The following is a 138,046-nucleotide window of genomic DNA, read 5'->3' as shown; positions in this document are numbered from 1 at the left end:
AGCTGACAACACACACTCTCTCCTTCCCGCTGGATCCACTTCCAGCTGAGCTGCTCACTCTCTCCTCTTCCTGACCACCCTCTTCTATCTATCGGTTCCAAGGACCCGAGGCTGGAGAAACCAGGAAGTAAGCTGGCTCCGCCCTCTCCCCCTGTTTCCACATTTCATTGGTTACTGGGGTCAGGTGATTCTCCCTGGAGTCTAGGACTCCTCCCCTTAGCTACTTGGCCCCTCCCAGAACTCCATATTTGGTGGTACACGGTCCATACCCCAATTATTGGAGCAGAGTTCAGTTTAGTTAATCAGTCCTATCAGACTCTTTGCGACCCTATGGACTGTAGCACGCCAGGCCTCCCTGTCCATCACCAACTCCCGGAGCTTGCTCAAACTCATGTCCATCGAGTCGGTGATGCCATCCAACCATCTCATCCTCTGTCATCCCCTTCTCCTCCCGCCTCCTTCAACTGGAGCACAGTAGGAAACCTCAAGCTGGGGTGCAGCGTAGATAGAATTCAGGGTGACCATCATGAACTTGGGTGGGAAAAAAATTACATCTTCATTTTCACTGCCCTTTAACTATACAATTTAGCATTTCTTTCAGTGAGGAACTTACCCAACATGCCCTGTATTCAGCAGTACCGGCAGCTTTGTTTCCAGTAGGAATCCTTGATATCTTCAGACCACATCAAAGCTGATGCAGATTTCTCAAAATCTCACTCATCCCTTCTTCTCCACTTTAGACCCGTTGCTAGATCTTGTTAATGGTTAATAAAGTAGCATATTCATTGTTTCATCACAAATGTGGTTTTAAAAAATATCTTGATATCTGCATTTCAAATTAATTGGCTTCCAGTGTAATCCTATGTATTTTGTTCTACACTTACAAACAAGACAGGGTGTGGAGGTGTCACCCCATGCCGTGGTGGGCCATGGCACAGAAAAAGTCACCATCCACCCCTGCCCCTTCTCCCCTGCCCCAAAGGAAAAGGACTGAGACCTTGAATTCTTGAAGAAGCAGGGCCAGGAGTGCAGCCAGGAATTCTGCAGCGGGGTGGGGGGGCGGGCAGGAGAATTGGCAGGGACCCAGCAGGTGGGTGGCTGGTGTCCAGGTGGGGTTGGGTGGGGGGAGAACGAGTCTGTCTGGTTCTCTGGGCCTCTCTCCTTGAGGGATGGAACCTCAAGGAGGTTGGACCTTTCCAGGGCCTCCTCTCTCTGCACCAAACCCAGATGGACTGAGTAGGAAAATGTCCCCAGGAAGAGCTCCTTGGCAGAGATACTCTGTGGGGAAACAGTCACCACCCAAGGGAGATGCTGGAAAAATGCTGGTGAGACAACATCCCTGGGCTCCTGCAGGGCCAGGCAAGAGCCTACCCCACCCCCAGGCTCTCCTGCCTGCTTTCCCAGGATCAGGATTCCCCCCGCCCCCAATCCCAGGAGCCAGAAGTTTGGGTCCAGCCATCCCAGCTAATGTACTGCCCTGGGAAGATCTTTTCACACGGATTCAGTCCCAGTTTTTGAAGGAGGCCAGAGGTTGCCATCATGTCACCTCCCTCCCTCCCCCTTGGTTCTCTGGAACCCTCCATCACAGCTGTCCCTGCCTATTCTTCTCTTCCCAGGGACAACCTGCCCTGTCCCGCCCAAGAGCTGGCCTTGCCGAGTCCCCCTGCCTTAGGCCAGGCTCCATCCTGGAGGCCACAGCTCAGGTCCTGAGCCAGCCCAAGTGGGGAAGCCACACTGAGGGATCTCCAGTCCTTTTTTGGGCTGGATCCCCTGGGTTCCCAGGTCTGACAAGGCCCTACTCAACCAGGGCCCTGCCCAGACTCCTTGGTGCCCCCAGCCGCTGCCCTTCCCTCCTCTAGTGAGTCCTTCCTCTCTCTGCCACTCACACAATCCAGCCCACCTACTGCACCCTCTGCCTTTCCCACCACTCACTCTCCACTGCCCCGGCCTTTGCTTTCAATTCATCCATGCTACTTCCTCCAGGAAGCCTTCCCTGATATCTGTCTTAGAACCTTTTCTCGTAACTGTCTGTAGTTTCACCATCATAGTCTGACTTTATGGGTCTATCTGTTCATGTCTGCTCCCCATTACCAACTAAACGATGACTCTATCCTGTCCACAGAGGCATCCACAGCACTCAGCACAGGGTTGGCACAGAGTAAGCACTCAGCAGACATTTATTAAGGGAAGGAAATAGGAGGATTAGTCCAAACCTCCAGGAAAGGTGAGAAAACCGGCTGAGAGGCTTGGCCCAGGCAGGAGTCGGGTCTCCTGCCCCTGGGGTGAGCTATTCCATTCTCTCTCCCTTCTTCCCTCTGTCGGCCTAACCCAGCAGCGAGAGGATCCTGGGGTGAGGGTGGGAGCAGCTGGAGGGGTGGGAGGGAGCTGCAGGCAGAAGACCCCATCCCCGGGGGAGGCAGAAAGCTGGAGCTGGAGGAGAGCAGAGGCTGAAGCTCACATCTGCTGTGGCCCACCCAGGCCGCACATCCACACCTACAGCCCCCCTAACCAGCCCTCCTTCTCCCCCTTCTGGGGAAGCCCTAGAGGGCCCTTTCCGAGCTGCCCTGGGATCTGTGTGCACGTACAGCCAGTTCCATGGTGCTGTGCGTGCATCTAAACATCAATTCCTGAGACCTAACACTGAAGCCTGTCTTGAGGCTTGCAGCCAATTTGTTCCAGTGTTGAGTGTGTGAAAATCCATCCCCCTACAAAAAAAAGGATGGTGCCTGGACCCTCTCAGGCTCCCAGGTGGCCTCAGTTGAATGGAGTCCTCCATTTAAATCAAGCCTGAGCGAGGGGATCCCTCTCTTTCCTGAGGCCTAGTACTGCCAGCTCCACCCCTCCCCAGCTCTGGGACCCAGACCCCTCGGTGGGCCTCCGTGTCCCCATCTGCAACTTGGAACTAAAACTCTGTCCCCAGCCTGCCTCTCTGAGAGGCTGGGAGAGGTTGGGGGAGTCCTCTGCGTGTGCAGAGGCCTCGGGTCTGGGAGGCAGCTGCAGAACATCATGAGACTCTGGGCAGGGAGTCAGGAGGCTGGGGCTTTTGGGCGCTGTCAGTGGTTGAGAGTGCCTTGGACAGCAAGGAGATCGAACCAGTCAATCCTAAAGGAAATCAACCCTGGATAGTCATTGGAAGGACTGGTGCTGAAGCTGAAGCTCCAATACTTTGGCCACCTGATGGGAAGTGCTGGCTCATTTGAAAAGACCCTGAAGCTGGGAAAGACTGAGGGCAGGAGAAGAGGGTGACAGAGGATGAGATGGTTGGATGGCATCACCGACTCAATGGACATGAGTTTGAGTGAACTCTGGGAGTTGGTGAAGGACAGGGAGGCCTGGCGTGCTGCAGTCCATGGGGTCGCAAAGAGTCGGATATGACTGAGCGACTGAACAAGAAAAGTGGTTGAGCTCCTGTGTAGTGAGTGAGGGCAGGGCCCGGCCTGGAGCTGGGGAGAAAGGCCAACCAGCTTTGTAATGGGAGGACAAGGTGTATCAGGAACCTGGGGTGTGCTCGAGGAGCCTGGAATCCTCTGGGCGCCCCACCCTCCACCCTCGCACCAGACTGGCTGCCCCTAAGTCTTATTGTGGCTGCTGTTATTGAAAGAGTCCTTCTCCCTGTTTCCCAAGCAGGTTCCCACGGCTGATCAGGCAGGGTGAGGGGAGCAAGGGGGACCCATGTGGTGGTGGTGATGGTGGGGAGAATGAAAGGATGCTGGCCCTGAAGCTCACAGTCAGAGGCCTAGGTGGGAGCTTATCAGAGCGTGTGCTGCCCTGGGCAGGGGGTGGGGATGGGGTGGCGCGGCGGCAGCGGGCCAGGAGAAAGGCACCGGGCAGGGTGCGGAGCGGTTCTGGGAAGGTCCAGAAGGAGAGATAAAGCGCCAACCCAAGACCCGACGCTGAGGCCTGGGAGGAAAAGCTGGGAAAACCGTTTGAGGCAGGAGGCACAGCATCTGCTAGAGCCTGAGATCCGGCGACACCTGGGAGCCTCAGTCATTGTCCGGCCCGGGGGCGCTGAGTGGGGGCGTCGCAACCGGGGGCGCAGGCTGGGCGCCCGCCTGCAAGGCCTTGAATACCGACCACAAGCCCCTTCCTCGCTTCCCTGGGCGGGGCTCGGGCCCTCCGCACCCCTCCCCCGCCTCCTCCCCTCCGCCGGGCGATCCCAGGAAGGCTGCACCCGCGGCTGCCCTTTCAAGTCGGCCTCCCCGAGGCTCCAAGCCGCCCAGGCAGAGGGGCCGCAGCTCCTCCGCCGACATCAAAGCCGGCCGCCCGGGCCTGATCCGGTTGCGGGAGGGGCGGGCGAGCCGGGAGGGAGGCAGGTTTGGGCGGATTCCCCTTTCATCCCGCGGCTCGGGCCGGCGCAGACCTCCGGGAGGCCCTGCGGCCCCTGCGGGGCGTGTCCCTACAGGGCCTGGCGGCCCGGGGAAGGCAGGGGCTGCGGGGCCCGGGGTGCCCGGGAGGCTGCGCCTTGGGGCCCGGCGGGGACAGAGCCTCCATCCTGGCCGGACTGTGTGACCTCGGGCCTGTCGCTGCCCTCCTCTGTGCCTTGGCTCCCGCAGCGGCCCTCCTCCCTGCCCAGGAAGCCCTGGCACTCGGTAAGATTCTGGGAAGATCCCCTAGTGTTTGTTTTACTGAGATCCAGAACAGGACGCTGGGGCTCACCTTGACGGGCAGCCACCCTAAGAGACGACTGTACCTAACACCCCCAATTTACAGATGGGAAAACCTTGGCACTAGGAGCTCACACAGCCAGCTGAGTAGCAGAGACTTTTCTGTTGTTTGGTTGTTGCTTGGCTGCACTGGGTCATCGCTGTGCGGGCTTTCTCCGTTGTGGCAGGCTGGGGTCCCTTCTCCACCTTGATTCATGGGCTTCTCAAGGCCGTGGCTTCTCTTGCTGCAGAACTCAGGCTCCAGAGTTGGGGCTCCATAGCCGTAGCAGGAGGGCCTAGCCACCCATGACATGTGGAATCTTCCCCGACCAGGGACTGAACCTGTGTCTCCTGCTCTGGCAGGTGGACTCTCAACCACTGGCTCACCAGGGAAGCCCTGTTTGTATCTGTTTTTCTCCAGAGACTTGAAGCTTAGCTGCTGCCTCTGGGATGAGAGGAGAAGAGCCCTTTAACCCCAGAACCCAGGTAGGGCACCGTCTCAGTCAACCCAAGCACCCCAGCTGGGAAGTTCTGTTTTTATGCCCATTGTATAGTGAGGGCCCGAGGCACAGAGAAGTGAAGGGTGGGCCTTAGTCTCACAGGAATTTGAGCCCAGCCTGTCTGGCCCCTGAGCCGAGGTGCCTGACTTGATAGCTTTGGCCCCAGGGTGTGGGGCTTGTCACCACCACCTTCCCCGACCCCATGGGCCGAACGACACAGTCAGAGCCTGGCAGGGTGTCTCAGTGTGGTACCTCGTCTGCCAAGAGGGCAGTTTTCATGGGCCTCCCCAGGATGTCAGGTGCACTCAGGCTGGTGGGACGGGATGGGTGCCCGGGGATCAGGCAGATGCCACCCCAGCCCGGAGATTTAAAATTCCTCCCTGGAAAATCAGATAATCAAGGAAGTCAAATACCGTGAAATGAGTGTGATCCTTGCCAGAAACCCACAGGGAGCCGCAGAGAATCGTCACACGGCAAGTGCAGGAGTGTGACCCACCCCCTCATCTTAGAGGCGGGGAAGCTGAGGTGCAGGACACAGCAGGAAGCCCCTTGGGGGTCTCTGGGCAGCAGGGTCTGGGCAAGAATCTGTTCGGTCGCTAGGCTCCTAGAGCTCGGGGGTTGCTGCGAGTGGCCCTCTGTGTGCCAGCAATGTTACCGTGGTTCTGGGCTGATCCAGGAGGGCTTCCCTGAGGAGGAGACTTCCAAGCTGAGACCTGATGTTAAGTAGGAGTCAGTGAAGCTAGTGGGAATAGCGTGTCAGGCAGAGGGGAAAGCAAGTGCAAAGGCCCTGAGGGCGTGAAGAAAGCCTGCTTGCTGCAGAGGAGGGGAGAAGCCAGCAGGGAGGCTGAAGGGCGGGACCTTGGTTGGGACTTGGAGAAGCCTGCCTGGGCCAGGTCAGTGCCATGTGGGGCGGGGGAGAGGAGGCTGACAGCCACCTCCGTGGCACCCCAGGACTTCAGACCTCCTTGGGAGAATGCTGGCTGGGAGCAGGATTGATAAGGGAACTGTCTCCAGCCCTGTTCTAAACCCAATTCTGTTGAGCCACTAAGAGAAAAAAGAAGGGAGATCAAAAGGGAAAATTTGCAAGTTAGATTTACCCTCAATTCTGTTAAACCACCACAAGCTGTTGGGAAATAGTATTAGGGTCTTAACTCCACAGTCGCTGGAAATCCCAGGCTGGAAGACCCACGGAGACCCCTGGCCTGGCCTGCCTGCCCTGGGGGCGAGGAGGGCGGGGCAGCTAGAGACCCGGGATGGGGAGTGGGCGGCCTGACCTGGTCTGTGGGCTCAGCCAGTTTGCAAACTGCTTGGCTCCTGCAGACGGGGTCCGGGCTTCTCAGAAATGGGTTGTGTCCAGGGCAGAGCTGTACATGGTCTAGTGTTTGCCGTGTTTGCGGAGGGTGGGGGGTGGGAGGAGAGGCGGGAGGGAAGGAGAAGAGCAGAGAGAAGGGGTGCAGGGAGGATGGAAGGGAAGGACAAAAGAGAGGTAGGGAGGGGAGGCGCCTGTCTGTGCTGGGATGGCAGCCCGCAGGGGTGTCTGCACTGGGGGACCCCCACCTTGGTCCCTTCCCTCACAATACTATCAGCTCCCTGGATGGTGAAGCCCCCATGCTGGCCTTGAGCCAGAGAAATCTCCAGGTGGATCTCCTCTGATCTTCACAAGGACTGGCCCCCAGCCACCAACCGTGGTCAGACCCCCAAGCCCGGGTGAGACCTGGGGCTCTCCACTCGGGCTCACCTAATCCACAGGTGTCCCGAGGGGCCAGGTCCCATGTATTCATGTGTGCACGCTCGTGCGTGTGTATATGTTAGGCTGAGAGGACAGACTGGCTGGACTGGCGAGGCTTAGATCCGGGCTGAGCCCTTTACTAGCTGTCTGACCTCTGGTGAATGACCTTCAATCCTGGGGCATATGTGAGTTCATCGGAGGAACCCTGCGGTACAACCCCCGAAGTGGTATCTGCTCAATTTTAGCTACTACTGATTGTTATTCCTTATTATTCCAAAAAGGCTGATGGTGAGATTCCTCTAGGAACAGACTCTAAACTGGAGGAAGGGGTCCGCGGATGGGCCAAAGACGATCCTGGAAGCTCCTGGGAGTGCAGAGTTTTGTGTGTGGGTACATTTTTTGGGACAGATGACGTCCTTAGCTTTCATCAGGTCTCATGAGTGCCCCCTCAAAGTGGCGCCTCTTTTCGCCAGCGTCAACGACACCCCCAGTACTTGGAGGGCTCCCAGCTTCTGGGGCTGCCTGTTGCCTGGAGTGGCTTGGCCGGGCAGGTGGGTGTCCAGCTGTCCTGCAGACTCACGTGGCACCCACACTTCGGGGGCCATGTGTGCCCAGGGACACAGAGCCCTCAACTCAGGAGGAATTATTTTATAGGCTGAGAAAACTGCTGCCCGTTGTCCCCAAACCGGTTCCCTTCTCTGGGATGGGGGAGGCACAAAAAGAGATTTCAAAGGCGAGCTTCGAATAAACAAAACACAATAAAAATAAGGCTTCAGAACCCAAATGCTGAATCGCAGCCCCAGGCACATTCAACCAGCTGATGCCGGCTCTCTCGGGCGACAGGCCACCAAGGGGTGCATGCCAGGAGCCTCCATGCAGCTGGGGCCTGGGGGGCAGGCACCCACACCTGCCCCACCCACCCCAGCACACCACCTGGCCCAGCCCCGCCCTCCAGGCCTTGCTGGGACTCCCGCCAGCTCCATCCTGGCGGCTTTGTCAGACTGGCAGCGTCCTTTGCCCAATTCTCACCTGCTGAAGTCGAGGCCTTCCCATCTGGCATAGGGGAGGTTGTGAGGAAGGCAAGGGGCAGCGCCCCGCCACCTGGGGAAACGTGATCCTGCTCACGGGAGGCACTGCCACTTTGCCGGTCTCAGCCTTTGTTCAGCTGTGTGACCCCAAGACGGTGGCCGCACCTCTCTGAGCCCCATGTAGAAATTCGGATCGTGGCAGCACCTCCTTCACAGAGTAGCGCTTTGGCTCCCTCCATGGCAGTCCTTGAAATTAGGACAGGAGAGGGGCTGGCTGTCAGCGACGCCTGGGCGAATACGAGCACGTGGAGGGACCGTGGGCATCACGGTGCCACGGCCAGGAGTTGTGCCTGGGCCCCCAGAACACCCCACGCTTGCTGTGACACTCTGGGTCCCCGTTTCTCCATCGCTCCAATTCAGTGACCTTGAAAGAGCCTTCTCTTCTCTGAGTTCCCAGTTAGACTGTCAATTGGGAACACTAACAGCAGAAAGTGTGTGCAATACGAAACGTATATATTAATAAAATCGACACCACACCAGAAAAAAAAGATCAGTGTCACAATACAAAAATACACGAATGTACGCACCTCCTTGTACAGTGCAAATAACTCTGGAGGGTGTCCAGGAAACAGTGTTACCCAGTGGGAGGGACCACTGGGTGGGGGATGGCTAGGCGGGGCTTTCTTCTCTTCGGCTCCAGCTTAGGCCTACCAATGCTGGGCATGCATTATCACTGAGTCGATACAGACACACAGGGATGTTTTTAAAGTCCCTTGGGAGCTTTGCTGGTCCTGACCTCCTGTCTGATGCTGACTGACCCAGCTCCCAGGGAGCTGCCTTGAGGGATCTGGGGTCAGGACAAAGCCCACACCCGGGCCGATCTGTTACTGCCTCTTCCAAAAAAGCTTGTGGACCCTCCGGCCAGCCCTCCTTAATGTCTGTGTCCAGGACTCGCTCACAATTTGCAAGGGCTCAGGGCAAAATGGAAACCTAGGGCTCCTTGCACAAGATTACGAATCTCCAGATGTTGGCTTTAAATCCAGCCGAGGGCCCTTTCAGGAAAGGGTCCTGAGTGTCTGACTGCAGGAGTCACTCACCTGTGAGCCCAGCCCCTGTCTGTATATGCCTGCCTAAGATGTGGACTCCCTGAGGCGGAAGCGCCTCTATCTTGTTTCCAGAGCCTGCACACAGTAGATGCTCAATAAATATGTTCTGGGAGTGAATGCAGGACAAAAAACAGAATTGAGGTGTGGGCAGAGTTTACCATCAACAGGGCAGCCTGTTTACACTGGCTACAGCCCTGCCCTCCTGGGCCAGAGGAAAGCTGGGGCCAGTTTTTCTGGAAGGGGAAACCTCCACCTCGCGGAGGCGGCTGTGCTGTGCTCCCCTGCACACCCTCCTATACACCCCTCAGCACAGCACTTCTCACGGACCTCTTGCCTGGAGCCCAGCTGTGTGGCCCTGGGAAAGTGACTTAATCTCTCTGTGCCCTGGTGTTTTCATCTTTAATATAGAGCTAAGGGCACTCCCCTGGTGGCTCAGATGGTAAAGAATCCGCCTGCAATGCAGGAGACCCACGTTCGATCCCTGGGTCAGGAAGATCCTCTGGAGAAGAGAATGGCAACCCACTCCAGTATTCTTGCCTGGAGAATCCCATGGACAGAGGAACCTGGTCGGCTACAGTCCATGGGTTCGCAAAGAGTGGGACACGACTGAGTGACTAACACACACACATGGAGCTAAGGGCATGCCTAATTCAGAGAGCAGCACCCTCCTTCACGGATCAGGAAGCTCGAAGCATTGCAGTCTTTGGATCAATGTCTGTACAAGGACCTGCTCAGTAGCTTTGCCACTATGCCTCTGGGGTCCTCACTGGTCTCTGAGCTCCATGAGGGCAGGGCCCAGGTCTGTTTCACTCACATGGATTCCTGGTCGCCCTGGTTAACACCGTGGAATGGCTGTGGGAGGCACTGTCCCCTGGAGAAAACGCTCCAGGGGCTCCGAGCTGCCTGGGCCAGCAGGTTCCTGGAAGAGGGTTCTTCGAGGTTTGCTGGGCCCTGCAGCTGGGGGAGCTGGAAGCCAGCCCAGAGCCAGATGGGGGCTCCCTGGGAGCTTGCAGGCGTCACCGCAGTCCCCAGGACTGCCAGGTGCAGACAATAAACCCGGGAAACCCTGGCGGGTGAGTCATTAAGTGTCCCCAAGGCCTCATGATGGGAGACAGCAGATGAGCTGCCCCTGGCTCTTTGGGTCCCAGTTCCACTATTGAAGAGGGTTCCAGAACCCCATCTGATGCGTCCAGTCCCTGCTTCTGGCTCGGACCCCACCCAGCATCCAAAGCTGGCTCTGATGAGCCCAAATGGCACAGTGACCGTTATCAGCATCACCCCTTTTCCTGAGGCTGTTTACAGGGGAATGTTGAGCCTTGGGGGGCTGCTTGGAGGTGGCGGCATGCATTGTCTCCATGGAAGTGTTCGATGGCCTTTGGCAGGAGCCCCTGGAAGCTGCAGACCATCTGTCAGTTGGGGCATATTTGGGAGGGAATGACAACAGGACCCCAAAAGACAGGAATACAAGGGGATGGGAGGATATGGTGGGCTAGGATGAACGGCAGAGACAAAGGCAGTTGGAATGAGGGTGGGCAGCTCCCCGTGACTGGCGCGGTGGGGGGTGGGTGTCTGTCTCGGCTGGGGAAATGCTGGCCTTCCCCTGCCTCGTCAACAGCCCTCCTGGGCCCCCTGCTCCCTCGCCAGCCCGTGCTAAGCAGAGTGCCACCAGCCTTGATGCAGGGCCCACAGCAGCCATCTCCCTGCCCCTCCCCCTGGTCCTCTGTCTGGGTCTGGCCACGCCTCTACCTCCCTGTCGTCACAAGGCCCAGGTGTCCTCCCAGTGCCCCAAACAGCGGGTTAGGTCCTCCCTGTGCCCCCAGAGCCCCGGGCCTCCCCTCACAGCATGTCACTGTGTCCTGCAATCGTCCCCTTGAGTCCATGTCCCCAGCAGGCTGTAGCCTCTGGATGGCAGGGCTGCACATGGCAGTGCCCACTGTGTGCTCAGGGCCCAACATGAGTGTGGCGCACAGTAGGTGCTCAACAAACTGCCTGCAGATGAAGGGGAAAGAGCCCCTGGGACAGCTCATATCCCTGGAGCCCCATGCAGGGCATGCTCTCTCGGGCTCTGCGTCCCCGCGGCTCCACACTGACACCCAGACTCCCGGCGGCGCCTCTCTGACCCTGCCTGGAGTCAGCACCCCCGTCCCCCCTCCCTGTGAGCCCAGTCCCGCCTTCTAGGGAATTCTTGAGACCCACTCTCAGGACCCTTTGCTCCAGCCCTGCCACTTGCCAGTCTCCACAGCCTCCCCAAACGCCACCTTCCACATCTCTCCCTCCCTGGCCTTGCCCGGGTTCTTCCTGCCTCCCAGGGGCCCCAGCGCTGGAGGACAGACCCCGGGGCAGGAAGGGGCTCCAGACCACCCTGCTTGCCCCGGGGAGAGGAAGGCCCGGGATCCCAAGCTGGCCTCTCATCCTGCTGAATTTGAATCCTGACTCCAACACTTAAAAACGAAGTGACCTTGAGAAAGAGATGAGCCTCTCTGGGTTTTGCTTTCTCAATAAGGAATGGTTGTGAGAGAAGGTCCAGGGTGGGGAGGCTGGGGGGGTCAGGCGGGTTGGTGGTGGTGATGGTGGAGGAAGGGTGGGGAGTCGGGGGGAGGGGGGGGTGGGTCTGGTCTGGGACACACATGGGCCTGGCTCCAGTTCCAGCGGCAGGCACGGCCTGGACAAGACCTCAGAACTTCCCTGGCCCTCAGTTTCCTTATTTGCTAAGGAGCTAAGGAGATGCCCTCACAGAGGGTGGAGAGGCCCAGTGAGGGGGGACTCCCAGGAGAAAGGAGGGGTGCTTTTCCTGCTTCTCCCATCACTTCCTTTCCTCCCTCCCCACCACCCTCCAAACGCGCTCTGGCTGCCAGCCCTGGTTTGGCAGGTCTGCCCACGGCCCAGGCAGGCGGTCCAGGATAGGGGGTGGAATGGGGTGGGTGCTACCATGGCCCAGACTGAGGACGGCAGACAGGAAGTGGAAGGGACCAGTTCGTGGGCGGAGGGTGGTCCACCTGCCCCCCCCCATCCTCCGGAGATTCAAGGGGTCTGAGGTTGTGGGGAGCAAGAGCTGGAGGGGCGGCCAGCTCCAGCCACAGCTGCTTCCTGGGGCCTTCCGGCCATGAGGCTCCCTGGAGCCCAGGAGGGACTGGCCATGTGCAAGCCCCGAGTGGAAATGTACCAGCAGGAAAGACCCCGCTGGGGACACTGGGGAGGGATTGCTCCCCTCCCTGAAGCAAGTCCCTCCCTCCGTTCCCCTTCTTAGTCACCCCACGTCCAAGCTCTGTGTGCAGAGGGGCAGGGGCATGCTGGAAAGGGCTACAGAGGACTGCGGTGGGGGCTGCATCTGCGGCCTCCCAGGCAACAAGTGCACCCAGAAGGTGGGGGTGCGCTCACTGGCAGATCCCCAACCGTGGGAGGGTGTGTGGGCATTCCCTCGTATGTGGGGTTTCTAACTGTGTGGTGTGGATCTTGGGATGTGGTGCCTGTGCGTGTGCGATGCGTGTGTTTCTGTGCGTGTGTGTGTGTGCGCGCGCGCAGGCGCCTGTCCCCGTGTGTCCCTGCGTTTCTGCTGGGAGTGGCAGGAGGGGAGGCTCGGGGCCGCTCAAGGTCCTCTTGACACAGAATCCGTGTCTGTCGAAGAGGGAGACAGGAGAGAGGACGAGAACGCTGAGAGGGAAGGAAGAAACAGGGCTGGGGTGCGGACCCCGGGGCAGGGGGACGATGCGAGCGGAAGGGATGCGAGGAGGGCGTGGCGGGGTGGGGCGAGGAGCGAGGGGTCCCCGACAAGCCGGCCTGGGGACCCCGCGAGGCCGCCTGCCGGGTCCCCGCCGCCCCGCCCTGGGGCGCCCTGACACCCCGACTCCCGCCCCTGCTCTGCACGCGGGACTCCATCGCCAGTGCTCGCGGCCGACCCCGCTGTTGCAAGCTTAAGCAGAGTTTTTGCTTTAACGACAGAAAGCGAGAAAGAGCCGTCGGGGGAAGGGGTTGGGAGCGTCCCCCGGGGTCCCCGTCCGCGGTCCGGCGCGGAGAGCTCTCGCAGGGGCAGGACGCCAGGCGCCAGCGCCGCGCGAGGGGAAAAGTTTCCGACCCTTGAGCGAGAGGCTGAGAAGTTTCGGCCGCGCCGGGCGGCGCCAAAGCCAGGCCAACACTGCCCCCGCGTGGGCGCGGCGCGGCGCTGCAGCCGGTGGCCTCCTTTGGGGGGGGCGTCCGCGACGACTTTGCGGGGGGTACAGAGGCTCGGAGCCGATGAGCTTGGCCTGCGCGAAGGCCAAGAGGAGGAGGTGCAGTAGAAGCAAGCCTCCTTCTGGACTCGCAGGCTCTCCAGGAAACAGAACTGCTGGTGGAGTGGGAGGCCGAGCAAGTCAGAGAGGGGCTGGGAGAGATTAAGTCATCCCAGGAATTGCAGTCCCCCCTCCGGTCCCATCCCCCACAGGACTTGAGAGTCCCTTGGACTGCAAGGAGGTCCAGCCAGTTCATCCTAAAGGAAATCAGTCCTGGGTGTTCACTGGAAGGGCTGATGCTGAAGCTGAAACTCCAAAACTTTGGCCACATGATGCGAAGAACCGACTCATTGGAAAAGACCCTGATGCTGGGAAAGATTGAAGGCAGGAGGAGACAGGGACGACAGAGGATGAGATGGTTGGATGGCATCACCGACTCGATGGACATGAGACTAAGTAAACTCCGGGAGTTGGTGGTGGACAGGGAGGCCTGGCGTGCTGCAGCCCAGGGGGTCGCAGAGTCAGACACGACTTGAGCGACTAAACTGAACTGAACTGACCCCTTTGTGGAAGCAAAGCAGTCGTTCAAAACAGCGCCCTCAACTTCTATTACCATATGTAAAATATATAGCCAAGGGGGAGTTTGCTGTCTGGCTCCTGAAACTCAAACAGGGGCTCTGTATCAACCTAGAGGGGTGGGATGGGGAGGGAGGTGGGAGGGAGGTTCAAAAGGGAGGGGATAGATGTCTACTATGGCTGATTCATGTTGAGGTTTGACAGAAAACAGCAAAATTCAGTAAAGCAATTATCCTTCAATTAAGAATTTTTAAAAAGAGAAAACAGCTCCCTCTTCCATCCACCACCCGTCCTGGTCCCACGAACCCCGCGGCCCGTCCAGTCCAAATCCCTTCCCTTCCTCTGCAGCAGTGCACCCACTGGGTGTGGGTTCCGTGGCTGTTCCCTCGGTGGCCAGCAGGTGGCGAAAGAGACCTCGACGCTGGCCTTGGCGAGGGCTTGGAGCCACAGCGCGGCTTCAAGAAGGGGAGGGGGCTGAACTCTGCCCAGTGGCGGGCACGGAGGTGTGTGGCAGGGCCAAACCTGGCACACAGGCAGAAGGATGTGGCGCTGCTGGGTCAGTGCAGCGTTAGGAGGACTCCAGGCGGTTCCTGCCACCTCGTCTTTCACCACCTCCTGATATGACTCCGAACACTCCCCCACTCCTGGTACCACCCCCCGCCCCAACTAGCAGAGAAACATCTGGCCCCTGCCCACCCAGATGCTTCCCTCCAGGGACCAGATGGTGAAAACCTGGCCTGGGGAACGCAGAAGACGAATGCTTCTCCCTTCCGCCACAGTCTGGAAGCCCTTACCCTACCAGGGAGTTTCACAAGCAGCCTTTCCGTTCAGTCGCTCAGTGGTCTCCAACTCTGCGACCCCATGGACTGTAGAACACCAGGCTTCCCTGTTCATCATCAACTCTCCAAGCTTGCTCAAACTCATGTCCATTCAAGTCGCTGATGGACCATTTCATCCAACCATCTCATCCTCTGTTGTCCCCTTCTCCTCCCGCCTTCAATCTTTCCCAGCATCAGGGTCTTTTCCAGTGAGTCAGCTCTTCACATCAGGAGCCTAGAGTATTGGAGTTTCAGCTTCAGCATCAGTCCTTCCAATGAATATTCAGGACTGATTTCCTTTAAGATTGACTGGTTTGATCTCCTTGCAGTCCAAGGGACTCTCAAGACTCTTCTCCAACACCACAGTTTAAAAGTATCAATTCTTTGGCACTTAGCTTTCTTTACGATCCAACTGACTACTGGAAAAACCACAGCTTTGACTATACAGACCTTTGTCAGTAAAGTAATGTCTCTGCTTTTTACTATGCATCTAGGTTTGTCACTGCTTTTCTTCCAAGGAGCAAGCATCTTTTAACTTCATGGCTGCAGTCACCATCTGCAGTGATTTTGAAGCCCAAGAAAATAAAATCTCTCACTGTTTCCATTATTTTCCCATCTATTTGTCATGAAATGATGGGACTGGATGCCACGATCTTAGTTTTTTTGAACGTTGAGTTTTAAGGCAGCTTTTTCACTCTCCTCCTTCACTTTCAACAAGAGGCTCTTTAGTTCCTCTTCACTTTCTGCTGGCAACGCTTAGCAAGTCCCTTATCCCGAAACTGGAGAAGGAAATGGCAACCCACTCCAGTATTCTTGCCTGGAAAATTCCATGGACTGAGGAGCCTGGTGGGCTACAGTCCATGGGGTCGCAAAGAGTCGGACATGACTGAGCAACTTCACTTCACTTTCTGCCATAAGGGTGTTGTCATCTGCATATCTGAGGTTATTGATATTTCTCCCAACAATCTTGATTCCAGCTTGTGTTTCCTCCAGCCCGGCATTTCTCATGATGTACTCTGCATATAAGTTAAATAAGCAGGGTGACAATATACAGCCTTGACATACTCCCTTCACAGTTTTGAATGGTTTTAACTGTTGCTTCTTGACCCGCACACAGATTCCCCAGGTGGCAGCTAAGGAGGTCTGGAATTCCTGGCTCTTTAAGAATTTTCCACAGTTTGTTGTGATTCACACCGTCAGGCTTTAGTGTAGTCGATGAAGCAGATGTTTTTCTGGAACACTCTTGCTTTTTCTATGATCCAACAGATGTTGGCAATTTGATCACTGGTTCCTCTTCCAACCTGAACATCTAAAAGTTCTTGGTTAATGTACTTTTGAAGCCTATCTTGGGGAATTTTGAGCACTACTTTGCTAGCACGTGGGATGAATGCAATTGTGCAGTAGTTTGAGCATTCTTTGGCATTGCCTTTCTTTGGGATTGAAATGAAAACTGACCTTTTCCAGTTCTGTGGCCACTGCAGTTTTCCAAGTTTGCTGGCATATTGAGTGCAGCACTTTCACAGCATCATCCTTTAGGGTTTGAAATAGCTCAGCTGGAATTCCATCGCCTCCACTAGCCTTGTTCATAGTGATGCTTCCTAAGGCCCACTTGACTTCACATTCCAGGATGTCACTCTAGGCGAGTGATCACACCATTGTGGTCATCTGGGTCATTAAGATCTTTTTTGTATAGTTATTCTGTGTATTCTTGCTGCTGCTGCTGCTGCTGCTAAGTCACTTCAGTCGTGTCCGACTCTGTGTGACCCCATAGATGTAAGCCCACCAGGCTCCCCCGTCCCTGGGATTCTCCAGGCAAGAACACTGGAGTGGGTTGCCATTTCCTTCTCCAATGTGTGAAAGTGAAAAGTGAAACTGAAGTCGCTCAGTCATGTCTAACTCATAGCGACCCCATGGACTGCAGCCCACCAGGCTCCTCCGTCCATGGGATTTTCTAGGCAAGAGTACTGCCTCTTCTTAATATCTTCTGCTTCTGTTAGGTCCATACCATTTCTGTCCTTTATTGCGCCCATCTTTGCATGAAATATTCTCTTGGTATCTCTCATTTTCTTAAAGAGATCTCTAGTCTTTCCCATTCTATTGTTTTCCTCTATGTCTTTGCATTGATCACTGAGGAAGGCTTTCTTAGCTCTCCTTGCTGTTCTTTGGAACTCTGCATTCAGATGCTTATATCTTTCCTTTTCTCTTTTGTCTTTCACTTCTCTTCTTTTCTCAGCTATTTGTAAGGTCTCCTCAGACAACCATTTTGCCTTTTTGCATTTCTTTTTCTTGGGCATGGTTTTGATCACAGTCTCCTGTACAATGTTACAAACCGCCATCCACAGTTCTTCAGATCATCTGTCTATCAGATCTAATCCCTTGAATCTATTTGTCACTTCCACTGCATAATTGTAAGGGATTTAATTTAGGTCATACCTGAATGGTCTAGTGGTTTTCCTTACTTTCTTCAATTTAGGTCTGAATTTTGCAATAAAGAGTTCATGATCTGAGCCACAGTCAGCTTCGGGTCTTGACAGAGCTTCTCTATCTTCGACTGCAAAGAATATAATCAGTCTGATTTTGGTATTGACCATCTGGTGGTGTTCATATGTAGAGTCGTCTCTTGTGTTGTTGGAAGAGGGTCCTCTTCCAACAACAAGCAGCCTTTGGTTCCAGTCAAAGATGGAGGCTGGGGGCGGGGGGTGGTTCAGAGCAGGTGTCTGTTTCAGGTGTGGGCTGATCTAGGTTGACAGAGACGTGGACCCAGGTTTGGGGTATACGGCAGGGTCTCCCCCCCTCCCAGAATGGTTCACTTGGAACAAGCCTGACCCCTAAAGATGCCTCATGTCTACATCTTCTGTTACCCTACCCCTTCCGGACCCCCTGGTCCAGGACCCCTGAAGACTAGCAACAAGGCACCTGGAGAGGTTTGCAGGGTGGGACCCGGCAGCAGATAGCAGCCACCTGGATGCACTTTTATTTGTGGGTCAGGGAACGCCTCTCCTCACCCCTCAGCCATGTCCGCGGCTGGGCTTGGACACCAGTGACCATTCACCTGCGATGCGATGCCGAAGGCAGGAGGAGCTGGTACCCCTTAGGGCAGCCTCGTTTCAGGACTGTGTGCAGCACCAAACTGGGCAGGAAGGACTCCTAGAGCAAGGAGGAGGGCCATTTTCAGGGACCTCTGGGCAGGAGATGGGGTTTCCTGGGCCCAGGGGGTTCTATACTGCGGCCCGAGGGGGCAGACACTGCGGTCGGCCCCATTTTACAGATGCAGAAACTGACATTAAAAAAGCCCCCACCTATATAGCAGGGTAGGAGCTGGAATCTGACCCCAGGCGGTCCAGCCTGAAAGCCCGCCCCTTAGGCAAGCACATACAGAGGCTTTACCCAGAGACCAAGCCACCCCACTGGGCACCCTCCCACCGGGCAGGGCACTCCAGATGGCTGCCCACCAGCAGTGCTCACCAGCTTCTGGCTCCAGGAACAGGATGATTTGCCCACCTGCTCCAGGAAGGTTTTGAGGTCCCCCTGCTGCCTCTGGGCGGTGGCCCTGGGGATGAAGGGCAGGATGCTGTTCACGGAAGTGTCCTCAGGGAGGTGGCCTTTCGGCTCCAGAGTGGACCTGAGGGGGATAGGAGCCCATGAGCTGCATGGACCCTGAATCCCAGGTCCCATGTGGCTGGGAGGACCCTCCAGGGCCCGGATCACCGCCGGACAGGGAGGTTTACAGCAGGAGAAGGCCCGTGAATCCCGCCCCCTCCCACAAAGCCTCACAGGCCCGGGAAGTCGCAGCTGACAGGGCTGCCTGCAGTCTCCTTGGCGCTTGGGTACAGGGCTTTGGGCAAGCTCTCCAGCCATCTCCCGACACTCCCGAACACCCGATCCGATGCTGTTGACCGGGGGTTGGCTGTCCTGTCCTCGAAAATGCCCTGCCGGGCTGAAGGAGAGGGGACATGGGTGAGATCTCTTCCCCGGGCGGGGCCACCTGTACCCCACCCTCCCGCCTTTTCCCTGTGACAGGCAGAGCCCTGTTTCCATGGCAACCCAAGGCTCCCCAGCACCTTCTGGCTGCCTCCAGAGGAGGCTCTGGTTTTAAAACTATCCTGCATGACTGTTTCTACCTTTCTTATCCAAGCTCTGCACCCCCTGCCATCCTCTCCCCACACACCCACTCCTGTTCCAGCCCAAAACAGACCCCCTTTTCCCACCATGGGAAGCCCAGTGGCCCCACCAGGGAATCCAAGCGATGATGCTGAGAATCCTACAGGGTTGGAGTCTTTCCTGACCAACAGCTGCCCCTCTGGCTGGTCAGGAAGCCTGAAATCCCTGCTCTGGTGCCCCAAGGGGATGGCCACAGCACTGTGCCCGGTAACTGCCAAGGAAGTGTCTCCCGTGCCAGCCAGCTGCCATTCCCAAGAGACTTTCTCCAGGTTCCCCTCCCTTTCCTGGGACTCCCAGAGGTGGCTGGGGTGGACTCTGACTTCTCAGCTGCTTGTCATCTGCTCTTGGGGCCTTGGCTTCCCCCATCAAACAAAACTGGGCAAAATTTCAGCTTCCACCTCCAACTTCCTGTGATCGTGAGGGGGCTGCTCCTGAATCAGCCAAGGTCCTGGATTTTGAGGACTTTACCCCCAGCGAGGACAGGAGGAGAAGGGGGCGACAGAGGATGAGGTGGTTGGATGGCATCATTGACTCAATGGACATGAATTTGAGCAAGCTCTGGGAGTTGGTAAAGGACAGGGAAGCCTGGCGTGCTGCAGTCCATGGTGTCACAAAGAGTCGGACATGACTAAGCAACTGAAAAATAACAATCCTCAGCAAGGCTTCGGAGCAGCTGTTCTCTGAAAGTGCACACAGTTGGTGCTTAATAAATAGATGAGGCTGTTGGATGGATTGCTGGATCCTGAGAAGAGAAAGGGCCAGGCAGATGGGGAAAGGGGGCCTTGGGAAGGGTCACACTAGAGCGAGGATGTGTATTCTTCCTGCTTGCCTCTTGTGACACCCGCTTCAGAGAGCACTGGGAAACTGCCAGCACTGATACGACCACATCCATCACCCAAAGAGCTGAAAGCAAAGTTCTCCCCGGGGAACCTGGGACTGATGGTCGGTTCCGAGCTTCCTTGTTGGACCAGGTGGTGCCAGCCTCCCGCAGAGGTGTGATCTTCTAGAACTTTCTGGACACCTCCCCAGCCAGGCCCCTGAGGTCTGCCTTCAGAAGTGTCTCAGTTCCCACCTTCTACAGCCCCTGGAGGCCAGAGGTGGGGTCTGCAGGCTATGGGTGCGGGTTCCAAGGTGCGCAGAGGATACAGCATGTGGGAACCTTTGGTAGTGAGCAATCCTTCCGTGGTGGCCAGGCCTGGGCAGATCCTGTTCTCTGGGCCCAGCTGCTCCCTGGCACCATCTGCCTTGAGCCACCTCTGCTGGACCTCAGACCCTCTACACGGTCCTTGAAGGTCACCCTAAAAGCTTCTGGAAAGGCCAGTTCAGGGGCCTCCTCTGCAGGGTCAATGGCCTCTTGGCCTTTGCAGTACCAGTGCTCAGCCTCTGCTGGCCAGGTTTCAGGCTGGAACTTTCTGGAGTTCCGGGGCTCCCCTCCTGTCTGCTCACCAGTACAGCTGCGTTCCCAGTAACGGAGCGCTGCGTCTCGCAGCGTCTCGTCAGCGAATCGCACTCGGAACGGGCAACATCGCCTGCGGTGCCCTGAGCCTTCCCCCGAAGAGTTGTGGGTGAGCACAGCCTTGAGCTTGAGGGCCTGTGTAGCCTGGGGCCTGGTGAGAGAGACGAGAGGGGCTCAGCCACCAGCCTCCATGCCACTCTGCCAACACACACGTCCACCAGAGCTCTCTGTGGGATCCTGACCATCAGAGCAGGTCCCTCCTGAGCACTTCCTGCCCTCCAAAGCAATGGATCAAGCACGTAACAGGCATCAGCCCACCAAACCCACACAACCCTGTGAAACACGATTATTAGTCCCATTTTACTGATGAGGAAACTGAGGGACAGAGTTTTTTTAATTTTTTTTTTTTTTGCAACTTGCCCAAGATCACACAGCTGGTTAGGGTGGGACTGGGCTATGAATCCTGGTTCCAGAGCGGGCACTCTTATATATCAAGCAATTCAGCAGAGAGAAGAAGGATATGAACTCAGGAGTTGGGTGATCCCTGGGTTTCAATTCTAACTCTTGGAGCCTCAGTTTCTTTGTCTGTCAAATGGGATCATTGTACCCACAGTACAAGGCTGGGAAGACGTGAAAGAGACTGCAAAGCACACCCCACACCTCCAGGGTCTGCAGGGCCAAGAGTAAACATCTCTGATAACTGTTCCTCACAGTCATCAATTTCAACTATGAACCATCCCAGTCCTGTGACACTGGGTAGACCACCAGCAGATCTCCCCTTTAAATTATGTATTGTGTATTGTGGGCAGGATAACAATATCCTTACAAGAGTTTGCATGAGTGCGTGCTAAGTCTCTTCAGTCATGTCAGACTCTTTTGCAACCCTATGAACTATAGACCACCAGGCTCCTCTGTCCATGGGATTCTCCAGGCAAGAATACTGGAGTGAGTTGCCATGCCCTCCTCCAGGGGACCTTCCCAACTGGCAGGCAGGTTCTTTACCACTAGCGCCACCTGGGAAGCCCTATAAGAGTTTGAGTGCATGCTAAGTTGCTTTAGTTGTGTCTGATTCTTTGTGACCCTATGAACTGTAGCCTGCCAGGCTCCTTTGTCCATGGGATTCACCAGGCAAGAATACTAGAGTGGGTTGCTGTGCCTTACTCCAGGGGATCTTCCTGACCCATAGATCAAACTCGCATCTTTTTTGTCTAACCTGCATTGATACGCGGCTTCTTTACACTAACACCCCCCCTAGAAGTGCGCTAAGAGTTTGGTGAGTATCAGATAAAATGTGAGGAATCTAGTAAGGAGCCTGGCCAGGGGCCTGGGCTCAGTAAAGGGGCTCTGTGATTGTTATATTTATTGTTATTCATTTCAGCCTCCAGAGCAATGCTGCAGGATGGTGTGCTTGATCCATCGATGGCTCTGTTATTCAGAAATGCCATGTTCAATCTTAAGTACATGCCTATGGATATACCTGTCTCCATTTATCTGACCACATCTTTATGTCCATGTGGACACAGAGAGGACACTTTTCATGAGTCCCTTAAAGAGTCAGGCAGCCAGGAGATGACCAAGACGGTGTCGGCTACATGCATTGGGACGTAGTTATGCAACAGTGGTGTGTATCCATAGGCGGTGTCTTCCTGGAGCACTGTCAAGAAGGGTTCTGAGGCTCAGTGGGGGAAAAGTGCTGTGCTCAATTAGTAATGTCTGCCATGGGCCCAGGATGAGAAGGAATGGCATGTCTAGTGTATGTACTGTCCCTGGTCTTTAAACTGAAGGACTATGCTCTTCACCTTTCATCCAGGGTTAAGCAGGGGGAACTACTTCTGCATTATTTTCTCCCTCCCTTAGAGCCATTGCATCCAGGTCCAGCTAAGTTCTAGTGCCCAGGCTCTTCCTACTTCCATTCCTTATTTTATTTACCCCAATATTTGACATATGTGCTCAGTAACTCACTCATGGCTGACTCTCTGTGACCCCATGGACTGCAGCCACCAGGCTCCTCTGTCCACGGACTGTTCCAGGCAAGAATACTGGAGTGGGTTGCCATTTCCTTCTCCATTGACTTCTTCCCTGGTGGCTTCTTCCCTGGGTCTTCCCTGGTGGCTCAGAGGTTAAAGCATCTGCCTGCAATGTAGGAGACCCGGTTCAATCCCTGGGTCGGGAAGATCCCCTGGAGAAGGCAATGGCAACCCACTCCAGTATTCTTGCCTGGAGAATCCCATGGACGGAGGAGCCTGGTGGGCTACAGTCCACGGGGTTGCAAAGAGTCAGACACAACTGAGCGCCTTCACTTTCTCCATTGACATATAGTAAAAGTGAATCAAAGTTAGAGGAAGAGATGGATGAGTGAATGGCAGGGTGGGTGAAAGAATGGGTGGGTGGACTGATGGTTGAATTAGTGGAAAAGCCTTTCTCATTTGGCACACAGCTCAGCTTGCAGGACCTTAATTCCCCAACCAGGGGTAGAATCCAGGCTACAGAAGTGAAAGCATTGAGTCCTAACCACTGGACTGCCAGGGAATCCAAAAAAAGGTCTTAATATAAAGTTTGGATCTTAGGAGGATAGGTAGAGTTTTGGATGCGTGGGTGGATGAATGATTATGTAGGTGGGTGTGTAGACTGGCTTCATGATGAGATTAGTGATGGACAGTATCCTGGATCTACAAGTGGATGGAAGGATCGGTAGATGATCAGTCATTGAATTCATGGATAGGTGGATAGAATTGTGGGAGTTTGTGAATAGCTGGATGACTGGCTGGCTGGAGAGATGGATTAATGAATCAACAGGAGACCTGATTCATGAGTGGATGGATGGATGCAGAGATTCCTGAATAGATTGTCAAAGACCTGGTTCACAGATGTATGCAGTGGTGGAGGGGTGAACAGGAGAATGAAAATGTGAATGGATTCATCAATGAATTATGAATGTGTGGGTAGAAGACCTGGTTAATGAATGGGTGGATGGATTCATAGATGTTGATGGATGATCCTTAAACAGGTTGGGAGAAGACCTGATTCATGGATGGACATATAGATGGATGAGCAGGTGGACAGATGGATAAATTCTGGAAAGACAGAGGAAGGAAATAAATGTTCTTTCTCCCCACCCCCCTACCTCCATCTTCCCACAACTCACTGATTGGCCTTGACCGTGGTGAACTGCGGGTAATCCCTACTCAAGGGCCCCAGGGCAGGTATCTGATGGAGCAAAATCTTCTTAAGGCTATTCTTGAGGTAGGATGACTGGCCCCTTGAAAACAAATAGGCCACACCTGATATGAGTGATCAGGGTCCCCCATGGTCAGAGCGTTGATGACAACCCTGTCCCCACGAAGAGGTCACTGATGCTTACCCAAGGTCTGGGAGGAGGTGGGAGCTGGAACCCCGAGGAGGACTTCCGTTGAACGCTGATGCAGGATGCCTTTGATGTTGAGATGCTGAGGGTGCTGGGGTGGGGGGCGGGCAGGATGAAGTAGAAAGAGTTAGGAGCCTTCACTTGGGGACAGTCTTTATTAGGCTCTTCCTGGTTACAGGGCTTTGGGCCTGTTTATTCATCTGTACAATGGCAGACCCTCCCTCAAGCGGTGGTTGTCAGGATTCTGCCAGCCCTACTTCACTAATACAAGCATCCTTCTATGCCAGGTGGTGCGACCCCGCACCCCGACCGCCCCCACTCCGACCGCCCCCACCACCGGGTATGACGCAGCCCCGCCCCCTGGGGCGCCGTAGGGCCTCACTCGGTGGGAGGAGCGGTTCCGCAGACTCAGCCCTGAACTGTCTCAGGAACGGCCGGAACCGGCCCGGGAGAACTTCTAGGAGGGAGCCCAAGGAATCGGAGGTCTCCTTGGCCGAGCCCCTGCGAGGGTCCTCGCGCTGTCTGAGCTTGGGACATGCGGGCGCCGATTCGGGGGACTCGCCGGCCAAGAGCAGGGGCGGTGGCAGCAGCGACCTCAGCCCTGTCCGGCTCCTCGCCGGCCGCTGGGCCACGGTGGGCAGGACCGGCAGGCGGGACCGGGCGCTCCTGAAGCCCAGCCCGTGATCCGAGTGCAAGGACTCACACGCGGGGGCCCGCCCCGACTTGGCGCCGCTCTCCGAAGCCCTCGAGACCCCGAAGACCCCCGGGCCCGAGGCTGCTCGGAGCTCAGGCCGCAGCAGCCTGGGCAGCAGCGGGTCTCTGCGCCGGCGATCGCTGCCGCCGGGGAGCCCCTCGGGCGCCACCTGCTGGGCCCAGAAGCTGGCGCGACGCCGGGGCATGTCTGGCCCCGCGCTCAGCTCAGGGCATCCTCACGCCAGTTGGGGGTGGAGGGCGGGTGCCGTGGGAAGTGGACAGGAGCGCGTAGACCAGCCCCCCAGGCCATAGCGCCCAGAGCGCGGCAGTGTGGTTCGGGGGGTACCCACTGGCCCGCCAGACAGTAAAAGTGACGGTGAGAGTACCCACATTCTCAAGTTGCTGTGACGTTTAAATGAGCCGGCAGATGTAAATGGCTTAGAATAATGCCAGGCACGTTCTACCTGCTTTACAAAGCCTAACTGCTATTATTATTTTAAAACTGTTATTTAGGATTTAGTCTCAGCTCCATTACTTACTGGGGCTTCCCTGGTGGCTCAGACAGTCAAGAATCCCCCAGCAATGGGGGAGACCTCGGTTCCATCCCTCAGTTGGGAAGATCCCCTGGAGAAGGGAATGGCTACCCACTCCAGTATTCCTGCCTGGAGAATTCCATGGACAGAGGAGCCAGGCGGGCTCTACAGTCCATGCGGTCCGTAAAGAGTTGGACAGTACTGAGCGACTTTCACTGCCATTACTTATTAGCTGTACCCTTGTGCAAGCCAGTTAATTGATCTCAGTGCCCTCATCTGTAGAATGGGGATAACCCAGGGCCTGCTCCTTTGTGAGAACGAAAGCGCACCATGTGGAAAGCACCTAACACCTGGAGTGTTCAACTTGTTCTACTATTACTAGCTCTCAGGTAGAAACTGGGAAAGCTGGAACCAGCTTAAAGGGGTGGCTTGCCCTGAAGTTGCCCATTCCTGCTGGGGCCTCAGAGTCACTTGGGTGGGAGCTTCACAGATGCCCTAGATTCCAATTCACTGGGGTCAGGTCAAGACACTTATTTTTAACAAACTTCCCCTTTGGAGACAGAGCCCCAGACCGCGCCCCCCGCCCCAGCTTCTGACACTGGGATCTGAGCCTGCTTCCTCCCTACCACACCCTACTCCCCAGATTGCTATCAGCTCTGAACAGGCTTCCCAGGTGGCACCGTGCTAAAGAATCTGCCTGCCAAGCAGGAGACTCGGGTTCGATCCCTGGTCGGGAAAATCCCCTGGATGAGGAAAGGGCAACCCACTCCAGTATTCTTGCCAGGAGAATCCCATGGACAGAGGAGCCTGGCGGGCTGCAGTCCCTGGGGTCGCAAAGAGTCAGACACGACTCAGGGTGCACCCACGCACGCATGCGCTGATCAGCTGCTAGTGTCTCACTCACCCTAGCGGGGCTTTAGGGGGCGGGGCCAGAGACGGCCCCCTGAGTTTAGAGCCCCCTAACAGGTGGGCTGGTCCTTGGGAGAGCCCATCTTCCTGGCCTGGTCCCTCTGCTGGCCCCTCCCTGCCGCCTCCATGCCTTTCAGAGTGATTGTGACCCGCCTGGCACTCAGGGCCGAGTGGACGCTGAGGCTAGGTGTAGGGGAGGGCAGAGGGCGGGGCTGTCACGCTCAGGACGTCAAGGCTGCAGTCACAAAGGGGCGTGGGGCTCCCCGCCAAGGCAACCAGGCCCAAGGCAGGGATGAAGGGCTGGGGGGTTCAGCTAACCCCTCTGGACCTGGGAGGCTCAGGTGGGTCAGGTTTGGGCTGGGGTGGCTCTGGAGTTAGAACTCGGAAGTTTGGGCAGTAAGAATACCGTGTGCCTGGAAGCTTCGAGAACCAGCTTTGAGCTTGCGCTCTGCTTCTGCACGCTGTGTGATGCTGGTTAAGTCTCTCCTTTCTCAGGGCTGCATGATAAAATGGACAGTTGGACTCCATCTGTGACTCTCGGTTGGGAGGGGGCAGGGGGGAAGTGTGTATCGTAAACCTTGAGTGAGGAACAAGGGTAGTTTGGGCAGTGATTTCACTGGCCTGGTAGGATCTTACAATTTGAAAATGGAAAAAAAGATGACTTTGAATTCACATTACAAGATGTCTGCCTAGAAGAGGCATCCCAGACAATGTAATGGATTTCTTTTCTATTTTTTTTTTAAATTAGTTATTTATTTGGCTGTGTTAGGTCTTGGTTGTGGCATGCAGGCTCTCCATTGCCTCAAGCAAGATCTCCTGTTGGGATGTGTGATCTTTTGTTGTGACTTGTTGTGACATATAGACCCTCCAGCTGGGTCACGCAGACTCATTGGGATCTTAGTTCCCCTACCAGGGATTGAACCCATGTCCCCTGCACTGCAAGGCAGATTCCTAACCCCTGGACCACCAGGGAATCCCAATGTAATGTATTTCTGCAAAGACTCCTCAACCAAGGATGGAAGAGCATCCTTCCTTGGGAAGTTAGAATATTGAATGGGGAGGGTGAGAAATTTTTTCTATTTATTCTAAGGGTATGTGAATTTTTAGAAAATCAATGAGGAACACCAGACTACCTAGATGATTTCTAAGAAACCCTCCAGCCCATATATGCTGCAGACATTTATTGAGTTTCTATTATGTGCGAGGCTTGGGAATTCAGTGATGCAAGAGGCTTTGGAGGTCAGTGGCCCAGCCAGACCTGGAAAAATCTTGGAGTCCAGATGCAGGGAAGGGATTTTGTCTTCCATGGACAGGAAATAAAAAAGGTAGAGGTGAATTTTTAGGCACCCCCTGAAAGATCTAGACTCAGAGCTACACCCGCAAAGATTATAGAAATTTCCTGATTGAGGCTGCGCGAGATTTATCCTCCTGCCGTAGAGGTGTGGAAAATGAAGCTTGGGAGAGGGGTCCAAGGCCAGGGAACCAAGTCTAAACTGGAGTGCCCTAGGGAGTCATGTATGGACATGAGAGCTGGACTATAAAGAAAGCTGAGTGCCAAAGAATTGATGCTTTTGAACTGTGGTGTTGGAGAAGACTCTTGAGAGTCCTTTGGAAAGCAAGGAGATCCAACCAGTCCATCCTAAAGGAAATCAGTCTTGAATATTCATTGGAAGGACTGATGCTGAAGCTGAAACTCCAATACTCTAGGCTCCTGATGTGAAGAGCTGATTTATTGGAAAAGACCCTGATGCTGGGAAATATTGAAGGCAGGAGGAGAAGGGGACGACAGAGGTTGAGATGGTTGGATGGCATCACCAACTCAATGGACATGAGTTTGGATAAGCTCCAAGAGTTGGTGATGGACAGGGAGGCCCATGGGGTAGCAAAGAGTCGGATATGACTGAGCGACTGAACTGAATTGAACTGAACTGAAGGGAGGATGCTACATTATATGGACAGATCTGGGGACTCAATAGCAGGTCAGGGGACTTCCTTGGTGGTCCAGTGGCTAAGACTCTGTACTCCCAATTCAGGGGGCCCAGGTTCAATCCCTGGTCAGGGAACTAGATCCCAAATGCAACAACTAAGAGCCCACATCCTGCAACTAAGACCTAGCTCAGTCAAATAAATAAATATTTAAAAAAAAAGCAGGTGGGGCTTTTCAGGGAACCCCACTTTCCCACCATAGCTTTCACTTCATTAGAGCAAACACACTTTAAGCACCTCCTGTGTGCAGTGTCTTGCCTAGAAAATCCCATGGACGGAGGAGCCTGGTAGGCTGCAGTCCATGGGGTCGCTACAAGTCAGACATGACTGAGCGACTTCACTGTCACTTTTCACTTTCACACATTGGAGAAGGAAATGGCAACCCATTCCAGTGTTCTTGCCTGGAGAATCCCAGGGACAGGGGAGCCTGGTGGGCTGCCGTCTATGGGGTCACATAGAGTCGGACACGACTGAAGTGACTTAGCAGCAGCAGCAGCAGTGTGCAGTGTCCAAGAGGCACTGTAAATCTAAGCCAGGATGTCAGTTTAGGAAAAAGAATTTATGATAAATATTGTGAATATTATGCTATAATGAATATTGTGACGAATATTATGAATCAGTTTCTGTTTACTGACAGCCGGCTCCAAACACAGGGCTGAAGGCTCAACTCACAATATCCCACAGATTTAACCCTCCGAGCATTGAAAAATGAGTAATTATTCCGTGTATCTGGTGGAAGTAGAGACAGAGGCTTGGAGAGGTTCACAGGTCTTCTATCTGCAAACTCACATGTTCATCTCACATGCTTCAGGGACCAATTCAGAATTTGTGTATGGGAGGAACCTAGGAGAGGGCAACCTTTTCGAAACGGAAACTTAATGGACTTGTTCTGCTTATATGAAGTGGCAACCCCTTGGCACTGTCAAGGGTATTTTTTCCTTTACTTATTTATTTTTTTGGATCTGTATATTTTAAGGATGTTAATTGTTATGGGTGAGTTAAGGCTTGAATAAGGCTCTCTCCCCCGCCTCTTTTTTTGGTAACCCAGTGGAAGACCCACAAAACGCTCTTTTTAAGCCGCCTCCAAATGAACTGGTGCACAAGCCGGAGGCTGGATAAGCTCTGCCCTCCGGCTCTTTAAAGGCAGGGACGTTCTGGAGTTAGTGCAGGAGCCCAAGGGGGCGGGGACAAGTCGCGCGCGGGGCGGAGCCCGACGCGGCCCCGCCCCCAGAAGCGCGGAAGTGACGTGAGTGGACAAAGGCGGCGCGCGCCGCGAGGTGTCGCTTTCAGCCGAGGTTGGACGGAGCTGGTCGTGGGCAGGTGGGGGTCTTCGCCGCCGCCGCGCCCCTCTTTTCCGCTTCCCAGTTCTCTTCTCCCGCGTCCCGGGAGCCCGCACCCTGGGTGAGTAGCGCGAGGCAGAGCGGGGTTGGGGGCGGAGATAGCGGCCGCCGGGAGAGGGGAGGCCCGGGACCCCAACAGCCTCGGTGCCCTGAGGCCGCCTCGGCTCCTCACGTGACCCGAGCGCGAGCGGGCTCGGCCCCACGTGCGCGCTTATAGGGCCTTTCAGCACATTTTCTCATTAGATCTTCACGTGCGGAAGGTCCGCCGGCCGGCCCTGGGCTCCCGGGGTCCCGGGGTGGGGGAAGGCCGCGCCCCCGCAACCCTGATCAGGGCCGGCCTTCACGCCGCACCCCGCCGCCGCAAGTTCCTTTCCCTGCCTGAGCCTCAGTTTCCCCTGTGCCAGACGAGTAGCGCGCGCACCCGCAAAGGAGGGTGGGTGTGAGGATTCAGGAAAAGCGCTCGGATCACAGTCGGGCACAGGGTATCGTGCTCGTTACACAGGCGTCGCTCTGATGCTTCACCTTGGACCCGACCCCAGTGACGGCTCAACAGAGGTCCTGTTTCAAAAGACAGCCCGCCGGCCCCCCGAGCCCTTGGAGCCAAGGTCAGCCTGCTGGCAGAGAGGCTGCCATAAATCTGAAGGCCCAGGCCCTGCTGCCCAGTCAGCTGCGACCTCTCTCTGGATCTTGGTGTGTCTGTAAGACAGGGTTAGAAACAGCTGGTGTCAGAGGCCCTGCCGGTGGGGCCGGGCTGTACTGCGCGTGGTCTGATGTATGGTCTGCTCAGTGAGATGGCCTGAGCCCCTGGGAGAAAGGGGACCTTGAGCGGGGTCAGAAGTCTGGATTCTGTCCTTGTTCTGTTCCTGGTTTCCTGTGTGTGTGCATCGCTCCATTTTAGTGAAAGGTTTTTCTCTCAGTGTGTACCAGGGACTATGGGAGGGTTGGAAGTAAATACATGTGGCATGCTTTGGTGGCGACCAGAAGCCCTAGAGTCACCAAAACCTTGGGGGTTTCTGTGTCTGCATCCTCTCTGCTGCCATTGGTAGAGCCATCTGAGCGACTGGATTGACCACCCTGCAGTAGCAGGAATAATCCCTTAGGTGTGACCAACACGCCACGGTTTATAGGGCCTTTCAGCACATTTTCTCATTAGATCTTCACACTTAGCAGAGAGAATTGATGAGCATCTCATTGGACAGAGGGGTTTTTTTTTGTTTTTTTTTTTAAGGTTAATGTGTGCCCAGAAGTGTTTGAATCACTTTTCACTTTTATATCCACATTTAATCATCACAGCCCTCCTGTAAAGTCAATATTGTTCCCGTTTTATAGATAAAGACACCTACGTAACTGAGGTTGTGTGTTCGCTTACACAGCCAATGAGAGACAGAGCCAGCGTTCAGACCTGGTTCATTCACCATCAGAGTTTAATCCCCTTCCCTCTTTTTTGCATCTTCCTTGTTCTCTCTGTTATGACATGACTCCTTTAAATGTCACGGTCCCCTGAATAATCTCATTTACAAGAATTCCACTTACAGGTCGTGACAGTTTAGACACCATTCTCTGTCACGGATCCTGGAAGAAGAGTAGTTGCTGGGGCGGCTGCCCAGGGTCGCCCTAAACACCTTGGGGTGGGGAGATGACCATGAAGGATGCCCAGACACATTCCACTCTGAGAAGCAGACGTTCCCTAACGAGCAAAAGGTTTCTTTTCTCCTCCGAGCTCGTTTAGAGCACTCACGAAGGCAGACTGTGCCCAGGCCCCTTCCCACCCCTGCAGCCACGTGGCTCCAGCCTGTGATCTGGACCGACTGTAGGAGGACTTCTTGCAGTTTGATCAATAATCCTGCTGTCCCCTCTGACTTCAAGGGATCTCCTGCCCACCCCAGTCTGGATGCCAGGAGGTGTAGTGTAGACAGGGCCCCAGGAGTGATGTTTACTAATGAATCTAAGCTGTTAGAACAATGTCAAAGTTCTGTTCTGTTCTGTTCAGTTGCTCAGTCGTGTCCGACTCTTTGCGACCCCTTGGACTGTAGCCTACCAGGCTTCTCCGTCCATGGGATTCTCCAGGCAAGAATACTGGAGTGGGTTACCATTTCCTTCTCCAGGGGATCTTCCCAACCCAGGGATCGAATCCGGGTCTCCCGCCTTGGAGGCAGACGTGTTAACCCATTTTCCAGCCTGGATGTGCCTCCCTGGCTTATTCCCAGACTCTGCCTGTAAGTGGAATTCTTGTCAATGAGATTATTCAGGGGACCTTGACATTTAAAGAAGTCGTGTTGTACAGCTTTTGGTAAAGCAAAAAATTATACTGTCAGTAAAGGGCTTCAGTGTTATCAGATTGGAATGGTTACATCTTTGTAGGATTTTCTGAAAAGTACAGAATGGCTGTAGCCTCGCAAAGGTCCTTCTGTGATTCCTTCAGCAACCAATTAGTAAACCATCCCCTTGTATCAGGTCTGAGGCTAATGGTGTGTGAGGCAGTGTCCCTGCGCCCAGGAGCCTTGTCTGCTGGGAGGAAAGGCAAACAACAAGCAGAGGGAGAGAGTACAGCCCCGGGGGTGTCTGGCCCATAATTATTCTGTTCATTTGATCGGCAGGGAATTTTGTTGAATACCTATGAGCTATGTGGAATGCAAGAGAAATACAATGATACGTTTCAGGGCGTCACCACTGCTTTTTCAGGCAGTTCCCAGTCCAGTGGGGAGGGAGTTAGAAATACAGAACTGGAAGCTTGTCTGAGGGGGGCAGGGCCGAACTACTGGAAGTTTGCTGTGTGGTGTGGAAGAGCTGGCTTTGGCGCTCTCCTTCCTGGGTGGTGGTCGCGGGCAGGTGGGACGCTGTGACAGAGTTGCCGTGGCCCCTGTTAGCCAGGGCCGGGGAGTCCACTTGGTCTTGCCGACCCTGCCCACGTAAGCCATCCCCAAACCCAGTCAAGTTACACGGTGACATTCAAGCTGGCGGCTCCCTCTCCTGTCAGCTGTCAGGGGGCCACTGCCGCTCTGCCGCAGTTAGCATGCTTGGGGACTGGCAGGTCTCTGCATCCTTTTGCTGCGCGTGTCCCTCAGGGTTGGAGGGACAAGAGCCCATTCTTACAAGCAGCATGTGACATCCTTGTTCTGATTGGGGGGTAGTAGCTTCAGGGATTGGGACACGGGCGTGGCACACCGCCATGATTGGGGTGGGGGGACAGTATTTGGAATCCAGGCCCCCCAGCCTGTTACCCCAGAGGGCTCTTAGGTCGGTACAGTAACTGGAGCCATCGTCACTGGGGTCCCAAGCCCTGCACCTGCTCAGGGAAGGCAGGGGTTGGTCCGAGAGTTGATTCAGGAGTCCGCAGAAGGACTGGAGCCGGGGCCTCTGGGAGCGGAAGGGGCCTCCGAGGGTGGAAACCTTGGCTGACACCAGTCGGGCACATGGATCTCTGGGTCCTTCTCTGTTCCTTGGAAGGCCAGTGTGTGACCTGGCCCCTGAGAAAGCCGGGATCTGTGGAGCAGGCGGCCCCCTGCCCAGCAGCTCTCACGTGCCATGCCAGGCCCTCCCTGGTGACCCCAGTCGCTGGTGGGGTCTCTGGAAAGGTCTGGCCATGGCAGAAGTGGAACTGCATCGTGGAGCCGTATCTCTGAGTTGTTTGGGCAGGGCACGCCTGCTGCTTCTGGAAGGTTCCTTCTGGGACAAGTTCAGAATACAGGTGTGGGTTGGAGGCTGGCAACAGACACAGGAGCGAAAAATCCTCAGCGCGCCTCCTGTTTTGTTTCCCTTCTCTCCTCCTAGCCTCCAGACTGCGTCCTGAAGGCCCGTGCTGTCCTCAGGGCACTTTCCCATTACTTCCTTTGAAGCATTCCTCGGTTTGGGGCAGGGGGGTTCTCCGCTCTTTTGCAGGACTGTACCGGCGGGGCGGGGGTGGGCTTAACTGCGGTTAAGTAGTTCTGTAAAGGGGGTGGAGTGAAGCCCCCAGAACACAGAGGTGCACAGCTTTCCTATAGGACTGGGGGCTGTCACCTCTGCACTGAGTGACCCCTGTGGGCTCGGTGCTGGGACTCAGTGGTGAAAAGGCCCTTCCTGGGGGGCTTCTGTTCCGTGGAGGCCAGACAGTCAGTAAACAGCTCATTTCAGAAAGAAACACACACTCCAAAGGCAGCAGCCGTGGGGAGAGGATAAGGGCATGCGAGGAAGGCACCTCGGGCAGGTCAGGGCAGGCCTCTGGGAGGAGATGACACTTAGGCTGAGATGCTGTTCTGGAAATGAGCTGCCCACGTGGGGAGGCCTGGGGCGTGGCAGGCGCATGGGCCTCCCGACCTCGGGTAGGATGCTGGTGTGTGCATCCACCCCCTCTTCTACACGGGGCTCCTGGGGACCCTGACCTGGCCCTGCCTTCCCACGCTGCCCCCACTCGGTCCCCAGGCTGGGTCCCCGCACACCATTACCCTTCAGAAACTCAGCTGATCGCTTCCCCATTAGTGACACGTGGCAGCCAGCCCTCTGTGTGGCATGCGTGCCACGCCATCTCTGCTCTGTCCCTGTCCCCATCTAGAGTGTTCCTTGCGCTCAGGGCCTGGCTCAGGGCTTGCCTTCTCTCAGCTGCTGCCCCGTCTGCCATTTGGAAGGGACTTCTTCATCCCTCGAGTTCCCATAGCACTTTCTGTCTCAGCGCGAGGCCTCGTTTCTGCCTTGTGTTTGCATTGGTTCCATTTGGGGATCGGGCTGTGCATGGAGAGCATCTGTAGACCAGTGTTGTCCATGGGGAGCGGTATGACCCTCCTGTGTGGCGCAGCCCCGCCGGCAGGTGTGGGGCGCTGTGGGCCTCCGTTCTGCTGCGGGGGCCTGGCCATCCGCTGGTCCTCTCACCCAGGAGTCCACTCAGCTGCCTACACTGCCTTCTGGAATCACACGTCTCAGGCCACTTCCTGCTTAACCCAGAGTAGTTGCAGCTCGCTGCCCTTCGGGGTGCAGACTGAGTTGGTAACCGTGACCTGAGGACCCTGAGTTTCCCCTTGGAAGAGCCCCTCGCCCTCCGTCTGCCCAGTTGCTGCACGGATGTGTCCTCCTCCCTGGCATCAGCTGCTGTGTCACGTCCCCTGGCGCCCGTCGTCTGCCCGCCCCTGAGCCTCTCTGTGGCCCTCACACACGCACGGTGGTGTGTGTCCGCCTGCGGAGCTCCCTGTTCACAGCACTGCACCCTGCAGTGAGCCTGTCCACGTGTTCATGGCCGAAGCTGGGAGGCGGGGTCCTCGGGGTCCCAGAGAGGGGGCTTCAGTTCCATGCTTTGCTCTCCTTTAAGTGTAGATTAGGATCCTGTCTACCCTGGGGTCAGAAGCCACCAGGTCAGGTGTCCTGTTGGGAAAGGAAAGATGGAGAAGCCGGGACACTGGGTCTCCTGCTCTGACATGAAGATAGCTTTGCGAAATTACTCAAATACAAGAGTCAGGAGGCACTGCCCTCTGAGGGGTAGGAGCGGGCCAGGGTTGGTGGGGGCAGCCGCTCCTCGGCATCAGACAGGATTGTGTGACCAGCAGCAGCCGTGCGAGGAGACCGGGGCCCGAAACCTGACTGCTTCACCCACTTCCCTTTCCTTCTTGGGAGCTGCCGCCGCTGAGTTTGGTGCCTGGGCAGAGACGCAGCTGCTGACAGCATGACGAGCGAGGTGATCGAGGACGAGAAGCAGTTCTACTCCAAGGCCAAGACATACTGGAAGGAGGTCCCGGCCACCGTGGACGGCATGCTCGGGGGGTATGGCCACATCTCCAGCATCGACATCAACAGCTCCCGGAAGTTCCTGCAGAGGTTTCTGAGGGTAGGCAGGTCTGGTGTGCTCTCCAGGAGGAGAGACCACGTCCACCACCCAGGCCTTGACGAGCGGGTGGGGCGGGCCAGCTCGTAGGCTTTGCCGCAAGGTCCCCTGCCAGGAGCTGGCTGTCATGCTGGAGCCTCCTGGTGCCAGAGCAGGGCAGCCTTCTCGCAGACTGTTCCATTTTTCCAGAGGCGGAAACCTTTGCTCTCCTGCCGTGTTTGCAAAAATCTGGGCTGTGGGTGTTGGCCGGTCTGCTGAACACAGTTTCTCGTCCTGCCACCGCCTCTGTGCCGGGCTGGCAGTGCTGTGGCCGGAGCCTCCCCAGACCCGCCTCCCTGCCCCTCCCTCGGCACACACCGAGGCTGCTGTTGCCCCCCACTCTACCCGTTGCCAGCTTCCCAGGTGTGTTCACTGAGTGCCCTCTTCCTTGTTTCACTGCTTCTCTCCACAGTCCTTCTGACGGGAGTCTTGGGAGCGAGAGGAGATGGGTGCATCTATTCGAGTCAACACCTTTAAGTGGAAGTTGGCTTTCATTTCAGGAACACGTGACCCAGAAAAAGGCTGTGGTGTGCTCACGCCCACTGCCAGCCCCACCCATGCCAGCCACCAGCCTGTGCTGATCTGAGTAGTTCTGGGGGGCTCATAAGGAAAGGCCCGTTTGCAGAGATAGGGTCCCTCTGGCTTTCTAACCCTTCTCTTCAGTCTGTCTTCTCTGCTGCTTCAGGAAGGCCCAAACAAGACGGGGACCTCGTACGCCCTGGACTGCGGAGCCGGCATTGGAAGGATCACCAAGCGGCTGCTCTTGCCTCTCTTCGGAGCGGTGGACATGGTGGACGTAACGGAGGACTTTCTGGTCAAGGCCAAGACCTACCTGGGCGAGGAAGGCAAGCGAGTGAGGAACTTCTTCTGCTGCGGCCTTCAGGACTTCAGCCCCGAGCCACAGTCGTACGATGTGATCTGGATCCAGTGGGTGATAGGTGAGCCTCCCGTGCCTCTCTGCACCTTCCTGCCCATCTCTGCTCCTGCAGGGGTTGGTGGGGCAGAAGATCCTCAAATCCTCCCTCCCCAGGGCTCCACCTCTAAAGTTCATTTGTTTCCATATTTTGTTTCAACTCAGTATCTTCTGCGACCCATTTGGGGGTAGTTGTTGAAAAAAATTTTTAATTTTCAAGTTTTAACTGCATTCAAAGAATATGGAAATCAGTTTTTATAAGAAAGGGGTTTTTAGGAAAACCGGAAGCCTCGGCCGCCTCCCGTGCTGTTGGTGGGGAGCGGGCCCGGCCCTGCCGCCCTGTCCTGCACCCACTTAGCCTGACGGCACCTGGGGTGCTCTCCTTGGGTTTCCTGCCTGGCAGCAGCCTCCCCACTGCAAGCTGGGCGGCCCAGGCCTGCCAGGAGCCCACGGGGTCCAGCCCTGAGTTCCGTTTGGGGTTTAATGTAGGTGAGGCGCTCGGCTGGGTGCATGCCGCTGGCCCAGGCTAGGAGGGGTGGGTGGAGGGCAGGTATGGGGCAGGTGGCTTAACCCCTCCGGGCTGTTGAGAGCCAGCACGCCTTGTGTGTTCAGCACAGTCAGCACTCAGGAAGTCAGTAGTGGTGCCGGAGGCTCCCCAGTGACGGCCTCTGCCTCCCCCAGGCCACCTGACCGATCAGCACCTGGCCGAGTTCCTGCGGCGCTGCAAGCGGGGCCTGCGCCCCAACGGCATCATCGTCATCAAGGACAACATGGCCCAGGAGGGCGTCATCCTGGACGACGTGGACAGTAGCGTGTGCCGTGACCTGGACGTGGTGCACAGGATCGTCCGCAGTGCGGGCCTCAGCCTCCTGGCCCAGGAGCGGCAGGAGAACCTCCCGGACGAGATCTACCACGTCTACAGCCTCGCCCTGAGATGAGCGGGCCGGCGGAACGAGGGACCGGTGTGGGGCCAGGGGACTGGCGGCCGGGTGAGGCCCAGAAGCGCCATGTCGATGGTCCGGGAGTGTTGAGCGCGGTCACTAAATACACCTGTCTGCCGTCCACTGCCAAACAGGCTCTTTTTCAAAAAGGCATAAGGGAACCCGGTCCAGAGGGGTGCTGCTGGATGGGGTGGTGAGGTTGCAGCGAGGTGGGGACTGGGCAACTCCTGGGCCCCTGTGCTTCCATCAGAAGCAAGAGTGAGTCCCTCACCTCCAGGACACTGGCTGGCCCTCCAGCCACAGGCCTGGCTGCTTCAGGAGGAAGAGAATGACCCTTAATGCAGTTGCTGAGGACTGTGCCTCGGGGTAGGAGGGGAGCTGGGGCTGTGGGGCCTGCAGCTCTGAACCTCCTGGCTGCCAAAGCCCACATGGCACCTATTGAATCGTGGGGCTGGGGGCATGTCCACATGCCTGGTGCTGTTGGGATATGGGGGCATGTCCACGTGCCTGGTGCTGTTGGGAAATGGGGGCATGTCCCCATTTTTGGTGCTGGTGGGGATGGGGCCCTGGTGTCCTAACATGATGGTCACCACAGCCTGCGGCAAGGGGAGAGGCCAGAACGTCACTCCTGGCTGTGCCTTGTGGCTCCTCCTCGGGGGGCATTTTCAGTCAAAAATAAAAGGGTGAAGCCTATACCAGAAAGGCCCTCGCCCGTCTGGAGTGGTGCTCGTCTTTACTGGGACAACCGTGTTGTGTGGCTTGAAAACTGCTCTAAGCGCAGCATCTTGTGCCTGCCATCCCTCCCTCCTGGCTGCCATGGGATCCTTTATCCTGAATTCAGAAGGTGGTGGACATGTGTGTGTGAATGTTACACAAGGATCTTTAAGGCCAAGAGAAATCAGTTTAATTTTATAAATATACCCTTTAGTCGCCTCAGCTTATCTCCAAGGCAGTTACACAATTCACAATGACCACTCTGTGTGACCCGCAGGCAGCCTGGTGAGGGCTCAACACAGGGCGGAGGTTGGCTTTCAGCCTTGGTAGCTTTTCCCATCCCCTCACGATGTGAGACATTTCAGAAAGACAGCCCACGGTCATGCATGATTGCTTTTTAGAAGGCATGGTCCCCAAACCCCAGGTTTGGCACAAACAGAGCTGCCACCAGAGCACGGCCCTGCCCCTTGGTGGGCGGGGTGGTGGGCGGCTTGGCCCCAAAACTATAGAAGCTGGCTGGAGTTAGCTCAGCTCTCTCCTGCCTGCCCTGAAGCACTTATTCTTTTGACAGAATCTTGAGTGAAGAGTCAAGGGTCTCAGCTGGGCTGCACCCCACAGGCCCCTCCTGGCGTCTCCATGTAGGCCAAGCCGGCCTCCTCAGGAGGGCGCAGGTGTGGAGCTCCTTGCTTCTCTCAGTGCTGGGCACTCCCTCCCATCAGGAGGGTCCGTGCTTGTCCTAAACCCCGTCCCCGGTTCCACTGTGGGCTGAGGCTCGTAGTTGCTGCCAGGGGAAGCAGGGGCAGTCTCCCTGCAGAGAGAGGCCTTCCCCACTGGAGTGCTTGCAGCCGCCTGGCTGCACCCTGCACCTTCTGACAGGCGGCCCGAAGGCCATCCCCTCGGGCCACCCTGGTACTTCAATCACCCACAGGCCGACGGGGCTGCCCAGACCCCGCCCCGCAGCCCAACGGTCAGATGTCATCCTCCACGGTGCCACTGTGCTCGCTGAGGAGGTACCACTTGAGCCTGTCGGGCAGAGGTAGGGCCTTGACCTTGGCGTCCACGGGCCACGGCTGAAGGTAGAGGCGGATGTACACGCGACACAGGTGCTTGAGGGGCGGGGGGCAGCTCTCCAGCTGCCTCAGGGAGAAGTGCAGGGCCTGGATCTTGTCCGCCAGGCTGCCCACAGGGTGGATGTCGAAGTTTTCGGGCAGCTGGAGCTTCTGGGAGTTGGTCACCATGAGATCCAGCACAGTCTCGGCCTTGCGCAGCAGGTCCGCGTGGCTCTCGTCCTCCGCGCAGCCCGGGTGGGAGCAGAGCCTCTCGAAGATGATGTGGAAGCCAGACCAGCAGGATGCGCCGTGCAGGGAGCAGTTGTAGGCGGCTCCTGACTCCAGCAGGAAGCGGAGCAGCGGGAAGTGCAGCTTGAAGCTCTTGAGGCAGATGTGTGTGAGGGACTCGTGGGCCGGGCACTCGCTGGGGTCGGCGCCATGGGCCAGCAGCAGCTGCGTGACTTGGAAGCAGAAGCGGTTGATCAGCTGGGCTTCCTCTCTGTCGCCTCCCACCGTCTCGCCCAGCAGGAAGATGATGCAGGTGAACACTGTGTCCCCGTCTTTGGTGGTGGCCTTGACGTCCGCTCCTAGGAGAGCCAGGAGGGGGAAGAGAAGGTGGGAGGAGGCCTTCGGCCCGGCGGAGCCAAGCCTCACGGTCCGGGGGCTGCACGCAAGGGTGGGGCTCACCTCCCTCCAGCAGGAGTCGGATGTTCTCAGTGTTATGGACCTGCACCCCGTCACTGCTGGCCAGAGCGTGCAGCAGGGCCGTCTTGCCTGGGGAGGGAGAGCCAGTGAGGCGGGGGTGGGAGGTGGGGAAGCCGAACTCAGGCTAGGCCAGCCCAGGGGTGGGAGAGGAGATACAGACCCTCAGGAACAGATAACGAAGGCTAAAAACAACTGGTTTTGGGGATTTCCCTGTGGCCTAGTGGCCAGGACTCTGCGCACCCAGTGCTGGGGTCTGGGTTTGATCTGGGCTGGGGAACTAGATCCCACATGCAACAACTAAGGCCCGGTGCAGCCAAATAAATTAACAGAAACCAAACTGATCTCAGGCGCCCCTGGCGGCTCAGTGGTAGAGAATCCACCTGCCAGTGCAGGAGACACAGGTTTGATCCCTGGTCCAGAAGATCCCTTATCCACGGAGCAGCTAAGCCCGTGCTGGAGAGCCCAGGAGCCACGGCCACTGAGTCCACACGCCCAGGCCCGTGTTCAAGAGAAGCCTCCGAAACGGAAAGCCTGCTGCAACCAGGAAGTCGCCCCTACTCGCCACAGCTAGGTAAACGTCCACATACCAACGAAGACCCAGCACAGCCAAAGATAAACAATAAAAAAAACTCCAAACTGACCTCTCAGCTACAGCTCAGGGGGACAGGTTTCTGGCCGTTTTCTCTCCACTATGGGACCACAAGGGCCAGGAGGAGTAGGATTTTTCTGGACCCTAAGATGCTAAAACTGAAGCTCCAACACTTTGGCCACCTCATGCGACGAGCTGACTCACTGGAAAAGACTCTGATGATGGGAGGGATTGGGGGCGGGAGGAGACGGGGACAACAGAGAATGAGATGGCTGGATGGCATCACCAGCTCGATGGACATGAGTCTGAGTGAACTCCAGGAGTTGGTGATGGACAGGGAGGCCTGGTGTGCTGCGATTCATGGGGTCGCAAAGAGTCGGACACGACTGAGCGACTGAACTGACTGACTGAAGATGCTACCCGAGACCAGCCTGGGCAGAAGGAAGCCCCATCACTCAGGAGCTGAGCGCACAGGTCCAGCTCCTGCAGATGCCCTCGGGGGGCCAAGATGTACTGCCTCCCGAGCCTCTGTGAGTCAGCAGAAGTCACCAGCGTGCACCCAGCCGTGCTATGCCATCAGACGGGCTGCCACCAGCCTGCCTGCCGAGCCATCACCCCAGCATGCCCAGGGTTACCTCACAAGGCAGTCTGGCCCCAGCCTATCCTGCCTTTCTCCGGGGGACACCCACCATGCTTGTCGGCCGCATTGACGTCTGCTCCGAGGTCCAGGAGACGTTGCAGGCAGGGCACGCGCTCCGGCTCCTCGCTGGCCAGGTCCAGGGGGCTGCTCTCGTGGATCTGAGCAGAGAAAGCACAGCCAGGTTGGCCCTGGGGCCTGTGAGCGGCTCAGGGCCCCGGCCACATCCCTCCTTCAGAGCAGGGCTGGCTCCTACCCGGTCCCTCCGGTTGATGTCGGCCCCGTGGCGCACCAGCAGCTCCACCATGTCAGGCTGGTTTCGCAGGACGGCAATGTGCAGCGCCGTGTAGTAGGTGACCGGGTCTGAAGGCGCAGACACAGCTCACATCAAACCTGCCCTTCGGCACATTCTCACGGGATTCCAGAACCAGCCTGGCAGCCCAGCCCCAACGCTCCGACCCAAGGGATCCTGGCACTGTGAGGGGTCAGGACACAGCTGTCCTCATCGGACGCTAGGGTGCTCGGAGTCAGGCCTAGGTTTGGGTCCTGGGGAGGTGTTCCAATGAACAGACAAGGTATTTAATCTGGGTTTTAGTCCCTTTTGTAAAATAGGACCTAAAACAAGGCTGTGGGGATGAACACCCACAAATGCTCAAAGCTGGGTCTCCCAAGTGACTGACTGCAGAATGCCTCCCCCAGCTCCTTGACGTCCCAGGAGCCCAGCAGCCTCTGAGCCTGTGCTCCAAAGAGGAGGAGAGACACGCCTGGCACGTCCTGTATCAGCACAAAAACCCCCACTCAGGAACAAGTCAGTCCCGAGTGTCTCCTGGCTGACCTTGCCTGCCTCCCCAGCCCCAATCCAGGGCAAAACAAAGAGGGAAGGAAGACGGCTCCATCAGCACCTCCCGGGCACCAGCTAGACGCCAACACCGTCCATCCGTGATTTATGCCCAATGTGTCTTATCTGTTTCCCCCTCTCCCTGTGGCAGGAACCAGCATGCAACATGGCTCAGAACCAGTGGCAGAAAATTACTTTCCCTTAGCTCTGGGCACAGTGCCAGCAGCCCCATTTTCACATTAATGGAAGCAAGGATTTAGCTGGGAGCTGGGGGAAAGTTTGCTAAGTCAATCACCTGATAGAAGCAGTGACAAACGTGGTCCTGATCAGAGGTGGTTAAGGGCCACTGGGGAACCTGAAGGGGGACGGGAGGCCACCCAGTGTGGGTTTCCTTAGCCATCACCCGTGAAACAGGTGAGGGCAGGACCTTCCAAAAGCAGAGCCTGAGGCTTGACCACCCACCCCCAGCAGTGCCACACTTAAGCCATCTATCCACCCCCGTCCTCTGGCCTCCGGCGGACCTTCAAAGTTGAGATTGGCTCCATTCCGCAGGAGCACGGCGGCTGCGCGCGTCAGCCCCAGCTCGGCCATCTTCAGCAGAGCGTTGCTGACACCTTCCTGGTAAAATGGAGAGTGGGCTTTTCTCTCCAACAGCTCGGTGAGAACAAGGATGCGGCTCTCCTCACTGGCGGCGTAACTGGGCCTGGGCAGGAGAGAGGAGCAGCTGAGGGTGGGACAAGCTGGCTGGGCACCCTGTGGGTAGGTGGCCTCTGGTCTCCTGCAGTCACCCCCCACTTTGTCCCTGCCCCCACCCCAGGCAGGGCCCTGGCTCCATGGAGCAGAAAGTCTTTTCCGAAAAGGTTGGTGGGAGAAAGAGGACCAAGCTGGATCTTTTCAATGGAGCAGACTCCTCAGGTTTGCTGAGAAAGGATTGGAGCTGTCACCAACCTCCTTCCAAATCACCCATACAACCCGGCCCCTGGTTTGGGTACAAAGCCTCATACACCTGCGCCGTTGGCCCTGAGGGGAACCCTCCCGGCCAGCAAGAACCAGACACCGACTGAGCCGGGTCTGCAGAAGGTGCTGCGCCCCAGCTCAGGCCACCCGCAGCCAGGGCGGCCAGCAGACCTCCCCAAGGCCTATCACACTCTGAGGCTTTCGGTCCACCGAAGGTAGAAGGACCCAGAAAGCCCCCTGCACCACAGCCCCAACCCGCCTACCCCCCTCGCCAGTTCCAACTGATGCCCGAGACACACCCCGATCCCCTCTCCTGGGCTCTTTTCTCCGCTCCACGTAAGGCAGAATATACCACTTTAACCACTGTCAGCCTCTCCTCTCTGGGAGCACGATCACCACGAAGGCTGAGGGTTTTAGCTCGCCGATGAAGCCTCTAAACGATGCGCCTTCTGAACAGCCTTCCCACAGGTTCACGTATGACAGACCCGCGCCTGTCTATACCAAACGGGAAACTCGGGGCTGCAGAAAGCTCATCCCGCGCCGCGTTTATCGATTACACCCTGCTCCTCTGCAACCCCAGGTAGAGGGCACAGGACAGGCAGGGCGCAGGGCGGGGCGCTGCGGCGGAGGCCCTGCTGCCACCCCGCCCCACGGCCCTCCCCGAGCGGGCCGCGGCCGCCTTCAGCCATCCCTGCCCGCGCTCGGTCTCGTCCGACAGACGAGGACACCGCCCGCCATATTTGTGGGGACAAGGAAAGGGGTGCCGCGCCGGTCTGAGGCGGGGAAGGGCGCGAGTTACCCGTCCAGGGGCTCCTGCCGCTCGGGGTCCTGGATGCCCAAGGAACCCAGGATGGCATCCACGAGCGGCTGGTACTCGAAGATAATCCTCCGGAAGCCATGCAGGAACGGCATGGCGGCGGCCGCACCTTCCACCGAGGCCGAGACGCCGGCTGGGGTGCGTCGCGGGGCCCGCGGTCCCGACCAGGTTCACTCGCCGGGTCCGGTCCCCAGCCCCGCGCCCGGCCCGCTGCACCGCCCAAGCCGGGGCTACGCGCCGGAAGTCACCCGCGCGCTTCCGGCCCGCGCAGGCCCCGGGGAAGGGAGCGCGGCGGCGGCGACAGCGCCCTCTGCGGGTGCGGAGGGTCGCGGTGCGACAGGAGGCGCAAGCTAGGGGTGTCTTGGGGGGCGGCCCCGCGGGACTGCAGGCGCGGACCCGCAGCCAAGTCCGATCCCAGCCCGAGGCCCGCAAGCCCCTTTCCCGGCCCAGCCCGGCTCCGCCTTGCTATCCCACTCGCGGCCGCTGGGCGCCGTCCGAGCTCCGCCCGTTGAGCGAGCACACACCGGCCGGATCCTTGCCCAGTTCCCAGGAAGGCTGGACCCCCGGTGCCCCCGACTTGGGTCGGACCTGGGTCGGACCACGGCTAGGCCTGGCCTTCACCTTCTCCGCACGCTGACTGGGCCACACCCACCCCGACGGGCGATAGGGACGATTCCTTAGCCCTTTCAGCCTACTGGGGTTTCTTCTACTTTCTGCCTTGATGGACTCAATGAACTTTACCTTCTTCATCTGTAGAGTGGGGATAATCAAACCCACGCAAGATCTTGGGTCAAGAGCGCTGTTACTGTCAGTCGAGTCTAACAGGAAGGAGCCCAAGTCTGGGGCCACTTTTCTAGGGAGTAGCGTCTGGCCTCGGGCCTCGCATTCGAACGTCCACAACCTCGAGGCCCACGGTGGAGCCCTGAGGTCTTCGGGCTTCTGGAAAGCCCGTCGTGAAGGGGTGCGCCAGTCCGAGCCGCTCAGGTGGCAGCCTTTGTCTCCCATCGCCCCCCACCCTCCACCACGTGGGCTTGGGAGTCTCTCCCAACTGACACCTGTCAGGGAGGAGTCTTGTTGAAGGAAGTGGAAAACCTTTAGAGATGAATTTAAAGACAACCCCATGTGCCTACAATTAAACATTTAAAAAATGGGTTGAGTAGTGCTCCCCCAGCCACTAAGAAAAAACCAATCCAAAGCCTTCCAGGTCCAGTTATGGGGACCCAGCAGGGTCCAGTATGCAGCAAGGGCTGGACAATTGCTTGCTTATAATTCTTCAGTTTACAGGGTGGTTGTGCAGATCAAGGGATGAACCTTTAAAATCCCCATCAGGCCTCAGAAGACCTAATTTTGCCTCCACCTCCGTTGCCTAAAGGAGCAAGAAAAGTAGTGGGGGATCAGCAGGGAATCTGCCTGTAATTCAGGAGACCCGGGTTCGATCCCTGGGTCGGGAAGATCCCCTGGAGGAGGAAATGGCAACCAACTCCAGTATTCTTGCCTGGAGAATTCCACGGACAGAGGAGCCTGGCCAACTACAGCATGGGGTCGAAAAAAGTTGGACACAACTGAGCGACTAACACACACACACACACACACACACACACACACAGAGCAGGCTTGCCGGAAGGGGCGCCAGACCACAAAGTCCCTCATTCCCAGCACATGTCAGCCTTGGTTCTCACTCCAGAAAGAAGTGTCTTCTCCTTAAGTGAAACTGGGAAATTTATTTTGCTCCCACAGAAGTGGAGATTTCCAGTTTGTCTGGTAAAATAAGAAGACTGGACACCTGGGCCCAAATTCCTATCTGGCAACAAGACCCCTCTCGATGGGGCCCTTGATCTGGTGCACCTCAGTCTCCGCAGGAGTTCCCCTGGGGGGCTGGGAATGTCTGCCCCTTTTTGAAGGATTCATACCCCACCCCTCAATTGATCCCGGGGCCCTGAATGGCACAGGCACCCCCAGGTGACCCCCGGGTTTCACAGCCTTGTTTGATCCCAAGTCACTTGCTCCATGGCACAGGTGAGGGGCCTAAGGGGCCTGGAGAAGGCTACAGCACGTGGCCAGTAACTGCAGGAGGCCCATCTTCTAGACCATTCTATGGGGTCCAGGGCAGAACTGGGAGGGGAGGACACAACCTGGTCTGAGGCCAGCCTCTACCCTGGCTTCGTTCATTCCCTGAGGCTGTGAGAACAAAGCACCAGGAACCGGGTGACTTAAAACAACAGAAATCTGTTCTCTCCCATCCCTGGGAGCCAGAACTCTGACCTCAAAGTGTCAGCAGGGCCATGCTCCCTCTGAAGACAATAGATAAGGTTTTTAGCATCTCTGGGCATGGCTCGCGTTGGTATCACCTGATCTCTGCCTGGACATGGAACAACAGATTGGTTCCAAATAGGGAAAGGAGTACATCAAGGCTGTATATTGTCACCCTGCTTATTTAACTTATATGCAGAGGACATCATGAGAAACGCTGGGATGGATGAAGCACAAGCTGGAATCAAGATTGCTGGGAGAAATATCAATAACCTCAGATATGCAGATGACACCACCCTTATGGCAGAAAGCAAAGAAGAACTAAAGAGCCTCTTGATGAAGGTGAAAAAGGAGAGTGAAAAAGTTGGCTTAAAGTTCAACATTCAGAAAACTAAGATCATGGCATCCGGTCCCATCACTTCATGAGAAATAGATGGGGAAACAGTGGAAATAGTGGCAGATTTTATTTTGGGGGTCTCCAGAATCACTGCAGATGGTGACTGCAGCCATTAAATTAAAAGACGCTTACTCCTTGGAAGAAAAGTTATGACCAACCTAGATAGCATATTAAAAAGCAGAGACATTGCTTTGCCAACAAAGGTCCATCTAGTCAAGGCTATGGTTTTTCCAGTAGTCACATGTGGATGTGAGAGTTGGACTATAAAGAAAGCTGGGCACCGAAGAATTGATGCTTTTGAACTGTGGTGTTGGAGAAGACTCTTGAGAGTCCCTTGGACTGCAAGGAGATCCAACCAGTCCATCCTAAAGGAAATCAGTCCTGAATATTCATTGGAAGGACTGATGTTGAAACTGAAACTCCAATACACTGGCCACCTGATGCAGAAAACTGACTCATTGGAAAAGACCCTGATGCTGGGAAAGATTGAAGGCAGGAGGAGAAGGGGACAACACAGAATGAGATGGTTGAATGGCATCACTGACTCAATGGACGTGAGTTTGAGTCAGTTCTGGGCGTTGGTGATGGACAGGGAGGCCTGGCGTGCTGCCGTCCATGGGTTCACGAAGAGATGAACACGACCAAGTGACTGAACTGAACTGATCTCTGCCTACCTCTGTCTTCATGTGGCCTTCTTTCCTACATCTGTGTCTGTGTCCAGATCTCCCTGTCCTTTCTAAATGGCACCAGTCACTGGATTGAGGGCCTACCCTAATCCAGTATGAATTCACTTTAACTTGATTACATTTGCAAAAAACTTATTTCCAAATAAGAACACGGTCATATGTTCCTCAGGATTAGGATTTAAAATATCTCCTTGGAGGATACACAGCCACTCCAGTGGATGACTCCAGGTATGACCCTTCTGGACGCTGGGCCTTGGTTTCCCCACCTGTAACTCAAAGACCTTTGGCTCTGACAGAGTTGGAGCCAATGAAGAGATCCTTGATGTCGCCAATGGGCCCTGCCAGCAAGGAAAGAATAATTGTCTAGTGATTAAAACAGTAACAATCACATGTTAACTTTTATTTACTGAGCCTGTTCTATAGTAACGTTTGACATACTAATCTTAATATACCCTCCTAAAGGGGGTGGCAGAGGATGAGATGGTTGGATGGCATCACTGACTCGATGGACATGAATTTGAGCAAATGCTGGGAGATAGTGAAGGACAGGGAAACCTGGCGTGCTGCAGCCCATGAGGTTGCCAAGAGTCAGACATGACTTAGAGACTGAACAGCAATAAGTAGCTGTTGGTACTACACCCTTTTCAACAAGGAAACTGAGGCTCAGAGAGGTTTGGGTGCTTGCCTAGTGTTGCACAGCTAGACTGGGTCATTAACCCGAATTTGGGGGTCTCTTCCACATACCTGGCCTCCAGGGGTCAGGTGCCTGCAGCTCCTCTGCTCTGGGCCTGAGAGGGTTGGACATGCAGAAGGGAGGGGCTGACCCCTGCTCCGTCCCAGCCCCTGGGCAGCACACCATGGAGCGGGCCCTGTCGCCTGCCCGTCTCCTAGACGCCTATCTTTAGAAAGCTCCATGACCCGTGACCTCCTTCCCGTCAGCAAGGGCAATGCTGTTTCCTCCATCTGCCTCCCATTAAGGCTCTGTCACTCAGAGCCTCTCGTTTCAGCTCTGAACCTTCTCTTTTTTCCCCTGCCTCTCACTATCCTGCCAGTCCAGCCACTTCCTGCCACCCAAATCCAGGCTTCTTAGCAGGCAGTGGGCCTGGGGCTAAGCACTCAGTGCTCAGACCCTAGCAGGGTCTGTCCCCGCCCCCTTCTCCCCAGGGAGTTTGGGAGTCACTCTGAGTACCTAATGCAGAGGGGATAACCTTCATATATAAAGAACTGTTGAAAATCAACAAGAAGAAAACGAAAACACTAAGAGAAGAATGGTCAAAGGACATGCATAGCCTTGTCACAAAGGATGAGAAAGGGTCGACCAAAATAAGGAGAGAAGTGTAGCCTCTCTAGCTTTTCAACAATAACAGTGAAAACAGCTGACATATGGGACTTACCACATGCTTGATTCTGCTCTATAGAAGCTCAGCAAAGTAAGTTACAGAACAGTAGGTGCTGTCTGATCCCAGTTGGGAAAAAGTGTGTGTGTGTGTACGTGTGTGCATGGAAGGGCTAATTCTTTTATTTATTTTTAAATTTTTGGTCATGCTGCATGGCATCTGGGATCCTTGTTCCCCAACCAGGGATCAAACCCACACCCCCTGCATCAGAAACACAGAATCTTAACCACTGGATCACCAGGGTAGTCCCCAGGAGTAATTCTTGATGGTCCCGTACTGAGATGTTAGCAGTGATTATTTCTAGGGGCTGGGATTGGGGAAACTTTGATCTTCTTTGTGCTTCTGTGTATTTTCCACCTTTTTACCAAGGACTGTGTCCTACCTGAGACTCAAAATGCTAAACCAGCCAGAGGCAGGATCCAGCCCTGAACACTCTTACTCCTGGGATTGAAGGGAAGACCATAGAGCACCAGAGCAAGGTCTGTCCACAAAGACTCTCTCCTCCTGGGACTTTGCTGGTGGTCCAGAAAATAGGACTCTGTGCAGGGGGCCTGGGTCCAGTTCTTGGTCGGGGAACCAGACCCCACTTGAACTAAGGGTTCACGTATCGGAACTGAAGATCCGGGATCCCGCGTCCTGCGACTGGGACCCAGCGCAGCCAAATAATTAATTAAAAAAACTTTTTCTCCCAACTTCACCTAGGGACATCCTACCCAGTGCACAGGTCACCAGCCCCGAGGCCCTCCTGAATGCCCCCGCCTCCCCTGACTGCCCTCCTGCCACTGCCCTCCCCAGTCCTCTGGTACCACAGGGCCCAGGTTGACTGCGTGAATGACACACTGGTGATGGCAGCAGCCTCCGGTGGAGGGCGTCCTGGGCCCGTGAATCAGATTAGAAGCTCTGCATGGCTTCCCTTGTGGCTCAGCTGGTAAAGAATCGGGAGACCTGAGTTCGATCCCTGGCTTGGGAAGATCCCCTGGAGAGGGGAAAGGCTACCCACTCCAGTATTCTTGGGAAGTATTCTTGGGCTTCCCTGGTGGCTCAGCTGGTAAAGAATCTGCAGTGTGGGTTCTGGGTTCAGTCCCTGGGTTGGGAAGATCCCCTGGAGAAGGGAAAGGCTACCCACTCCAGTATTCTGGCCTGGAGAATTCCATGGACTGTGTAGTCCACAGGGTCGCAAAGAGTCGGACAGGACTGAGCGACTTTCACTTCACTTCACATGGATGTCTCATCGACTGGTCAGAGCACCCCAGGAAGGAAGCGACAGCAGTATTCCTGTGTCATAGTCCGGGAGACCAAGGCCTGCAGAGAGGACTGACCAGCTCCAGGGCAGCCAGCCAGAAAGCGGCTCCCCAGGACTCTAGGCCGAGCCTGGCCCTTGGCGTCTCCCTGGAAACCCACCCCCTGCCCAGCCATGGTCCCCCGCACTCCCTCCCGCTCCCCTCTCCCCAACTCCTGCTCACCCTTTTACACGCTCACACATGCTCACACAGACTTTCACACACAGGCACCCTCACACACCCACATGTGCGTGTGACACTGCATTCATACTCGCAAGACATTCTCACACGCAAACACTCACTTGCTGGACACAGACATGCACACGCATTCACACACAAACACACACACACACACTCAGGGCAGAGGCTGCAGGAGGGCCAATGTCATGGCCCCAGCCCAGCACCCCACCTTCCCAATGCCCCCTGTTGGAAGCCAGGTCTTTCCCTTATAAGGCCCTGGAGGGGAAAATTGGGGGAAAACCCCCTCCCCTTTTATTTCTCTCTCTTTTGATTTGGCAGAGTTTTCCTGAAGTAAGGTACTTGGCATTAGTCACTCAGTCGTGTGCAACTCTTTACGACCCCATGGACTGTCTGTTCCGCCAGGCTCCTCTGTCCATGGGATTCTCCAGGCAGGAATACTGGAGCGGGTTGCCCTTTCCTTCTTCAGGGGATTTTCCAGACCCAGGGATTGAACCCGGGTCTCCTGAACTGCAGGCAGATTCTATACCGTCTGAGCCACCCCTTGGAGATGCAGCAGTCCGCCACAAGAACTAGTCTCCCTCCTCCCCTCGGTGGGGCTGCCAGCTACAGGCCTGGCGGGCCTGGCAGAGAGGTGGACTGGGCAGACCCCCTCTGGTGCGGCTGTGGGGCCACCACCGCCACCCTGGGCTTTCTCCTGCGTGCTTCCCCACCTAAACTCCTCTCTGGCTCCTTTCCCCTCCCCCACACCTGACCCCACCCTGACCCCCCCTCCCAACCCTCACAAGCGGCCCAGCCTGCTTGGCTGCAGTCCCCACGCTGAAGGACCTGGCCCTCTGTGGGGCTCAGGGGGCAGCTGAGGGACCAGGGGACCAGGAGCAGAAGTGGCCAGAAGGCTCTGGGCTGGGCTGGGGAAAGAGTGTCCTGTCCCCTCCCTCGTTCTGTTTCTCTCCTAGGAAGCACTCAGGAGCATTTTCAAGACCCCCCAACCCCCAGGGACATCTCTGCCCCCATCTTTTCCCTGCTTTTTCCCCACCACCTGCCCCACTCCAGGAAATCCGGCCCTGCTGGCTACAGCCCCTGCTCCAAGGGCAGCCTCCTCCCTGACATGTCCCTGCTGCATTCCACATCCAGACATTGCCAGGTGATCCTGATGTGGGGCCTGTGAGAGCCAGCTGTGGGCTAGGCTAGCCCCTGACGAAGCCCCAAGATGGGCAGCCCAGAGCCGCAGAGGGGATGTTGAGGGACCCCTCCCCTTTCTCTGCATCCTTGTGTGCCCACATCGGAGGCCTCACCTGACCCCTCAGCCTCTTCCAGAAGAGGTGAGTCCTTAGGGATCAGAAGGAGAACAGGGGGAGAAGGTACTTACAGCCTGTCTTAGCTCTGGCTGCCGTACAAAGTACCATAGGTTAGGTGGCTCCAACAATAGATGTTTATTTCTCATAGTTCTGGAGGCTGAGAAGTTCAAGATCAAGACGCCAGCAAGGTAGGTTTCATTCCAAGGCCTCTTCTTCCAGTTTGTAGGCGGCCGCCATCCCCTGTGTGCTCACATGACGATAAGGGCACTAATCCTCTTGTGGGGGTTCCATCCTCAGGACCTCATCTAAGCTAACGCCTTCCAGCGGTCACACTTCCTAACACCATCACATTGGAGGTTAGGGTGTCCGTGTATGAATTTGTGGGGTGGGGACAAATGTTCAGTCCACGCAGAGCCCCTCAGGGCCCCCACCTCGAGATGGGAGGTCTGGGGTCTGGGGTCTGGTCTGACTTGTTCTCAACTGCCTCATGGGCACAAGAAAATGGTGGCTTCAAGGCTCACCTAGATTCCTTCTTGCTCCAGCAGTCAGGGGTCCTGCTGAGAAGGACACTGAACTTCACATGTGGGAACCATCCCAGGCCTCCTCCGGGCATATCCTCTCCACCTAAATGCTGGTCCGTCTGTGTCTGCCTCTCCGTCCCTGGCAGGCAGGTATGTGCAACCTTGGCCCAGGCCTTGCCCTCGATGAGCCTTGGTCTATCTCCTTGCCAAAATAGGTTGGGGAGGGTGCCCAGGAGGTCTGAGCCTGCCCCATGCCTCGCTGGTCTGTGGGCCCAGAGTCTTGATTCACTCAGACTCCCCATCTGACCCCCACTGTCACCCGCTTGGCCTCAGTTCCTGGCAGGCAGGCCCAGAGGCGGAGCTCAGGGCAAGGACCACTCAGACCCCTCCACCCCTTGCAGCTCAGCTGAGTGCGAGGCTCTGCCAAGCGAAGGCTCAGGAGGGCTCAGAGCCCTTGGGGATGGAGGGGGGCAGAGGGGGGCCCAGAGCAGGGTCCTTTGTGCTCTGGGGAAGCCCCCCACCCCACTCCACCACCACGGGCCCTGCTTGGCAAAGCGGACGGCAGGAAGAGTCCCGTCGGCCATCCGTCAGGGAGACAGAGAGGGCCCGTTCTAGGAGGGGAGCCGGGAAATTTGATCATTAAGAAACCCTCCTGGCTGTCTGGGGGAATTTAATTAAATTGCTGGAGAGGACTGGGAGAGAGGGCCACATCTGGAACCAATATGTGGGCTTTGATTTTTTTTTCCCTCCTCTCTTCCCCCTCTCTCTCTCATTCCCTGCCTCCCTCTTCCCATCTCTGGAAAAGCCCTGGAGTATTGGTTCCTCTGGGACACAGTTCCTGGCAGACAAAGATGGAGGGAAACCAAAGACAGTGAAACCGTGGTGCAGGCACAGAGACAGGAGCTGGCTGAGCGCGGAGGCGGAGGCGGAGGCGGGGCCGGGAAAGCCAGGGCAGAAGAGGCCTGGGGCGGCAGGGGAGCTGTTCCCTGGGATTTGGCCTCAGGGGAGTCAGCAGTGACCAGAGGTCAAGGTCTACTCCGCAGACCAAGAGAGTAGGTTCCAGAAAATCCCAGAAATCCACATGCTCAGCCAAGGGCCCCTCCGCCAACCAGCATTTATCAGGGCCCTGCCAGGCTTGAAATGCATTGTGGGTGAATCCTCCAGAGGTGTAGGTACAGATGAGAGAGAAATGACTTGCCTGGGGTCACAGAGCACACGGGTGGAAGCACAGGGGTTTGATCCCAGGCGTTTCTGGCTTCTGCCTGGGTCACAGCGACTGCGATTCCTTGGCCGGGCAGCTGGTGCTAGGCACAGGCCTAGGCTTTCCTGGGCAGGAGCTGACTGAGCGAGCAGGTGAGGTCAGAGGCCTTGGGGTCTATCTCTTGCCCCTGTGGAGCAGGACTCTCCAGACCCCAGGCTGCAGCCCTAAGCCAGGCCAGTGTGGTTGTTCAAGGGCAGGGGGATGGGTGGTCAGCTTCCCGGCCTTGACCCCAGTGGCTGAGCCACCTGACACTAACTTAGTTCCCTCTCAGCCACATGCTGAAACCCTGCCCCTGGACTCCACCAAGCTTGCCACCCCCTACCCCCGAGGCCCCCGAGGCCCCTGCCAGGGCTGGGTCTCTACTGTGGGCAGACAACCTCTGGGCTAATTATCTTCCTCCCCTAAAACCCAATACTCCCCATCAGCCCGCACAGCCTGGGGTCCTTCCCCGGATCCCACATTCCCACCCCCGCCCAGGATGGCTGAAGTTCAGTATCCATCTTCACGCTTCGTCTGCAGATTGTGAGCCCAGTCCCCACCGTGGTCCCAGGTCCAGCCCAGAACAGGCACAGGGAGGAGGGTGGCACCTGCTTGTGGAATGGATGCCTCATGACCTTGGTATATGCAGGACAGTTGAAAAAGGTCATTCACGCCCTTGGCTGGGAAGGGAAAGCGGGGCACAGCAAGAACAAAAAGGATGCTTGGAACAGGTAAGGTTGGAGGCTGTGGGGGTCCTTCGCATGTGCTGGGTCTCCTGCCTGGCTGCCCCTAGACTCTGCCCCTGTCACCTGCAAAGTGGAAATGTTAGTCACTCAGTTGTGCCTGACTCTTTGCAACCCCATGGACTGTAGTCTGCCAGGCTCCTCTGTCCATGGGATTCTCCAGGCAGGCTTCAAGAGTCAGTTTAACACAGCTTCCTTGGGGAAGCCCTTCCCGGTGCCCTCCCGCAGCCCTCCCCCCCGCGGAGCTGTAATCTGTTTACTTCTCTCCTGAGACTGGCTTATTGACATCTCTGCAGGACCGGGCTCTCTGAGTCACCACTCTATCCCCCATGCTCCAGCCCAGGACTGGAAGGCAATCAATAAAAACGTGCTGATAAAGGTACTAAGCCCTGCATTTGGATGCACCAGCTTGTGAGCTGAGGCTGGGTGGGAGAGGTACGAGGGTTGGGGAACAGGCCTGGTCCTGCCCTCGGGCTCTGCTCTAGGCCTGTAGTTTTTGTTGTTTAGTTGCTAAGTCATGTCAGATTCTTTGTGACCCCAGGGACTACAGCTTGTCAGGCTCCTCTGTCCATGGGATTTCCCACACAAGAATACTGGAGTGGGTTGCCATTTCTTTCTTCAGGGGATCTTCCCGACCCAGGAATGGAACCTGTGACTCCTGCATCGGCAGGCAGATTCTTTACTGCTGAGCCACCAGGCAACCAGGCTCTAGGTCTAGAGGAGTAATGGTGGTGGTGATGTGGCCGCTGTAATATGTGGAGTGTGCTCTGGGGGGCAGGCATGGCGCACAGGTTAGGGTGACCAGCAGAGGCTTTCTGCAGCCTCGTGGTGACCCGAGGGGTACAGGCAATTCTTTTTATCCTTCCATTCGACAGATAAATAAAGGAAGATTTAGGGAAACTGGCGGGGGGGGGGGGCGGGAGATTGGAGAGTGCCCAAGTTGGGACTGGAACTCAGCTCTGTCTGGGGTGGTTATGTCAGTTTGTCCCTGCATAACCGTGGAGTCATGTCTTCTCGGACGGCAGGGAAAGAAGGTCTCCAGGAACCTAAGGGGGTCCCCCACCCCGTGCTGAGCGGTGTGAGGCAGCTGGGGTGGGGTGGGATGGGAAGGTGGAGGCCAAAGGGCTGCACTGAGATCTGGGTGATCAGACGGGGTGGGGGTGGGGGCCACACAGGGCAGCAGTCCAGCCGCCCTAAGGGGAGGAGCGGGAAGACCGGGACAAGCCCAGGCAGCCAGCCCACTGGGCCGTCCACACGGCCCCGGGATCCGAAACAAACCAGGAGGGAGGCTCGGGGTCCCACTTGGAGGCCCTGACAGGGTGATGATGTACAGAGTTTTAAATAAATGTATGTCCTTAGAGGCACATTGTCTGGAGAGAGAAAAAATGGCCATGCTCTTCCCCACTCCTGCCTCCCATCCCTCCCCCAACCCTGGCCAAAGAAAAAAAAAGGAGAAAAAGAGAAAAAAAAGTCCATCGCTACAGCTAAAAAGGAAATTGCATTAATACAGATTGTTTTATTTAAAAAACCTTGACCTCCACTTCAAAAAAAAGTCATTAGACATTCTCCTTCTCAAAGGCCGCCGAGTGATTACCGGGAGGCCGGTCCATTTCTCAATGACTTACTGTTCCTGGCTGCTCGAGGGAAATGTGTGAGGAATCGGGAGTAATTTAAGGCTCCCTGCAGAAAGGTGTGTAAATCTTTGCATGTCTAAAGAAACTTTACCAGACCACTAAGTCAGAGGAAAAGAAAACTGGAAGAGCCCCCCACCCCCCACCTCCTTTTTTTTTTTTTCCATTTCTTGCCTTTGGAACTCTGATCTCTTTGATCGTAAAAATGGTCATATTTCACCCCCAAAATATCAGCAATCAGTGAACGAAGGAAGTGGGGGCCCATGGGGAGTTTAACCACCGATTAGGCCCTTGGTTTAATTATTTAACGCCTGCCTGGATCGTACAGGCTGTGAACACACTCTCCTGGCGAGGGTTCAAGACTGAGTTATAAATAATAATAACTATTAGATCCCCAATTAAGCTGGTGAGCTGAACGCCCCAGCCCTGTCTTTCAGCCCCACCTCGTCCTCCACCACAGCGGCCCCCACCCCCATGCTGAGTGCAGGCAAAGGGCCTCGAGCAGCTCCACTCTGCTCACCACAGAGTAATCACAGCAAGATGTTGGTGGGCCCGCGAGGGAGCCAGGGCAGGGCCCGAGGGCTCTGGATGCCTTTGTGGAGCCTGGGGGTGCCCTGTGCCTAGCTAGGCCCATGCCCCTCACCCTGCATCCTTCCCTGGATTCCTGGGGAAGCCAGGGCTGGAGGGGGTGGGATGGATCGCTGGCTGGAGCGGGTGCCTTTCCCCTTCAAGACTCAGTTTGTCCACCAATAACAGAAAGGGTTTTTCCAGCAAGGCTCAACCTGGGAGTCACATGGGTCCCCAGAGCCTGAACCACAGCTTGGAAGACGCCTTTGTGGAACAGAGTGCCTGGCGCACCTGAGTTGAGTCTGTGATGCTCTAGCTGCTGAGATTAAACTGGAGCCTCTCTTGAGTGTCCCCCTGTGGCTTCATGCTCCTCCAAAATGCCAGTATTCAGCACATGCATGCATGCCCAGTGACTTCAGTCATGTCTGACTCTTTGCAACCCTATGCATCCACCAGTCCATGGGGGTTCTCCAGGCAAGAATACCTGAGTAGGTTGCCATGCCCTCCTCCAGGGGACCTTCCCCACCCAGGGATCGAACCTGCGTTTCTTACGCCTCCTGCACTGGCAGATGGGTTCTTTACCACTGGCACCACCCAGGAAGCCCTCTGTATACAGTAGGTGCTCAGTAAATCGCTGTGGAATGAGTTGTTCAGGACCATTTCCCATTGGTCCTCTGAAGCCCATGAGCTCTGCCCCAAGGGCAGCTAAGAGGGTCCAGAGTGTAAGTAACCTGGGCACCACGCCGTGCCCACCAGGAGCCCTGCACGCAGCAGGTTCTTAGTAGGAGCCTGTCATTTGGCCTAGGACCCAGATCCAGGCCTGTTCCAGCCCTGGCGGGTCCTTGGGTCCCCAGAACTGCCCAAATGCCATTGTAGCATGGCCAAGACCTAGTGCATCCCGCCAGCCAGCTGTGTCCTGGGCAGCAGAGATCCTGACCATCAGCCATTCAACCCACTGTTCTCTTTCAGAATAACCCCACCTGGAGCCCTACTGTGTGCTGGGTCAGGGCCTGCATCACTTCTCTTTTCTTCTCCCGTGCCGGCTCTGCAGACACGGCTCTGTAAAGGATAGAGCAGGCAGTTTACAGACAGGACGGACGCCAAGGCTCAGAGAGGAAAGCACGCAGCCCAGAATCACACAGCAGGTCCACAGCAGACACACAGCAGGCCAGCCTCATGCCCAGCCAAGTCTTCCTATTTAGGACAGGTTCTCTGTGCTCTCTTGACTTTATCAAAGCCTTTTTGTTTTTTTTAAGTCTTTATTGAATTTGTTTTAATATTACTTCTGTTTTATGTTTTGGGCCACGAGGCACATGGGCTCTTTGTTCCCCGACCAGCGATCAAACCTGCGCCCCCTGTATTGGAAAATGAAGTTTTAACCACTGGACCATTAGGGAAGTCCCCCAAAGCCTGTTACTACACTCATCAGTCCTGTTTATTGACTATTTTCCACTTGCCAGGCTCATGCTAGGCTTTTTACTCAACTCTTACACAGATCATTTCATTTGATTCTCCCCACAGCCCTGTGAGGTAGGTCCCGTTGTTACCTCAGTCTTACAGGTGAGGAAACCAAAAGGCCAAGAGGTTAGGTGACACAGTGAATGTCGTACAGCTGGAGAATGCCGAATGCAGGCGCCACTACATCAGAAAGATTTAAAACAGACACAGGAAAATGAAAAGGTCATGTGAAAGGAGAGGAAAGGATAAGTTAATACACAGACTTGCCTCCTGGACAGAGTTACTGCGATGATGTCTTAACATTATCTGGGATTCCTGGTAGCCAGGGCAAAAAAGGGAAATGCAATGGGTTGTGCAGATCTCATTACTTGATCTTGATTTTTTAAGGAGGGACCATAATGCTTCAAGAGAAACAAATGACTTCTTAGCCCTAAATCCTCATGGGACAACTTGTCCTGATGGTTAGAAGCCTGACAAGCTTACCAGGAGACGGAGCTCAAGCTGTCCGAGTCTCCGTCCCCCTCCCCTCACGCTTGTTGTGAGGGTGCTGCAAGATGGTGCAGTTCAGTACATCTCCGGGCTTACAGGAAGGCTCGCTGAATAACGAGCCCCTCTATCTGGAGGACATCTCTATCTTTGGACTTGCAGGTAGAGCAGAAACATTTTTCAAAGGGATATAATATTTCATCCCTTGCCAAGAACTGAGAACCAGTCACTTCAGTAGGATTTCCTGGTGTGGAGGGTCCTTAGGAAGGAAACTGAGGCTGGGAAAAGGTTGGGCAGTGAGCTGAGGGAGGGGCCCTCAGCGTTTCGGCTTGGCTCCACTTCCCACAGGGTGGACTGGGGTCTGGGGTGAGCAGGGAGCCCCGCTGTGATAGCAACCTGACACAATATTTACAGAGCCCTGTGATCTGTCACGGTCACGCCTGGTCACATCTGAGGCACATCAGCCTGCGGTGTTTACGACTCCCCAGACGTGCAGCAGTGAACACAGCTTGGTCCGCGAGCCTCTGTGTGCTCTCCCTGCTAAACTGTCTCCTTCAGAAGAGACTGTTGGGTTTGTGGCTGCAGGGGCTCATCAGGTGAACAGAAGAGCTGCAGGATGCCATGCCATCCTTGGTCTCTGTTTCTCCATCTGTGGAATGGGCTTAGTCCTTTAGTGATTGACAGTCAAGTGTCCTGCAGAGGTTGTTGCAGTGAAAGAAAGGCCCAGTTATAGAAACAGAACCATTCCATAAGAAAAATGAGTAGTGAGTATAATCAGACATTTTGCAAATAAATACAAGTAGCCGTTAAACTAATAACATCTATGAGAAAAAAATCTGAAAAAGCAAAGACGTTCCTTTGCCAACAAAGGTCCGTCTAGCCAAAGCTCTGGTTTTTCCAGTAGTCATGTATGGATGTGAGAGTTGGACTATTAAGAAAGCTGAGCTCCGAAGAATGAATGCTTTTGAACTGTGGTGTTGGAGAAGACTCTTGAGAGTCCCTTGGATTGCCAGGAGATCAAACCAGTCAATCCTCAAGGAAATCAGTCCTGAATACTCTTTGGAAGGACTGATGCTGAGGCTGAAACTCCAATTCTTTGGCCACCTGATGGGAAGAACTGACTCATTGGAAATGACCCTGATGCTGGGAAAGATTGAAGGCGGGAGGAGAAGGGGACGACAGGATGAGATGGTTGGATGGCATCACTGACTCGATAGACATGAGTATGAGCAAGCTGGGGGAGTTGGTGATGGACAGGGAGGCCTGGCGTGCTGCGGTCCATGGGGTCGCAAAGAGTCGGACAGGACTGAGTGACTGAACTGATATGTATAACTGAATCACTTTGCTACATACCTGATACTAACACAACAATGTAAATGAATTACACTCCAATATAAAATAAAAATTAAATTAAAAAATCAAAAATAAGTAGAGTATCCATGAAATATTCCCATTCAGTGATTCATTCAAGCAGAGACATCACTCTGCTGACAAAGGTCCGTATAGTCAAGGCTATGGTCTTCCCAGTAGTCACATGTGGTTGTGAGAGCTGGACCATAAAGAAGGCAGAACACCAGATGATTGATGCCTTCGAACTGTGGTGCTGGAGAAGACTCCTGAAACTCCCCTGGGCAGCAAGGAGATCAAACCTGCCGACCTTAAGGGAGACCAACCCTGAATATTCACTGGAAGGACTGATGCTGAAGCTGAAGCTCCAGTATTTTGGTCACCCGATGTGAACAGACAACTCACTGGAAAAGCCCCTGATGCTGGAAAAGATCAAGGGCAGAAGGAGAAGAGGGTGTCAGAGGATGAGATGGCTGGAAGGCGTCACCGATGCGATGAACATGAACTTGGGCAAATTCTGGGAGATGGGGAGGGACGGACGGGGCTGTCTGGCCTGCTGCGGTCCATGGGGTCCCCAAGAGTCGGACCCGACTGGGAGACTGAAAAACAACAACACGCATATTAAGAGAAGAACGTGCCTTTCAAACTTTAAAGTAAGCTGTTCTGCCGCTTTGCTTGTTTATGGCTGTGCTCGGGCTTTCTCTAGCTGCAGCAAGCAGGGGCTGCTCGCCAGTTGCGGTGCTGGCTTCTCTTGCTGCAGAGCCTGGGCTCCAGGGTGCGGGCTTCAGGAGTTGTGGCCCACGGGCTTAGTTGCCCCACAGCATATGGAATCTTCTCGAACCAGGGGTGGAGCCGTGCCCCTTGAACTGGCAGACAGGTTCTTAACCACTGGACCACCAGGGAAGTCTGAGCTATTGTTATTATTATCATCCTTCTTCCTGGTCTGTCGGCATGATGAGAGGAGGAGTTGGGCAGGAACTCAGAGGCATTCACAATGGGATCCAGAGAAGATTCAAGGGCCTGTTCTCCATGCCCAGCAGAGATCACGGGAGCAACAAGGAAACGAGTACAGGCTGTCCAGTGGCTTCCTGAAGTTTCTGAACTGCAGCATCAAGAAACTGGAAGTAGCAACGTTGCTGATGTGCAATGATCTAAGTGTGCTGAGAGTGTCCTTAACAGCTACAGCGCTGTCTGGGAAGAGCAGCCGGCCATCGGAGTCACGGCCTCAAGAGGAGGCCGTGCGGCAAAGAAAGTGCAAGGCAGCTCTTGGGCACATTTTACTCACATTAACTAAAACCATAAAGACCTGTGCCATCAGTAGAGAAAATAACTAGTGGCGCATGCTCTTCAGGGGTAGAAATTGATGCAACCTTTTTGGCAGCTACGTAGCAATATTATCAAAAGTCTTAAAATCTTTGGCCAGTTATCTGTGACTCAGTGCCTTAGCTGTCTGTTTGCTCCTGTAACAGATGATCACAAACCTAGTGTTTTGAAACAATACAAAGGCATTATATTAACCTTTTCAGAGAATAGATGTTGCTGTTGTTCAGTCGTTACTCTTTGCATCAGACTCTTTATGACGTCATGGGCTGCAGCACACCAGGCTCCTCCGTCCTCCAGCCTCTTCAGGAGTTTGCTCAAATCCATGTCCATTAAGTCAGTGATGCCACCTAACCGTCACATCCTCTGCCACCCCCTTCTCCTTTTGCCGTCGGTCTTTCTCTGAGAACAGAAATCCTGGGCTAAAATCAACGTCCCGCAGGGCTGCATTTCCTTTTGGAGGCTCCAGGGAAGCATCTATCTCCTTGCCTTTTCCAGTGTCTGTGTTCCTTAGTCAGCGGCGGCCTTCTTCTGTCTTCAAAGCCAGCACTGCCCAGTCAAGTTTCTCACATTGCATCACTCCAGCAATGACTCTCCTGTCTCTTCCACTTTAAAGGACCCATGCAGATGATCTGAAACATTCTCCCTGTTTTAAGGTCACCTGAGAGGAAAGCTTAATTCCGTCTGCTGTCTTAATTTTGCCTTGCCATATCCACAGTTTCCAGGGATTATCATGTCAATATCTTTGGGAGGTTATTATCTGCCTACCACATCCAGATATCCTATTTCTAAGTATTTATGATCAGGAAAGTAATAGGGAATGATGTACAGCAATGGGGAATAATATATCACTAGGACAGAGCAACTTCACTTTCACTTCTCACTTTCACACATTGGAGAAGGAAATGGCAACCCACTCCAGTGTTCTTGCCTGGAGAATCCCAGGGATGGGGGAGCCTGGTGGGCTGCCGTCTCTGCGGTCGCACAGAGTCGGACATGACTGAAGCGACTTAGCAGCAGCAGCAGCAGTAGCAGGTTTTCAGTAAAAATAAATAGTGGACAACACTAATGACATAATGTGCAAGCTATTAAAAAACACAACATAATTTGACTTTTATAGTGTATTTAACTATTCTCTCCATCGATCTAGAATATAGATAAAAGCTAGAAAGATATACTCTTTATTTTCAGCTCACACCCTTTTCTTGTCTTATAGCTTCTTCTAGGTCTTCAACTCAATACTGAATAAATAGGAAGATTATCATCAATCTCTCATTAAACCAACTTTATATATATATATATATATGTATGTATATAAAACCTGTCATGTCTCAGAAATCTCTAGGAGTGGGATATATGTGCTTTTATTTTCTTAATTTTATTTGTGTATTCTAAAGTCTCTGCAATAAGCATGTCACTTCTGTAATAAGAGAAGTTAACATTTTTTTAAAGCATGGAAGCTTTCAAGACTGGGGTAAATATGCATTTTTACTCATGCTCAGACTTGGAAGCCAGTCTCCAACAGAGGTACCAACTAAGGATCAGCTTCTCGCCGCAGAGCAGGGGCTCTCTCTTTTCCCTCCTCTTCCTCCCCTTCCCCCTGCTTAGAGCAGGGCCTGGTTCAGGAACCACTCACTGAACAGAGACGTTCCAAACTGGGATCGTATTCTCCCTTCATTGCCCACTGTGGGTTAGCATCACAGCATTTATCTAAATCACCATGGAAGTCATTTATCTTTTAGCTGTATCCCTTTCAGGTAATGAGTTCCATCCTTCCCAGGTTAACTGGAGTTTCCTGGGGGTGCATTCCAGGCTGTCTCAGGCCTTGAGCTCATGCTCAAGAGCTGAGCTATAGAATAGCAGTCAATGCCACTTGCCCTACTCTGCATCCTTGTACCACCCCAGCCACCAGCCCTAGGACTGGCCAGGGGAATTAGCACCCTCATAACAACAACGTGAAGAATGCCAAATTCACAAGAATCCTTTCAAATTGGTCCCTTTATCATACAGATGACAGATCACATTCAGAAAGACCAGCAAGTGACCTCTTCAAGGCCACACAGCTAGTAAATGGCAGTGCACAGATTCAAACTGGTGTCTCCTTAGCCCTAAAGCTTGAGTTTGCCATCACTGCCTTCCAGGACTTCTTGGAGTAAATGTTTTTATTTTTTTTAATCCTAAAAAAATATTATTTATTTATTTTCTTGGCTGTGCTGGGTCTTTTTTGCTGCACTTTTTCTCTAGTTGCAGCGAGCAGGGGCTACTCTTCATTGCGGTGCGCTGGCTTCTCCTTGCAGTGGCTTCTCCTGTGGAACACAGGCTCTAGGGCATGTGGGCTCAGCAGTGGTGGTACGTGAGCTTAGTTGCCACGTGGCATGTGGAATCTTTCAGGATCAGCGATGGAACCTGTGTCCCTTGCATTGGCAAGCAGAATCTTAACCAGTGGACTTCCAGGGTTGTCCCCTAAAAATGGTAACTGTTAACACTAATTGATTGCTCCCCAGGTATCAGGTGCCCCACATATATCAACCTGCTGAATCCTCCTAAGAGTCCATTTTACAGATGCGGCAACTGAGAGGCAAGTGTTAATAGACTGCCAAGGCTCACAGCTGGGAAGTGCAAGGTCTGCATTTGACCCTGGATGATGTTCAGGCCCTTTCCAGGTCTGCAGGCTGATGCTGAGAGTGTTCTGTGTTCTAGGCCATACGCCCAGGATTGCACTCTGATGGAATGCCTATAGAACCCAAGCAGTAGGTGCAGCATTAGACGCCTTCTACAAGGGAGGACTTCCCTAGTGACTCAGATAGGTAAAGCGTCTGCCTACAAGCAGGAGAACTGGGTTCAGTCCCTGGGTGGAGAAGATCTCCTGGAGAAGGAAATGGCAACCCACTCCAGTACTCTTGCTTGGAAAATCCCATAGACGGAGGAGCCTGGTAGGCTACAGTCCACAGGATCACAAAGAGTCAGACACAACTGAGCGACTTCACTTCACTTCACAAGGGAGGAGGTGGGGCTTTGAGAGGGGAGGGACATGTTTGAGGTCACACAGCCGTGCCTGGTGGACTGGGCCTGGCACCTGGTCTCCGACATCAATGCTGCTCTGAATGCTCGGCTGGGCTTTTCCCGGGATAAGTGCCCCCTACCCTTCACTTGCTGGGTGCTCCAGAAGAGGGAGGTTCTTCCAGGCAGTTCCTAGAGCCCAGTCACCGCCACACCCTGCTCAGTCCCTAAGAAAGTCGTTCAACCACTCACATGTGGGCAGCGCTGGGGACCCCTGGAGCCCCTGGATCTCTTTCTCATTGGACACTCGTTGGGCAACTTTCCAAAGAAGAATTTGCTGTCCAGTGGTTAAGACTCCGTACTTTCAGTGCTGGGAGTGGGGGTTCTATCCCTGGAAAGGGAACCAAGATCCCACGTGCTTTGCGGCATGACCAGTAAAATAAAATAAATTAAAAAAAAGAAGAACCTCATCTCTCATCATTTCCAGGTCCTCAACCTACCCTCACATATGCCCTTATGGATGGCTGTGGCTAATGTGGGGGACCCTTGGCCTCATCTTGGGGGTGATGCCTTTCTGGGCAAAATCCTGGCTCATGCAGAACCTGGCTGCCTGTCCACAGGTTTTCAGGGGTGTGTGCAGGCTGGGTTTCCTTTGCGGCAGCCCAGAAAGGAGTTTCCGAAGGTCTTCTCCTGGTGGGCTTATTTTTCTTGCTCAAACGTTATGGCTCTGCAGTGGTGGAGGGGACCGTGGAAGGCCAGGCCTCGCAGAGCAGTTCTGGGGAAAGACCAGCAGCATCTGGACGGCTTGCCATCTCGCTTCACCACCGGGGCATCTTCTCTGTGCTTTCCTTGCAAAACAAAAACAAGAGCAGAGACCCAGGCAGGCCTCTGTCTCTCTCTGTCACCCATCTGTCAGTCTGGCTGTCCTCTGGCTATCTATCCATCTTCCGTGTGTAAACTAGGAATTCTGTTGGGGGGGCGGGGGAGGAACCTCCTTCCTCTTGCTTTGGTTTTCCTTGGGGAGTGCCTGGACTATCCCCGAGGCGGGCTAGAGGGATGCTACACCCCCAGAGGCTTGAAGATGTACTGCTTTCTGGGGCAGAGAAGCTGGCGCGAGGTGGCGCGAACCAGGCGGACCCAGGACTCTCCTCCGTCTGGGCAGGGACGGCAGCATTGGAGCACATGGGGATAAAGGCGGGTTGGGAGGTTTCAGATCTTCCGTGGAATTCGTCTCCCCCAGAGTCGCTCCCCAAGTCCCCTGCGGAGGAATTTGTAAATGGAAGCGGGGCTGCTAATCCCTCCACTGTCACCTCTTCAGACACTTGTTGGGGGATTAAAAAAAAACAAAAAGACAGACACATACCCAAACACTGAACTTTCCCATTCCTCCAGATGCGGGTGGGGACGCTGAAAGAAGGACCCCCCTTTCTTGTCCCCCCTCCCTGCCCCCAGCCTCCAGCCTGCCTGGCGCGGGACCCCCTCCCTCCCGCAGCCGCAGCGGTGGGGGCGGGCGAGGCGAGGCGAAGGGGGAGGAGGAGAGGCAGGGGGCGAGGTCTGCTTCAAGAAGGGGCGTGTGGCCGGAGAGCTCGCGTCGGAGCAACTTGGGAGCGAGCGAGGCGGCCGAGAAGGGGAGGGAAGAAAGTTGGTTTCCCCCGACGTCAGCGCCGGGCGGGCCGCGGAGCCAGGAGGCGGCCGGGAGCAGGGCCGAGCGCGGGGCGGCCGGGGCGCGCTCGCTCCGACCCGCGCCTGCCACGCGCGCCTCGGACCCGCGCCCACCGCCGCCGCCGGCGCCCCCGGGGCGGCCCGCGGGCATGGACAGCGCGGCCGGCCCCGCCTTCGCCCCGGACAAGCCGGCGCTAGGCCCGGGGCCGCCGCCGCCGCCGCCCGCGCTGGGGCCGGGCGACTGCGCCCAGGCGCGCAAGAACTTCACGGTCAGCCACCTCCTGGACCTGGAGGAGGTGGCGGCGGCCGGGCGGCTGGCGGCGCGCCCCGCGCCCAGGGCCGAGGCGCGGGAGGGCGCGGCGCGCGAGCCGTCCGGGGGCAGCAGCGGCAGCGAGGCGGCGCCGCATGACGGTGAGTGCGCGCGGCCGGGCGGGGGCCGGGGATGCGGGGCCAGAGGCTCGTGGGCCCGAAGGGGCGAGCGCGGATCGGCGACGGAAGCGGGGGCGCTGGCTCCGCCGGACCCCGGCCCGGGAAGGAGGCGCCGCGGCGGGACCTCCGGGGGTGCGGGCGCTGGGCGCCGCCGCCCTCGCTGAGGTTGTATGTCCGCGATGGACGGGACGGGAGCTGTCGGCTGGGGGAGGCCAGATCCACCTCCAGTTGTTGGGAGCACAGGGCGCTGTGCTGCCTTGTGCCCTGCCCCGGGAGGCACCCCTTGAGCCCCCCACTCCCAACAGCCTGGGAGAAGTGGGTGCGGTTATTGCTGGGGAAACAGGCTTCCAAGTGGGGTGAAGAGACCTAGTCGCACAGCTAGGTCTCCAACTCTGCCCCGCTCTCCTCCGGGACACCAGCCCAGCGACTGCTCGGCTTTTGTAAGAAGGGTGCCCTGTGGGGGTACCGATGCTGCCCTCCCCCTCCAGTTTGACCCCCGCCACTAGCAGCTCCCTAGGGGGAGCGGCCCAGCCCTGAAAAGCCAGCTAGGCCTCTCTTCCCCTGCTGAGGTTAAAGGTCATCAGGAAGGGGCTTTAAAAACAAACAACCCACCCAAGTGGCTTTTTTTTTTTTTTTTTCAAAAAGTCACAGAGGACTGCAGGGTCCTGAGCCCTCGGTAAGAAGGGGGAGTGGCTGGAAGAGGAGAAGATGAAGATAAAGCAAAGATCCTGGCCCCGGAGAGTTTCCTGGAGGGAGGGGGAGGGCTGGAGTGCGCATAGCTCACCCCTGGCCCTGGAAAGGAGTGTGGGGGTCCTCTGAGACCACCGCCCACTCCCCTAGCTCTGGGGAGCCGGCAGACCTGCTGGAGACTCTGGGCCCTATAAGAGTTCACCCACCTGACTCCAGAAGCGTTCCCACCTGTCCCTGGGGTCTTCAAGGAGCCCAGCGTGGCTGCGTACCCCACTTTTCAGATGAGAGGAGGTGCAGGAAAAGGTGAGGCATCAGCAGCCTTGTCGGAAGCCTTGTCCAGGAGCCTGGGTGTACCCGAAAGTTACAGCCGACACACACCTGACTGTCACAGTGTGTCTCAGAGGGTGCCCGCCTGGTGCCAGCCACGTGCCATGACCTCCGAGTCCTTCCCAGTGGCATCCATCTGCCTCTCGCCAGCCCCTCTGGCCTCTGTTCACCCACCCAGGGGATCAGGAAGCAGGCTGAGCACCCCCTGGGAGCTGGGGTTTCCCTGGTGGAAGGACAGACGGTGTCTGGTTTGGGCCAAGAGAAAAGTGGGGTGCCCTTTTCTGGTGTCGGGTGGGTCCTGCCAGCCAGTTGTTTGAGGTCGTTGGGTCTCCTGCTGGCTCTGAGCCGACTTCCCTGCAGGGCAGAGGGGAGGTCTCTGAGTTTCCCCTGAGGCATAGGGGACCCTTGGGGGCTGGAGACAGAGGAGCAAATTGAAGAAAGGAAGGAAGGGAGCAGGAAGGAGTACAGGTGGGATGGGAGGGAAGGAAGGAGGCCGGGTGGGGTTTGTCCCCAAGTCCCGGCCGCCGTGGGTGTGGGCTTCTGCCCTGGCCGCGGCCATGGGGATGGACAGGAGATGGCCCTGCTTCTCCTGCTCACAGCCTAGAAGGGCTCCGTGTGGGGGGCTTTTCTGGGGGAGTCCCAGAATAGCTGGGGTCATAAGTGCTCGGCCAGGGCCCTGGCAGCCCCCAAGCCGCCAGCCCTCCCCAGCAACCCCCCGGGATTGCGTCTCCCCCACTGAGGGCCAAGGAGCCCTTTCTCTTCTGCGCGCGGGGAATTCCCAGGCCCTGGGGACAGAGGACCCCCTGGGTGTGGGCTCAGGTGGGACAGGGCTGAGGGCAGTGGTCAGTCTGCCCCCCCCCCAAAGGTGGGCATCTCCTTCCATCACTCTGAGGGACTGGGGGCCACAGGCAGAGTCAGGGTCAGGCTTAAGGAGCCCCCACCCCCTAGACCTCAGTTCATCCTCCCGGCCCTCGGCCCTTGGGGACATTTTCTCCAGGCCTCGACAGACAAACAGAAGCCCAGTGTGGACACTACAGAGAGTTCCTGAAGCTCAAAAACCTAGCTTAAAGAATTCTCTGTTTGAGATTGCATCTTTCCTAGCTCACTTTTGGTGTTAAAGTGCACTTTCTTTTATGAAACAGGGATAATGGCTGGAGATGGTTTTATTTTAATGTCCTTACTTGGCAAAATTAAAAGGAGGTAACCCTATACTCAGTCCTCAGACTGAAAACAAATCTCTAGGCTATGAAACCCAAATGTTTTATGTCGAGTCAAGCAGCTCCCCAAGGCCAATTGGGTGCATTCCAGCGGTGCCCACTGCCAGGCTGCAGGGGGGCAGGGCTGGAGTAGGAAGGTGGATGGAGGAGAGGCTGGCACCCTGCCCTGCTCCCCTACTTCCTCTTTCTAGCAGGTGCCCCCTCCCACTGCGGCTGGATCCCCAACTCCTGAAGCCTCCAAAGGTGGAGGAGAAGGGACCTTTCGTCCCCATCCTGGTGAGCCCAACCCGCGTCACTGGGCCCCTTTAATACGCGGGCCACCAAACCTCAGGGTGCTGGGCTTCTGGCCCCCAGGCCAGCAGTCGTGGGCCCTAGGCTGTGGTTTCATCCTCCGGTTCTGGACCCTGAGGGAGTCCTGGCCCCTCGCCGAGGATCTGGATACACTTGGAAGTAGGTTCTTCTTGTGGCTTCTGGAGCTGCTTCCAGATCCAAAGGCAGTGGCTGAAGCCAAAGAGAGAGGCATGCATGCTCAGTCGTCAGTCAGGTCTGACGCTCTTCAGACCCATGGACTGTAGCCCGCCAGGCTCCTCTGTCCACGGGATTCTCCAGGCAAGGATACTGGAGCGGGTTGCCATTTCCTCTTCCAGGGGATCTTCCCCACCCAGGGATCGAACCTGCATCTCCTGCATTGTCAGGCGAATTCTTCACCACTGTGCCACCTGGGAAGCCCATAAAGAGATGGGGTGACCCTTGTTAGAAAAATCAAGGTTAATGGGGAAACCAATGAGTTAGAAAATTGATGTATTTTCAACCTGTCGGGTTAGCAGTCTCAAAAATTTTTGAATAGATTTTTCAATCTTTCGTTTTCACAAAACAACAAAAAAAGTCATCAGTAGATCTAGCCTATTCTTGCCAGTGATTTCCCCGGACCAGGCTCCCCACTGGAACTGACCAGGAAGGTTGTGGCTTCGCCAGTGACTCAGAGCAAACCAGGGTCTCGGGTTCCTCCCAAGTCAAACGCTGAGGTCTGGGCCGGGGCGCCGAGCTATGCCAAGCACGTTAGGAAAATAAACTCTCGTTTGCTGCCTTCGCAGTGACTTACAACAAAAGAAACCACATTAATAACTGAGATTTTCCTTAAAACATTCCCTCCTGTGGGCAGGGCGGAAACAGGAATGCGGACGCACTGAAAATAAACGAAACCCCTGGAGCCACGCAGGGATGAAGCCTGCAACCCAGGGAGGCTGTCTGGCCCCAGTGGGGCTGCGACCTGTTTAGGAAAAATGCCTGGACCCAGTGGGTTCCCTTCTCAGAGATTCAAGTGGGACTTTGGACCCTGAGGGCACAGGCTGAGCTGGGGTGGGCTGGGTCCCTGGGCTGGGGGTTTGGGCTACCCGCACGGCGCTATTCTCTGAGTCGCCTCTGTTGATGGGCGAAAGGAAGCCACGGACACGCCTGGCTTAGGTGGGCACGTCCCTCTCCCCTTTGCCAGTGGTGGTGGGCAAGGCCAAGTATCTGAGTGGGAGGCCTGAAGGGACCACTGAGTTTGAGAGATGGGCCAACTGGCCTTTAATTTTTGGATTTTTCTTGTGGTCAGATACATCTACCATGGTTTACCGTTTCAGTTGTTTTGAAGCGTCAAGTTCAACGGCGTGAAGTTCATTCACATCCTTGTACCACCATCCCCACCATCGAGCTCCAAAACTTCTTCCATCTTCCCCAGCTGAACCTTTGCCCCCCACTGAGCACTAACTCCTCATTCCCCTCCCCCAGCCCTTGGCAACCACTATTTTCTGTCTCTATGAATTAGACAAGCCTCGGGACCTCATAGATGCGGGATCGTACAGTACCTGTTGCCTAGCTTACTTCACTCAGCGTAATGTTCTCACGATGTGTACATGACGCAGCAGGTGTTAGAATTTCCTTCCTTTTTAAGGTTGCATAGTATTCCACTGTGTTGAAGATCATTCACATTTGATTTCCCCGTTCACCCATTGGTGGACACTAGGGTTGCTCCTGCCATTGAGCTGTTGTGAATGATACTGCTATGAACATTGGTGTGTGTCCCTGCTTTCAGTTCTTTGAGGGGCCAGGAGTGGAATTCTATGTTGAGTTTTTTGAGACCCGCCATACTGTTTTCCACATCTGACTTTTTAGCCAGCCTCCCTCTAACTGGCTCTGGAAGGTGGCAGCGGCAGCCTCTGGGGCCATGGAGAAGGGAGACAGGGATGGTACCAAGTGCCAGCCTGCGAGACAGGGGCGGGGCTGGTAGGTGATAAAGACAAAAAGGTTTCTTCAGAACCGACCTTTTAAAGACAAGCCTGCGTTTCTTCCTCCCCTTCCTTCCTTTCCCTCCATCCATTTCCTTTGGGGGGCATGGGGCGGGGGGAGACAGAGCGACCTGCTGTGAATGAGCCCAGGAAAAGGGCAGTCGGGACGCCTGGGTCCAGCTCCTGGCTTTGGCTCGCCTCTTCGTGTGTGACCTCCAGGCCCCAACCTGAAGGATGGGAGGCAGCACACAGGTGTCTGTGGGGCACCTCCTGTCTCTCCTTCGTGATTTGATCTGGGCTGAGAAATTGCCCTGGGATGGGCCCATCTCCCCAGGGAGGTGACATCTCTGAGGCCTGGGTCCTGGATGAGCCTGGACCCCCCAGACAGGTGAGAGCCTCCCTCAGCACATGCCCCAGAGAAGGGAGACAGGGGTGATGAGCACTGAGGAACCAGCTGTTGGAACCAGGCGTAGGAGCTGAGAGTCCAGGGCATTTGGTCTGAGAATGGCTGGGCACCTGGTAGGAGGGGCCAGTGATCTGCATCTCGGGCTTTTTGTCAGCAGGGAGGACTCTGGCTAGTTTGTGCACTGCCCATGGTTCCAGGGTGGTCTTGCTTCTCTATTTAATAGATCATCTAAGTGGAGCTTGCAGGCCTGGCACAGGGGCCTGGTACCACCGGACATTCCCACAAGGGTCCTTCCCTGTGAACAGAAGCTCAGCAGGGCAGGAGCTTCCACTGTTCCCTTCCAGAAGACTCCAGAGGAGTGACTTTGCAGCAGTACTGATAATGCCTGCTGGCCCCCTTGAGGCCCGGGAAGCTCCCTGAGGCTCAGTGTTGCTATCTGTGAAATGGGGATGATGGACAGTGATGTCCCTTATAGGGTGTGGGAGACCACGCCTGGAGCATAGTAGGTGCTGAATAAAGGGCCTCCTTTACAGCTCACGGAGATGCTTACTGTGAGTCAGACCGGGCTAGTGGTTGCCATTCCTATTATAGGGGTGACCCAGAGAGTCAAAGTAACCTGCCTGAGGTCTCCTGGCTGGGGAGGGAGGGGTGGGCTTCTCTCTCCTGCACAGCACAGCGTTTGAGCTGGAGGAGTGGGGCAGGGGAAACCCTACCTGATTGTTGGGGAGACTGAGGTTTGTTTGGGGATCTGAAGTGGTCAGGGATGTCCTGAGGTCTGGCACCGAGCGGGGCGCTGGGGTGAACCTCAGCCGTGTTAGCTTTCTAAGTGGACAGAGACAGGAAGGGTTCTCAGTGTCTTGTCCCGGGCAGGGATGTGAGGTCAGCCTGGACAAGGCAAAACTTGGGAGGCCTTCGTGGTGTGCCAGACCCAAAGGGCAGGGGCTAATCTCAGGTGGGAGTGAACCTTGGGAGTGATTTAAGGAGGCGGTGCTTCCCACAAACGGAGCTTCGGCGTTAGAACCTGACCAGGGTGGCACCCTGGGGCTAGAGGCCGTGGGAGAGGAGGGGAAGGCAGGTGCCTTGATTGCGCGTGGTGAGGGTGACCGGTTGCTGTTTGCTGGCCAGGGGCACCCCCGTGCTTCACCCTTTGGTGTCTTCCCACCAACCAGAGGTGGGTCCTTTTATGATACCCATTTTATGGAGAGAGAAACCAAGGCTCAGAGAAGCTGAGTGGTTGCCAAGGTCACACAAATGAATATGGGATTCCAGCCCAGGCCTGTCCCCAAACTCCTGCCCTCCACTGCTGGCTGAAGCCACTCCTGGAGCCCCCAGAACGCTGGGTGCTCTGACCAGGGATGTCCACTCCCAGGCTGTGTTCAGGGGACCACGAGGCAGCTGGGGGAGGGGTCTTCTCACATCCTCAGCAGTGTCGCCTGGGTCCTGGGGTTGGGGGGGGTGAGGCGGGTCAGGCCTGGCAGCTTGGGGACTGTCTGGCTTGGGGGAAGCTTGGAAGATATGAGAGTGAGTGGAAGTCCTGCCCCAAAGCATCCAGGCCTTGTGGACGCGGGAGGGCTGAGGGCCCCTGGCTGAGGGCCGTCGACAGGACTTCTTCCCTCGCCTGCCCCCAGCTCCCATGTTCGCTCACTGCATTCAGCAGTTATTTTCTGATCACCGACTGTGTGTCTTGCCTTGAGCTCCTACCAGCTACTTAGACTTTCAGATCTCAAGCCCCGGTGAGAATTTCCAGGCACTTCGAAGAACTGGCATAGAGTGGGGCAGTTTTAGAAGTTGCCAAGAGGGACTTCCCTGGCCATCCAGTGGCTAAGACTCCATGCTTCCACAGTAGGGAGCACTAGTTCAGTCCCCGGATGGGATGCCAGGTGGCATGGCCAAAAAATTAAAAATAAACTAAAACAAATTTTTAAGTGGCCAGGAAAAGCCATTTACTGACAACAACTGTCATCTTGTTGCCCCCATCCATTTATCCAAGCGAGAACCTCTCAGCGTCTTCATCTCAGAGTCGAGAATGGTCCTTGAAACAGACTTAGTTTGACTTAACCAAAAAGCTTGTAAGTTGCCCCTATTTTTCTCATTTTGCAGTGGGTCAGTGATAACTCTGGCTGGCATTTGGGAACCACATGGTGGCTTTCCCAGACTCAGACACAGAGACACACACCACCCGCCCCAACACACAAACCCACTTACTCACTCCCACAAACACACACACACACACACACACACACCCTCACACCCCCGCCCTGAAAGCTCCAGCCTGGCCCAAATGATCAGGTCCAGGCTCTTGATGGCCAGGGTGGCCGCAGGCCGCTTGTGCACAGGCCAGCAGCCAGATTGCAGCTAGATCATGCCTGGACAGGGCCAGGGGTTAAGTGCCTTTTGCGAGGTGGTGAGTAGAAAGGCACCATGGGAGCTTCCTGTTTAGACAGAGTTGGGGAAAGTGGTCTCGGCAGGCGCCCATGCTGAGCAGACGCAGGGAGACGGGGGTGCCCGGTGGCCCCCAGGGACAAGGAGGGCAGGTGCTCCCAGCCCAGCAGGAGCCGAGCTGCTGTTCGCGAGAGGCCGTTCCTCGCCGGGAGCCAGGGAATCTCCAGGTGTCCTGCGAATGAAGGCCACTGAATACGTGACCCCGATGCTCGGGCTGGCCCCCAGCCCCCAGCCAGGCCCCTCACCCCGTGTCCCTTCCACATATGGGAAGCCGCTTGCTCCCAGCCCGGCTCTGAGGGGCCCCCGTGATGACAGGACGCTGTCCACCTGGGGCCCTTTATGGCTAATGATATCTTTTATTGCGTCCTAAAAGAAAAGCTGGCTCTGGAAGACATTACTTTGGGTCCCTCTTTGTGATCCTTTCCGCTTTCTTGTGCTTGGGAGGTGCAGCCGGGACCTTCCAGTCTGGGGGCAGGGGCAGTGGGACCTTGGAAGGATGCTGGGGTGACGAGTTGCAGAGGAGTCAAGAAGCTGGGACCTGGCGGCCTGAGGATGGGTGGCAGGGGCTGCTGGGGGCATTGTGGTCTTTGGAGAAGGTTCCGGGTTGGGGGGGAGGTCAGGGCAGTGAGAGAAGGACGCCCAGGGGCTACAAGATCTGGAAGCTTCCGCAAAGGCTTTTCCACCCAGAGCCAAGATGACAAGGCGAGGGGTGTCAGCTGTGCTGTGGCTGCCCTGGAGGCAGGAGGAGGAGAAGGATTGAGTCAGGAACTGGGACCTGCCCAGCCCTACCACTCGGGACGCTCCCTGACGCTGTGTGCCTCAGTGTCCCCAGCTGAGGGGGTCAGACCTTCTGTGTGTCAACACCTGGGCCCAGGAACCACTGCATTCGAATCACCCTGGGAGCGGGTGACATGCATGTTCCCATGTCCCGGCCCATGGAAGGAAACCCTCTGGAACCCGGACCCGGGCTGCTGCGTTTGGCACAGTCCTAGTCATTTTGGGGGCTTCCCAGGTGGCTCGGCGATAAAGAATCTACCTGCCAATGCAGGAGACGCGGGTTCTGTTCCTGGGTCAAGAAGAGCCCCTGGAGGAGGGCATGGCAACCCACTCCAGGATTCTTGCCTGGGGAATCCCACGGACAGGAGCCTGGCGGGGCTACAGTCCGTGGAGTCGCAAAGAGTCGGACACGACTGAGCAACTAAACAACAGCTAGTCATTTTTATAGGCAAAGTGTATGCACTGCTGTGCTCTTGGAAGCTCCTTCCAGGTCTAACTCTGCCCCTCTGTCATCCTCCTCAGTTTGCCTGAGGGGATAATGGTCCTCTCGTGAGAGGAGGGAGAGGCCCACTGGAGCCGCCAGGGAGGACTGTCATCGTTTGGAAGCATCTAGTAGGGGCCAGTATCTGGGGGGGCAGTGTTTGCTGCTCCAAGGCCCAGCCCAGCCTCTGCCTCCCCAGAGACCTGACCACACTGGAAGCCGCACAGCTGGGCCTCGGGTAGCAGTCACTGTTCAGCGTCTCCCAGCACTCAGCGGGCACCCACTGGGTACCAGCCCAAGGCTCCCAAAGAGCTGCACTGAAGGGGGCGTTCCCACGGCGGAAGGTCCTGTCTCTTCCCCGCGAGCATCCTGACTCCCTCTCGCTGCCAGGGTGACGGGGTGGGGGGTGGGGGGTGGTCAGAAGCCTGAGCTGGGGGTCTCTATCACTCGTCCCTGGAAAAGCCCCCTCCCATCGTCCGTCCTGTCTGTCCTGCTCCTCCCTGTCCCCCCAACCCTCTCTGCCCCTCACAATGCCACAGGCTTTCCTCGCAGGGGTCCGCAGCATAGGGCATCCATGGCCCCAGGAGGGTGACCATCACCCCCGGGGGTTTTGTCCACTGGTCCCCAATCCCGCCTGCCTGTTCTTCCACCCCCCCACCCCCCGCCACCAGCCTCCCCCTCCCGGCCGCCCCTCTTGCCGCGGGCGCAGCCGTTTACATGCCAGAGATGGCGTTATTAAAAATGACATTTAACCAGAGCTAGAATTACCACGCGGATGGCTGCAAACCTCGGAATCAAAGCAGGAGCCGCCGGGCGCGCCTGGCAGGGGCCTCGCGGCCTCCTCTTGCTGCCAGAGCTCCGCGCGGGCCTCCCATATAAAACCCCAGCAGAACTCCGAGGTCTTGAAAGCCCATGCACCTCCTTTCATTAGACTAACAAATAACACGTAACAGAAAACATCTGTGAACAGCAGCCCCTAATGCTCTCAAGATGGTGCCTCGGGCGGCCGGTCCAGCCAGCGGGCAGCCAGCCATCGTCCGGGGCTCAGGCCCTGGCCGCCCCCCACCCCAGGTGGGCACGGACCCTCGGGAGTGCCTGGCACCCTTCCCCCTCCCTGCTGGGCCTCCCCTCCAGCACCCTGGGGGCCGGGGGGGCCTCCTTCTCCACCTCCCCATCCTCCTCCAACCCAGTCTTCAGCCCTCTTCTCTCAGAAGAGAACCAGTAAGCCAGGGGTCTCTTTGCAAGGGGATCCTTGCTGAACAGAGCATCTCAGCCGTCCATTCAAGGGCTGGGCTGGGGCTTGGCCAGCCGTGCAGCCTTGGCAAGTGTCGTCTTGTCTCTGAGCGTGTCGGGGGAGGAGAATCGTGCCCCTTGTGGGGTGGTTTTAAGGATTTAGGGAAGTAATGGAAGCAGAGTAGCTGATCACATGAGAAGGTCAGACGGGGAGTCTGCCATTCTCGACGGCTGGGGAAATTGAGGCTCTGAGAGGTTGCATGACTTGCCCAAGGGTCCAGAGTGGGCGGAGGAGCCGGGGTTTGGAGCCGCAGAGTCTGCATCCTTTTCATGACCCTGTAAAGCATGAACTGAGGATGCAGTAAGTGAGGGGGATGTTCAGACCTGGATCTGCCGCACCCCCTGCCCTCGGAGAACGCCTGGTCTGTGCAGATGGCAGAGGATGGACTCACCTTTGAGAGAATACAGGCCAGCCCTGCCCTCCCTGAGGCCAGCACCCCTCCACGCCCCCCACCTCTAACCCTGTGGGCTTGGAAGCAAGAGATGCCTCAAAAGGCAAGGTACTCCCCGTGTGGCTGGACACCTGGCCGCCTCCCCAGGACCTGAAGCACGGTTCTCACAACTCAAATCAGGTGGCGGGGGTGTGCATCACAGACGAGGGAGGAAAGGCCAGGAAAACATCCCAGAAATGGGAGAAAAGACAAATTGGCCCTTTGTTCCCTATTTCCCTCATGACAAAGCTACAGAAAACAGGTCTTTCCACCTTCCCCAAAAAGACTGTATGTGAAACTCCATCCCTCCAAGTCCCCTTCCAAGTGATGCCTTGCTATTTGGTTCCCAGAACACTGGGTGTAATTCATTAATTCACTCACTCATTTGACTGAACTGATTCATTTATTCGTTGTGTGCACACGCGTGTGGTTTGAGGCATCACTGGACAGGTGAGTCGTTCAGTCGATCAGTCACGTCCGATTCTTCGCGACCCCATGTACCTCAGCAAGCCAGGCCTCCCTGTCCATCACCAACTCCCGGAGCTTGCTCAAAATCATGTCCATCGAGTCGGTGATCCCATCCAACCATCTCATCCTCTGTCGTCCCCTTCTCCTCCTACCCGCAAATTTTCCCAGCATCAGGGTCTTTTCCAATGAGTCAGTTCTTCACATCAGGTGGCCAAAGTATTGGAATTTCAGCTTCAGCATCAGTCCTTCCAATGAATATTCAGGAATGATCTTTAAGATGGACTGGTTGGATCTCCTTGCAGTCCAAGGGACGCTCAAGAGTCTTCTCCAACACCACAGTTCAAAAGCATCAATTCTTTGATGCTCAGCCTTCTTTATGGTCCGGTTCTCACATCTGTACATGACTACCGGAAGAACCATAGTTTTGACTATGCGGCCCTTTGTCAGCAAAGTGATGTCTCTGCTTTTTAACTCACTGTCTAGGTTGGTCATGCTTGTCCCTAACCAACGAGTGGAGCACACAGGCAGGAGCAACCTGATGCCCAGCTCTTTACCTCCGTCTGAGTCCTGAGTCAGGACTTCACAAGCCACCTCATGCTGAGTTCTCTCAGCAGCCTGTTGAGGCAGATGCGGTATTATCCTTGGTGGCTCAGACCTTAAAGTATCCGTCTGCCATGCAGGAGACCTAGGTTCGATCCCTGGGTTGGGAAGATCCCCTGGAGAAGGGAACAGCTACCCACTCCAGTATTCTTGCCTGGAGAATCCCATGGACACAGGAGCCTGGTGGGCTACAGTCCACAGTGTCGCAAAGGGTCTGAGCGACTTTTGCTATAGATGAGGAAACTGAGGCTCAGAAGGGCCAAGTGACTTGCCCAAGGTCACCCAGGAAATGCACTGTGGTCCCCAGAGCCCAGGTTCAACGCTGACCACTCTATGCTGAGCCCCCAGATGGCCCAAGAGCCACAGTGTCCTCTTTTTAAATATTGATTTTTGGCTGCGCGGGGTCTTCGTTGCTGCTCGGGCTTTCCTCGAGTTGCGGTGCTCAGGCTTCTCAATGTGGTGACTGCTCTCGGTGCAGAGCACAGGCTCTAGGGCTCCCGGGCTTCGGTGGTTGCGGCACCTGGGCTCAGTAGTCGAGTTTTGCGGGCTCTGGAGCATGGTCTCAATAGTTGTGATGTTCAGGTCTTCTTTGCTCTGCAGCACGTGGGACCTTCCCGGATCAGGGATCGAACCTGTGTCTCCTGCATGGGCAGGTGGACCCTTTACCGCTGAGCCCCGGGGAAGCCCCGCAGTGCCCTCTTGCTGGGGTCAGCGCAGCCCCCGCCAGGGAGGGGCTGTGCCTCTGGTTTCCTCGGTCCTCACCCCAAAGCTCCGCAGTGGCTGAGATACTGCTTTTCCGGGGACACATCCCTGTGCAGAGTCTGGCCCATACTGCCAGGACAGAGGGCTACAGGGCTGTGCTGTGATGTGGGGGTGGGGGCGGCTTGGGAGGGCCCCCAGCCTTTGGGAATCTCGAGTTTCTGAGAGACATCATGTTCTAATTGGAAGGCCAGCCTCTCCTGCCAAGCCGGCTGCCCTGCCACCAAACCCCCAAGCGAGGAGAGTGTCAGAGCTCTAAGTGGGAAATTGCTGGAGACAAGAAGTAAAAACGAACTACTCTGGTTTCATGGGGAGGGAAAAAAGAAAAGGCCAAGATCTAATGCGGCTGAAAGTGGGGTCGTCGTTTAAAGAAATACCTTGCCGTTGCAGTGGATTCAAGTCGGGGGCAGATCAGAGCTCCAAGGGGAGGAAATGGGAAGGCCTCCCTTCCAGAAACATTTCTTGAGCATCTGCTGCTCCGTGCCATTCTGAGGGTTGGATCCTGGGGTCCCATCAAGAAACAAAGGGGTGTGATCTCTGCTATAAAGGCGATGAGAATAGATAATGGGGTCACCTACCTGATCTGGAGTTTCAGGGAAGGCGTCCTGGAGGAAGTGGATTCTCAGAAGTGCTCTAAAGGATGAGTGAAGTTAACCTGAAGAAGTTGGGAAGGGTGCTCCAGATGGATAGAGCAGCAGATACAGAGGCTCAGAGGTGAAAAAGAGATTGGCTGTGAGGCTTCCCTGGCCAACCAGTGATTAGGACTCCATGTTTCCAATGCAGGGTTCACAAGTTCAATCCCTGGTCGGGGAACCAAGATTCCACATGCCGTTCAGCACACTAGAAGAGAGAGAGAAGGGTTGTTCCAGGAGCAGAGGAGGTGGGACGGAGTCCCATTGAGAGGACCAATGAGCAAGGCCTGCTTCAAGATGGGCAGGTTTTGTGTTAGGAGGGGTAGGAATGCTTTCTGTGCCCTAGTGGGTACTGGGAGTGCGCAGAGCACCCTGGTGCATCTCATTGGGCGGGTGTCTTCTGTCATCTGGGAAGTAAATGGCTAACTTGGGAACACCTCTTGTGTCCTGGCTGCCCAGAGCCTCGTGGGCACCCCATCTCCAAAGGAGCAGACCACAAGCGCTGTCTGTCTGTCCCAGCGCACCTTTTCTCTGAGATCCAAGAACCCGCGTCAGGAAAGGGTGGGTCCAGGAGCCATGCAGAACCCGAGGCAGGGTGTCCCCGTGCCCAGAGTGGGGCTCGCCACTCCATCAGTGGGGCAACTGCACCCATCACAGACCCAACAGCAGGGCTTCAGGGATGGCAGTTTCCTTGACAAGATGAGCAAGATCGGCCCAGGCTGTCTGACTGAAAACCCCGCCTCCCAGGGGGAGTGGAGGGAGTGTCGGGTGCTTGTGGCTGAGTCGGGGGCTGGATGACAGGGGTGTGCTGAGTGGTCTTGGAGCGTGTTCACCTTCATCATCACCGAGACCCTGACAGTCAGACCGTTTACTGTGCACCTGCTCTGTGCTCAACCCTCTGTGTAAATCGTCTCATTAATTCCTCCCAGATCCTCCAGGAGGTAGGCAGTCTTATGGCCCCATTTCCCAGATGAGGAAGCAGAGGCCCAGAAGGATGGGCTGTGTATGGGGGACATGGTGGCTCCAGGCCTTGGACCCTTGTCTTTGGGGTGTTCCCCCCGCTGCTGGCCCGGAGCCCCTGGGCTGTGCTCAGCCCGACCTCACCCAGCCTTTCTTGGCTTCTTTAAAAAGGGATGGGTGAGAGCGGTGAGAGCGCCGGGCAGAGGATTGCCAGACAGAAATCAGAACTGCTCCTCAGCCCAGGCAGGCAGGCCAGGATCCTGAGACAGGGGCCACCTGCACCCATTGCTCCCATGCACTTGACAGTGACCCCGGCATAGAAGTAGAGGACTGGCCCCGATGTCCCTGTGAGCCCCTCACCTTCTCAGGGGCAGGACATGCCGCCTGGCTTACTCACCCCCGTTTCCCAGATGATCTTGGGGAAGGGCCTCATTTCTCTGAGCCTCAAATTCCTCATCTGCAGAATGAGCACAATGCCGGCACCTGGGGCCTAGGCTGTTCACTGGAGTTGATGAAGTCAAGTAGGTAGGGGTTCACCTCTGGTCTCCAGGAGGTGTGCAGTAAATATATATGTGTTTTATTTCTCGTGCTCCCTGACACTTGGGAAGAAGAAGCAGATGCCCAGTTTAGGACTGTCAAACTCCCTTTTAGAGATGGGAAAACCAAGGCGGGAGAAGTTTCCCAAGACCCCGCAGAAAGAGGAGTCGAGATCAGGAACAGAGTTCTGGGTCCCAGGAACTGACCCCGGTGGCCCTTGCTGGCTCTTTAATGATGCTTTCTAAAAAGGAGTCAAGTTATCCAACGCACACCCAGGACCACGAGCCCTCTGCTGTGCCCAGCCCTGCCCGGTGACCTGGGGTCCCCTCTCTGGGAGGATGGGGCTTCGCTGCAGACCTAGGCTGGCATTTCCCTGTGCAGAAAGAGCAGCTTGCTTTCTTTTGCACGGCATAAATTGTAACCATGTATAATTTCATGATATATACCGTCTATAAAACACAATACAACTATTTTTATAATGTGGCATTTGAGGTTAAAAATTCAAATTAGAGATTAATTGCAACTTCCAGAGGGTCGGTGGATAAGATGGCTTGGGGAGGAAAACAGATATTCAGATACGCTCCTTTGGGAATTACAGATGTGTTCTCACCGCATGTCTAGAACGTGCATATGTGCGTGCACACACCCACACCCGCCCACCCACACACTTGCACTCAGCTGATCTCTGGCTTGAGCTAAGCTGGTTTAGACATGGTGTTTGCAATGCTGAGAAAGCTGATCTTGATGCTGGCTCCTTTTTATGCCCAGGGCTCTGACGTCTAACTGTCCATCAGAAGCAGGTTATGTGATAATCAAGCAGCCCTGAGATTTGCGGAGGCGGATGGCAGGGGGGAAATGCACAGAACTTGGGGAGCCAAGAAAAGAAGCAAATGTAGCGGGTTAACCTCCATCGGGTGCCAGCTCTCAGCTTCTCCCTAAACCCTCCCCTTCCTCCACCCCCTGAAACCAAAACCAGATGGAAATCTAAGTGAACAGTGGGTCTGCGGACAGGGCAGACAGCGTGGGATGGAGCCCTGATCAGAGCGGAGGGAGACAAGCCGGAAGAGCCCCATTCCATTGAGGCCATGGATGGGGCGTGTCCGCGGTGGCACCCAGGGGCCAGATCGGAGCCCCCTGCGGAAGAATGTGGGCCTCTGGAGAGTTCAGTTCGAGGAAACTTCTTGGGGACTGTGGGGATTGTGGCAAATGTTTTTGCTGCTTACTTCCAACTGGAACAGCAGAGGTTGGGAGAGGGGGCTGCCCTCTGCAATGCACACTTTCCTCTCCCACCTTCTCCTGGGTTCTGGCAGGAGGGCCGCAGCTCCAGGGGGTCAGCAGTAGCCCAGTGGCCTCCTAATGTGCCCAAGGGCCCTAGGGAGAGGAGGGCCAGAGTGGGGCCAGCGAGTCAGACTGACCCCAGTTGACTTCCTGGGCCCGGGGCTTCCCCTTTCTGAGCCTCAGTTTCTTCATCTGTCAAGTGGGAATAAGGGCGAGTGAATGGTGAGGGTCCAGAGACAGGAAGCCTTGCACATAGTCCTGGCATGTGGGCAGCTGCTGCTGTCACCGTTACCGCCATTGCTATTATCAGCAACTTGCAGGCGGTCCTGGAGAGAGCGCGGGTGTGGGGACCCAGCCACACCCCGGGCAGCTGCTGGTCCCCAGGGTCCCTTGTTTCCCCAGCATGAGCATGGGAACTGTCCAACCCAAACTAGCTCCATATAAGGTGATGGCTCCCTTGCTGCTCCACCCCCAGCCCCACCCTGGGGTGGACAATGTGGGTGGGGCTTGTTTATTCCCCTCATCTTCTGGCAGGTTTGGGGTGAGATGGAGTGGGGAGCATGCAGGCAGTGTGACCACCCTTCTCTCAGCAGCGGCTGTGTCCATCCTGGGGAACTCAGCACTCCCCCTCACCCCCCCACCCTGCCCCGTCTTGGGCACACAGGGGCCAGGGCAGGAGCAGCTCTGGAGAGGGGCTTCCATCTCTGGCATGGAAACTTCTGAGTATGGCCTCCATTGTTCCCCTTCTCCTCTGTCTGGGCCAATGCCTGCCGCACCACCTTTAATTTCACTTCTTTGGCCAAAGTCACTCCACTGGAAGCCTTTGCCGGGACCCCCTTCATAGCAGTTAACGTGTCATCTCCCTAAAGAGGCCCCCATTAACCCCAGCGTGTGCAAGCGCACCCCTCATCTTTAGAGAACCCATCAGAGGCTCCTCTAACCAGCGTATGTTTCTTGAGCCTGTATTTTGTGCAGGCGCGGCACAGATCGCCATCGCCCCTAGGAGCTTCTAGGTAACAGATATCGGTCAATTAACCGATAATGGCACAGTGCCTCTGTGTGTGTGTGTGTGTGTGTGTGTGTGTGTGTGTGCGCGCCCGCGCGCGCTCAGTCGCTTCAGTCGTGTCCGATTTTGCGACCCCATGAACTCTAGCCCGCCAAGCTTCTCTGTCCGTGGGCTTTCCCATCAAGAATACTGGAGTGGGTTGCCGTTTCCTTCTCCAGGGGATCTTCTTGACCCAGGGATCGAACCCAAGTCTCCTGCGTTGGCAGGCGGATGGATTCTATAGATCATTAATTGCTAGGTCGGTAATTCGACTAAGTTGAGAAGCACAGAGCATCTGGGGCTCAGAGACAGGAATCACCATCCCAAGAGTGCACAGCCAGCCCAGAGCCCTCTCATCCTTGCGTCCCCACTGCCCAGGACTGTGGCTAACGGGAGCCCCTCTGAACACATCCCAAATTAATCGGGAGAGGGAATCACCAGCAGCCCACGAGGCAGGAGCGGGGTTGGGAGCAGAGGAGAGAGTATTCTAGACTCAGGTCCACAAGTCCCCCCGTGCGGTACTCACTGCAGACTTGGGGGTGGGGGTTCCCCTAGTGTGTGGGGGTGCACTCTACCAGTTCTGCCAGTGTCCAGGTCTACGTGGGGCTTGGGCAGCATGCTAGTCGGGATTGGCACCTACAACGGATAGAAAACTGACCCCAAGTGGCTTTTGAAAAGCTAAGATAATGTGCGAAACTGAAACATCCAGGGTGGAACTTCAGGCACGACTCGATCCCGGGCTTAAACAATGGAGCAGCCAGAGTCCGTCTGAATCTTGCTGCCACATCGGGTCCCTGCCCACCTCTGAACCAATCACAGCGGCCACAGAGGAGCTGCGTGCTGATTGGCCAGAGCTGGACTGTGGGGGGTGGGGCTTCAACCGAACCCCTAGGACCGGGAATGCCGGGAGCTTGCATCCAAAGCGATGCTTCTGGACACAACAGAGCTCACGTACGCAAGGAAGAGTTCACGAAACAGCGCTGGCCCTGCTTCATGGGCTTCACATGTATTACCCACGAGAGTCTTGCTGGGCCCCCTTACGTATCAGTGTCCCCCTCCCATACCATCAATCACTCCGGGTCAAATAGACTTTACACGCAGCCAAGGGTGAGGTGGACTTTGGTTGTCCAGCTGACATGCAGTCGTGCGCGGTCCACGTGTCATTAACCATTTGTTACTTGCCCTTCTGCTCGTATTTTGGAGGCAATAGGAAACTGTATTTCAGGTGTCCCAAAGATCAGATTTTGAAAAGCACCTGGACCTCAGGCATCGTGGGCCTAAAGGCTAAACTGAGATGGGCTGTGACCCATCCATTCGTTCGTCCATTTATCCATCCAGTGTTTCCTGAGCACCCGCCTTGTGGGCCCCGCCATCAACACAGGGAACCCCAGAGAGGGACAGAGGGAAACAGACTGGCGCAGTCCAAGTGCCACTGAGGCATCTGGGGCGGCAGACGAGCCTTTCTGAGTAGTGAGAGAATTCCTGCAGGAAGTGGTGCCTAAGCTGAGAGGTGAAGACTAGATCGGGCTTCCTGGGGAAAGCGTTCCAGCCAGAGAGAACAGCATAGGCAAAGACAGGAAGTGACAGACTGAGGCTGGCGGGAGGCTTGTGGTGGGGCGGGGCCTCCCGAGTCTGGGCTCTAGACTCTGGTCCTGCGCGCTGGCTCTTCTCCAGGTCAGGACTAGGGCGAGGGGAGCGAGGTACAGAGGGTGCAAACTGTAAGGAGGTGCTATTGGGCTCGTGTCAGTTCCGGGACGTTGTGGGGAGGTCGTATCTGAGATGGTACCTCCCTCCCTTTGGTTCCCTCCCTGGCAGGGCCAGCTCAGAAAGAGGTCCCCGCTCATCAGGAGACTTGGAATTCGTCTTCACAATCAGCTACCCTTCCTCCACCCGGGGCTCCCTCCCCTCCTCTCTGAAAAAAAAAAAAAGAAAGAAAACCTCCACCATACTGATTTTTTGAGTAGGGGGTCTTGGTGGGTCTGTTGCGGGGAGGGGGGAGACTGGGCAGAATGCTAATGAAATCAGAGGTGCCCAGGTGGGGGCCGGGCCCTGGTTAGGGAAGAATTAAACAAATACACCCAGCCTGCGGCAGGCTCTTTTCCGTATTTGATTGGTGCTGACTGAGGGACAGCCCCCTGCAGAGGGGGATGGAGGGAGGTAGAATGAGGGGGGCAGGTTCCTTCTTCAGTCCTGGGAGCCTGAGACGTGGGCTGCATTCGGCCTTCAGAGATGCTTCATGGAAGGGAAGGGGCAAAGAGGGGCCCCTGGCTTGGCCGGGAGCTTGGTCTATACAACTCACCCCTCTGGATAGGTGAGGCATACGGAGGGCTTATCAGCCACAGAGACACCTGTGGGTCACGTGTCTTGACCACTTTCCAGGCACCATCCCGTGGAACCCTCACCACAGTCATGAGCGGCGTGCTATGCCAAGTTGCTTCAGTCATGTCCTACTCTGACCCCATGGGCTGCAGCCCGCCAGGCTCCTCTGTCCATGGGGATTCTCCAGGCAAGAATACTGGAGTGGGTTGCCATGCCCTCCTCCAGGGGATCTTTCCGATCCAGGGATCGAACCCATGTCTCCTGTGGCTCCTGCATTGCAGGTGGATTCTTTGCCACTGAGCCACCGGGGAAGCCCAGTGACACGCTATGCAGACAGGGAAACTGAGCACAGAGCAGAGAAATGACCTGCCAGGGTCACAGAATCAGCAGCCTGACTCGCTCCCCTGCTGCTGCTGCTGCTAAATCACTTCAGTTGTGTCTGACTCTGTGCGACCCCATAGATGGCAGCCCACCAGGCTCCCCCGTCCCTGGGATTCTCCAGGCAAGAACACTGGAGTGGGTTGCCATTTCCTTTTCCAATGCATGAAAGTGAAAAGTGAAAGTCAAGTTGCTCAGTCATGTCCGACTCTTCGCGACCCCATGGACTACAGCCCACCAGGCTCCTCCGCCCACGGGATTTTCCAGGCAAGAGTACTGGAGTGGGGTGCCATCGCCTTCTCTGGACTCGCTCCCCTACCCCTTCTTTTTTCCTAGTTTTTGGCCACATACCTTGCGGCATCAGTTTAGTTCAGTTGCTCAGTCACGTCTGACTCTTTGCCACCCCGTGAACCACACGCCAGGCCTCCCTGTCCATCACCAATTCCCAGAGTTTACTCAAACCCATATCCATTGAGTCAGTGATGCCATCCAACCATCTCATCCTCTGTCGTCCCCTTCTCCTCTTGCCCTCAATCTTTCCTAGCATCAGGGTCTTTTCAAATGAGTCAGCTCTTTGCATCAGGTGGCCAAAGTATTGGAGTTTCAGCTTCAATGTCAGTCCTTCCAATGAACACCCAGGACTGATCTCCTTTAGGATGGACTGGCTGGATCTCCTTGCAGTCCAAGGGACTCTCAAGAGTCTCCTCCAACACCACAGTTCAAAAGCATCAATTCTTCAGCACTCAGCTTTCTTTATGGTCCAACTCTCACATTCATACATGACCACTGGAAAAACCATAGCCTTGCGGCATGCAGGATCTTATTTCCCCAAGCAGGAATCGAGCCCCCACACTCTGCAGTGGAAACATGGCGTCTTAACCACTTGACCGTTGAGAAAGGCCCTTCCAGCCCACTTTGGTCACTGTACCCGAGTCCCTGCAGTCATGATAAGAACACCCAGGGGATGGCCACTCCTATTATTATCACCTGAGATGTGGGGAGCAGAAAGGCAGCAGACCCAGGAAGTAAGAGCAAGTAGACACACTCCAGCTCAGATCCCAGTTGGGCAAGCTCAGGCTGGAACGCTGACCCTCTGTGCCTGTCTCTCCTGTAAAGCAGGGCAGTGCCAGCACCTGCTGTGCAGCGGGTGTGGATGGAACAGGCTTTGAGGGCCTCCCAGGCGGCGCGAGTGGTAAAGAACCCACCTGCCATGCAGGAGGCGGGAGAGGTGCAAGTCTGTCCCTGGGTCGGGAAGACCCCCTGGAGGAGGGCATGGCAACCCACTCCATGTTCTCGCCGGTAGAATCCCATGGACAGAGGAGCTTGGTGAGCTACAGTCATGGGGTTGCAAAGAGCCTGACATGCCTGAGCGAGCAACACTTGACTGGAAGGGTCTCATGATGTGAGAGGAGGCTGTCTGACCCAGGCTCCGTGGGGTGGCCACTGAGCATGAGCCATCCCTCTCAGCATCTGTCCCTCTGTCTGGAGCTTCCTCCCCACTCCCTAAACAGGTGCAATACACATCCATCTCACCCTTCCTCCAAGAAGCACATCAGTGTCAGGACAGGGTCTATTTGATGCTGAAGGAGAAAGGCCAGGAAGGTTCCCTAGGCTCACATTTCTTCTGCTCTTTCTACTTCTCTTCAGTCCCTGGTGGCTGAAGATGGTAAAGAATCAGCCTGCAATACGGGAGACCCAGGTTCGACCCCTCAGTCAGGAAGATGCTCTGGAGAAGGGAATGGTAACCTACTCCAGTATTCTTGGCAGGAGAATTCCATGGACAGAGGAGCCTGGCAGGCACAGTCCATGGGATCACAAAGAGTCAAACAGGACTAAGCAACTAACCCTTCAGTTATACTACGTCCAAAGAGGCACCTGGGAGCTCATAGCCTAATAGGCTGTGAGACAGAGGACCAAATCCAGAAGCTAGTGTGAGGAGGCTGAAGCAGACATGTGCACAAAGGGTTCTGTGGAGGAGGGTTTTTCAAGTGGGGTCTTGTAGGATGAGTAGGAGCCCACTGTTAACCAGTTCTTGCCATACCACTTGTGTGACTTTGAGCTTATCATCCCTATCTCATTTATAGAATGAAATGGAAAGCCCCCACTCTGCTGAGACTTCCCATAAATTATGAATAAGGACGGTCTCAGAGAAAAGAGCTGAAGTATACATGAGGCCAGGAATGCTCCATATTGTTGGTTTTTAAGAGGCCCCTGGCTTAGGGGTACTGGTCCCATGGCACAAGGAGACATTCCTGTACCCCTTTGCACACTCCCATCTCCTCTCCAAAGACCTCCTCTTTGAAGCTTTCCTGCCATCTCCACCCCCAGCTCTTCTCTGAGCCCCCAGAGCACTCACTTCCTAAGTCATAAGCTGCCAGCTCTGATCTGAATCCTGACACTGCTGCAGCTCACTGGACGACCTTAGACAAGTCCTCCTTTTCCCTGAGCCTTGGATCCTCATCTGTAAAAGAGGAGTAAATGCTTATTTCCCAGGGTGGTGCCTTTGGCATGGTGCCCTACACACAGGAATCTCTCCATGCATGTACACAGGATCCATCGTTATTTCCCGTTTCCCTCCTTGTACCTGGTACTGTGCTTGGTTACCTGAGATATCACCTATGACAATCCTGGAGGGAGATCTCCATTTGTCACATGAAGAAACTCATTTTGTGTAAGTGGCCTGCAGCTGGGACTTGACTCTAGGCCAATCTAATAGCCAATGATCATGCACTTGGCGTTGTCAGTGGTTCTCAATCCTGACTACACAGTTGCATGACCTGGAGAGCTGTCAGTGAGTTCGATGTCCAGACCCCACCCAAAACCTGTTGAGTCAGACTCTCCAGTCTGGAGGGGTGGGGCTTGGCATTCTTTTTTTTTTTTTCCCAGTTCAGTTGCTCTTTGTGACCCCATGGACTGTAGCATGCCAGGCTTCCCCGTCCATCACCAACTCCCAGAACTTGTTCAAACTCATGTCCATTGAGTTGGTGATGCCATCCAACCATCTCATCCTCTGTCATCCCCTTCTCCTCCTGCCCTCAATCTTTTACAACATCAGGATCTTTTCCAATGAGTCAGTTCCTTGCATCAGATGGCCAAAGTATTGGAGCTTCAGCTTCAGCATCAGTTCTTTCAATGAATATTCAGGACTGATTTCCTTTAGTATTTTTTAAAAAATATTTCCTTATTTATTTGGCTGCCCTGGGTCTCAGTTGCAGCACGGAAGATCTTCAGTCTTTCACTGCGGTCTTCAGGATTATTTTAGGTGCAGCGTGAAGAATCTAGTTCCCTGACCAGGGCTCCCTGCATTGGGAGTGTGAGTCTTAGCCACTGGACCAACAGGGAAGTCCCATTCCTTTTTCAAAAAACCCCACCTACACCACCCCCCAACCCAGCTAGGACTGAGGGCCCCAGTTCCACCTTTCTGCCTCCATCCCTCCCACCTTACTCCCCATTTTCTGGGGGGCTACTAGTCACTACAACACCTGGTTTGCAGATCAAAAACAGGTTGTGCAGCATGATGCCAGCTCTGACAAAAGATACCTGCACGTGGATAAAGATGGGAGGAAATAGGCAAAACCGAGACCACTTCCTTTAGATGGGCTAGAAATTGTAGTGGTGTAGCTAGTGCTGGCTCATGAGAACCAACTGTTAAATTTCCAGAACTGTGGAAGCTGGTTGTCAAATACAGATGCTCGCAAAAGTTAAATTATATAAACTTACAGTTATACAAGTTACTTTTAAAACAGGGCTTTCCTGGTGAATCAGATGGTAGAGAATCTGCCTGCAATGTGGGAGACCTGGGTTCGATCCCTGGGTTGGGAAGATCCCCTGGAGGAGGGCATGGCCACCCACTCCAGTATTCTTGCCTGGAGAATCCCCATGGACAGAGGAGCCTGATAGGCTACAGTTCATGGGATCACAAAGGGTCCGACACGACTGAGCGACTAAGGACAGCACATATTTAAGACAAAGGCAACATATACTCAAAACCTACCTCTCTCTAGTAATATTACTACGTTTTACTATTATCTAGGTATGTTCTTGGGATTATTTATATCTAGTTAGTGGAAATACTATATACTGGTGTGCCTCTGCACAATTTTACCCTAATTGATGTCACATTATAGCTAGAAATTGGCTGTGGTAGAAGTATCTATACTCCAGAAATTGGCAAACACTATAAATTAAGGGTCCCCTTTCTCAGAGAGCCAGTTGTTAAAATATTTACCAGCATACCATAGGCTATATTTTAATTTTTTATTTTCCTTTTTTCCCTTTTAAGTAGATTTTAATTTTTAAGAGGAATTTCAAGTTCACAGAAAAATTGAGCAGAAAGTACAGAGAGTCCCCACATAGCCTCTGCCCCTGTCATACATACACACCCTCCCCACTATCAACATCCCCCACCAGAAAGTGAAAGCTGCTCAGTCATGACTCTTTGTCACCCCATTGCCTGGAATTCCCTAGGCCAGCATACTGGAGTGGGTAGCCTTTCTTTTCTCCAGGGGATCTTCCCAACACAGGAATCGAACCCAGGTCTACCACATTGCAGGCAGATTCTTTACCAGCTGAGCCTCAAGGAAAGCCCAAGATCTTCTGGATCCAGGAAACAAACCGGAGTCTCCAGCATAGCAAGTGGATTCTTTACCAACCGAGCTATCAGGGAAGCCCTGCACTCTCTCTCCCCTGCCCCTGTATAGGGGGCAAGGAAGTCCATTGGTCTTGGACAAATATATAATGACAGATAGTCACCATTATAGGATCATGCAAAATAGTTTCATCGCCCTAAAATTCCTCTGTGCTCCGCCTATTCATCGCTTCCCTTCCCCTGCCCCCAACTCCTGGCCACCTCTTATCCTTTCCCTCTCTGCATCGTTTTGCGTTTTCCAGAATGTCGTGAAGTTTCCAGAATCATACAATATATAGCCTTTGGAGACTGGCTACTTTTACTTAGTAATATACATTTAAACTTCCCTGGTGACTCAGAGGGTAAAAGTGTCTGCCCGCAATGCAGGAGACCTGGGTTTGATCCCTGGGTTGGGAAGATCCCCTGGAGAAGGGAGTGGCAACCCACTCCAGTATTCTTACCTGAACAATTTCTTGCCTGGAGAATTCCATGGACAGAGGAACCTGGCAGGCTATAGTCCATGGGGTTGCAAACAGTTGGACAACTGTTTTCCTTCATGCATTTAAACTTCTTTCATGTCTTCTCTTAGGTTTATAGTTCATTTTTTTTTATTGTTGGATATTATTCCGTCATCTGGATAGACCACTGCTTACTTATCCATTCACATATTAAGGGAAAACAGCTGCTTCCAAGTTTTGGCAATTATGAATGAAGCTGCTGTAAACACCTATGTGTAGCTTTTTGTGTGGATATAAGTTTTCAGCTCCTTTAGGTAAATACCAAGAAGCATGCTTTCTGGGTTGTATGGGAACAGTTGGTTTCGTTTTGTAAGAAACCGCCAAGCTCTTTTCTCCAGTGAACGTATCATTTGGCATTCCCACCAGCAATGAATAAGAGCTCCGGTTTCTCGGCATCCTCGCCTGCACTGAATGTTGCCAGTGTTCTGATCTGGGCTATTTAAGTAGATGCGTGATGGTGTCTCACTGTTGTTTTCACTTGTATTTTCCCTAATGACTTATGATGTAGAACATCTTTTCATATGCTTATTTGCCATCTCTGTATCTTCTTTGGTGAGGTGTCCATTAAGATCTCTGGACAATTTTTTAATTAGGCTGTTTATCATTTAATTTTATAAAAAAATTTTCTCACTGTAGATAATCTTAAAAAAAACAAAACCTGTTCTTGGGGCAAAATCTAGTAGTATTCCTATGCAGGAGGTAGAATATTGTCCCTATTTTTTTTCTTCTGTTTTTATTGAGATACAGTTGACATACGGCCCTGTATGTTTAAGGTGTACAGCATAATGATTTGACTTACCTACATCATGAAATGATTAATGCAGTAAGTTTAATGAACACTCATCATCTCATATAGATGAACAATTAGAGAAACGGAAAAATATCTTTGGGGCGATGAGAACTCAGAATTTACTCTCTCAGTTTTCATATATAACACACAGTGAGTGAATGAGTGAAAGTTGCTCCGTTGTGTCCGACTCTTTGCGACCCCGTGGACTATACAGTCCATGGAATTCTCCAGGCCAGAATACTGGAGTGGGTAGCCTTTCCCTTCTCCAGGGGACCTTCCTGACCCAGGAATCGAACCCAGGTCTTCCACATTTCAGGCGGATTTTTTTTTTTACCAGCTAAGCCACAAGGGAAGCCCAAGAATACCGGAGTGGGTAGCCTATCCCTTCTCGAGCAGATCTTCCCAACCCAGGAATTGAACGGGAGTCTTCTGCATTGCAGGTGGATTGTTAAGTATGTTTATCCTGTTGTACATTACATCCCCTCTTGCTCCAACTTTTTAAATGTTTAGAAGTTTAGATAATTCTCCCTGAACCACCAAGGCCCTGGACAAGAGTTTGTCTCCTGGCAACACCGGAGCGCTATGCATTGATTTCCTTAAAGAGCAGAACTAGCATGTGTGCCTAGTTGCTTCAAGGGTGTGTTAATTGATCTGTCATATTCAACTCTTTGCGACCCCATGGACTGCAGCCCACCAGGTTCCTCTATCCTTGCCTCTATCCTCTATCTAATCTTGCCTGGGATTTTCCAGGCCAGAATACTGGAGTGGGTAGCCTTTCCCTTCTCCAGGGGATCTTCCCAACCCAGGGATCGAACCTAGATCTCCTGCATTACAGGCTAATTCTTGACCATCTGAGCTACCAGGGAAACCCTCGTGGAGATCAGGGCTGCTCTGCAAGTTCTCCCTCCCCCACTGCCAGTCCTGGAGTGTGGACAGAGTGCCTGCAGTCAGCACCCGTTCCAGAAGTTTCTGACTCTGGGGGAATGAGGGGTAAAGGAAGGCTAGGAGACCGAGTTCTGTGACCAGAAATGGCCATAAGCCCTCTCAAGGAGCAAAAGAAACTGCCTTTGCAGTGAGAAAGGATGCAGAAGCGACAGAGGCCTTGTAGAATCCGCTTCCTCCAGATTCAGTCACTTGCCCCAGGTTCCACTTGAGCAGTGTGCTTCTTTGGTTTGGTTTTCACACATCAGAGCCGGTGTCCATTAGTCCTGGCCAGTGGCCTGGGCTTCAACCCCTGTCCCCCAAGCCTGCCAGGGATGGGGCCCGTCTCACCACGATGGAGGGGAGGGAATCAGAGCTGAGAGCCTGTTCAGGGCCCCCAGTTTGTTTGAGCTTCCCCTTCCTGCACCATGCTGGTCTTCCTCAGACCCCCACCTCTTTTGAGGGGGAGGGCAAGGGGGTGTTCCACGAGCCAGGAACCTCTACTGTGGGACTTGGCTGAAAAATAAAAAAAGACTCCTTTCCCCATTGGTTTCCAGTGCCCGGGCATGTCCACAGAGACCATTACAGAGCTGATTACCCTCCCTCAGCCTGGGAACTTTTAAAGTGTGGTTTTGTTCGAAACCCTAGAATTTCTGACAGCCGGAGTTAACAAGCACCCCCCACCCCCACCCCGAGTGAATTCAGAGGGTATGAATGGGAAAGTTTTGAGCATAACTTTTTTGCTGTCGTATAAGCTTCTCAGAAAAAGGCTCTTTTCCCAGTTTAAGACTGAGTGTGGCACTTTGCCATGGCCTCCTTTTCTTATAAAGTCCCCTCGGAGAAGGGGGATGCTAAAACTTAACCTGGACACAACACAGTAATTCCCAATGCAATTTGCAAACACACATGCTTAGCCCTTAGGGCTAAAGGCCATGGTTAAAATAAGCAAAGAAAGAAATAAAACAACAAGAGAGAACGACAAAAACCCACCTCCACTCACCCACCCACTTTAGCTCACTCAGACCTATAACCTTGAGGGGGACGGTTAGGGGGACTGTTTTTAAAGATCATAGCCCCTTTAGAAGCAGAACACCTCTTATAAGCATGAATGATTTTTTTTTTTTAAGGAGCTTCTACAACTGAGCAGTTCTCTTAGCAAGTGAGGGCTTGGAGTGTGCCCTCCAAGTGCAGGGTTTGATGTGGGGTGCGATGGGAAATAAGCAGCCACCCAAATTCCTGGGAGTCCCCTGGGAGCCTCACTGCCCCCAGGTGCTTGGGTCAGAGGATCTGTCAGATAAGGGACTAGGGATACGGGTGAGAAGAGCTTCTCACCGAGAAAGGCAGGGGAGGGGCGCCCAGGGGAGGGGCGCCCAGGGGAGGGGCGCCCCAGATGAAGGCACGTGTTGCTGCCAACTTTGGGAGACCTCGGGTCCCAGGGATGTGGATCTGCCTGGGGGCTGGAGTCCAACAGTCCAGCTCTGCGGTTGCCTTCTCCCTGCGTGATCTTGGGCCAGTGACCTCCGAGCCTCAGTTTCCCGGCCTGTGAAATGGGAACCGGCGTTGGTAGCAGCGTACCTGTCGCATAAGGTTATTATGCGGAGATATGCCGGGCCGGGCCGGGTCCACCCCGGAGCCCGCGACACGCCCCCGGACAAGCAGGAACTACCTCTGTTGCTAACTGAATTTGATTTCCCAGGATGGGGAAGGCCAGTGCTAGCTCCGACGTGGGACCCAGCGGAGGCTGGGGGAAGGGTGGGTGGGGACGGAGGCGTCGGAGCAGGAGGGAAGACAGGCTGCCGGAAGGGGGAAGGGAGGGTGGGCTCTGCGCCCCGCGCCCCGGCCGCGCCCGCCGCGCGCCCACCCCTCCGACCGCGCCCACCCTCCGGCGCGGGCGGCTGCCTAGCTCGCGCGCTGAGCGGCTTGGCGGCGGCGGGCGCGGGCCGCGCGGGGCTGGGCGCGCCGATCTATTAACGTCTGTGTGTCTGGGCCGCGGGTCTGCGGCGAGGCAGGCGCCAGGGGCTCGCCTGGAACCAGATGTGCCCCGGCGCCGCTCTGGCCGCCACCGGCGCGGCGGGCTCGCACGCACGGGCTGGCGCGCACATGGCGGGGAGGGACGGGCGGCGGCGGGCGCGCCCGGGCGGGCACCCCCTGGGTTCCGGGGCCGACCCCAGACCCGCGGGGGCGGAAAAGCGACCTTCCCTCCCCACCCTGCCCCCCGGTCCCCGCCTGCCGGCCAGCGCCCCGCCCGGATGGGCAAGTGGCCCCGGGATGCAGGGCTCCCGCGGGTGGGGTCCCCCGAGGGAAGACTCCCTCTCGGAAGGCCCAGCCCTTCACGCCCCCTACGAGGGCCAGGGGACTCTTCCTGCCTCGCCCCCCAAGTTTGTTTTCTTAAGTTTGTGCGTAAGCTTTTTTTAAAATTCTGAGTCAGAGCTTCCCCTAAGACGAGGAGCTTGGGCCGTGCCGAGAAATGCCAAAATAGGGGGAGGGGGTCAGGAAATAGGGCAAAGGAAATGTAGGGATTGGAGGCTTTTTGACGTATGGATTCCGACAGGGGCTTTTAACCCACGGGCGGGTGGGGGTTGTGAAATACAAGGATTTCACTGAGGCCTCTCCCAGTTTGGCATCAGATCAGCATCAACCGCGCGATGGTCCTCAGCCCCGGTGGCGTGGCGGGTCAGCTGCTTGCCCCACCCCCAGGCCGCTGCAGCCTCGGGGTGCTCTGCGGTGCCCTCTGGGCCTTCTCGGGGATCCTGTGAAGTGAGCCACAGAGCTGAGCCATCAGAGCTCCCAGTTGTCGGTGCCTGGGCTCCCCGCAGCGACCGTTCCCAGCAGGGGAGGTTAGAAAGATGGGGGCACGGGGGAGATGGTTTGGTACCGCTAGATGGAGGCGGAATGGAGAGCAGAGAGAAGGCAAAAGGGCAGGGCGGTGCTGTCAGGCTGGGCCAGCCCAGGCTTGCCGCAGAGGAGGGGCCTCACACAGGGCCTTGGCTAGGCGGGGCAGTCCCCTCGTTTGCACCCCCACGCCCGTGCTTCCTAGAAGAGTGTCTCATAGAAAACCTTTGAAGATATGTGGAAAGACTGGGTTTTCCCAGCCAGGCTTCCTCGTTCTGGAAGTGAGGGGCTAGGATGCTGAGTGGGGGGAAGGCAGTGTCAGTCCCCTTAACACTAAAACACTGAACCAGGACTCGCCTGCGTGGTCCCCAGGGTCTCAGGGTGGAGCGGGCAGTCAGAGCTCTCTGGCCATTTGTCAGTGCGGTGGACGCTCCGGCTCACATCGCTGTGGGGACCAGCACGTGCCCTCTTCAGGAGGAAACAGGCCCAGAGAGGAGCAGCCACAGGCTCAAGGTCACAGGGCTGCGAAGTGGAGGAGGTGGGATCCCAAGCCAGGCTGCTGCGCTCTGGAGACTTTGGGACTGAGATCAAGGCTCCTCTGCGTTTGGGGGCCCAAGGGAGAGGGAGGATGGTGGCCCCAGTTGAGAGGGGATTGGGATAGCCAGCCCCCTGCCCCTTCAGTCCAGTCCAGCTGCCCCTTCCCGTCCAAGCAAGTTCAGCAGACAGGGCTCAGCCCAGGCACTTCTTTACTGCCTCTCCTACAGGGTGATGATGCCCACGGTCCTCTGGCCTTGAGCGCCATTCTGAAGCTTTCTCTTCGGGAGGGGATTTCTCTGGCACATGTTCTGGCCCTTAATTTAAAAAAAAACAAAAACAATGAGTGGGACTTCCCTGACAGTTAAGATACTGTGCTTCCACTGCAAGGGGGAGCAGGTTCAATCCCTGGTTGGGGAACGAAGATCCCGTGTGCTGTGCGGAGTGGCCAAAACGTAAAAAAATAAATAAAAACCAGTAAATTTGTCTCTGCAGATAGGAGGGTCTCAGTGGTTAAAAAAAAAAAAAATCCACCTGCTAGTGCAAGAGACACGGGAGACGGGGGTTCAATCCCTGGGATCAGGAAGATCCCCTGGAGGAGGAAATGGCAACCCACTCCAGTATCGTTGCCTGAAAAATCCCGTGGACAGAGGCGCCTGGGGGACTACAGAGGGTCGGGTGAGGCGGGACGCTTGAACCAGTTTACCCAATCTACAGTGCGCAGAAGTCGGCATGTGTTTGGGTGGACAGAGAATTGGGACTGCCACCCCATTGGGACCCAAGTTCCGTTCGTTAGATCATACATGTATTTGCTCCACATTTATTGAGCGCCTACTATGTGCCAGGTGCTGATGATCAAGACTTCTCAGGCACATTCGGGGCAGCATCCCAGTGGGAGGGCACTAGCTCTTGGGGGGAAAGTAAGTGTCCAGCATACTGTTGTTGAGGAGCAAGACTTAGGGCACCCACCCCTAATCCTCTGAAAGTCTCCACTTGACAGATGCAAACATGAGGTTTGGAGAGGTTAAGGAATTTGCCAGTAGGTGGCATGGCTAACATATGGCAAGTCTGGGAATCAAACCTCGACCCAGCTGACTCCAAATAAATATACTAATGGTTAATGTGATTCAGCACTTACTGTGTCCCAGACACTGTCTTAAGAACTTTACATGTGGTAACTCTTAATCCCCACAAAAACTCTTGTTAAGGATATGTGTTCAGTTGTGTCCAATTCTTTGTGGGCCCCTGGACTGTGGTCAGCCAGGCCCCTCTGCTGTAGAACTTTCCAGGCCAGAATATCAGAGTGGGGTGTCATTTCCTCCCCCAGGGGATTTTCCTGACCCGAGGACTGAACCCGCACCTCTTGCATCTTCTGTAGGGGCAGGCGGATTCTTTGCCCCTAGTGCCAGGAAGCCCTATTGGAATATCTTATCTTCATTTTCTAGATGGGAAAACAGAAGCAACAGGAAAGGGGTAACTTGGGACTTCCCTGGGGATGGATGGGAATGTCCCTTTTTTAATGAGCTTCCCAGGGAGTCTCGAAGCAGAATGTCAGTGGACACTCATGAGAAATCTGGAAGATCTGGTATCAGCCCCTCCCCTGGGGGCCACCAGGGTGGAGAGGGGACAGGGCAGCCTCCAAACATCATGGCAGAGGCTTTGGAAAAGCTACCTTCAAATATTAGCAAGGTGGCCCTAAGGAAGAGTCAGCTGTGCTGTCCCTCGCTCGAAGCGTAAACCCTGGGACCCACAGAGAGAGGGACTATGGCTCACTACCATGGAGAATTTCCCAGAGTCGGGGTTGACTGTCATCCCACGGTGTGACTAGGGCCAGTTAGAGATGTCACAGGGACTTCCCTGGTGGTCCAGCTAAGACCCCACAATCCCAACGCAGGGGCCCTGGGTTCAGTCGCTGGTCGGAGAACTAGATCCTACGTGCCTCAGCTAAGACTCAGTGTAGCCAAATAAATATTTCTTAAAAAAGAGAGAGAAAGATGTCACAGATGGCCCTGTGCCCACTCTGAGTGCACCTTGCCGATGAGGCTGGTGGGAGCCAGGACACATAGCAGGGTCGTCAGCTCTGAGGGCACCGGGGCCCATGAGCCTGGTGTGTGGGTGTGGGCAGAACACACAGATTTACTCAAGTAGAGCTAAGCCACAGGAATTTGCAGTGGTCTCTGCACCCGGCCCCCAGCCTTGCCCTGACTCCAGCAGGTTGCAAGCTTCCAGAGGCTGGGAGCCCTTAAGTGGGAGAAGAAACCCACACTGGGTCCTTGGCAGCAACTTCAGCCTGGGCTGGAAATGGTTAACGAGGGCAGCTTCCACTGCCAGGTGCCAGCCACTCTGGGGACAGCCAGACCAGACATAAGCCTCCGCTTCATCACTGCTGGGCTGTGTGACCTGGGTCAGCTACTTCACCCGCCTGAACCTCACGTCTGTGATGGAGACCAAGGCTTACTAACAGCACCATCTGCACTGGAGAAGGCAGGGCTTTGTAACACAGTGCCAGGCACACAATAAAAGCTTATAAGTGGAAGCCAAAAAAGAAAGGGGAGGGGAGGGGCGGCCCTGTCCTCGCCACCAGCAGAAACACTCAAGACAGCCTGGAGCTTCTCTGAGCCGAGCCTCAAACTCACATTTTCCAGCATGCCTGGAACTCACAGATGGGTCATAAAAACCTGCAGTGATGCTTTAAAGGTCAGCCTCTCTGGGAGTACAGCATTGCCCCAGAGCCGGGGTCAGGGGAGGTCCCGCCAGCCTTGGAAGAGAGGCAGATGGGCACTGCCTTTGTCTCAGCTGCTATCTCGGGGGAGGGGGCGGTGGTCTGTGCAGGGGACCCCAAGGTGAAACAGGGACAAAGGGGCAGGTTCTTCTAGACGCAAAAGCTGATTTTTTATTTTTTTAAAAAAAGTGCTTCAAATTAATTAATCTATTATTTTTGGTTGCCCTGGGTCTGCGTTGCTATGTGGGTTTTCTCCGGTTGGACTCCCTGGTGGCTCAGACAGTAATCTGCCCGCAATGTGGGAGACCCAGTTTCCATCGCTGGGTAGGGAAGATCTCCTGGAGACAGAAATGGCTATCCACTGCAGTATTCTTGCCTGGAGAATTCCACGGACAGAGGAGCCTGTGGGCTTACAGTCCATAGGGTCTCAAAGAGTCAGACACGACTGAGTGACTAACATGCAACACACAACTAGTTGAGGCAAGAAGAGGCTATCCTCATGTTGCTGTTGGCTTTCTCATTGCGGTGGCTTCTCTTGTGGAGCACAGGCTCTAGAACACGTGGGCTCAGCAGTTGTGACTTAGTTGCCCTGAGGCATGTGGGATCTTCCTAGACCAGGGATCAAACTCGTGTCCCCTGCATTGGCAGGCGAAATCTTACGCACTGCACCACTAGCGAAGTCCTCAAGCTGACTTTTTAGCATAGGGTCTGTGAACACGATTCAGAAAGTCTATGAACCATGCCACCCACCAAAGGTATGTGCAAACTTCTGTGTGCACTTGTGTTTTTCTGGGGAAAGTGAAAGTGTTAGTCGCTCAACCGTGTCTGACTCTTTGCGACCCCATGGACTGTACCGCCCAGGCTCATCTGCCCATGAAGTCCTCCAGGCACAAATACTGGAGTGGGTAGCCATTCCCTTCTCCAGAGGATCTTCCCAACCCAGGGATCGAACCCAGGTCTCCTGCATTGCAGGCAGATTCTTTACCATCTGAGCCACAGGGAAGGGCCCGTAGAATTCCTTAGATTCCTCCAAGAGCTCATGATTGACATAGGGGAAGAACCAATGAGTCAGGGTCTAGGTTTCATTTTGAAAAAGTACTAGTGAAGGTAGTGGTCACCTGTGTAGCCCACTGCGTTTCGCATGTTCTTAGGAAAGCCCTGGACTGTTCCACGTTCTCTGTGCCACCTTGAGAGGGAGGTATAGACTCTCTCCTGGCCCCAGTGCACAGATGGTGAGACGGAGCACCCACGAGGGGAACTCTCTTGACGAAGGACCCACAGGGTGATGTTTTCCTCCATCTCAGATGCTCGGGGGAGGCAGCCATTGGCTCTCTGGCGGGGCTGCTGGTTTGCCCCGCCCCCTGCCAACCACGCCTTGTTGCTGGGTCAAGGATGCGCATCTGCACCCGCTCCCCAGGGAACCCAGAAACGGAGAGGAGCAAGAAGGAGGAAAACGCGTGTCCTCAGGGGTGGACATCAGTGGATAGGACTTGGGGTGTTACTGCCTTGCTGGAAGCCCTTTGGCTAAGTCACTGTGCCCCCCCGCCATATGCCTCAGTTTCCCCATTGGCAACGTGAGGGACTTTGACAGATAATCTGTAAGGTTCCTTCAAGTCTGAGTCCTGAGAAGACAAACGTTACAGACTTAAGATCCCAGAGCTGTTTGCAGCTTTGTTTCAGAATCAAGTTACACAGAGTCGGACTGCCTCTGCGCCTGGCCCCCAGCCTTTGCCCCTGACTCCCAGCAGGTGCTGGCCGTGGGCTTCAAGAGGCCCGGGAACTAGAGCTGGGAGAGGAAACCCCACACTGAGCCCCGAGCAGCACCTTCATCCTGGTCTGGAAATGGTTAATGAGCTTTCCTCCAGATACCAGCCCCTTATTAAAATGTAGGTTTTACAATAAATCTGGCACTTGGCCACCAACCTTAGATTAAAACCAGACGGAACATACACTAACCTCCTTCTCAGATCAAATTTTGAGCAAAGGGCTGCTCTTCTTCCCCCCAATGGACTCCCTAACCCTCAACCCCCTATGCACCCCCATTCCAACCATGTGCCCCCAATTTATGGAGCTCTGTTTGGGGATCTCGAAAGCAGAGAAGGCTGGGCTGACCACCTTGATTCATCTTGAAATGTGAATTTCTGGCTCCTGGGGCCCTGAGATGGGAGGTCCCCAGACCCAGGGGTTTTGGGGACACTGGGGGAAGCTGTCTGGAGTCTGACCTCCCACCCTGCTCTGTGCCTGAGAATAGGCTGCAGATGCTCTCTGTCTGGTAGCTTCACCCGTTCTCCCCACTTGGACCCAGCGATCCCATTTATCAAAGTTCCCTGGGACTCTGAAGATGGTTTGGTCCCACCCGTCTGCCTCCAGCAGCCCCCACACAAAGACGTTCTATCCGGAGAACCCCACCTTGTGGCTGCTGTCTTTCTCAGCTTTTCCGCAGAGACCCTGACCCAGTGGCTTTGGGGCTGCGCAGGCAGGATTGAGCCCCCCCCCACTTTCACTTTCCTCCCTGGCCCTCCCCCAGGCGTACAGGGGTCTGCGTTCCTTGCTATCCTCAGCCAATCCCAGTATTTCTCTCTGCCTCCTCCCCTTTTTCTGTGTGCTTGTATAACAACTTTTTGAAACATAATTCACGTACCATACAACTCACCCATTTAAAGCATACAGCCCAGTGACTTTTAATCTGTTCAGTTGTGCAGCCATCACCACAATGGATTTGAGAACATTTTCATCACCCAGAAAGCAAGCCTGCACACTTTGGTTCTCACCCCACCCCAATCCCCACCTCCACCAGCCTCCCCCAACACCCTGGCAGACACTCATCTACTTCCTGTCTCCATAGATTTGCCTATTTGGGGCAGTTCCTATGAGTGGACTCTTACGTTCTGTGCCTTTCTGTCAATGTCACCATCTTCTTTCATTCAATATAATGGTGCTGGTGTTAAAGAATCCACCTGCCAATACAGGAGATGCAGGAGACACAAGTTCGATCCCTGGGTCCGGAAGATCCCCTGGAGTAGGGAATGGCAACCTGCTCCAGTATTCTTGCCTGGAGAATCCCATGGAGAGAGGAGCCTGGCGGGCTACAGTCCATGGGTTTGCAAAGAGTGGGACATGACTGAGCGCACACAGAGAATGTTTCCGACGGTCATCCGTTTGTGGCATGGGTCAGTGCTCCATTCCTTTTGACAGCCGAATAATATTCCAGTGTGTGGATATTGGTGTACACTCCAGTTGATGGGCACTGTGGGTTGTTTCCACTTTGGGGGCTATTATGAGTAATACTGCCATGAACAGTCATTCATATCCAAGTTTTTGTGCGGACATATGTTTTCATTTCTCTTGAGTATATAACGGAGAGTGGAATCACTGGGTCATATGCTAACTCTATTTTTAACATCTTGAGGATCTGCCAGGCTGTTTTCCAGAGCGGCTGCGTCACTTTACGTTCCTATCAGCAGTGGCTGGAAGTTCTGATTTCACTGCCTTCTTGCCACCACTTGTTACTGTGTCTTTTGATTCGAGCCGCCCTAGTGGGTATGAAGTGCTGTCTCCTTGTGAATTTTGCTTTGCTTCGCCATCAGTTTCCCTGACGTCTAATGATGCTGAGCATCTTTTCATGTGCTTATTGGTCATTTGTATATCTTACTTGAAGAAATGTCTATTCAGATCATTTGTTCATTTTTATTTATTTTTGTAAAATATTTATGTATTTATTTGGCTGCCCCAGGTCTTGGTTGTGGCATGCGAACTCTTGCCTGCAGCGTGTGGGATCTAATTCCTTGACCGGGGGTGGAACCTGGGCCCCCTGAATTGGGAGCGTGAAGTCTTAGCCACTGGACCACCAGGGAAGTCCCCATTCGCTCATTTTTTAATTGAATTGTTTGTCTTTTTGCTGTTGAGTTAAAAGAGTCTTTAACATCTTCTAAATACAGGTCTCTAACCAAATATATGATTTGTAAGTAGTTTTCCTATCCTGTGAATTGCCTTTTAACTCTCTTGATGGTGTTCACAAAAGTTTCTGATTTGAAGAGGTCTGATTTCTCTTTTGTCCTTTAATTCCTTGTGCTTTTGGTGTCATATCTAAGAAACCATTGTCTGGCCCTTTTGAGGGTGAAGGGAAGTGGCTTTGGAACTTGACATTTCTCATCGTTTTTTGGAACAAGTCCTTCCCTCATTTATATAATCATTCAGAAATATTTCTGAATCCAAACTACTTGCCTGGTGCTAGGGATACAGCAGTGACAAGGCAAACCCAGCCCCTGTCTTCCTAGAGCTTAGAATGAAATGAAAGAGACAGGCATGAAGCAGGTAACCAAAACAGAAGAATGACTTCATTACAGATGTGCGGGAGAGAGAGAGGGCCCAGAAGCCTGTACCAAGGAGATGTGTCTGGTCTGGGGGTTGAAAAAGAACCCAAGGACAGGGCATCTAGTCTGAGATTAAAGGCAGGGATGCATTCGCCAGGCAAAAGGGGTGCAGAGATCCAGGCAGAGGGAACAGCATGTGCAAAGGCCCTGAAGTGATGGGAGTTCATGCTGTCCAGTAAGGCAAGTTCCCCCGGCACACTGACCCCTCCACTAGGGCTTCTTGGGGCATCCAGTGGCCTGATGGAAGTGTGTGCAGCATGCCATGTCCTTAGTGCATGTACGGAAGAGGTTCTAGACTCTAGGGAGACCCAGATGCACTGCACCTGCCTCCAGGACTCTGCTGATGTTTCAAGAGGACATGCGGGGCCTCCCCAGCCTCCTCCAGGGTCAGCCCAAGCCTGACTGAGCCCTCCTCATGGCCACACTGGTTACTGTGCAGGCTGGGAAGGCCTCGGGGTGCAGCAGTCCCGGACGGGGGTGGCCCATGACCCCTGGCTTCTTATATGCTGTCTGAGGCCTGTGCGGCCATGGGGACATGGATAGGTCTCCAGGGCACGTCTCTTGCCCCTTGAGTCCCAGTGTGTCTTCGTTCCTCTCCTTCTTCCTGCGATACTTTCTCCTTCTCCAGACTGGTGGGTGTAAAAGTTGATCAGCAGCTTGGGTTTTTCATCAGAATTATTGAGATGAAACATGCTCGGCGGGGTGGCTGACTCCCCAGCCCACCGCCCCAGGCTCCTGCCCCCGCCCTGTGACACGTGCTGTCGTGACTCAGCCCTGGCCAGGCCTCTGTAGCTCCGCAAGGAAGATCCTGGACCCTGGAGACAGCCCAGGACAGGAGCGGACTCCGAAGTCTTCCCACACATTCCCAGTGCCTCCTCACTCATCCATTCACTTAACACTCAACACGTATTTGTGCAGAGTTTGCCTTGGGCTTCCATGCTGGCTCAGATGGAAAAAATCTGCAATGCAGGAGACCCAGGTTCAATCCTTGGGTCAGGAAGATCCCCTGGAGAAGGAAATGGCTACCCACTCCAGTATTCTTGCCTGGAGAATTCCATGGACAGAGTAGCCTGGTGGGCTACAGTCCACAGGGTCACAAAAAGTCACATGACTGAGCGACTAACACTTCCTACCTTGGACCAGGCCCTGTGATGGGTCCCAGGGAGTCAGAAAACAGTTAAGTTCCAGTCCCTGCCAGACAAATGACCCTACATTTACCCTGCACCGTGACAGAGCTGTGATGGGGGTGGGGTGTCTGGGATGGCTTCCTGGAGGAGGCGGCATTCTGCAGAGAACTGAAGGTGAGCAGGGAGGCAGAGAAACGTGGCAAGTCCAGGAACGGAATGGGCAGGAGTCCACAAGGGAGAGGATTTGCCTGTCCAGCGTAGATACTGGCCTCCAGGAGACCACTAACCTGGGACAACATCTCTGAAACCACTGAGGCCCCCTGTCCTGGCACTGCCCACCTGGCGCACCTGGGAGTCCCTTCCAGTAGATAGAACCAGAAAGCCCTCAAGAGGAGGGCCCCATCCCTCTGTCAAGTTCACTGTCAGTTTGCCCAGGGCTGGGCTGGGGGCTGGGGCTACCTCCTCCCTCCCTTCTCGCGGCCAAGCGGCTACCAGGGGTGTAATAAGAAAAAGAATGGCTCTGGGGTCTGCAGAGGGAAAGCTCTCACTTGCTGTATGATCCTGGGGAGGTCCAAGCCCCTCTCTGGGCCCCCCTTCCATCTTCTCCGTGAGGCAGTGACATCCACCCCCCACTCTTGAGGTTGCTGGGGGCCTCAAGGGAATGATGCTGGAAAGTTTGCCTTGGTGATCTCACCGCCTGCTCCCATTTGTGCCTTAACCTTGGTCCCTGCGTGTCCCGGACAGAGGCCGACTGGTCCAAGTGTGAAAGTGGCTCTTGGCTCCTTGCTTGAGATTCTGGGGGCAGGGTGGGGCTGCCCTCCTGGGGAAGCCCCCAGAAGCCCAGGCGCCCTTCTCCAGAGGGCTCCAGGGTCCACGCTTCTTCTCCTCCCTCCTGCCCATCCTTCCTTTCTTCCTTCCAATATGAGTGATGCCTATAGTGCCAGGCTCAACCCTGGCTTTGCCCTCGCAGGCCTCACAGGCTGGGCACCCCCCTGCCTCTTCTCAAAGCTACCCTGCCCTGCATGCCACTCCCAGCTGCCCCCTGGCCTGTGTGCTGGGGATTCCAGCACAGACCCCAACTTTAGAGATGCTCCTGTTGCCTTCAGCCCCCTCTTCTTGTCTGACCATTCACTCTAAGCCCCGGGAGGGACCCCCCAGCCCAGGATCCCTCTACATGAGCACCTGGGGGTACTCATCGGGCTGGCTGCCCATGCCAAGGTGGTAAGAAGCCTGGGCTCTGGACCAACCTGCAGATTTAAGTCCCTGCCCCAGCCTCTACTGACCACGTGGCTTTGACCGGTTGTTTAACCCCGTGCCTCAGTTTCCCCTTCTGTAAAAATCAGGCTAAGAGCACCCAGGTCAGATGCTTATGAGGGTTCAGTGAAGTGGTTCCTGTTACCTCCATTTCTCAGAGGGATTCCTGAGGCTGGGATGGAATAAAGGCTTCATCCATGGCCACTGTGCTGGTGAGCCAGTGCCAACCTGCAGTCCTAAACCCTGGCCTCCTTAACCACCTCTATTCCCTGTTACTTCTTATCTGATGAGGCGAGATTCTCTCCTAAGGCTCTCCTGGTGGCCCTGGAGTCAGGGATGCTGGCTGGAAGGCACATAAGAATACAGATTCCAGAATTCCTGTCTGAGCCCCACTCCTGGGGGTCTTTTCAAAGGAACCAGATCTCTACCAAGAAACCTGGGTGTTTGGGGGCAGAGCCTCAGTGCACCCCCCACCTCCACTTCCTTCCCCAGACTCTTCTGGCTGTAAGTATTTCTGCAGCCTCGAAACTCCTTTGACCAAGGCCCAGTGTTAATTTGTTAAATCCACATCGAGGTCCTGGGGACCCGCTGTTTATTTTTGTGAACGTGTTGGCAGAGATCACATTTGGGGTGGGGGAGGCCGCTTATTTGGTCGGAATAAATGCTAATTAATAAAAGTTATTTATTTGGGTTGGAGCTCGCCGTGGCCCCAGGGTCAGGCACAAACTGACTATTTGAAGCAAAAACAAACAGAGAGTGTCTCTCAACAGCTTGAGAAAGGCAGAAACGAAGAGGCCGGGTTTATTTGTCTTAGGAAGAATTTGCAGTTAATTCCCTCCAGACTATTTAGACCCTTAAATTACGTGGAATAAGGAAAACCATGGGTGCAGGGGAAGGGGCCAGGAACACTTGATCATTTGGCCAAGAGCAGAGTTTTTAAATGTCTTTGGCCTGAAGTCAGCCAAGTAAATGGTATGTGTGAAATAATTTAATGGCAGAAAACGGTGCAGCAGTCACTTTTTCTCACTGTAATGTAATAAGAGAGAGAGCATGGCCCGTCTCCCCAGTCTGAGTCCGTTTATCTTTCCCCGGACTTAGCTCCTCATGGTAGCCCCTAAAAAGCCCAGGTAAATGGAGGTGGTTTCAGGCTTTATTTTCAATCCCAGAACTTTGACTGAACAACAGGAAACTTTGGGCACAACCCTGATTGGGATGGACCTGGCCCCAGTGCTCGCTGGCCCGAGGCTTCAAGAGTATTTATTTATTTTCCAAATGCTTGAAGCTCAAGCGTGGAACCCCCAGAGGACACACGCCCACCACATCCACTTCTCAGGAGGCGATTCAGGAACTCATGGTAACAAACATCCGGCGCATCTGCTGGGAAGCAAAGTGCAACCCGAGAGTGAGCCCTGGCTGAGGCCAAAGCTGTGGGTTCGAGTCCTGGGTCACCTCCAAGACACCTCCTAAATCTTCCGCATCCTCAACAGCCTCGCCTCAGCCTCTGCCTGCAGCTGGGGCTGGAAGCAGCTTTCTGCTGGGGCCTGGGCTGAAGAAGAAAGACCCTTGTTTTCGGGCAGGAAGCGGGTTGCACACAGCAAGACTGTTAAGGGCAGGAACTTCCCTGGAGGCCCAGTGATTCAGTTCAGTTCAATTCAGTCGCTTAGTCGTGTCCGACTCTTTAAGACTCTGCATTTCCAATGCAGGGGGTGCAGGTTCGATCCCTGGTCTGAGAATGAAGATCCCACATGTTGTGCAGCACAGCCAAGAAAAATGTTAAGTGCAGCGAGCATTTATGGAGCAATGACTGTGCTCTTGGCATTCAGTTAAACTCAGCTCCTCCAGGAACTTTGTGTGACCCTGGGCAAGCCGCGGTCCTGCAGGATTCCCAGAGGTGAGGTCTTCCCCCCTGGGGGGCTAGGATGGAGTCTTGGGAACATTTCCACCCGCAGTGAGATGACACGATCCATGAGGTCTCCCAGAGCTGGGACCGAGAGTGTGACCTCCCCCTCCGCCGCACCTGGCATCACCTCCCCTGGGAACCAGGAGGATGAGGGAAGATGACCCAGCAGAGACACACTCATACACCGGGCTGCCTGAGTCTCCCCACAGGCGTGTCCCAGCTGTGTGATCTTGGGTCAACCTCTCAGAGCCTTAGTTTCCCAGTGTGTTAAATGGGATAACACCTCGTAGGGCAGATGCTGGGATCCAGTGCATGGGAGTGTATGCAACGCTAGACACTGTTCGTGCCCAAACCGACTTTTGTCGAGCGCATTCCATCACAGCTGCCCCGATGGAGAGAGGTGACTCCAGACCAGCTGGGGTGAGGGGTGTGAGAGTCGGGTTGCTGGAGCGGGGGGTGTAAATCCCTTGCCTGAGGGTTTCGGCTCCAAGACTCCAGCAGTTTAGCCAAAGAACAGAGTTGTTCCTTCCGGCACCCCCTTGGCAGGGGCCAAGGCTGCAAAATGGTTTTCATTTCAACACCCTCCGTTTTGAATTGCTCAGAAATTTCCCGAAAAAGTCTCCTTTTTTGGCTGAAAGGCCTCCTGCGTTGGGTTTGTGCCCAAGCAGCATTGCCTAAAGGGGGGGCGGAAATCGGCTCGCAATGGCTGGTGTTCCAGAAGCTTCCATCTGCTCTCTGAGGTCTTGATCACACAGGTTTTCAGCGCTCAGCCCTTGATATTTCGGTGTAAGGTTTCTTCCCGCTTGAGGGGGTGAGGGGCGGGGGTGGAGAGACATTCACAGCCACCAGACATTCTCATCCATCTTCACCTTTTCTTGGAGGAAAGGGGTGAGGAGTGAAGATTGAAGCGGGTCCAGGAGACGAGGCCAGCTCGCTCCGTGTTCCCTGCCACTGCCTACCCCATTCCCACATGTGTCCTGAGTGTTTAGTACTTCCCAAAGGGGAAAGTACTGGACTTCAATTCCTGGTCCTCCCTCCAAACCAGGGCCTCTCTCCCTCAGCGCTGTGCAGATGGTGAACCAAAGAATTCCCTGATTCAGGGCCTGCTCTGGGCACTGAAGAGTCCTGAGCAGCAGCCCTGGTCTCTACCTCTGTCCCAGGAGCACCATCCGCCTCAGTCCTGACCTTCAAAAATGTCTCCAGATGTCCCCTGGAGGCTAAATTGCCCTCAATTGAGAACCACCCGTCCAAACCCAGTAAGGTCATCTTTTCCCGGGAAACCCTGCCTGATTCCCTCCCCCCACCCCCACCCTATGCAACCATTACCGGACTCATGGAATAGTTTGCCCTCCAATCCAATCAGCTGGTTGCTCAAGAGTCAGTAAACTCTGTGAACGTGGGAGTGTTTAAAAGCCAGAATTGAATGGTATCCGTGGCTGGGCCTGGAATGTTCTAGATGCTCAGCTGAACAACTCAGCATCGTGTGAAGAATGTAGGATGTGATCAAACCAGTCAATCCTAAAGGAAATCAATCCTGAATATTCACTGGAGGGACTGATGCTGAAGCTGAAGTTCCAATACCTCGGCCACCTGATGCGAAAAGCTGACTCATTGGAAAAAACCCTGATGCTGGGAAAGATTGAGGGCAGGAGGAGAAGGGGATGACGGAGGGCCAGATGGTTGGATGGCATCACCGACTCGATGGACGTGAATTTGAGCAAGCTCCTGGAGATGGTGAAGGACAGGGAAGCCTGGCGTGCTGCCGTCCATGGTGTCGCAGAATTGGACACGAATGACTGAACAACAGCATAAAGGGAATGTGTAACTGGGGAAGCAAAAATACAAGGTGTGTCCCCAAATCCAAAAGGTTATCCACACCCTCTGCTGACCCAGCTTGGAGCAAACCTGGCCTTCCCGTCCACTGCTGCTGGGAACCCTGGATGGGGGCCTTAGCTATAGCTAGCATTTTACTCATTGGCCCAGCAATCCCAATTCTAGGAATCTGTCCCAAATATTCACTGGCAAAAATAGAATATCATGTTTGCATGAGGTTATTCACTGTGGTTTTCTTCTGAGTTGCAAAAGATTGGAAACATACCACCTGCCAATCGATAAGGCTCTGGTTTTAGTTGAAAAAACTATAGTTTAGGGGTTTCCCTGGTGGTCCAGTGGCGAAGCCTCTGCCCTCCCTATGCAGAGGGGCCTGGGTTTGATTCTGGGTCAGGAAACTAGATCCCGTGTGCCACAACGGAAAGATCCCGCACAGCCAAATAAGTAAATAAATAAAATATTTTTTAAAACATAGTACGTTTGCACAACTGAGTGGTACGGAGCCACATGCAGGACTTCCTGTACTGGGTGGTGAAATCCCTGGGATGTGTTGCTCAGTGGGATCAAAAAGAGGGACACAGCAGTCCACAGCCTGCTAGCTTCCAACAGAAGAGCGGGAGAAAATACTAGAAAAAAAATTGCAAAAAGCAGTGCTGAAAGGATAAAGCAAAGATGAATTTTAAAATGGTTCTGACAGGTGGAAGGTGGGACAGTGAAAGTGGTTAAGTCGCTCAAAGTCAACCACTAAAAGGAACGAAATAGGGTCATTTGCAGAGTCATGCTTATAAATTATTTCAAAGTCACACGTGTAATTTTGTAAAGCTTGGGGAGCAGAGTCGGGAACAGGGAGTCGTTGCCTTTTGCTTTGTCCCTCTCTGTGTTGTTTGAACCTGTTACTGTGACAACAGATGACAGTTACTCTTACTATGACCACTGTTTCGGTTCTTTGCGATCCCGTGGAATAGTCCATGGAATTCTGCAGGCCAGAATACTGGAGTGGGTAGCCATTCTCTTCTCCAGGGGATCTTCCCAACCCAGGGATCGACCCCAGGTCTCCTGCATTGCGGGAAGATTCTTTGCCAGCTGAGCCACCAGGGAAGGAGGGAACGAAAGGGAAAATACAGATCAGTGCATCTGATGCAAATAATAAGGCTGGTTTGCTGGCCTGGGTTGAAGCGGTCTCAGGAGTGTAGTAAAGAGGAGGAGGCACGTCACGGCACCAGCGTGTTCAGCGTGACCTCACACTTGTAAGCTCTTTAAATTTTATTTTGTTGGAGTATAATTGCTTTGCAAAATTGTAGTGGTTTCTGCTGTGCGGTGAAGTGAGTCAGCTCTAAGTGTACATACATCCCCTCCCTCGTGGACCTCCTCCTCCCCAGCCATCCCCTACCCGACCCCTCTAGGTCATCAGAGAGCACCAAGCTGAGTTCCCTGTGCTTTACAGCAGGCTCCCACTAGACATCTGTTTCACACGTGGTAGTGTATATATGGCCCCTGGAGGAAAGCATGGCACCCCACTCCGGTACTCTTGCCTGGAGAATCCCCAGGAACAGAGGAGCCTGGTGGGCTACAGTCCATGGGTCGCAAAGGGTCAGACATGACTGGGCAACTAAGCACAGCACAGCACAGTCTATATATGTCCGTCCTAACATCCCAGTCCCTCCCACCCTTCCTTCCTGCCCTGTGTCCACGTCTGTTCTCTCCGTCTCTATTCCTGCCCTGGAAATATGTTCATCTGTAACACTTTTCTAGATTCCGCACATATGCATTAATATATGATATTTGTTTTTCTCTTTCTGACTTATTCAGCCTGTATGACTGACTCTAGGTCCACCCACATCTCTACAAATGACCCTATTTTGTTCCTTGACACATGTACCCTAATAGTCATTGCAGCACTGTTTACAATGGCCAGGACATGGAAACAACCTAAATGTTCAGTGACAAGTGAATGGAGAAGAAAGACGTGGTACACGAGCACAATGGAATATCACTCAGTCACTAGAAGGAATGACACAGGGTCATTTGTAGAGTCATGCTTGTAAGCTATTTTAAATTCACATTTGTAACTTTGTAAAGCGTGGGGAGCAGAGTCGAGAGAAGGGAGTCGTTACTTTTACTTTGTCCTTTTATGTGTTGTCTGAATCTTTTACTGTGACAGTGAGGTGACTTGGTTATTAGAATATTCTTTTTTTTAACATGAAATCTCCAGATTCTTTAATTTGATGAAGGATCCTTTTTTTTTAAGTATAGTTGATTTACAATGTGTTAATTTCTGGTGTACAGCAAGGTGATTCAGTTATACCTATACATTTTCTTCTTCATATTCTTTTCCCATTATGCTTAATTATAGGATATTGAATATTGTTCCCTGTGCTATGTAGTAGAACCTTGTTGCTTATCCACAAAATACACATTTTTAATAAGAAAATAAGATACACAAGCAAGTACTGAACCAGACAGGGTTGGTTCTAAGTGCCCAGTGAATGCAACAGAGGAGAGAGGATTCTGTGTGCACTCAGGTGATCAGGGAGGGCTTCCTGGAGGAGTGAGCAATGAGCTGGGCCCTTCAGGATGAAGGGTCAGCAGTTTAACCCCTGGGTAAAATTGAAATGTGGAAACAGTACCCGAACTCCCCCCTCCTCTGTAGATGGGGCATGAGGAGGTGAATAGCACCTGCCTCGGTTTTTGTGAACATCCAATGGTCTGTGGGTGTTAAAAAGCCTACCTGCGTGCAGTGGACCCTCAGAACTGTGACTTTCACGGTGCCTTTTTATATATTAATATAATTCAACGACAAATGCCCATGGCGGTTGACCATACCCCAGAGTCTGAGCCAGCTTCTGAGGACACGCAGATGCCTCTGGCCCTCCCTGACCAGGTCGGTTGTCCCCTGGTAGCAGGTTCCTGTCCCCTGGCTCCCCAGGAGGGGAACCCTGGCCGCTTTGGTTCACCTTTATATCCCCAGGGCCCAAGCCTGTGCCTGCCACGTCGTGTGCTCAGCAAGTGTGTTGTAGAATAAACGGATGGATGGATGAAGAAATTAACAAAGGAGTGGATTAACGGGTCCTGCTCTCAGGGCTGGTCCATCCACCCGCAGTGGGAAGACAGGTTAAAGCGCTCAGCGCACGTTGCTGAGCTGGTGCCTGAGTCATCACCGTGTGGGCGCGTGTGGGCGCCTGCGGGCGCAGGGGCGGCCCGGCCTGGCCATGAGCTGACCCTTGGGTCCCCCCGCAGGTGAGTGTCCCAGCCCCGGGCGCAGCAGCGCCGCCAAGCGGAAGAAGAAGCAGCGGCGGAACCGCACCACGTTCAACAGCAGCCAGCTGCAGGCGCTGGAGCGCGTGTTCGAGCGCACTCACTACCCCGACGCCTTCGTGCGGGAGGAGCTGGCCCGGCGGGTCAACCTCAGCGAGGCGCGCGTCCAGGTGAGCGCTGCGCGTCCGTGGGCTCCTCGCAGGAGCGTGTACGGCCGCCATGCACTTAGGGTTAGGGAATTGCCAAGGTGAGCGGGGGCGTCTGAGGCCAGGAGAACCAGGGTCCGAGCCAAGCCCTGCCCCTGGCCGCTGTGTGAGCATGAGCAAGCTATTTAACCTCTCCGTGCCACAGGTGGTGGTGGCGGCGGTGCAGTCCCTCGGTCGTGTCCGACTCTTGCGACCCCATGGACTGCAGCCCGCCAGGCTCCTCTGTCCATGGGGTTCTCCAGGCAAGAGTACTGGAGTGGGTTTCCATTTCCTTCTCCAGGGGATCTTCCCTACCCAGGAATCGAACCCAACCGGGGTCTCCTGCACTGCAGGCTGCTGCTGCTGCTGCTGCTAAGTCACTTCAGTCGTGTCCGACTCTGTGTGACCCCATAGACGGAAGCCCACCAGGCTCCCCCGTCCCTGGGATTCTCCAGGCAGGAACACTGGAGTGGGTTGCCATTTCCTTCTCCAGCACTGCAGGCAGATGAGCTATAACGGAAGCCCCATAGGGTGGCTTCCCTGTAAAATGTGGATCGCGTGGGTCTATTTCATAGCGTGCTTATGAGAAAGAAAAGAATTATTTTTGTAGCTATAGCTCAGTGTCTGGCACAGAGGGTTTTGATAAATAAAAGTCGTTTTAAAGTGTCCAGGGCTTTCTTCGTGCCAGCTCTGAGCAGAGTGCCCAGCGTACACCTCTCTTCATTACAACCTCCCAGCAGCTAAACGCTCATCGGTTCATGCCTTCTTTCCTCCACTGGCACATTCTCCAACACACACTGACCCAGCGGCAGGCACCATATCACCCCCATTTTACAGATGGGAAAACAGCCTCAGGGAGGTGAAGCCGCCAGTGTAGGGTGGGTGACAGAGCAAGCACACGGTGGGTCCCCCTGGCAGCCCGCTCACGGCTCCTTCCCACCCCTAGGTCTGGTTTCAGAACCGCCGGGCCAAGTTCCGCAGAAACGAGCGGGCCATGCTGGCCAACCGCTCCGCCTCGCTGCTCAAGTCCTACAGTCAGGAGGCCGCCATCGAGCAGCCGGTGGCTCCTCGGCCCACCACCCTGAGCCCGGACTATCTCTCCTGGACAGCCCCCTCCCCCTACAGGTGAGAGTGGGAACTGCTTCGGGTCAGGGTTGGGGGGCGGGCAGCAGCTCGGAGACCCCCATAGGGTGTTTTAGGACCCAGATTCCTTCGAGGCTCTGGAGAGAACTGTGAAAGGGGCCCGGGCCCTCCGTGGACTGGGGGTGTGTGGGCAGGCGTGTGACTCTGTGCATGGGGGAGGGTGTAAGAATGTGTGTGTGTGTGTGTGTGTGTGCGCACGCGCGCACGTGTGCACATGTGTACTTGTAAATGTGTGGACTGGCAAGATGAGCCCTGTCTGGAGGGAGTGGAGAATCCCTGTCAGCCTGAGGGAGCTGAACAGCTGCCAATTTCTGGGACGTCCCTGGTGGTGCAGTGGCTAAGTCTCTGCAGTCTCAATGCCGGGGGCCCGGGTTCCACCCCTGGTCAGGGAACTAGATCCCACAACTTCAGCGGAACTTTAACAGCCACAACTAAAAGAGCCCACGTGCCACCACAAAGACCCAGCACAGCCAAATAGATTACTAAATAAATATTTTTTTAAAATAAAAACCAAAGAAAGAAAACCTGCAGCTTTCTAGGCTGGCACGAGCGCCTCAGCACCTCTTGTCGGTCATCCGGAGAGAGGCCGGCAGGGTCCTCGAGGAGGGTGCCCAGTTCCAGGACCTGGCTGGGGCCAGAGGCGAGGGCTGGGGCAATTGTGTCCTGGTCAAAGCCGGGCAAAGGTGGCAGGGCAGGAGTTGGGGTTTTGCACCCCACAACTCCCAGGGGTGCTGTCCACACCTTAGCCTGTGTGAGCAGCTCTGCTGGAGCCCTGGTCTCAGGAGGTCCAGTGGGTCAGCTCGTGGGATCTGAGTCCTGGAAATGCCCACACTAGACCCACAGCCCTCCCACCCCCTCCCTGCCCTCTCCTTGCCTGGGGCAGGAGAACCATCAAGAGGTATCCTTCCATACAGGTGTGTGTTCATCCCAGCCCTGTCCTGCTGTGTGTCAGGGGCCGGGCAGGCACTGGGAGGTGAACAGGATGCAGGAAGCTCCTGGTCCAGCGAGGAATGACCCCAAACCTGCAGGGGCGGCTCCAGGTCCCAGCGCCGACCATGGGCCCTTCTGCCTCCGCCCTAAATCTTGTGGCCGCGGGTCACCTCCAGCTCCAGGGGAAGGCTGCCCATGAGCTGAGGAGGGGAGGCAGGAGGCCCAGAGGCTGGCGTCCTTGGACGGTCAGCCAGGGGTGGTCAGCTCTGGGCAGCACCGACACGTCCTGTGTCTTGTGTCACCCCCAGCACCGTGCCGCCCTACAGCCCTGGAGGCTCAGGCCCCGCGACCCCGGGGGTCAGCATGGCCAACAGTATCGCCAGTCTCCGTCTCAAGGCCAAGGAGTTCAGCCTGCACCACAGCCAGGTGCCCACCGTGAACTGACAGCCGGCTCCGCCGGGATCCCAGTGCCTGCCTGGTCTAACGACAACAGAAGAGGGCAGACACGCAGGAAAGTGACCTTCTCCTGCCCCCTGTCTCCGGGACAGGCTGGGTGGGCTCTCCTGGCTGGCCCTTCTCTGCATCCCAGACTCCTGGGCCCAAGAGGCTGCTGAGATGCCTGGAGCCTGGCTCAGCCCCTCATCCACGGCCGCTGGAGACTTCGGCCCTTGATCCTTGGAGGGGTTGGGCCAGAAGGAGGAATAGCAGCTCACCGAGGACCTCACTTACCTGGTGTATGAAAGCCAAAAAGCTGTTGTCTGTAAGAAATAAAAATAGAAGAAATTGTTTAAGCCCCCAAAGGTTGCAGGGAGGGCGGACAAGACGGCACACCAATGAGGGGCCGCTCTGCGGGGCCCGCTGCCCTCATCTGTGTCCCTCGTTCCGAAAAAGTCCTTCATCACCCTGCAGACCCCAGGGGCGGGGAGTGGGATTGGAGGACACAGACCTCCCTGGAGCCGGTGACACCCAACTGTTTGGGAGAAACCCTGCTGTGTGACTCTGGGCAGGATCCCAGCTCTCTCTGGGCAGGGGGTGTCTCCCCTACCCTATGGCAGAGGCAGCGTGGGTGTGGGGGGCAGGGGCTGGAATTAAAGCCCTTGCTGCTGGACATGCAGGAGATGTGGGTTGCCCTGGGCCTTTGGCTGTGGAGGGGCCTGGGCAAATGGCCCAGACAGTGGGGGTGCAGAGCGGAGGCCCCAGGTGGGCTTACGGGACAGAGTGATTCCAACAGCCAAGACCACCAGAGCCTTTCTTCCAAGTTCTCCAGCCTGCCCTTTCACGAAGGTCACTGGGGGTGACAGAGGACCTGTGTGCCACCAGCCACTTAGGAGTCTGCAGAAAATTGTGCAGTGAGGGGAGTGGTCTGAAGCCAGCCCTTTCCACTTGGCCCCAGGCCACCCCTCCTGATGGGCATAGCCTCCAGGGTTGAGATCATTTCTGCAACCAACCCCCAGGAAGTGAGACAACACTTCCCAGGGGAATTCCCTGGGGGTCCAGTGGTTAGAGCTTCCCTGGTGGCGCTAGTGGTACGTTCCCACCTGGCAATGCAAGAGACATAAGAGACATGGGTTCGATCCCTGGGTGGGGAAGGTCCCCTGGAAGCGGGCATGGCAACCCACTCCACTGTTCTAAGAGTGGGACACGACTGAAGCAACTTACCGTGCACGCCTGCCAGTGGTTAGAACTAAGTGCTTTCACTCCTGTCTCCCAGGTTCAATCCCTGATTGGGAAACTAGATCCTACAAGCCATATGACATGGCCAAAAATAGAAAAACAAAGAGCACACTTCCCGACCCCCAGATAGCCCAGAGATGCTCAGCCCCTCATCACCCCACTGGACTCCACGGGTGGACCCCACTTCTCCAGTCTGCCCTGCCCGTATGGTATCAAAGCACCCCCAAAGGGCCAGGATCCTCACCACAGGCTGCATCTTCTAGGTGACCTTGAACAGGTCAAAGCCACGCGGCAATCCGAACGTAAGAAACGGTCTCTGTTTTTGTTTTAGAAGGTGTGACAGTCCCCGAGTGAGGTGAGGACCTTCCCCATCTCCTGAGTCACCCCCAGAGATTCTTCCTCATCTTCCACTGGGAATTCCACCATGAAAACACAGGTCCTGGGGGGTGGGTGTCACCCTATTCAGATGTGCCAACGGCCCCCCGGGACCATCGCCGTATGACTGTGATGGGAGGTTGGGGCTTTGGTCAGTGAGGGGGGGCACCAATGAGGGGAGGGAGGCACTGGCTCCAGCTGAAGGCGTGGGGAGGGCCATTCTGCCGATGGCTGCAGCTGGCTGTGCCCAACTGACTACAGGGGCGAGAGCAAGGAGAGACCAGTGCCCTGACCCTGTGTGAGTGATGGGGGACAGGGATGGGGGGTGAGGGGGGAACAGTCACAGCTGTGTCTTCTTGCTCAGTTTGGCCTCTGCCTTGGGCAAGTGATTTCTGGGTCTCCATTTGCCATTCATTCACTGAACAATTATTGTAAAACTCTTGATGTGTGCAGGGCCCTGAGCAAAAAGCAGAGAACTGACATGGGGTCCCTGGCTACAGAGGCCATCTCAATCACAGGGAGCCCCAAGTCTCGTCTAAGGCATCCAGGCAGGCTTCCTGGAGGAGGTGTCCTGGAAAGATGAAGAGCGGAGGGAGAACAGTGTTTCTGGCTAGGGGAACAGCATGTGTAAAGGCCCTGCGGTAGGCCAGAAGCTATCTCTTTGGACCCGTGGGGGACAGTTCTGGGTCTAGATCTTGTGCAGGATGAAGATGGACAGAGGCAGGGACCAGTTCACTTGGGGTTTGTGTGGCCAGATCTGAAGTGTGGATGTCATCCTGGCAGTGAGGCATCATGGAGGGGATTTGCTTGGTAGAGGGACCCCCCTCCCCACCTTGAACTCTGTGTGGAGGCAGAGACACCCCTGCAGAGGCTGTCCAGGCAGGAGGGCAGCAGTCTGGACCAGATGAGGACAGAGTGGGCGATCCAGGAGGCATCCTGGACTCAGCAGAGACAGAGGTTGATGACTAGCTGTTGGACTAGGAGTAGGCCAGGGGGCCAGGATGTGGTTTAAACACATGGATGCGCTCAGAAGTAAGAGACCCTGGAAGCAGGACTCACCTGGTAGAGGTGGCGGGAAGAAGCCAGCCACCTTCTTCTTCCACCTGCTGGCCACTGAAGGGCGCATCAGTGCCCTTCCACCCGGACGAGCACTGGGGCCATCCTGGTCTGAGCAAGGTCTCCCTCACAAGGAGCTTACCACCCCGCCCTGGGGATTTGCACCAGCAAAGGGCCAGCACACAAGGTCCAGAATTGTGCCCTCATGGGCAGCCAGGAAAAGGGGCCTCTTGCCTCCCAGAAGCACTGGACTGGTCGTGAGCGAGTTGTCGAGCCCGCCCAGGTCCCGGGCAGCACTCCGGAGTTCAGACAGAGGCACATCTGGTCTTCCTATTTTCAATCCAAAGGGAGCGGCCGTGAAGCATCACCAGGCTGGGGCTGCCTGCAGCAGAGATGGGCTCCCACTGGGCGGGGGGCTCCTACCTACTGGGTGGGGGGCTCCCGCTAGGGCCTGGAAAGGCGGGTCCCGAGACCAGGTTCAGAGAGAGAGCTGTGGGCCCGGTTCCCACAGAGGCGCTGGCCCTGCCATCAGGCCGCAAGGATGTCAATGTCACTTCCTCCCCAGCACTCTAGAAAAAACAAACCGGCTTAATCGTTTACACATGCAGCTCTGGGGAGCTGAGGGAGGGAGCACTGGGGCCCTCCTTGTGAAAGAAAATATATTCCAACATCGCTGTCGCTATTGTAGCCCTAATTACAGGGCTTGCGTGGGCAGCCCCCTGGGCAACCATCCAGGGATATAATTTTTCCATGAGGATAAGGTACCCGAGGTCCCCGCCCCAGGCTGGGAGACTTTGGAATCCTCCTCCCTCCGCCTCCCCTTTGCCCATTTGGCCAAGCAGGCTTGGGACAGGGCATGGCGTGCCTCAGTTTCTGTTTCTGTTTGAAAGAAGGGAACTTGAGAGCAAGAGGGAGAGATGGAAGGAAAGACAGTCTCTGGCTCTTCTTACCAAACGCAAAACCTGAGAAATAAAGACCAGTTTTATCTTAGGCGAGGCACGTCTCCAAGCCTCAGTTTTCCCCCTCTGTAAAATGGGGGTGATGCCAGAAGCCACCTTACAGGGTTGTTGGCACGGAGTTACCCTCCATCAACAGGCGCTTTGGTGTTTTTGGTGGAAAAATACAGAGCGAGGGGTGGAGTTTGAGGAAGTCAACATACTCCCCGTTCTGCAGTAAAATTGGCTTTCCTTGCCCAGAGAGTCTGGCTCTCCCCTTTGCCCCTTCCAAGCACACACTCGGTGGGCACAGCTCAGGGCGGGGGGATGGTGGGGGGACGCAGGTCCCAAAGCAACATGGCACCCCCAGCTTCTGCACTTTTGCTGCTGGCCCCCGGAGGGCGCTGTGGGGAGCTCTGTGTCTGTTCTCCCGACAGATGCAGAGCTAGGGAACAGACACAGAGCTGGGAGAAGCAGGGCTCTCTCCCACACAGGTCCGCAGAGCTGGCGCAGGCTCCTGACCTGAAGACAAAGTAACAAGCAAGTCCCAAATCACCAGCAGGGGTCCCTGTATAAACATCAACACAAGCATTTTGGAAAATGTACCAACAGCCTCAAAAACGCTTGCATACTTTCACCCAGTAACTCTTTCTCTAAGCCCTACTTCAAAAAGTAATCCAAAATAAGGGGGAGGGGGCGGGGAGGGGGTAGCAATGTGTGCCAAGATGTTTGTCATACATTTTCATACACGCAGTGTAAGAAATCTGGGAAGACCCAAACCAGAATGTAAATACTTTATAATGGTTCACAATCCACTTGTCTCCATGTTTTCTGTAATGAGATTAATAACCTCACAGGGAAACAAAACAAGCAGGCCAATGTGATCGTCCCAGCTATATAAGTAGCTCTTTGAAGTAGGAGAAAAAAAGTGCTTTCTTCCCTTTTATGTCCCTTTCATGGTGCCTCAGTTCAGAGATGGACTTGTCTTTTCAGTTATATTGATGAGTGAGTAGCCCCTATCTGAAGCTGTCCCCTCCACTCCTGATAGCCCACTGGGAGTCCTTCCAGGTCCTGAAGCTTGTGATCATCAAGAATTCCCTTCTCTATTGAAAATGCTGGGAAGAGTGTATTGAGAGCTTCTTAACATTTAGCTCACATCTTAGAAGTGGCAATGGATTGAACTTGGGATATGAGGGGTCAGGAGTGGTCACCTTGAACTCAGAAGGTGCCCTTGAAAAAGTAGTATGGATGGCATAATTCTAGGATGGCCATGATTCCCACCCCAGGCAGACACACTTTTTGTCATACCGTCTTCTTGGGTAGGGGTGGAATCTCTGGCTTTATGTGATTAAGGTCCCTACTCAGTTGACTTTGATCAAAAGGGAGATTGTCCTGGGTGGGCCTGGCCTATTCAGGTAAGCCCTTTAAAAGAGAGTCCAGGTCTTCCCTGCAAGAAGAGATTCAGAGCAGAGAGGGAGGCTCCCTCTAGCCTTGAGAAACAAACAAGAAACCAATCCTGCTGACATCTGAACGAGCTCAGAAGAGGATACTGATCTCCAGATGATTCCTCAGCTGGGGACTCCTTGACTGCAGCCTGTGAGACCCTGAGCAGATGACCCAGTTAAGCTGTGCCAGGCTCCTGACCTATAGAAACTGTAAGATCATAAATGGCTGTTGTTTTCTTTTCTTTTTTTTTTCTTTTTGCTGTGCCATACAGCTTGTGGGATCTTAGTTTCCCAACCAGGAGACCAGGGATTGAACCTGTACCCCCTGCAGTGGGAGCAGAATCCTAACCACTGGCCCTCCAGGGAAGTCTCTGGATGTTGTTTTCAGCTGCTATGTTTGTGGCAACTCATTAAAAAAGTGAAGTCACTCAGTCGTGTCTGACTCTTTGCGACCCCGTGGACCGTAGCCTACCAGGCTTCTCTGTCCATGGGATTCTCCAGGCAAGAATACTGGAGTGGGTTACCATTTCCTTCTCCAGGGGATCTTCCCGACCCAGGGATCGAACCTGGGTCTCCCGCATTGGAGGCAGACGCTTTAACCTCTGAGTTAACCTCTGACAACTCATTACCCAACATCAAAAGCTAAAGCAGATGGAGACAGAGCTGGGAAGTCCACTTGAAATTGGCTTCTCTCTACCCATGGCACACCCAAAGGACCCCAGACCCATGACACAGACCTGAAGCCTCTGCTCAAATTATCTGCCATCTTAGCACCTTCTGAGCCACTCTGCATAAACTGACAGATTAACTGCCCTAAAAGACAGCCTTGATCATTTCCCTCTCCTGCCTAAAGCCTCCTGGGGCCCCCCAGGACCCTCCCAACAAGGTCCCATCACCCAGATCAGGTGTTGAGGTCCTGGCATCCAGCCCTGCTCTCCACGTCCAGCCTTAAACCCCTCTTGCTACTACTCCAGATTCTTCAGACAATCCCAACAACTCAGCCCCTCTCCCCACGGTGCCCCCCTCCTAACATACTCCCCCTGCAGCAACATCCTCCAGTGAAAATGTATACCCTGGAGGGTTACAATGTAGTGCAATTAAAAAAAAAAGCAAGTTAAGGGACTTCCCTGGAGGCTCAGTGGTGGAGCATCCACCTGCCAGTGCAGGAGACGCAGGTTCGATCCCTGGTCAGGGAAGATCCCATGCGCTGCAGAGCAATTAAGTCCACGTGCCACAACTACTGAGCCTGTGCTCCAGAGCCCGGGGAAACACAGCTCCTGAGCCCAAGTGCCCTAGATTCGGGCTCCACAGCAAGAGAAGCCACTGCAACGAGAAGAGCGTGGCCCTCGCTCGCCACAACTAGAGAAAAGTCCACCCGGCAATGAAGATCCAGCACAGCCAAAAATAAATAAATTTTTTTAAAAAAGCAAGTTCAATTCTAGACGGCAGGCCCATCTGCATGTCTGGGGAGATGCGTGTAGTATGAAACAGAATAATCCAATATTGTAATTTTATATTCAGAAAATGGAAAGAACAGCCTTATTATTTTCATGATTCAAACTTTAAAAATACGAAGCTACTCAACATCTTCTTGGTGGGCACAGAGGCCAAAAGGAGCAATCACTGTCTCTTGGGTGGCCACACAGCAGGGTCTCCGGGCAAGGGAGGTAATACATAAAGTATAAATATTATGTGTTTAATATGCATAAAATATATGCATATTACACATTTTACATAGAGTTTGTATGTTTATATAATAAGCATAGTTTAAAAATCTGGAAAGTCACAGCGCGAAGTGTTGTTTTCTCAGGGAAGTGGATTGTGGGTGGTCCCTATGCACACTTGTACATTTCCCTACTTGGGTCCTAAAAATTGACAAAACTCTTTTTAGAACCCTATTCAAATTGGAACCATCTTTTTGGAGAACAATATATACTACACGCCTTAAAAATAGGCATGCCATTTGGCCCAGGAATTTTACTTGTAGTAATGTACCTGAAAACAATAGATTAGCACAGAGATTTATGTTTGAAGGTGCCCACGAAAGCATTGCTTATGCTGATGCAGCTTAGAAAATTAACTATCCAACAATAAGGGCAGATAAATAAATGATGAGGGTATCCGGAATGATGGAAGGCCAGGGAGCTGTTAGAATTCATGGTATGGACCATCGAAAGCCCTGGGAGGAAGTGCAGATGTATTATTAAGGAAAATCTCAAACGATGACAAAAGGGTCAGGTTTTGAGAACACGAGCACAGATGTCATCACATCTGTGACACACCGATGCCATCTCTCCTGCACCAAACGCCCTCAGTCCACATTTTCCTGTTGTGGAATTCCACCCGGGTAAAGCCAGTTACGAATCCCTGTGTCTGTCCTGCGTGTTCACGCGCGCGCACACACACACTCACTTTACACATCATCAGTCGTTAATAGACACGCCCTAGAAGCCAGGTGCTCTTACAAGAACTAGGGACACAGGTGCACAGGGAACGACACAGACCCAAATTTCTGCCCCCCCAAAGTGCATTCGAGAGGGAGAGGTGGACAGGAAGAGGAAGATGCTGCGGGGCCCGCCAGCCCCCTCTGAGTGGGAAGAAGCCATCAGAGGGCTTGGCACACACAAGCTTCTGGCCCCGGAACCTAATGGCCTCCGGGACATGCACAGAAGTCCCGGGAGCCCTTAATGCTGTGGGGATTGGGCTCCACCTTCCGAGGGGTCCCCAGTTTCTGTTCCTGCCTCCAGGGCTGAAAACCGGCCCATTTATCCTCTCATCCTGGCCTGTTCCTCCAAGTCCCTCACGTACCAGGGTACCACATACCAAGTACCACGTTCTCTTGAAGGCTAGAGCCATGAAATCCATTAAACGAGGGAGCCCCAGCAGTTCCCCCAAGGGACCTCCTAGAAGACTGGGGAGTCCAGTTGAGACCCACCGGCCATCACCTGGCGTGGGCTTTCTCAGAATGGGTGTGTCCTGGGAACGGATGACGGGAAAGGTTCTACCACATGAAACCATATTGGCAACATTTTGAGGCGACCGCCTCAACTTGCAGCCCAAGGGCCCTGTGATCCTGGGGTCTGTGTGACATCCGGTCCCTGCTCGGGGCCTTCAACTGACTCAGAGCCAAGGAAAGGATGCCCCTCCAGACACCAAGCCCCAACCAGGGGTAGCCCTGTGGTTCCAGGCCCGGACTGTGCCCCAAAGTCCTTGCCTGCACCCCGGGCCGTGGTTCCAGACCCCGCAGGCTCCGCACAGCCCCACCCTCCACAGGGCCTCTGCTTTGCTCCACCTGCCCTGCCCCCCGCCCAGGGTCGGGGGTAGGTGGGGGTCTCACGTGTGGGTGGAGTACATGAGGGTGAGAGGGAAGTCAGAGGAATTCAGGCTGGGGCCTGAGGGCAACTGGCGCTGGTGCCCAGGATGGCCCGGGGCAGGGTGGGGGTGGGGCTGCGCACTGGTCAGCAGGCCCCCACCTGCCTCCCCCGCCTCACCCGCAGCTGCCCAGGAGACAGACACAGGCTTTCGTGGGCCTGGGTGTGTGGGCACAGGGGCAGCTGCTGCCGGGAGGTTGCCGGCGGCCCTTCCCCAGTCCTGGAGGGTTGGGTCTGTACTGGAAAAATCACCTGGCTCCTGCCACCTGCCCCTGGACAGCACCCTGGGGCGGCCCCTCCGTGCCGCTGGGCTGCATGCCTCTCTCCTGGACCCCTCCCGCAGCTCCTGTGGGGGCGGTCGGGCACCATTTGTGCCAGCTGGACATCAGGGGCCACTGCACAGCTGTTGACCTCACTTCACTGCCCTCTCTCCACATGCCTTCTCCAAGACCCTCTTAGGGTACAGACCCAGATCCCCAAGCCCACGCCAGCCTGTCCCCAGCCTGGCCCGGAACCCCACAACAAGGCTCCAAAGCTTCATGGGAGCCCCGCTGCCGCTCACGCCCCTCCTCACCCACAGCTCCCCCCTCCAGCCCCACCCTTCATCAAAACCCCATCATCCTCCCTTCACTCCCACCCTCCCTCCCACGCCTCCCCTCCACTTCCCAGGCACTGACCTCAGGGGGCTGAGCTCTCCTTGGCTTTGTATCTCAATTTCCTCAGCCTGATTGGACAACCCCCCAATTCCCCCAAAAAAAACCCAGCCTGACATACCCCCATCACAGGTGAATTACCACCTCCTCCAGGAAGCCCCTCCCCGGCAGGGATTAGAGGCCCTCCTGGGGCTCCCACTGCCCACCCACCCCCAATTAGGGTGCTGAGCGCTTGGAGTTGTCACTGTCTGATGTCCTGCTGTCCCCCCCGCGGCTCAGCAATCGAGGGGCCAGGGTACGAGGGGCTGCGGCCCCTGCAGCTCCGAGGGGCAGTCCCCTCACCTACTGCCAGGGTCACACGGTCCCCATGAGTGTCGGATGCCCCCCTCCTTCGGGTTTCATCTGGGCACTTGGCCTTCTCAGCCCCTCTTTCCCCAGAAGGGAAAATATTAAAATACAAGTGCACACGCTGGGTCCGCGCCTCTGTTCTACCCCAGCTCAGGGACGTTGGACAAGTCGCGGTTCCTTTCAGAGCCTTTCCTCATCAAAAAGCAGAAATCCCTCTTTCCTGAGATGCGCTGAAGCTTCAAGTGGGAAAAAAAAAAGTTGTGAACACCACGCCCAGCCCCTGCTTAGCAGACAGCAGGCACTGCACATGGGACTGTGCCTTCCTGTTTCCCAGATGTACAGTGGCAGCCCTTGAAGAGACAGTCCAATGGTTTAGATTTCATGCTTTCAACGCAGGAGACGCAGGTTTGATCCCTGGTCGGGGACCTAAGATCGCACATGCCATGATACAACTAAGCCCATGCACCTTAAGGAAGACTCCACGCAGCTGATAATAATATAAATATTTTTGGGCTTCCCTGATAGCTCAATTGACAAAGAATCCGCCTGCGATGCAGGAGACCCCGGTTCGATTTCTGGGTCGGGAAGATCCGCTGGAGAAGGGATAGGCTACCCACTCCAGTATTCTGGCCTAGAGAATTCCATGGACTGTATAGTCCATGGGGTCACAAGAGTCGGACTCGACTGAGCAACGTTCACTGTTTCCCTTTTCCTGAATAGAGGCTCATCTCACCACCAGGGGGCAGTGTTACCCACTGGCAGCTCCCAGCACGGCCGGACGCAGGCCTAACTCAGAATTCTTGTGACCCCTGGGGTCCCCAGGGAGGCCCGGTCTCCTCCCGCTACCCTACTAGGCAAGCCAGCCAGTCCTCCGGGGCAGAAGTTCAGGGGCTGCAGGGTGGTGGTGGGGGGTGTCCCCAGACCCTAGAAGAAAGAAGCAGTACTGGGAGGGGGCAGGGGGTGTGGAAAGTGAGGCAGGAGGGCGCAGTGGTTAGAGCCAGTTTGGGAGCCAGACACAAGCCGGGTTCAGAGCTGATCCTGCACTGCGGGGAGTTCACTCTGAGCTTTGGTTTCCTCCTCTGCCAAAATGCTGGCTGAGTGCCCCTCCTCCTTGCCCGTGGCAGGAGGTGGAGAGGGTGTCTCCCAGGAGTCTGCTTGCATTCTGCGTGGTGTAACGCCCTAGTCTGGGCGTGTTTGTGTGTTTGCCCCAGACACAAACCCACAAAAGTGTCCAGGGAGCCAGATCCTTGGCCAGCCTGGACAGCAGTGGATGGCCAGGAAGCAGCAGCCAAGGCGCTGAGCTGGTCAGACACTTCATCAATGACTGAACCCACACAGTCTTAGACCAAGAGTCCAGGGGCACATCGGTGGTTTTCAAACCTCACAAATAACGGAAGGAGCCAGAAAATTTCTTCTAGCGGTTCGTCCTTCAAAGCCCATCATTCTTGACTGACAGTGCTTTGGAGCAACTAAAGCCTCAGAAAGAGAAGGCCAGCCTTCCTGGTGGGACCTCCCAATCAGCACCTGTGCCAAGGAGAGAAACTTCCAGCCAAGGAATGTGGCCGGAATACAGGGAAATGTCAGCGGGGCACGAGGGCACACAACCCCACCCCCAACCACTCAACTCCCATCCTAAGGGAAATTCACACCCCGCCTGTCCTGGGCCCTCCTGGAGAGAGAACTGGCAATGGTACCCAGGCCCCACCATCACTGGGACTCTCAAGGGAGCTTTCTAAAAATGCAGATGCCCAGGCTCCCCTCTCGACCAGCCGAACCAGAATCTCTGCAGTGGAGGTGAGAAGTCCTCATTTATTACATCCTTGGATTCAGAAGGTCATTATGTTCCGAAACCTGAACCGAGTCTCCGTTCACTTTTCCCAGCATTGGGGAGGAAGAGGGAGGGAGGTTTTTACAGTGGAAGAATTTTCTATCAATTGTGACAATCCATCTCTAAACAGTTCCAAACCGGTTGCTTCACCCAGGAATCCAGGGGACACACGGGCAAACACACACAGGCCCCCTGGGCCTGAGATCGCGGGCTCAGCCAGTCACCAGGAAACCAGGCCCCGGGGCCTGTCACAATCTCAAAGGGGCCATCGGTCCCCCAGGTTCAGCCTTGGTGGCTCGTGGCCAGTGGTCTGGCGGCCGAGGTGGCGTCCATGGCTGGTCACAGGTGGCGGGCTGCCTCCCAGACAATCTGCAGGGCCATGGAGGCGCAGGGGAGCTGGGCCAGGGTGTAGGCCAGGGAGCGGGTGGGCGCCCGCAGTTTCCCCAGGTAGGCCACGGTGTGTACCATGCGACCCAGGAAGAAGACCAGGAAGTGCATCCGGGCGACGAAGGGGTTCGGCCCAAGGAAGGAGTAGACAAAGCCCAGGAATAGGAAGGGGTAGATGGTCTCCATGTCGTTCCGGTGGGCTCTGAGAAGGCAAAGGGGTGCGGTCAGCCAGGTGTCAGCTTTGAAAATGTCCTGGATGCTGGGACCCTCTGCCTCCAAAGGCCCTGCGCCCCTGGGGATCATCTCTGGCATACCAGACTGGCGTCCATTGTGACCGGGACAAGGAGGTACCCCAGAGGCAGAGGGGGGCCGTGACTCCAAGCTGGTGCCTGTGAGCAGCTCAGGAAGCGAAGCCCTGTTAATAGCCTGGGAGCCATGAAGGGCTGCCACTTGGGTTCTCCTACCAAGCCCCGGGGCTCGCCAGGACCCAGCGCCTGCCATGGTCTCCCCCGTCCTCCCCTCTGGCCTTGGACACCAGCAGGGGAAAATGGGGCTCAGTGGGGTTTCATGAGAGCTGGGGCAGGGCCTAGATCTGCCTCCAGCCCCTGATCTTTTTTTTTTTTTTTTTCAATTTTGGCTGTACCCCGTGGCTTATGGGATCTCAGTTCCCTGACCAGGAATTGAACCCAGGACACAGTGGTGAAAGTGCTGAATCCTAACCACTAGACTACCAGGGAACTGCCCAGCCCATGCTTGTGTACCTCCCCAAGGCAGGGCTTTTCTGAGGCCGCTTCCTTCTGAATGCAGGTTCCTGGGCCCTCCCCAGTAGGACGGGCTAAGAGCACACGTCTGACATCCACGTCTGGCTCTTCTTCTGCCCCCAAATCTAAGCAAACCCTTCCTCCTCTCAGAGATTCAGGGATAACAGTGACAACTTCCACTCATGGAGCCAGCCAATCGCTGGACAGTAGTGAGGCTCTGTTTCGTCTGTGCTACCCCGCTTCTTGCTTTGTTTAAAATGATCAAGTGTGTGTGTATGCGCGGTGATGGGAGAGAGCGTGGGGGTGGCTGTGTATAACCTGGCCATAAAAAAATGACCAACAAAGAAAACTCATCCACTTCTGCTAAGAGTCGGTTCACATTTTCCATGACTCCTGCTAATGGGCAGCTTCCTCTGTGGAGGGAGGTCGAGTCCCATAAATTAGAGGCTGAGCAAGAGACCGAAGCCAGAGATGGCATGTTGGAGGCTCAAATGAACAGGAACACAGTGCCCGAGCCATGACCTCCCCTAAGGAAAGGCCACATGTGTGAGGCGTGGAGATGCTGCTGGAAGCGAAGCCCCTTCTCCAAGCCTTTCAGCTGGAAGGTTTCACCAAGGTTGCAGCAGCAAGCCAGGCCCAGCCCAACAGCCCCTAAGTGGGGACCTGCTGTGGTCCTGCTCGTCCCTCCCACCCTTGCAAGGAGAGTCTCAGCCAAGGCCATGGTATGTGGACGCTAGGAATTGGGCAGGGCGGGGAGGAGGAGCACTCCACAACCCAGGGCTGCAGGGGTCTCTGCAGCATGACTAGGGTGGGTGTGGTCAGGGAAGGAGTCATTTGTGGTAAAGCCTGAAAGGTGAGGGGCCATCTGTGCAGGTATGAACTCTCCAGGGAGAAGGATGGGCACGTGCAAAGGCCCTGAAGTGGGAATGGGCAGAGTGTGTTCAATGCTCAGTAAATGAGCATTCCACACATGTCTGGAATGTGGTCATAAGAGGGAGCGAGGCAGTATCAGGGGAAAAAAAAAAAAAAGCCCTTGAGAAAGCCCTCAAGAAGCAGGGTAAGGCATCTGGAATTCAGTCTGGACTTACAAAGGCTCCCATAAACCCGTCAGGGCCTGGATCTTTCTTAGGTCAAACTTGGGACACAGCAGTTGGAGTCTCTGTCCCCATATCCTGGACAGAACATGAGTCTTCCTTCTGCTTATCTCACAGAGCCTGACCTTGGGACCCAGCCCCAGGGAACACAAGTCTATAGCAGGGCTGGTCTCACCAGCTGGGGAAAAGTACTACTGGATGCCCACGTGAAAGAAGCCGGCCGGGTCTTGGCTTCAGGGACAAAGTGGAGCGGCAGGGGGGGTTACTGAGGATGGGGACCACTCCAGTTCCTTAATCAATCGAGCAAGTCCCTTATGTTATCTGGGAAGACGCAGCAACTGTGGCTCTAAAATCATCCCATGCTATGGAGAAGAGCTGTGTAACGACAACCTCCCCACACATGCTCTGAGACAGACACCTCGGAGAACCTCTTTCACACGAAGTCTGTGTGTCCCAGAACGTGGTCTGCCTCCCACAGGTGACTCATGAGATGGTGACAGCTGGGAGTATTCTTGTCATCCTGGACGTTTCTGGGAAAGTTTCAGGAAAAGCATAACTAGCACATGACACCCATTCATTCAGACCCTTCTCCTTAAAAGAGGTATTTACACTTTAAGAGTGAGTCACTTCTCAGAAAGCTGTTGAGAGGATCCTTGGCCAAACCCCAAGCACAGGTGAGAAAAAGAAATCAGGGGACCCAGGGCGGGGAGGAGCCATGAGGATGGGAGGTGTGGCCTCACCTCCTGGCTCCCGCATTCGGGACTAGAGGATTCAGGGGGTCACCTTTGAGGGAGCAGAGGTGTCTGGGAGCTGATGAAGCCCCTCAGCTCTGACCTTCGGCCCCTGGGGTACCCATTCTCCCATCCTCCTCCCTCTGGTACACTGCATACCACAGCGGGGCCCCGGCAAAGCCACAAGTGCTAAGGACGGGGGAGATGTGGGGAAATCAGCTGGATGAGGCGAGGTAACTCACACCCGCCTCCCACTCCAGGGTCTGAGCAGAGAGTCATGGAGAGAGTCACGTACCAGACAGATGCCTGGGCAGAAACGTGTCATTCCAATAACAACCACTTCTTTTAAGGTGAAGCTCGCTCAACGCAGTTTCCTGCTTTGGACTTGCATGACCTCCTGCAGCAGCAGGCCGGCCCCTTCCCCTCACCAGATATTGCAACACTAGCTGCACTTTACTGCTCAGGTGACGGGGTGGGGAGAGGGCCCGGTCCCCCTCCCCGCCCCGCCCCGCCCCTCCTGGGCCAGCCAGCTCTCTCCTCTTACGTCGGGCCGGGCCCGTTCTCTATCCACACAGATGATTTCTTGGAAGTCAGGTTTGATACGAGGTAAAGGCTGCTTAGTTTTAAAGGCAGGTATAAAATAGAGTTAAAGTGCATTCTTGCAAGGAGGGCAGAGCCCATATCTGACGGCCTGGGCCGTCACGAGCGATGTGGCCTTGGCAGACCAGCTTCCTCCTCTATTGCTACTAGTTCCACCCTTGGAAGGTTACTGCGAAGTGGACTGAGTTGGTCCCTATTAAGTGCTTAGAGCCCTGCCTGGCACTGAGCTTGTTGCTGTTCAGTCACTCAGTCATGTTCAACTCTTTTGTTACCCCATGGACTGTAGCCCGCCAGGCTCCTCTGTCCATGGGATTTCCCAGGAGAGAATCCTGGAATGGATTGCCATTTCCTTCTCCAGGGGATCTTCCCAATCCAGGGATCCAACCTGCGTCTCCTGCATTGGCAGGGGGATTCTTTACCACTGAGCCACAGGGGGGGCCCCCTGGCACGGAGTAGCTTTGCCCTGATTTAGCCGTCTCCCTCTTTGTCATCATCACCATCACCAGCCCTGTCCTGGACACAACTGCTAAAGCTAATTTCCCCTCTTGGTTTTGCCGGACTCCCAACCGCCCTCAGATGGGCAGGCCAAATTAATAAAAAACATTTTATGGCACAGGGGTGGGGGGAGGAAGTGTGCAAGGCCTGCAGCCTGCAGCCTGCTGGGTGCTCATTAGACACTTGGCCTTGGCCAAGTCTTGCTGTCTCTGGGTCTCTGTCCACCATCCACAAATAATGTGCTGGGTGGTGTCTTAGGGACTTCCAATGCAGAGATGTCGGGACCCAGTCTCCTGACAAACCAGTTCACTCAGATGACGTCTATACGCTCCAGATAGTCACAACTATCCCAAAGCGTGGGTCAGGTGCTTATTGTCTTCCTTTCTCGGGATCACTTAGAGAGCCCCCTGCCCCACCCACCCACAGCAGTTGCATTCCCACAAACTCAGAATTTGGTCAAAGGACACATTGCCAGACTTCGATGAAAAGTGAAAGTGTTAGTCTCTCAGTCATGTCCAACTCTCTGCGACCCCATGGACTGTAGCCTGCCAGGCTCCTCTGTTCATGGGATTCTCCAGGCATGAATACCGGAGTGGGTTGCCATGCCCTCCTCCAGGGGATCTTCCCAACCCAGGGATTCAACCCAGGTCTCCCGCACTGCAGGCGGATTCTTTACCATCTGAGCCATCAGCTGCTGCTGCTGCTGCTAAGTCACTTCAGTCGTGTCCGACTCTGTGTGACCCCATAGACGGAAGCCCACCAGGCTCTCCTGACCCTGGGATTCTCCAGGCAAGAACACTGGAGTGGGTTGCCATTTCCTTCTCCACTGAGCCATCAGGGAAGCCCAAAAATACTGGAGTGGGTAGCCTCTCCCTTCTCCAGGGGGATCTTCCTGACCCAGGAAATGAACTGGACTGTCCTGCATTGCAGATGGATTCTTTACCAGTTCAGCTACCAGGAAAACTGGAGAAACTTAATAGGGAATCACTAAAAGGATGAGCCTGGGTTTCAAAACTTTCCTTGAAATCTGTTTTCTAACTTCCCCCAGAGTGGGGTTCACATTTGGGCTCCAGCCTACACTCATCAACGGGCAGATCTGTGCTCTAAGAACCAGGGCCTAAGTGTTTTCCTGTTTGTGTCGAAGGTGGCCCTGGCTGCACTAAAAGCCCTGGTCTAATATTTAACTCACTTTTGCTTCCAGGGCATCTCCCATCAGGTTCCAGCCAGTTCTGCAGTAGCGGATGGCAGGATGTGTGATTCTCTGTACCCTTGAGGTTTCATGATGTTTTGTCAAGTCAGAAGGAAGAGCCCTGGGTGCCCAGGAGTCCCCGGGTCTGGCATAGTAAGTCCCAGTAAATACCAGTCCATGGAAGGTCCCCAATAAACACTCACGGAATTATATAAATCATTATTAGATAAGAGGTGCTCAAAAAGTGCTGAACTGAATTTCAGCCATTTGCACATTCGTACAGTAGACAATAGGGCCTTCTCTGGTGGCTCAAGTGGTAAACAATCCACCTGCAAGGCAGGAGACATGAGTTTGTTCCCCAGGCCAGGAAGATCCCCTGGAGAAGGAAATGGCAACCCACTCCAGTATTCTTCCCTGGGAAATCCAATGGACAGAGGAGCCTGGTGGGCTACAGTCAGACATGACTTAGTGACTAAACAACAACTGTAGATAATGGGTCTTTTTGTTCAGAAATAAAAATTAAATTGTGTGTGTGGGGGTGGTTGGCAGTATCTTTGTACCAGGCAGGTGTGTGGTCTCTCCCTGGCATGGTTACAGCCAGTAGAAATAAAGCACTCAGGTACCTGTGTAACTCCTCCTGTGCCACAAGTAAGCTTTGCTACGCAGAACTCTCACACCCTTGGAGAAGAAAACACTCCTCTGGGTGGACATTCTGAGCTGGTTCGGGGTATACACAGTCTTGGCAGCCTGCTGTCCCTGCTACTAATCACACCCTCCCCCACAACCAGGTGGCGTGAGGGTCACATATGGATTATCATGATGGGTGAGGCTTTTGTTCACCAAAGTACAACTAGTGCTTAGCACAGTACGTAAGTACGTAACACTTAGGAAGTGAAGTGAAAGTCTCTCAGTCGTGTCCGACTCTTTGTGACCCAATAGACTATACAGCCCATGGAATTCTCAGGCCAGAATATTGGAGTGGGTAGCCTTTCCCTTCTCCAAGGGGTCTTCCCAACCCAGGGCTCGAACCCAGGTCTCCCGAATTGTGGGCGGATTCTTTACCAGCTGAATTACCAGGGAAGCCCCCGACGCTTAGGAAGTTCACATTAAATGTGGAATGAACAAACAGATGGACAGATGGATGGATGGAACTCATATGAAGGACTGTTTCCTGTAGTTACATTGCTGTTGTTGCTAAGTTGACCCCTCCAGGGTCCTCAGTCCATGGGATTTTCCAGGCAAGAATACTGGAGTGGGTTGCCATTTCCTTCTCCAGGGGATCTTCCCGGCCCAGGGACTGAACTCATGTCTCCTGCATTACAGGCAGATTCTTTACCACTGAGCCACCAGGGAAGCCTGTAGTTACATTAGAAAGGGTGAAATAGCAATGAGTCTCACTTTCTATATTATGTATTTCTGTAACTTTAAAAAACCGCAAGTACATGTGTCATTTTCAATGGCCAAGAAAAATGTAAGGAAAAACCCCACTGACTTTCTTTCAGTGAAAGAATCTCTATTATTTTTACTGCTTTGTCCCACCCATTTCTGCCTGTGACTCATGGGAACATGATAAGAACCATGTGAGGGCTTGTCTCCATCTCCCTCCTGTCTAAGCTGCCCATCCTTCCCATCCCCATTCCACTCCACTGACAATCCCCATCCCCGGGGAGGGCCTCCTCCTGGTTCTCCAGCCTGTTGGTGTAAAACAGCAAAGGAAACTGCCAAAGTACCCACTGAGACCAGCTATGTGAAATTAACGTCTGATGGAATTTTACACAGCCCCTTTCTTTTCTTGGCTGCACCGTGAGGTTGGTGGGATCTCAGCCCCCTGACCAGGAATTGAACCCAGCCCACAGCAGTGAAACCACTAAGTCCTACCACTAGACCACCAGGGAACTCCCTACACAGCTCTTTTTTAAGAATCGCTTTTTGAGTAGTATTTACTGACATGGAAAGTGCTCATGAAGTAACGTTATCTGAAAAAACGCAGAACCCCAAATTAGGTGTACAGTGCATGCCTTATGCTATGAAAAATATTTAGACAGATGGTAAAGAGGAGATAGAAGAACATGCCAACAGTGATTGGAACTGTGAGCGGTTTCTCCCCTTATTCTCTGCACGTTTTCAATATTACCAAACGGCAATGAATAGTTCCGATCTCTATAAGAAAACACTGTTCTTGATTGACTGGGGAAAGCTAAGCCTACAAAAAGATGTTCAACTTCACTTGGAAATGCGAAGTAAAGGGGCTTCCCTGGTGGTCCAGTGGTTAGCCACAACTAGAGAAAGCCCACGCGCAGCAACAAAGACCCAGCACAGCCAAAAGAGAAAGGAAGGAAGAAAGAAACGCAACGTAAAAGTGAAAAGGGACATACACTTCACCCGTCATGTTGACAGGGATCCAGCCAAAGAACGATCCGCTGAGTTGGCGGGAGCATAGAGACACATCTCACACACCAGTGGTGGAGTGGACTTAGGTACCCTTAGACAGCATTTCTTACCATTTGATTGCATCCTGCAGGTTTGTTCACATGTACACACAAAGGAGAAGGAAAGAAGTTTTGATGCACTCTGTTCATAACAGAGAGAGACTTAGCCTAAATGCCATCAGAGGGGAAGAGGTTGGATCAACTACGGGCCATTCATTCAACAGAGAAACGGCATAAATACTATGGCACCGATGTAATGAACGAGGCCCCTATATAGGCTGATATGAAACAATTTCTGTTGTTACATTAAAAAAAAACCCACAGTATAAATCAGTGGGTAAAGGGTGATCCTTTGGGGATACAGAGGAAAAAGAACAGCGTGTGTGTTGTAAATGCAGGAGAAGTTTCTCCAAGAAGATGCCTAAGACACCAGTAACAGCCTGAGTCCCTGGAGAGCAGATTCTTCAGGTCAGAGGTTACAGATGGGCTGAATGAATTCGCACTGCATAACCCTTTCTAACTCTGTCATCCTGAGCCATGAGGACGTACCACAATACTTTACCTAACTTTTCTTTTCTTAACTAATGCTGCTGCTGCTGCTGCTGCTGCTAAGTCACTTCAGTCGTGTCCGACTCTGTGTGACCCCATAGACGGAAGCCCACCAGGCTCCCCCTTCCCTGGGATTCTCTAGGCAAGAACACTGGAGTGGGTTGCCATTTCCTTCTCCAATGTGTGAAAGTAAAAAGTGAAAGTGAAGTCGCTCAGTCGTGTCCGACCCTTAGCGACCCCATGGACTGCATCCTACCAGGCTCCTCCATCCATGGGATTTTCTAGGCAATAGTACTGGAGTGGCTTGCCATTGCCTTCTCCGTTTCTTAACTAATACTTAACTAGAAATGAAATCAATGAATAAATGAAAACTGTTTAAGGCGATTCAGAAGAAGATCTTGGCCCCTGGGTATCCTCCAAGCGCCCCATGTTCAGAAGAGGGTCTGAAAGGGCAGGCTGTGATCTGGTCAAGGGCCAAGGATACTTGCCTGAGGCAACGTTCCACATCTGGGTCGTTCCGGCAATACTGGAGGCCTCCGTGTCTCCGAGCATCCTCGGGGTTGGCAAAGGCCTGGAATACATCAGCTGAGAATTACTGTTCGTGAGATGGACGGCCCAGTGGACTAGGTCTGTGGCGATGCAGTCACATACACGTCCATTCAGCAGTGTCCGTGAACTCCTACTGTGTGCCGAGCACTGGGGACTCATCATGAACAAAGCTGCTATGAACTAAATGCTCATGTCCCTGCAAATTTCCTGTGTTAAAACCTAACTCCCGGTGTGATGGTGTTGGGAGGTGGGGCCTTTGGGAGGTGATGAGGTCATGAGGGTGGAGCCCTCTTGAATGAGAGCAACATTCATACAAGAGACTCCAGAGAGCTCCCTTACCCCTTTGCGGTGTGAGGACACAGCAGGAAGACCGCCGTCTGTGAACCAAGAAGTGGGCCCTCACCAGACGCTGAACCTGCCGGTGCCCTGACCTTGGACTTCCCAGTCTCTAAAACTGTGAGAAATAAATTTTTGTTGTTGCTAGGCCACCCAGTCTCTGGTATTTTTTTATATAGCAGCCTGAAAAGAGTAAGAAAAAGGCTCCCTTATCCCTGCTCTTGGGAAGCTCATGGTGTAATGAGGGATTTGCCAATGAACCAGAAAAGATCAGGTGGTCAGAGTAAGGAAAAAGAAGACAGGGTTAGCTTTGAGAATGTTCATGAAGGAGATCTGGCCAGGTCTGGGAATCAGAGAAGGCGTCTCTGAGGCAGTGACAGTAAAGCTGAAACTTGAAGGATGCAGCAACATTAACCTGAAAATGGGAGGGTTATAGCAACAGCATTCAAGGCACCAGCAACAGCATGTGCAAAGGCCCTGGGACTGGAAGAAGAACATGTGTGAAGGATAAAAACCCAGCATGGCTGGAGCAGTGACATGCAAGGGACAGAGTTCCGAGGTCAAGTTGTAGGGGTCCTAGAGGCACCCTACAAATTTAGACTTTGAACTGAGAGCAGTGAGAGAGCCTTGACAGGCCCCAGTGAGAAACCCAGCCCCACAGGAACTAACTGCAGGTGTCTGAACTTCCCTGGGTCTCAGCTTCCTCATCTGTGAACTCCAGATCACACTGAGATCATCTACCACACGAAGAGCAAGGAAGGTAAGTGGAGATGCCATGGCACAATGCCTGGCGCCAGGAGGGCGCTTGATGAATTGTGACCGCAAAGCAGGGACCTGAAGTTACACTCAGGTCATCGAAGTCCACACCCATCGCTCCTGCTCCACCGTTGCCTGCGCGCATCCAATCAGCCCGCCCCACCAACCCCTCAGCAAACTTGAATCTCTGCAGCATGCTTTCTACATTGCTCATCCAATGACAGATCCTGCTGCTTCCAATATCTGTCCCCAGTGTGTTAGCCGCTCAGTCGTGTCCAACCGTTTGCAGCTCCATGGACTGCAGCCCACCAAGCTCCTCTGTCCATGGGATTTCCCAGGCAAGAAGACTGGAGTGGGTTGCCATTCCCTTCTCCAGGGGATCTTCGTGACCCAGGGATCAAACCCAGGTCTCCTGCATTGCCGGTAGATTCTTTACCATCTGAGCCAGCAGGGGAGCCCCTAGTTTGTCCCCAGGTGCTTGCTTTTTTCTCCCTGTCCTATCTGATGGGTCTGGCCCTCCTCACCCTGGAGGTGAATGCAGTGTCTGTCACGATCAGGAGCCCCAACAACAGGAATTCCTCTTTGCTGGCCCTTAAGTCGCAGAATCACTGATTCTGATGGCCCTGCACGCAGTCCGTGGGCCTGTGACACCTTTCACAGGGTCTTGGCATTCAGTGGACAGCTGTCTTAGGTGTCCACAGTCCACGAGGCTGCTCGCCCCTGAAGACAGCACGAATACATGTTGGCTGGGCCAGGAGCTGCGGCAGTGCAATCATTGGAAGCAGAAGCACTGCTTCCAGCAGGGACCGTGGTGGGGGGGATGGTGGGCAGGCCTTGGGATGTACCCCCACCAGGAGACCTATGGCCGGTCATGTTAATTGCAATTGTTAATAAGTAATGAAAACTAACAATGGTGGTGGCATTTGCTCAGTGCCAGGTGATGAACTCTCCTGGTACTACGTGACTACCCTGAAATTTACAAATGAGGAAATCAAGCTCTCAGACTTGCCCACGGTCCCCAGGCTAATGGGTGGAGGAGCCAGAGCATCCCCGAGTCACCTCCCCACGGGGTAGTTCCCCCAGCTCCTCCCTGGCTGCTGAACGCAGGGAGCAGGAATGAGAGGGAAACGCACAGGGTTGTGAGAACCCAGGGACAGACTGAGTGGAGGCTTCCTTCTGCCACGCCCTACTGACCCGGCAGAAAGGCACCCCAACAGGTTTGACTCTTCCTTCCCTAATCCACGTGAAAAGGAAAGCTCTGGGCACAGCACGGACCTGGGAGAATGCTATCTCCCCATGGCAGGGTGTGGGCTCCGGAGCTGGGCACCTGGATCCAAACCCTGCTGTCACAGGCGACATCATCTGTCGGAGCCCAGGTTTCTGGTGTGGATCAGAAGCTGAATACGGCCCCCTCCTCCCCACCATGATGGGGATTAACGCTCACTCCAAGTAGGACTCAGTTAGTCTGTGAGAAAGACTCTGTGAGGCTGTCCCCGCGCGTGGGGTGGGTACAGGGCAGGGAGAGGTCAGGATGACCAGTGTTTCTTCACTGGTCCAGGAGTTTCTTAACCTGGGAAGCTGACCTGCCTTGTGTCCTGTCCATACCTGCTGAGACTCGGGGCTGAGCAAAACCCCTACCCCCCAACCGTCCAACTTCAGGACGATGTCCGAGCCAGTCTTGACATGCCTTTGAGCTGGACAAAGGGGCAGGGCAGGGGACATCTCCTCTCCGAAATACCTGGTGGATAATCAGCTATCCCTCGTGGTACTCAGGATGGCTGGCGAGCTTGGCCGGAAGGTTTCTACCGGCTCCGGTTGGAACCAGCCCTCCCGCCCAGTGGCTCCCCGGCCCCGCCTCACCCCACACCGGCTCAGATCTTGGCGTCAGTCTTTATTGTTGTTTTGGCTCCGGGACTCCGACTGGTGGGGGAAATTCCTCTAGGAGAACTCCAGGGGAGCCTGGCCCGAGATCCGCGTGCGAAGGCTGCGGTGGGTTTGGGAGCGACCTCGCCGGGGCCAGTCGGGAATTTCCACTGAAAGGTTTTTCGGGGCTCCAGTTCGGCCGGTTTCCACCCCACCCATCTATCAGCTCTCCGGTGCGGGAAACCGCCGGGTCAGAGGGAGGCTGAGAGCCCCTGAAAGCTCAAGTGGGACTCAGGAACCTGGCTGTGCCGAGAACTTACCTGGGGACACAGCAAGCGGGTAAAACGCTCTTAAAACACCAAGCCAGTGCTCGCTTAGGCGGCGCCAATACTGAGACGGGAGCGCTACCGAGGTGAGCACGGCCCCTGCGCAAGGAGACGTGCAAATTCGGGTTAACACAAAATCAACCACGGGACAAGGACGTGCGGGCCACAGAGGAGCCACCCCACAGGGCTGGGAGGGGCAGGTCGTTCCCAGCCCGCTCCCGCGCGCTCCGGGGCCGGGATGACTTCTTGGCCGAGGGTCCAGCCTTCCCGGCGGCCGCGGGAGACGTGAGCGCACGCACGCGGGACTGGGGGTCCCCGAGAGCCGCACGTACCTTCTTCCGCAGCCTCACTTGGCCGGTGATGATGGCCACCACGTACATCTTGATGACCAGCAGCGCGCTGCAGAGCAGGAAGGCGGGGAGCACCTGGCCGTTCATCAGCTCCAGGCCGGAGGGCGGCATCTCGGCGGCGGCGGCGGCGGCGGCTGGGGCAAGAGAGCGCGGGCGGAGAGCTGGGGCGCGTGTGTCTCCGGGAGCGGGGAGGGGCAGGGAGGGCGCAGGGAGGCTTGTCTGTACTCCGCACCCGCCCACTCCCAGCCAAAGGCAGCACTTCGGCTCTCCGGTTTTGGAAGCAGCAGAGTCGCCGTGGGGGGTTTGTGGGTGGGGGGTTTGTGGGTGGGAGGTGTCCCTACTGGGCCTCTAGCCCCGCCCCACGCCTCCAGGGCAAATATTTAAACGCTTTCTAGTCTGTTTCCTCGATCTAGAAATTGGAAGGTTGTATGGCCCTGCCTGCCTGCCAGGGGGTGCCGCAAAGCCAGGAGCCTGCCCGACCTCCACGGGGTGGTAGATTCACTAACCCGGGCCTCCCTGAGGGTCAGGGCAGGGAGTGGGCTTGAGATCCGAACTCTCTGCCCCCACGTTCAGCCTGGACACTTGAACCACAGCCGTAAGGACACGAATGTGACTTTGTTGTGCGCCCCCCCCCCCCCACTCCCAGAGATGTCGTCTCCACCCTCAGAGCGCGTGTGTACGTCAGGGAACACGGCCAAGGGGCTTTGCAGGGACTAAGTCAAGGTCCTAAAATGGGGAGATTTTCCTGGAT

General features: G+C 54.9%; 5 protein-coding genes across 14 annotated transcripts; 2 read left to right on the top strand and 3 right to left on the bottom strand.

The window, feature by feature from the left end:
• Positions 1-17,382: 17,382 nt before the first annotated feature.
• On the bottom strand, positions 17,383-24,485 carry C11H9orf50 (chromosome 11 C9orf50 homolog). 3 transcript variants are annotated; one of them, XM_088841704.1, is made up of 7 exons: positions 23,969-24,485; positions 23,584-23,677; positions 23,368-23,481; positions 20,213-20,373; positions 18,380-18,542; positions 18,107-18,227; positions 17,384-17,752 (listed from the first exon to the last, which is right to left on the bottom strand). In XM_088841704.1, the coding sequence occupies exons 1-7, from the start codon at positions 24,483-24,485 to the stop codon at positions 17,654-17,656; spliced, it is 1,269 nt and encodes a 422-aa protein (XP_088697830.1). In that variant the 3' UTR covers positions 17,384-17,653. The 3 variants fall into 3 exon arrangements, with proteins under 3 accessions (XP_088697831.1, XP_088697830.1, XP_055257138.2); XM_055401163.2 differs by having other exon boundaries at positions 17,386-17,752; positions 18,071-18,227; XM_088841705.1 differs by lacking the exon at positions 23,368-23,481 and having other exon boundaries at positions 17,383-17,752; positions 18,071-18,227.
• A 4,480-nt stretch (positions 24,486-28,965) lies between these two features.
• On the top strand, positions 28,966-37,446 carry NTMT1 (N-terminal Xaa-Pro-Lys N-methyltransferase 1). Of its 7 annotated transcripts, XM_055399800.2 has the most exons (5): positions 28,966-29,108; positions 29,550-29,652; positions 34,628-34,838; positions 35,560-35,812; positions 36,469-37,446. In XM_055399800.2, exons 3-5 carry the CDS (start codon positions 34,677-34,679, stop codon positions 36,723-36,725), a joined length of 672 nt encoding a protein of 223 aa, XP_055255775.1. In that variant the 5' UTR covers positions 28,966-29,108; positions 29,550-29,652; positions 34,628-34,676; the 3' UTR covers positions 36,726-37,446. The 7 variants fall into 7 exon arrangements, with proteins under 7 accessions (XP_055255775.1, XP_055255772.1, XP_055255774.1 ...); XM_055399797.2 differs by lacking the exon at positions 29,550-29,652; XM_055399799.2 differs by lacking the exon at positions 29,550-29,652 and having other exon boundaries at positions 28,974-29,108; positions 34,561-34,838.
• A 163-nt stretch (positions 37,447-37,609) lies between these two features.
• Positions 37,610-43,269, bottom strand: ASB6 (ankyrin repeat and SOCS box containing 6). Of its 2 annotated transcripts, XM_055399794.2 has the most exons (6): positions 43,017-43,269; positions 41,782-41,963; positions 40,679-40,785; positions 40,475-40,583; positions 39,179-39,265; positions 37,610-39,078 (listed from the first exon to the last, which is right to left on the bottom strand). In XM_055399794.2, the coding sequence occupies exons 1-6, from the start codon at positions 43,127-43,129 to the stop codon at positions 38,411-38,413; spliced, it is 1,266 nt and encodes a 421-aa protein (XP_055255769.1). In that variant the 5' UTR covers positions 43,130-43,269; the 3' UTR covers positions 37,610-38,410. The 2 variants fall into 2 exon arrangements, with proteins under 2 accessions (XP_055255769.1, XP_055255770.1); XM_055399795.2 differs by lacking the exon at positions 39,179-39,265.
• Positions 43,270-64,447: 21,178 nt separating this feature from the next.
• Positions 64,448-113,981, top strand: PRRX2 (paired related homeobox 2). The gene is made up of 4 exons (XM_055399850.2): positions 64,448-64,926; positions 110,920-111,107; positions 112,069-112,247; positions 113,504-113,981. Exons 1-4 carry the CDS (start codon positions 64,665-64,667, stop codon positions 113,637-113,639), a joined length of 765 nt encoding a protein of 254 aa, XP_055255825.1. The 5' UTR covers positions 64,448-64,664; the 3' UTR covers positions 113,640-113,981.
• A 10,860-nt stretch (positions 113,982-124,841) lies between these two features.
• On the bottom strand, positions 124,842-137,582 carry PTGES (prostaglandin E synthase). The gene is made up of 3 exons (XM_055400444.2): positions 137,278-137,582; positions 133,604-133,686; positions 124,842-125,469 (listed from the first exon to the last, which is right to left on the bottom strand). The coding sequence occupies exons 1-3, from the start codon at positions 137,404-137,406 to the stop codon at positions 125,220-125,222; spliced, it is 462 nt and encodes a 153-aa protein (XP_055256419.1). The 5' UTR covers positions 137,407-137,582; the 3' UTR covers positions 124,842-125,219.
• Positions 137,583-138,046: the final 464 nt, after the last annotated feature.

The sequence above is a fragment of the Moschus berezovskii genome, chromosome 11 (genome assembly GCF_049115385.1).
Source record: "Moschus berezovskii isolate FMDL1 chromosome 11, NW_MosBer_1.0, whole genome shotgun sequence".
In the NCBI taxonomy this organism is placed as follows: Eukaryota; Metazoa; Chordata; class Mammalia; order Artiodactyla; family Moschidae; genus Moschus; species Moschus berezovskii.
Note: the sequence above shows the minus strand (reverse complement) of the source record. Positions and strands in the feature narration are given on the sequence as shown.

What these genes read in the sequence shown, in the direction of transcription:
- PTGES (XM_055400444.2), bottom strand. Translation starts at nt 137,406, where the DNA reads ATGCCGCCCTCCGGCCTGGAGCTGATGAACGGCCAGGTGCTCCCCGCC. An exon ending in AAGTGAGGCTGCGGAAGAAG is followed by an intron (nt 133,687 to 137,277) that starts GTACGTGCGGCT and finishes GATGTATTCCAG; the next exon opens with GCCTTTGCCAACCCCGAGGA. An exon ending in GATGTGGAACGTTGCCTCAG is followed by an intron (nt 125,470 to 133,603) that starts GCAAGTATCCTT and finishes TTGCCTTCTCAG; the next exon opens with AGCCCACCGGAACGACATGG.
- PRRX2 (XM_055399850.2), top strand. Translation starts at nt 64,665, where the DNA reads ATGGACAGCGCGGCCGGCCCCGCCTTCGCCCCGGACAAGCCGGCGCTA. An exon ending in CGAGGCGGCGCCGCATGACG is followed by an intron (nt 64,927 to 110,919) that starts GTGAGTGCGCGC and finishes GTCCCCCCGCAG; the next exon opens with GTGAGTGTCCCAGCCCCGGG. An exon ending in ACAGCCCCCTCCCCCTACAG is followed by an intron (nt 112,248 to 113,503) that starts GTGAGAGTGGGA and finishes TGTCACCCCCAG; the next exon opens with CACCGTGCCGCCCTACAGCC.
- NTMT1 (XM_055399797.2), top strand. Translation starts at nt 34,677, where the DNA reads ATGACGAGCGAGGTGATCGAGGACGAGAAGCAGTTCTACTCCAAGGCC. An exon ending in TCCTGCAGAGGTTTCTGAGG is followed by an intron (nt 34,839 to 35,559) that starts GTAGGCAGGTCT and finishes CTGCTGCTTCAG; the next exon opens with GAAGGCCCAAACAAGACGGG. An exon ending in CTGGATCCAGTGGGTGATAG is followed by an intron (nt 35,813 to 36,468) that starts GTGAGCCTCCCG and finishes TGCCTCCCCCAG; the next exon opens with GCCACCTGACCGATCAGCAC.
- ASB6 (XM_055399794.2), bottom strand. Translation starts at nt 43,129, where the DNA reads ATGCCGTTCCTGCATGGCTTCCGGAGGATTATCTTCGAGTACCAGCCG. An exon ending in AGCCAATCTCAACTTTGAAG is followed by an intron (nt 40,786 to 41,781) that starts GTCCGCCGGAGG and finishes CTGCGCCTTCAG; the next exon opens with ACCCGGTCACCTACTACACG. An exon ending in CAATGCGGCCGACAAGCATG is followed by an intron (nt 39,266 to 40,474) that starts GTGGGTGTCCCC and finishes CTCCCTCCCCAG; the next exon opens with GCAAGACGGCCCTGCTGCAC.
- C11H9orf50 (XM_055401163.2), bottom strand. Translation starts at nt 24,485, where the DNA reads ATGCCCCGGCGTCGCGCCAGCTTCTGGGCCCAGCAGGTGGCGCCCGAG. An exon ending in CTGGGAACGCAGCTGTACTG is followed by an intron (nt 18,543 to 20,212) that starts GTGAGCAGACAG and finishes CCTCTCCTTCAG; the next exon opens with CCCGGCAGGGCATTTTCGAG. An exon ending in AGCTGCGACTTCCCGGGCCT is followed by an intron (nt 18,228 to 18,379) that starts GTGAGGCTTTGT and finishes TATCCCCCTCAG; the next exon opens with GTCCACTCTGGAGCCGAAAG.